Here is a 142709-nt window from a genome sequence, read left to right as displayed (position 1 = left end):
GAACTGCCCCCACACCGAGAAACCGACTGCGCCATTGAGATTGTGGGGGAAGGCAAGCTGTCCAAGGGAAAGGTTTATCCCATGAGCCCTAATGAGAAAGCGGTCTTACGGGACTACCTGGACACTAACTTAGCCCGGGGTTTTATCCGTCCGTCTAAAGCCCCGTATTCTGCCCCTGCGTTCTTCGTCAAGAAGAAGACAGGGGATTTGAGACTGTGCATTGACTTTCGCAGGCTGAACGCTGTCACCCAGTCTAACGCTTACCCCCTCCCTCTCATTCCAGACCTGCTAGCACAATTGAAGGAGGGCCGAATTTTCACCAAATTGGATTTGGTGGAAGCCTACCACCGCATCCGTATCAAGGAGGGGGATGAACCCAAGACAGCCTTCTCCAGCTGTTTTGGCATGTTTGAATACTTAGTCATGCCGTTCGGACTTTCCGGGGCTCCCAGCGTATTCATGCAATTGATTAATGATGTATTACATGATTTGCTATTTCGTGGGGTGGTAGTGTTTTTAGATGACATTCTCATTTATTCGGAAACTATGGAAGAACATGTCCGTCTGGTGCGTGAGGTTCTCCAGATGCTTAGGGACCATAAATTGTATGCTAAAGTGTCCAAGTGTGAATTTCACCAACCTTCCATAACGTTCTTGGGATATGTCATCTCTCACCACGGTCTGGAGATGGATCCCGACATGGTTCGGGCGGTTAAGGATTGGGAACCCCCCTCCACACGCCGACAGTTACAGCAATTTCTGGGGTTTGCCAATTTCTACCGCAACTTTATCCCCAACTTCGCCCAGGTGGCCCTTCCCCTCACTTCCCTCTTGCGCACCAAGGGGAAAGGGGCAAACGCCGCTCTGCCTTCCGCCCGTTTGCAGTGGTCTCCTCCTTGTCAGCAGGCCTTTGATAATTTAAAACTGCTCTTTTCGTCCGAACCGGTCCTGGCCCACCCGGACTGCAACAAACCTTTTGTAGTCCAGGTGGACGCCTGGGATGTAGCTATGGGAGGGGCGCTGCTGCAACGGGAAGGCTTCTCTAAGAAGTTTTCCCAGTCCGAGATTAACTGGGAGAAGTTAGGCGGCAGCAGTCAAACATGCTCTCACCATTTGGAGGCACTTCCTGGAGGGGGCAGAGAGTCCATTTGAGGTGTGGACCGATCACAAGAATTTGGAGGCTCTCAAAGGAGCCCGAAAGCTCAACGCGAAACAAATTCGTTGGGCTCAGTTTTTCGCCAAATTCCGGTTCACACTCAAACATGTTCCCGGTAAAGAGAATGCCCTGGCCGATGCTCTGTCCCGACTGCCCCAGTACCGCAATGATTTTGACCGTCCTGTGGACTCCCTGTTTACCCCCGAACAACGAGGGGAAGTCCAGGGACTGGCCGTCACCACCAGATCGCAAGCTCGCTCGCCCGGCGATCCCTTGCTCAAGGGAATCCCGGAGGCGTTTCAGCAGCACCTCCGGGACGCATCCTTACAGGAGGCGGAGCAGCAGGCTCTCCCTTCCGGCATGGAGCAGCAGGGTTCCTGGTGGACACTAGGGGGAAAACTTTATGTCCCAGCGCCTCTCCGCAAGGAGGTGTTGGAATTAGTCCACGGCGCCAAACTTGCGGGTCACTTTGGCTTCGTAAAAACCCTACACCTTGTAAGACGGCAATTTTGGTGGCCTAGCATGAGAGCCGACGTGGAACTGTACGTGCGCAGCTGCCCCACCTGCGCCACGGCCAAGAAAAGAATGGGAAAGCCTCCCGGGCTTTTGAAACCCTTGGAAGTCCCCTCCCGACCCTGGGAGGTGATAGCCATGGACTTTATCACCGATCTGCCTCCCAGCCGGGGCAAGACGGTACTCTGGGTAATCACGGACCTGTTCTCCAAACAGGTCCACTTTGTGCCCTGTGCCGGGCTCCCCTCGGCCCAGGGACTGGCCAGGTTGTTTATCACCCATGTCCTCAGACTTCACTCGGTCCCCAGGAAGGTTCTCTCCGACAGGGGGGTCCAGTTTGTTGCCAAATTCTGGCGGGCCTTCCTAAGATTGATGGGGGTGGAAGAGCAAGGACTCTCTTCGGCCTACCACCCGCAGACCGATGGGCAGACCGAACGAGTGAATGCAGTGGTTGAATGTTACCTCAGGTGTTATGTCAATTATCACCAAGACAATTGGGTTGACCTGCTGCCTTTTGCTGAGTATGCGTATAACAATGCTCCCCATTCCTCAACGGGGTTTAGCCCTTTCCAGGTGGTGTACGGGACAGACTTTGGCCCCTTCGGCTCCACTCCCGTCACCCCTGAACTCGAGGCGGTACCCGAAGTTCAGGAGTGGGTGCAAGTAGTCCGATCCTCTTGGCCCTGGTTACAAAAGAACCTTGAACGAGCCAAGCGTAAATACAAGGAGCAAGCTGACAAGCATCGCTCCCCGGGGTGGGAACTCAAGGTGGGAGAACAGGTTTATCTCTCCACCAAAAACCTGCGCTCTCTCCGACCTTGCAAAAAACTCAATGATCGTTACGTGGGTCCCTTCCCCATATCCCGAGTGATCAACGAGGTCACGGTGGAATTGGACCTTCCAAAGACTTTGCGGGGCGTCCACCCCGTCTTCCATATTAGTCTACTCAAACCCTACGTAGCCGCTCCTCAATTCCATCCCCCACCCAAACCTGAGCTGCCGACAGTTGTGGGAGGGGATACACACTTGGAAGTGTCCAAGGTCTTAGACAGCAAGTGGAAAAAGGGAAAACTGTTCTACTTTGTCCGATGGAAACATCTGGGTCCCGCGCACGATGAATGGGTTGCAGCCCCCCACATGGCGGCCCCTCGCCTCGTTCAGGAGTTTCATTGCGCTTATCCTGATAAGCCTCGGCCTCCCGACCTCGCGGGAGGGGGGCCTTAAGGGGGGCAGAATGTGAGGGCCATGTGTTTCTGACTGCTCCAGGTTCCTCATTCCCACCCCTTTGAACTCGTAAAGAACATTTCACACCTCCCCGTGCCTTCCTGGGTCTCACGTCCCATCTATCTTGCCCAGGTGCCAGCTCTCCCTCCCCTGCTGCGCTTCCTGCCTCCACTCCCTCAGGCCGAGCCCGGCCTTGAAGTGCTGATAGCCCTCACTGTCTCCTTGGGACTGTTTGATGTTTTGTATTGCACCAATCTGTCTTGCAGTTTCTCACAACAGGAGTGTGAACCTTTTGCCCTGTAGTAGATATATACTGTAACCCCGATAAGCTAGTTCACTTGTAACTTTGAATCCGTGTCTGCTCATATCTTCTGAAGCCTTCAATAAATCCTTTGTTTCTGCATCAAGTCTGAGCAAGTGATTTGGCGAAGTAGCACAGGGGATTGGGACTCTCACATAACCCCAATCAAACCAACACCTTCCCTCACAGAAGTTGGACTGCCATCATTCTGACAGCTGTGTTCCCTGAGCGCTTTAGAATGGGGAGCTCTTACAGCATCTTTTCATTGCTACCCTGATTCTGCTGAAATATACCCTCCAGGAGGGTGAAAGTGCTTCCTCCTTCTTTTTCTTTTTTTTAATATATTTTTTATTGCATTGGAGGTCATTTTACATCTCCATACCTTTATAATTACAATTTACACTTTCCTTCTTCCAATACAAATTTCCCCCTTTCCCCCCTTTTCCCTCCCCCCACGGACCAATTCATAATATCATATTTTCATGGTCAGGGACTGCAGTCCCCACCACTAGGGTTGCCAACCTCCAGGTGAGGCCTGGAGATCTCCCAGAATTACAACTGATCTCCAGATTGCAGAGATCAGTTCCCCTGGAGAGAGAAAAAAAGACAACTTTGGGGCTTGTCTCTATGGCATTACACAACAATGATGTCTTTCCACTCCTGAAGCTTGAGACTGTGATGGAAGCCGCATAAAGAGCCAGTATTGTGTAGTGATTAAGAGCGATGGACTCTAATCTGGAGAACCAGGTTTGATTCCCCACTCCTCTACATGAGCAGCAGACTCTAATCTGGAGAACTGGGTTTGATTCCCCACTCCTCTAGACCAGCGGCAGACTCTAATCTGGAGAACCAGGTTTGATTCCCCAGTTCTCCATAGGAGCGGTGGGCTCTAATCTGGAGAACCAGGTTGGTTTCCCCACTCCTATGCATGAAGCCAGCTGAGTGACTGTGAGGTTCTCCAGCCAACCTCGGCAATCCCAAAAAGTCACTCGCTCAGACAGGCAGGTCTAAAGCAGGTAAACATTTATTCAGGAGCCACAGGTACAGCATAAGCAATCCACAAGTTCAAAGCTGCTAATGACAAACCACACTACAAAGCATAACTTTAAGCACAAAGCAATCCTAGGTGCAAAACCAAGCAGGCCTTGGAATTAGGAGATAACGGTGCCTGGTAGGAAGTAGGGAGTGAGCAAGCCATAATACTGAAGTTGTCTGCTTGAGACTCAAGGTCAGAGCAGGCGGGGGGGCGGGGAGGAAAGGAGCAGGGACAGCTTGAACAGCTCAGAGAAACAAAACCAAAAGATGCACTTGAACAGAAATGGGCCTGCCTGGACAGCATGACTCCTGACAGTGACCTTGGGCTAGTCACAGTTTTCTCCAAATTCTCTCAGTCCCACCTACCTCACGAGGTGTCTGTTGTGGGGAGGGGAAGAGAAGGCGATTGTAAGCTGATTTGATTCTCCTTAAAAGGCAGAGAAAATCAGCCTATAAAAACCAAATGCTTCTTATTCTAAAATTGCCACTGGGAACAGTTAGTAAATGAGAAAAGAAGCCAGCAAGAGTTTCAAAGCACACAAAGAGAAAATCAATCAGTGGTCGAGCAACGATGAAAAAGCAGCATAGTTTGATGCCGCTGCAACCAAAATTCCTTGGGCCGGGACTTCCAAACCCTGGGGAGGGGGTACTCCCGAAAAGGCCCAGTCCCTTATTTAAAATTAGGGATGCCAGCCTCCAGGTGGGGCCTGGGGATCCCCCAGAATTACAGCTCATCTCTAGACCACAGAGATCAGTTCACCTGGAGAAAAATGGATGCTTTGTAGGGTTGACTTTATGGCATTGTACTCCACTGAGGTCCCTGTCCACAGGCTCCACCCCCAAATCTCCAGGAGTTCCCCAACCTGGATCTGGCAACTAGGGTTGCCAACCTCCAGGTATTTTGTACAATATATACAACAATTATCATGAGTAGTCACCACCAGAAGAACATATACAGCCAAATAGCTTATAGGAAAGGATGTCCGTAAGCTCAAAGAAGTACACCCGGCTTCGTCTGTGTCTTGAAATTTCCTTAAAAGGGTAATGCCAATTGTCCGGTGGGGACCATCAAAAGTGTTCAGAACTGGATCGAAGGAACGTACATCCATGGTATTCAATGCTTTTGATGGTCCCCACCGGACAATTGGCATTATCCTTTTAAGGGAATTTCAAGACATAGACGAAGCCGGGTGTACTTCTTTGAGCTTACGGACATCCTTTCCTATAAGCTATTTGGCTTTATATGTTCTTCTGGTGGTGACTACTCATGATAATTGTTGTATATATTGTACATAGTATGCAATTTTTGTTCAGTTCTGTTGTCTTTTTGCACAGTCTTGGTATGTAGTGTGTTGTCACTTGAATATATTTGATGTTGTTTGAATTATATTGAGCCTTTCGTTGTATGTTCTTTTGAACTATTCAACACAACTGAGAGTAACTTTGTTTTGTTGGAACCTCCTGGTCCTTGCTGGAGATCTCCTGCTATTACAACTGACCTCCAGCCGACAGAGATCCGTTCACCTGGAGAAAATGGCCCCTTTGGCAATTGGACTCTATGGGATTGAAGTCCCTCCCCAAACTCCGCCCCAAAACCTCCCGCCAGTGGCGAAGAGGGACCTGGCAACCCTATTTAGAATAAATACAGTGCAGAACTCAGCTAAACCGGGGGGGGGGGGGGAACGTTCCAAAGACCGTGGACACAAATGGAAAGGACACCAAACTCTCTCCCTTTCATCCTAGAGTTTATTTTGCTCTCCGCTGTTAAAAAGTGGCAGACAAAGGCGCAGTGTTGCCGTCGCTCAAAGCTCCTTTTCCGTTTAATGTTTACTCCTGCCGCTTCAGAGGGCCAAAAAATGAAGCCGGACTCATTGCCCGGATGGTTGTTCCCGGTTATGGCACCCAGAAGAGAAGACGTAGGCCCAAGATCCTGATTGGGGGCCCGTCAATTGACCAGGGGAGTGGGGGGGGGGGCTTCAATGTACAGAGACCCAACAAGCAGATTGTCGCCTTCTTCAAAATGGAAATGCAATTCTGCTTTTTCGTTGAAACCTTTCAATACATCCCCACTTTTATCTGGCAGGCTTTGATAGGAGCGGAGCTAGAAATATTTCTTCCTACTCTTTGAGAATATTGTTCTCCAAGCATCAAAAGATAAGAGGGGGGAAAACAGTTTTTTGTGTGTGGGAGTCTTTGAGGGTGAAGAGAGCAGAAACTTGGGAAGAACTTTATTGTAAGGCTAGAAATAAGTGCCGAGAACCTTTTGAAAGCCACAGTCCCATCTGAAAATAGGGCAACTGTCTTTTCCCAACTTTTTATTTTTATTTCATTTAAACAAAAACATATAAACAAACAAATGTATCAAAATAAACACAAATGTACATACCTAATACAGATACAAACACTACATATGCATAGGGTTGCCAACCTCCAGGTAGCTGGCGATCTCCAGCTACTACAACTGATCTCCAGGCGACAGAGATCAGTTCCCCTGGAGAAAATGGCTGCTTTGGCCATTGGACTCTATGGCACTGAAGTCCCTCCCCTCCCCAAACCCCGCCCTCCTCAGGCTCCGCCCCAAAAATCTCCAGGTATTTCCCAACCCGGAGCTGGCAACCCTACATATACAAGATCTAAAATATACTAAACTATACGAAAATATACTTTAACTCTGTGGACATACAGAATTTTTGTTTCCCTGTAGCTATATTCCCTGTAAATACTGTCAGAACTTTATAACATTAAATCTTTTACATTATAACATTGAGGCTACTGCTTTTGATTAATCTTTCTCATAGTATAAATGCTTTAAAATAGCATAATAAGGCTAACCGTTATTAAATCATTCTAATTGCTTACATCAATTTGAATACATTCACTAGTTTTTATTATATATTATTCCATTCTAGGCTTATAACTAACCATTATCCTTTCCAGTTTTACATAATGACAAAACATACGCATAGTATAACTTCCAATTTTTTAAAAAATTCTTTGTTGGATCTTTTGTTCACGTAATTTATCAGCTTGGCCATCACCACATACTCTGCTAGTTTGTCTTTCCAATCTTCTAGATCCGGGCACTCTTCTTACTTCCATTTTGTAGCAATCATCACTCTTGCGTAGGGTTGCTAGCTCCAGGTTAGGAAATACCTTGAGATTTTTGGGGCGGAGCCTGAGGAGGGCGGTGTTTGGAGAGGGGAGGGCTTCAATGCCATAGAGTCCAATTTCCAAAGCGGCCGTTTTCTCCAGGGGAACCGATCTCTATCAGCTGGGGATCAGTTGTAATAGCGGGAGATCTCCAGCTAGTACCTGGACGTTTGTAGGAAAAAGACACCACTGTACTAGTACCACAAGGTTTGGAAATCAGCATAGATGCGAAAGTTATTAGTAACGTGCAAACATTTATATAAATAAATAGCTACACAAATACAACACTAAGAATAAACTAGCCTATTATATACAACCCATGAACTATCCTAATAAACAGACATAAGCATACAATCAAAAGTTTTTGTACAGTCATCCAGTTTTCATGTAAAGAGTCCAAAATAGTCCAAGTTTAATGTAAAGAGTGGTTCTGCAAAGGATCCCACGAAGTGGAGCCTCAGAAAAGCGGGGATACAGCCGTTTCGATTTCTTTTCTCAATCTCTTCCTCAGTCCCCCAATATTCAGTCACTTTTATAAGCTCACTACTTCCATATTTCGACTGCTATTTTTAATGCTGTTATCTGAGTCTGGATAGTCAGCAAGTTCCACGTAGGGATCCCTGCGCCTGGAAGAGGAATTCTGCACCAGTTCAACTCCTGCCTGATGGGCTGTTTATGGTATACAGATACTGCCAAGGGGAAAGAGATGTCAGATCTGACAGGGTATAAAGATATTTTTTTCCTCTCAAGGAGTTTAGCCTCTTTTCTTCAGTGAGATCAATAAACGGTTCACAAACTATTAAGCCTGGGCTCTGCATGAAGGAGAGGAAAGGGGGCGAAAAAACCCCAGAAAGATTATTTTGGCAGAAAAAAATACATTCCAAAACAACATTTCTGACTCTTGATTTGGCTTAGTGGGAAGGTAGAATGAATGCAGTTCTGGGCAATGGGAGGCAATGCAAACAGTTCCTCTGAGCATACTCACAGAGAAGAAAGTTTAACTTCCCCTACATAGGATTATGCCAGGGTTGCCAACCTCCAGGGGGAGCCTGGAGATCTCCTGGAATTACAAATGGTCTCTTGGTGACAGAGATCTGTTTCCCTGGAGAAAATGGCTGATTTGGGCAGAGAAATGCCCTGATTTAGATGGATTAATAAACTAATAGAATATGCAATTGTGGCAAAACTGACCTCTTTTATACTTAATAGGCCAATCTCAGAATTTCGGGGAAAACTGAATGCTTTTTTCAATTATATAGCTAGAAATCTGGAACAGAACTGAATCAAATGTAGATAAAATAAGAGAGTTTTAGGCATTAACCAATAAACGTGCTAACAGATATGTAAGAATATGCGATAAACAAACAGCAATGTAATTTGGTGAGGCTGACAATAGAATTGTAATTTCAAACGGCAAGCGCCATATATACTGTTATTCTGAGTTTATGTTTTAATGTTTTACTGGTTGTTGGTTTGTGTTTGTTAAAATAAAATTGTGTTTTTAAAAAAAGAGAAAATGGCTGCTTTGGAAGGCGGATTCTATGGCATTCTACCCCACTGAGGTCCCTCCCCTCCCCAAACCCCACCCTCCCCAGACTCCACCCCCCCAAATCTCCAAGTATTTCCCAGACCCAAATTAGCAACCCTAGATTATGGACTCCCAAAGTCTGGGGGCACAAAGGTTCCCAGCAAAGCCCCGGTATTGTGGAACTCCCTGCCCCTGGATGTGGTGATGGGTGACAACTTGGAAGGCTTTAAGAGGGGAGTGGACATGTTCATGGAGGAGAGGGCTGTCCATGGCTGCTAGTCAAAATGGTTACCAGTCATAATGCATACCTCTTCTCCACAGTATCAGAGGAGCATGCCTATTCTATTAGGTGCTGTGGAACACAGGCAAGATGCTGCTGCTGCACCTGGATGACCACCGTGTGTGAACAGACTGCTGGACTTGACGGACCTCGGTCTGATCCAGCAGGGCTTTTCTTATGTTCTTATGCCCATTATATTAGGTGCTGTGGGACACAGGCAGGACAATGCTGCTGCTGCAGTCTTGTTTGTGGGCTTCCTAGAAGCACCTGGTTGGCCACTCTGTGAACAGACTGCTGGACTTGATGGGCCTAGTCCAACCCTATGATCAACGCAGGGAATTCACAACTACTTCCCATTCCACTCGCCCAGTGACCCCTGCTCTATGCCCGGAGGAAGGCAGAAAGCCTCCAGGATCCCTGGGCAATCTGGCCTGAGATCAATATGATTTCCTGGATCAGAGGAGCATGCCCACTATATTAGGTGCCTTGGAACACAGGCAGGATAATACTGCTGCAGTCCTCTTGTTTGTGGGCTTCCTAGAGGCACCTGGTTGGCCACTGTGTGAACAGACTGCTGGACTTGATGGGCCTGGGTCTGATCCAGCAGGGCTTTTCTTATGTTCTTATGGAGGAGAGGGCTATCCATGGCTACTAGTCAAAATGGACACTAGTCATGATGCATACCTATTCTCTCCAGTGTCAGAGGAGCATGTCTGTTATATTAGGTGCCTTGGAACACTGGCAGGACAATGCTGCTGCAGTCCTCTTGTTTGTGAGCTTCCTAGAGGTACCTGGTTGGCCACTATGTGAACAGACTGCTGGACTTGATGGACCTTGGTCTGATCCAGCATGGCCTGTCCTATGTTCTTATGGTCTTAGTACCTACTTACTATGAAGCATTTTCATCTCTCTCTCTGTCCCTAACCTTTTAGCCTCCAAACGATAATCAAGGGAACTTTCAGCCCAGAACCAAACATCAAAACACACACTCACCTCCCTTCAAAAAAAATAATCAGATTTTTCTGCCTTTAAAAAAGGGGGGGTATTAAAGGCTCCAACACTCAGCAACAGCTGTGCCAAGGTAATCAGCATCTATCTCCTGCTTTTAAATTTATAGAGCATTTAAAGCACCACAGGAAACTCAAAGGTGAAACAAACTTGGCCAGCTGTTCAGAGTAAGACAAAAATCCTCTCCCCATCCCCAGCCCTGCCAATATCAGAAATTATTTTTGCAATTACCAAGCCATCCTTGCAGGGTACACCCACTCCCTGAACAAATTAACTCCGACACTCCAGGGTCGAAAGATAGATTTTTGCATGCACTGTTGTAACTGGGTATTTTGGGGGCATGAAAAAAGCCATTTGCTGGGAAATTGGACCTCAGAGCTGTCTGGCCGTCCTCGGATATTACATGTTTAAGGCACAGGCTTTTTGCTTATCAAATGTGAGGCAGAGATAAAGAGGAGTTTGACTAGACTCCAGGTTACATTTCTGTGTGAAGAAGGACTCTGGTTTGTCTGCCTGAATCTATTACACACATTTTTTTAAAAGCCCTGTTCACAAGATACAGTGCACCCATGTACAATCTATGTACTGGGCACCCTTCATTTTTCTTGATATGTGCATTGAGTAATTCTCATGCACTATTCAATGCCTTTGCAGCTTAATGTGCAATTTAAACCCTAGATATTTCTGGCTAGATATTTGGGGGGTGGGGGTGGATTTCACAATAAGAATAGTTCAACAGTGGAATCAGCTACCTAGGGAGGTGGTGAGGTCCCCCTCACTGGCAATCTTTAAGCAGCAGCTAGACAAACATGTGTCAGGGATGCTCTAGGCCAGTGGTTCCCAAAGTGGGCAGTACCACCTCCTGGGGGGTGGGATTACCTAGGGAGGCACTAAGATGTAAAAGGGCAGCAGGGGGCGCTAGAGGTGGGCCCCTTCAACTGTGTTGTTCGCTAATTTACAATAGATCAAGCTATGGCACCATGCTGGCAAATTTGGTGGAAACTATCAGAACTGTGTTTTTTTTTCTTTTCCAGAATTTGAAGAGCTGGTACTACTGGATCAAGTTCATCAGTTTTGTTGAATAAATTTCAACTAAAAAGTTTTAAATTGATTTTGAGTAGACGTGCAATTAATTGTTACTGTTTTGAAATTTTATTGTTGTTATCATTTTTAGTGAGTCACGCAAATTTGAATAATGCTTTTTAAAGGATGGGGGGGCACTGGGGTTGAGTTTGTGGAACCAAGGGGGGGGGGTGGCCCTAAATGTTTGGGAACCACTGCTCTAGGCTGATCCAGCATTGAGCAGGGGGTTGGACTAGATGGCCTGTATGGCCCCTCCCAACTCTATGATTCTGTGATTCTAAGAAGTACTTCTGTTTGTCCTAAGTACTCACATGACGTGCAATACAAATCCATCTTGGAAAGATGGTACAGTCACCCCAATTGAACCTGGGTGGGAGGTCTCTCCCCAGGTAAAAGTGAGGCTCTGGGCAAATCGCAAAACTGGGGGGAGGGAGTGGAGTGTCAAATCCCCCTCAGTGCAGCGTGATGCGGATGACCAGCTTGCCGACGGTTTGATGTTATAGGTGACCATTGGGTAAATGCTCCCTCGCCTTCCCTCTCCCGCTGGAGATCAGAACGTTCATGAGTATTCCATGTCAGTACAACGGCTCAGCGTGGGCTTAGAGGCACATAACACATTTGGCCTGCAGGACAAATGCCTAATTGCTGAACAGCTGCTCAGATGAAGCCCAGGGCTTTCCGCATCACGAAAGCCAAGGTGGGCAAGGGTTGAATTTCAGGCAGACCTGCAGTCCAAAGGTTCAGCGTGATGTAGCTGTGGACTCTGATCTGGAGAAACAGGCTTGATTCCCCGCTCCTCCACATGAGCAGCGGAGGCTAATCTGGTGGATTTGTTTCCCCCACTCCTCCACACGAAGCCTGCTGGGTGACCTTGGGCTAGTCACACTCTCTCAGCCCCACCTACCTAGGGTTTCCAGGTCCCTCTTCGCCACCAGCGGGAGGTTTATGGGGCGGAGCCTGAGGAGGGTGGTATTTGGGGAGGGACTTCAATGCCAGAGAGTCCAATTGCCAAAGTTGCCCTTTTCTCCAGGTGAACTGATCTCTGTCGGCTGGAGATCAGTTGTCATAGCAGGAGATTTCCAGCTAGTACCTGGAGGTTGGCAAACCTACCAGAGAGACTGGTGCCTCTAGTCTAGAGATCAGTTGTAATTCAGGGAGATCTTCAGGACCCAACTGGAGACCAACAACCCCAAGACAGGACAGAAGAAAGTTTGTATGATATTTATGAGGCCCCGTGCAGAAGGGGAAGTGACTCAGCTGCCCGTCTGCCAGGTGGAAGCCCTTCGGCTTGCCCGGTCAGCTGCTGGAGCGCCCGGTCTTGCAGTCCTTGCGATCCATTGCCTCATTTGATAGAGCCCTTGGCTTTTTTAAAAACTGCAAGGAAAGAGGGTGTCTGTTGTGGGGAGGGGAAGGGAAGGTGATTTTAAGCCAGTTTGGTTCTTCCTTAAGTGGTAGAGAAAGTCGGCACATAAAAACCAACTCTTCTTCCCGCACACGCACATAGGACTCTTCCTATATTCCTCTCTTGCCTCCACAGCAGGCTAAAAGCAGGTTGTGATGCGCCTGTCTCTCCTCCCCTCCCAAACCGATGTGAATTTTGCGGTATAAATACACCGTAACACATTGATCTGTTCGTGGGGGGAATGAATACTGTGCTTCCTCACCCAGAGAACCCTTCCGAAGGAGGATTCGTTTATACATTCTAGGGCGGCAGAGCCGTGACATTTTCTATCTCGGCCTAATCCAGCCACCGCAGCAAGTAGCTGCAGAAAGACTCCCTCCTCCTCTGCATTCTGTCCGATCCCCTTCTAAAGTAGCAGCTGTGACTACCTCATGTGGCAGTGAGTTGCACAAACTAATTACACCTTGTGTATAGAGCAATCTCCTTTTTTTCTGCCTGGAATCGACAGTCCACCAAATCCACTGGGTACCCCTGAGTGAGAGAAGGAGGAAAAAAATATTTCTCTCTACTTTTTCCACATGCTCGGATTGCCAACTCCAGGTTGGGAAATTCCTGGAAACTTGGGGAGGGGATCCCTTACCATAGACAATTGTAATGGGAACTTACGAGTAATGGGAACTTACGAGTTCCTTACGAGTTCCTTCAATTGTAATGGGAACTTACGAGTAATGGGAACTTACGAGTTCCTTCTAAAGGGAAGGAACTAGCAAGATTGCGGACTGTTTGTAAGTAAATGTCCTCGGTTTATAATAGTTATAAAAATTCATAATATGTATTTATTTTGACATTGTCAAGAATGTAAAAGTTACAAATGTTATATGTATGTATAACAGCCTTATACAGTCCATCAATATTTTCTGAAGAAGAAATATTGTCGAAACAGGTGAATAACTGGATCCCGGGGGAAAAGAAGAGAAGAAGGATGGACTTGGAAATCTGTATTTACACAGATTAATAAGCTATGGACTTTACACGAACAGTATAAGGACTTTAATATTTATAAGGTCTTGCTTATTATTGGTTTGTGAGTCATGATTGATTCTTTAATGTGAATACAATTTCTTGGCACTGTTGTATGTAGTAGCCTGATTTGCTGTTTGTTTCATATAAGTACCTGGAAGTTGGCAACACTAATTGCCTTGGTATTCCTTGGTGGTCTCCCATCCAAATACTAACCGGGGTGGACCCTACTTCGCTTCCAAGGTCTGATGAGATGCTTATTAACCTTCTCGAAGGTCTTTTATGCATGGCTGTTCCCCTCGTGGTCACTCCTCTGATGACTTGGGGTCTTTGTTTGGCTTATGCATGCCGGTTCTGACTGTCAGAAGTCACCTCCCCCTCCCCCTGTGTTTCCCCTCGTTTTGCCCCCTGTTTTGAAGAGCCTGCCTACAGCCTGTACTGGGGTTTTCCAGGCCTGCCCTCCTTAGCAACCCTCCCCTTAAAAGAAAAGAAAAGACACTGCTTGCAGAAAAGAGAAAATCAATTACAATAACGGCTTTTAAGGGCAAAAAAAAAATTAATAGAAATTGCCAAGTACCAGCTGCCCCAAAATATTGATCACCCAGCAGACAAATGTAATGAGTTAAAATGAGCTAATGAATTCTCCCCCTCCTCCGTTTGATACATAGGGAAATTGGCCTGTGTAATTTTAGGGGGTGGGGGGAGAGAGAGAAGCAGCCCAAAGATGAATACTTTTTGAAACTAGCTTAGATAGCTTTTTAACAGAATGAAGCATCCCTAGTCGGACATTTGATGGTGGGAGAAATGTGGCAGGGGAGGGAGAGACAGCTTGGCTGGACACTGATGGAAACAGGACACAGGGCCCCTGTTCTTATCAGCGCCTCGGAGCCGTGAGAGCCAGATGGAGCCTCCATGAGCAGGAGCAGTATAGCACTGAATAATGGACAGCAGGAACAAACAATGAGTGAAGCGTCTTCACAATGCTGTGTGGAAACTGTTGGAAACAGGACACAGGGCCCCTGTTCTTATCAGCGCCTCTGTGAGAGCCAGATGGAGCCTCCATGAGCAGAAGCAGTATGGTACTGAATGATGGACAGCAGGGACAAACAATGAGTGAAGTGTCTTCACAACGCTGTGCGGAAACTGTTGGAAACAGGACACAGGGCCCCTGTTCTTATCAGCGCCTCTGAGCAGTGAGAGCCAGATGGAGCCTCCATGAGCAGGAGCAGTATAGCACTGAATGATGGACCGCAGGGACAAACAATGAGTGAAGTGTCTTCACAACGCTGTGTGGCTTCCAGAGTAACAGACAGATCTTTGCTCTGATGTGGCAACAAAATAAGTACGTCAAAATGGATCAGTTGACAAAGTTCTCCTAACATAAGATCTCATTTCCAGCCGTGGCCAGCCAGAACGAACAAGAAATGTTCCAGCGGGGCATGAAGGGGACAGCCTTTCCCCATCAGTCCCGGCGTTTGGTACTTCAGGAGGCACTGCCTCTGAACACGGAGGCTCCATTTTTGCTAGCATGGCTAATATTCTAGAAAATTCCTCTCCTTCCTGTCTTTTAAAGCCATTTAAGAGAACGGCTTACACGTCTCGTGGCAGCAAATTGGACGAGCTAATTGTGCATTAGGCAAAGCAGCACTTTAAAAAAATGAATCTGCCGTGATTCTGCTGTTAACTGGTTTCTTCAAATGCCCTGAGGGCAAGGTATTTACCTCGCAGTAGACAATTCGGTTCCTGAAACTCCCCAAATATTGGAAACGGGGCTCGGTGCGGAGACGTTCCTGTCTCTTAGATTTCATGCCATGCTGCATTCCCTATGCATCTTCAAATATTGTCAGATCTTAATGACAAGTGACACGCCTTTGTTTAAATGAATGCTCAGGATGGTGGCTGGAGATCTCCTGCTATTGAAACTGATCTCCAGCTGATAGAGATCAGATCGCCTGGAGAAAATGGCTGCCTTGGCAATTGGACTCTATGGCATTGAAGCCCCTCCCCTCCCCAAACCCCGCCCCTCCTCAGGCTCCGCCCCAAAAACCTCCCGCCGGTGGCGAAGAGGGACATGGCAACCGTAGAAAGAAGGGACGAGGGCTGTGGTTAGTTCTTAGGGTAGGGTGGCTGGCTCCGGGGTTGGAAAGACCTGGAGATTTTGGGGTGGATCCTGAGGAGGGTCGGTTTTGGGAGGGGAGGGACTTCAATGGGGTATAAAACCATAGAGTCCGCCTTCCAAAGTTTCCTTTTTGTCCAGGCGAACTGATCTCTGTCGCCTGGAGATCGGTTGTAATAACAGGAGATCTCCAGCCACCACCTGGAGGTTGGCAACCTTATCGCAGAGTCCCATCTGCACTCCAATGAAATATAGATACTGACAGGGCATCGAAGATTCCTTTAATCCCCAAGGGTCAAGGCACTGTGGAGAGGCAGCATGGTGTAGTGGTTAAGAGCGGTGGTTTGGAGCGGTGGGCTCTAATCTGGAGAACCGGGTTTGTTTCCCCACTCCTCCACATGAGTGGCGGAGGCTAATCTGGTAAACCGCATTGGTTTCCCCACTCCTACACATGAAGCCTGCTGGGTGACCTTGGGCTACTCACTGCTCTCTTAGGCCGCTGTCAGCCCCACCTACTTCACCGGGTGTCTGTTGTAAGGAGGGGAAGGGGAGGTGATTGTAAGCAGTTTTGATTCTGCCTTAAGTGGTAGAGAAAGTCGGCATATAAAAACCAACTCTTCCTCCTCTCCAAGTTTTGTAGAAGCCAAAGACTTCTGCATCAGGGCAGGAAGATGGAGGAAATCTTGTAATAAAACCTACATATAAAATACCAAGCACGGGGACCGGTTTGCATTTGTGATGTGTACGCTGGAAGTCCGGCAGTATTAAGAGTACTTTAACACAGAATGAGACAAAAGACATGGGGGAGAAAGCCGGTTAAGGGCAAAACAAGCTCCAATGGCTAAAATGGAACCTCCATATTAAGAGGCAGTAAACTTTCGAATACTAGTTATGGGGGTCCAGAAGGGAGGCTTGGATCTCTGTGCCCCTCCATGTGGGCCTTCCAGGCTCACCTGTTGGCTGCCATGAGAAAGATGATGCTGGAGGCGATGAGCCCGTTGTTCTGGCCCCACTGTGCTCTCTGCTGCTAGGGTTGCCAACTCCGGGTTGGGAAATTCCTGGAGCTTTCGAGGTGGAGCCCATGGAGGGTGGGGTTAGAGGAGGGGAGGGGCCTCAGTGCCACGTAATGCCATAGAGCTCAGCCTCCAAAGCTCCCATTTTCTCCAGGGGAACTGATCTGGAGCTCAGCTGCTCTTGGAGGTCTCCAGGCCCCACCTGGAGTCAACCCTACCCGTCCCAGTTTTCTCCCTTCCTGGTACCCTTGGGACTTCCTGGAGGCTTTTCTTCCCACCCGTCTTTCCGCTTAGCCCCTTCCTTCCTCCATCCCTCTCCCAGTCGTAGGGTTGCCAGGTCCCTCTTTGCCACCGGCAGGAGGTTTTTGGGGGGCGGAGCCTGAGGAGGGCGGGGTGAGGGGAGGGACTTCAATGCCATAGAGTCCAATTGCCAAAGCGGCTACTTTCTCCAGGGGAACTAATCTCTATCGGCTGGAGATCAGTAGTAATAGCAGGAGATCTCCAGGTAGTACCTGGAGGTTGGCAACCCTACCCAATCGGCTTGATGCTACTGCTGCCTCTGCCTCATGGAATCATAGAGTTGAAGGGGCCATAGAGGCCATCTATTCCAACCCCCTGCTCAACGCAGGATCAGCCTAGAGCATCCCTGACAAGTGTATGTCCAGCCGCTGCTTGAAGAGAGCCAGCGAGGGGGAGCTCACCACCTCCCAAGGCAGCTGATTCCACTGTCGAACAACTCTTACTGTAAAAATGTTTTCTTAATATCCAGCCGGTACCTTTCCTCCCGCAATTTAAACCCCTTATTGCGAGTCCTGTCCTCTGCTGCCAACAGGAACAGCTCCCTGCCCTCCTCTAAGTGACGGCCCTTCAAATACTTCAAGAGAGCAAATCCTGTCCCCCCTCAACCTCCTCTTCTCCAGACTGAACATGCCCAAGGCCCTCAGCCTCCTCGTCTCCGGAGTTCTCGAAGGCCTCCGTTCCATTCCCCAGCTGTCCTTCGGCTCTTGAGAATCTTTCCCAAACCAATGAGATGGAAACGTATTCAGATGAACGGAGCGGCTGTCTCCTTCCTCTAATGGGGCAGCCAACAGAAGTAGCTGGCTGCGTTGCAAATTAATCTTCACTTCTGGCTCAGTGAGTGAGCAAGGGGAAAGACAAAACAACTCGGGCTGCGCTTGTCCATCAGTTAATTCCTCTTGATGGACAGCGGGAGAGGTCTGTTCTGCATCCAGTGACACAAATGAGCACACACACACCCTTTGAGCACTGGTGTGGTGGTTAGATTAAAACTTCGACCTAGGAGAGCCAGGTTCGAATCCTTACAAAGTTCACTGGACAACCTTGGGTCAGTTACACACTTTTATGCCGACTTACTCCAGAGGGCTGCTGTGAGAATTTTAATGGGGGGGGGGGACAAACCCCTCCCTGGTGCCATCTCTTTTGGATTCTCTTGTGGGATCCTTCCTCCACTACTGCCCCCCCCCCCCGATCTAAATTTACATTGCACGCTCTTGGAAGCAATGATCCTTTCTTCAAAGCATCGCCTCTACTTCTTAACTTTTGCATTTAATCTATTAAAAGGAAAGCTTGGGTTGCATGCGAGACAGAACATATCTTGGAGAGAAAAATTCAATTTTTTTCCAGGAAGTAGTCTTCTATAAAAAGAAAAAAGAAAAAAAGGAAGTAGTCTTCTGAACCTCACATCCAACTCTCTTCTTCTTCCAACTCTCCTCTTCTTCTTCTCTGTCTTATTTTGTCGTCGTTGTCTTCCTCTTCCTCTTCTTCCTCCTGCTGCTGCTGCTGCCAGGCTCAGGGAACGTACCAACACGATCAAATATACTTAACACTTACATGTTATAAAGATAAACTAACACATCTAAAACATAATAAAACCTTAGCACGCTGTAAGTATATGATTCTAGCTTCGGCTTCTAGTTTCCTATATAGGGAGCGATGTTGGCATGGTTTGGGGCTAGTTGTTACAGCATCGTGCCCATGTTAAAAATCCCAGGGAGGGGGGCAATGGACCGCACAATCAAATATACTTAACACTTACATGTTATATAGATAAACTATCTAACACATCTAAAACATTCTAAAACCTTAGCCCGCTGTAAGTATATGATTCTAGCTTCGGTTTGGGGCTAGTTGTTACAGCATCGTGGCCATGTTACAAATCCCAGGGAGGGGGGCAATGGACCGCAGGCATATGGGGGAAGAGTTTAGGAGAGGATCATATCAGACCCAGAAGAGGGAAGGGGAAAAAGGAAACAGGGGAGAAAAAGGGAGGGAAGAAAATGTTAGATCAATATCAGCCCCGGCTGCTTATTTATACTTTTTGGAATCGAATAAGGCCAGAAGGGCGTTTACACTAGCCAGAAGTAATTCCTTACCCTCTGCGGTACTGGAGGGAAGATTCAAGAAAATCCCTTATGAACAGAGACTATGTGTCTGCCCACAAAAAGAAATAGAATCGATCGAGCACCTGTTATTTGATTGTACCTTATGCAATAAAAGGGGGACTAGGTTCCTCGGCTCCGCGGGCCGGATAAAAGCCCTCCAGGGGCCGGATCCAGCCCATGGGCCGCATGTTTGACACCCCTCACCTAGACATTAGGAAGAATTTTCTAACAGTTCAAGTGGTTCCTCAGTGGAACAGGCTTCCTTGGGAGTTGGTGAGCTCTCCTTTCCTGGAGGTTTTTAAGCAGAGGCTAGATGGCCATCTGTCAGCAATGCTGATTCTATGACCTTAAGTAGATGATGAGAGGGAGGGCATCTTAGCCATCTTCTGGGCATGCAGTAGGGGTCACTGGGGGTGTGTGGGGGAGGTAGTTGTGAATTTCCTGCATTGTGCAGGGGGTTGGACTAGATGACCCTGGTGGTCCCTTCCAACTCTGTGATTCTATACCTACTGGTCGTGGACTGTGATGATAAAGAACTGAGAACTGGGAGAGGAGAAGGAAAAGGGAGGGAAGAGGGAGGTAAAATGGGGGGATAGGGGGTGCATGTTAAAAAGGTGGAGGCTCCCAAGTGAGAGGAGGCGGAGGGGAGCGGTGGCCCGTCGGAGCAGAAGCGCCTGCAGCGTTTGCCTTAACAAAAATTAGTAAGGAAGCCAAGGAGGCTATTAAGCAAACCCCAGAGCAGGTCATTTATCTGCTTAGCAGCCAATTAAGGAAATTGACTGCAGCCGCAGAGCGGGGAGCCCAGCCTCCATCTCTTCTGCTCAGAGAGCCTCAAAGGTTGAGCTGGAAAACTATAACTTCTTATAAAGTAATGATATTTATGAAGTGGACACAACAGATGTGATAAAAAACGCAAGGCATGGAACAGAGCCTACGTATGAGACCACTGGTATAAACTGTCACAGAAATATTCAACACCGTTGACGATGACACGTAATATGAATTATTTTTATTATAAGTTTTATTTCTAAAAAGAATAAAGGGGGTGAACATAAAAGAAAAAGGGATAAGGGGGAACAGGGGATTACAGTGATGTCTCCAACATCTTTAGGGTTACCAGGTCCCTCTTTGCCATCAGCAGGAGGTTTTTGGGGTGGAGCCTGAGGAGGGCGGGGTTTGGGGAGGGGAGGGGCTTCAATGCCATAGAGTCCAGTTGCCAAAGTGGCCATTTTCTCCAGGGAACTGATCTCTGTCGGCTCAGTTGTAATAGCAGGAGATCTCCAGCTAGTACCTGGAGGTTGGCAACCCTAAACATCCTATATCTACTGTTCAATTATATTATATACACACACACACACATGGTGTGAATATACCTTGTTGTCAGGCTGTCTTTGAACTCTGGCTGCCTTGGCTGCCTTTGAACTTTGTTTTGGCTCGGATTCCAAGGTTGCTTATCTAAACCGCTAGCTTCGCTATGCTTCCCAGGGTCGAGGAGACTCGGGGGAGACTTGGTGCTTCTGTTTGGTATTATCTCATGAGACTGTACTGCGCCTGCTTTTGTAGTGTTCTCATATAATCAAGTGCAATGCCATTTCCCCCTCATTGCTGCCTTTCGATTTCTAAGCTCTGCTTACCTGTGTTACCAATAAACCAACTCTTTTGGACTACTAGTCTCCTGGTGTGGCTATTGGGAATCCTATGGAACAAGTGCTTACACTTATGTCCCTATTTAATCTCTAACATTCTAAAATATATTTATTCTCTATTTCTATATTTCTGTTTAGCTAAACAAAAATACCTTTAAAACATATTTATCCATTCTAAATTCCTCATTACTTATGCTACTTTCACGTAAGCATAATAAAACCTCCAGGTTTTTTTAAAAATTCTTCTCTGGGTCTTTTATTTACTAGATTAGTTAGTTCTGCCATCACAGCGCATTCTGCCAATTTGTTCTTCTATATTGGGATCTTCACCCGATTTCCATTTTGCAGCTAGTACCACTCCGGCTGCTGTGACCGTAATTTAAATTATTAAAAACACACCTGGAAATGTGAAAACCTTACGCCTTGTGTGGCCAGATGTAAAGTATAACACCAATCGTGGGTCTTTTAGTATGGCAACTTGCTCACACAAGCATCTGTTGGGAAATTATCAATATTTCCAGATGTGCAGAACACCAACCAGTGACAAAATCTGTTAGCCACCCAAGGGGAAAAGGATCTATTGAGCTCGACCACCAGGGAAACCCAGGGTTAGAGTTGGAAACAGAAGGCTGTGGTAAGAATGGAGGGGCTGAGGCTCAGTGGTAGAGCATCTGCTTGGCATGCAGAAGGTCCCAGGTTCAATCCCCAGCATCTCTAGTTAAAGGGGCCAGGCAAGGAGGTGATGTGAAAGACCTCAGCCTGAGACCCTGGAGAGCCACTGCCGGTCTGAGTAGACAATACTGACTTTGATGGACCAAGGGTCTGATTCAGTATACCGCAGCTTCATGTGCTCAAGAGCTAGGTTTGTTCATGTGTTCATTGCACCCTGCAATGTCCTTTTAGCTCCTGTGTGGCACACTCCAACCGCCAGTGTTTGCGGGTGGCTTTTTGTTCATATTTGATGTTTTGACAAGATAAAGAGAATGATTGATGGGGACAAAGGGATGAAATCGGAGATTGCCAGAGCTGGGGACGGCACCTTTGATTTTTCAGTCCTCGGGAAAACTCATAACCCTCGTCTTAGGAAGGGTCCCTGTGTGTTGCAGAGAAATTGAAGGTCCGGCCAGTGCTGCGAGGAGAAGGAGGGAGGAGGAGGAGGAGGAGGAGGAATTGGAAGAAGAAGAAGGAGGAGGAGGAAGAAGGAGGAAGAGGGAGGAGGAGGAGGAGAAAGAAAAAGGAGGAGGAGGAGGCAGAGGAGTAGTAGTTGGTTTTTATATGCCGACTTTCTCTACCACTTCAGGGAGACTCAAACCGGCTTACAATCACCTTCCCTTCCCCTCCCCACAACAGACACCCTGTGAAATAGGTGGGTCTGAGAGCTGTGACTAGCCCAAGGTCACCCAGCTGGCTTCATGTGTAGGAATGGCGAAACCAACCCAGTTCACCAGATTAGCCTCCGCCACTCATGTAGAGGAGTGGGGAACCAAACCCGGTTCTCCAAATCAGAGTCCATAGCACATTTCAGACACCAGCCGAACCTGTTGGCCTTTGTGCAAACTGAGGGGGTGCCCTAGAGCAGCCCCCCCCCCGTGGCTCTACACTGCAGGCCAAAACAAAGCCATGTGCACAGACTTTCAAGGAAAACATAGCCATCATTTATGGGGGAAAGGCCAACGCTGCGCAGAAGCAGAGCATAGGAAAGCCACTGATGGGGGTGGGGAGGAGAGGGGAATAGGTTGCACACACTTTGCCTGGGATGATCCCTCCAAAACTCCCCTTGCACAAGACCACGCAGTGATGCAGAGGCAAGTGGCCCCTGTAGATGGCGCTCTAAACTGGAGAGCCGGGTTCCATTCCCCACTCCTCCACATGAAGCCTGCTGGGTGACCTTGGACTAGTCACAGCTCTCTCTGAACTCTCTCAGCCCCACCTAAATCACAAGGTGTCTGTTGCGGGGAGAGGGACGGTGATTGTAAGCCGGTTTGATTCTCCTCGAAAGGAGAATTCCTAGGAGAGAGGCTGTGGCTGTTTGTAGAGCATTTGCTTGGCATGCAGAAGGTCCCAGGTTCAATCCCCAGCATCTCCAGTTAAAAAGACTAGGCAAGTAGGTGATGGGAAAGACCTCAGCCTGAGACCCTGGAGAGCAGCTGCCGGTCTGAGTAGACAATACTGACTTTGATGGACCAGGGGTCCGATTCAGGATAAGGCAGCTTCATGTGTTCATGTGAAAGGGAAAGTTGGCATATAAAAACCAACTCTTCTTCTTCTCTTCAGAGGGGCGCCCCCCCACCCCAACTGTTGTTCCTCTGACCCTCTACTGCAGAGCTGGCAACTAAGAGTGCTCCTGCCAGAGGAAGCCCGGACTACTCTCCCTGGACTACTGCAGCGCTGTAGGGGCACCGTATACCTGACTGGAGGGTGGGGTGGAGAATGGGTCTCTAGGAGCTGGAACAGAGACCCAAGCAAACTCCTCGGCTGGTGACCTCGAAGGAGAACGTGGCCTGGCTCTGTGCTGCTAAGGGCAGCCGTCTCCTCCTGCTTCTGAGCGCTTGATGCTGGGGGAAGGGCAATTGTTGGAAGAGTTGCAATGTCTATTGTGCAAAGGAATGGAGAAGACGACCCAACAGGGGCGGGCAAGTGGTCAGCTAGTTTGGGCCGTAAGGCGAGAGACCCTTCCACCCTTTCCACACCTCTCGTCAGTCCTTAAGACAGTTATTCTTAGGTCTAATTTCCTGCTTCTTCTTGGAAGTCATTCTACCCTCACTCTTCCTCTCTAGCTAGATAGGCAGCTAGAGGCTCTTTCTCTCCGCTTTTCTATCCTAAAATGTAGTTTCCTCAATAAAAAAGCAACTTTATCTTTAATCAGTGAATCTGACGCTTCTCTGCGCACTTAGCGTACTCTGCCAACAGATATTGCTTTCCCAGTCCCATTCTTTGAGATTCTAGACTGGTGGTGATGGTGAACAGGATAGAGCCTGAGGCCCAGAATCTGAGCCCCGATTGTTCTTTTGTTCTGATCGAGCTGGATCTTAGGGGCCCGCTGCGCCGTTCAGTGTGATGTGCAGCGGATTAGCTGGACAGCGAGAAAGCCAGTCTCTGTCCCATATGTGTGTGTGTGTGAAGTGCCGTCAAGTCGCAGCCGACTTATGGCGACCCCTTTTTGGGGTTTTCATGGCAAGAGACTAACAGAGGTGGTTTGCCAGTGCCTTCCTCTGCCAGCAACCCTGGTATTCCTTGGTGGTCTCCCATCCAAATACTAACCAGGGCTGACCCTGCTTAGCTTCTGAGATCTGACGAGATCAGGCTAGCCTGGGCCATCCAGGTCAGGGCCTGCCCCATATGCCCCCCCCCCAAAAAAAGCCAGCTTCAAGTACTTAATGGGCTGTCACATAGAAGATGGTGCCAAGTTGTCTTCTGTTGCCCAGAAGGTCGGACCAGAACCAACAGGTTGAAATTAAATCAAAAGTGTTTCTGTCCAGACATTAGGAAGAACTTTCTAACAGAGTGGTTCCTCAGTGGAACAGGCTTCCTCGGGAGGTGGTGAGTTCTCCTTCACCAGAGGTTTTTAAGCAGAGGCTAGATGGCCATCTGTCAGCAATGCTGAGTCTATGACCTTAGGCAGATGATGAGAGGGAGGGCACCTTGTCCATCTTCTGGGCATGGAGTAGGGGTCACTGGGTGTGTGGGGGGAGGTAGTTGTGAATTTCCTGCATTGTGCAGGGGGTTGGACTAGATGACCCTGGTGGTCCCTTCCAACTCTATGATTCTATCTCTCCCACCCCCATGGTTCTTTGTCACCAGCAGCTCAAAGAGCTCCTGGCTCGGCCTGAGGTCTCCGACCCAGTCTGTTCAGAACTCGGAGAGCTGCGGAAGAGATTCAGCCTATTAAAAAGATGGGCCAGCTCCGCGGCGGGAGAAGGACCAAAGGCGAAATGGCACTTATTACACTAAAAGCATTATCTAACCAAGTTGGCAGGTGTCGGAGGGCCAGCTGGATACTCAGGGGTATTAAACCACGCTTTAAATCAAATGGGTTTTGGTGCAGGGTTACTGGCAAAGGATGAATGGAACCTCTCGTTGCTCCTTAAAAAAAGAGGCAAGGAAGGAGATGGAAATAAACAAGGGAGACTGCTGGATCGCCTAGAAACCTCTGCCCTGGGCACCTGTGACACACGCGACAGAAGGTGACGCTTAAGGCTCTGCAGGGTTGGTTTTTTTTTTGCTGTCGGTGACAATTCCGTTGCTTCTAGGCTTACATTTCATAGAATCATAGAATAGGAAGGGACCACCAGGGTCATCTAGTCCAACCCCCTGCACTATGCAGGAAATTTACAACTACCTCCCCACTTTGTTTATTTGATTCATTTATACCGCGCCTTTCTCCCCACTGGGGACCCAAAACAGCTGACATCATTCTCCTCTCCTCCATTTTATCCTCACAACAACCCTATGAGGTAGGTTAGAAGAAGAAGAAGAGTTGGTTTTTATAAGCTGACTTTCTCTCCAGAATCAAACTGGCTTACAATCACCTTCCCTTTCCCCACAACAGGCACCCTGTGAGGTAGGTGGGGCTGAGAGAGCTCAAAGAGAGCTGTGACTAGCCCAAGGTCACTCAGCAGGCTTCGTGTGGACGAGTGGGGAAACCAACCCGGTTCACCAGATTAGCCTCCGCCGCTCATGTGGAGGAGTGGGGAATCAAACCTGGTTGTCCAGATTAGAGTCCAGCGCTCCAAACCGCTCTTAACCACTATGCCACGCTGGCTCTCTTAGGCGGAGAGAGTGCGACTGTCCCAAGGTCACCGAGCAGGCTTCCATGACACGAGTGGGGATTCGAACCTGGGCCTCCCTGATACTAGCCCGACACCCTTACCACACGGGAGGGCCACCTCATTCACGGCGTGAGGAAGGGTCAGCAGCAGAACCCGTTTCACAAGATCTCCTGTGTGTGCGGCACAGGAGTAAAGCGGCTGTAAGCTGGACTCCCTGCTCCTCCACGTGAAGCCTGCTGGGTGACCTTGGGCCATTCACAGTTCTCTCCGAACTCGCTCAGTCCACGCAGAGGCAGGCAATGGCAACCCACCTCCAGACATCTCTGGCCTTGAAAACCCTACAGGGGGTCTCCATAAGCCAGCTGTGACTTGACCGCACATGCAGACGCAGACAAGCTCTCTGCCGGGCAAGGCCGCCCCCAACAAGCAGGGGGCAATTCTGCCCAAATCCTGAGCCCAACAGAACAGGCCTGGCAAAAGCCAGTGACCCTCCCGCCAGCTTGCAGGAAAAGCTTCCTGATCTGGCATCGCAAGCGGGGCTTCCTCCTCCCAAAACACACAGGACCAAACACACCTAACCTGCCCTGGGCACCCACCCCTAACTACCCCCAGACTGAATGGGCCCAGGAGGACACTGTACTCTCTTGCCCCTCCGCCAGCATGTGTCGGGAAAAGGTCCTTGTGCTGGAGGAAAACGTCATTCCCAGCGAATGGATCTACAGGATCCAAACCCCATGGGGGTTGCTACAAATCCAGAAGTCTTCCATTATGCTGCGGTAAGGAGGGGGGAGAACTTCTTGACCTGGAGGATCCCCCCCCCAGGCTACTTGGGGAAGCAAGGGACAGAAGAGAACTGCTCCGCCTCCCATCATGATACTGCTCCTCCATGTGGACAGCCAGCAACTCAAGAAGAAATGTCCAGCGTAGGCTAGATTACTACAAAAAGGGGATTTATTAATTTTTTTTACAGGAGAGGGAAGGAAGCATTTGGAAATACGACCCTCCCCACCCAACACCCCAATCGCCTTGCAGCCTGATTTGGTACAAAAAGAGTCGCAGTCTTGGGAACGGTTTGCCACACTCCCACAGGCAGCTAGAAAGGTACACCTTCTCTCCGCTTGAGTTGCAGCAAACTCCCTCTTGATTGTGAAAAGAGGTACCCTTCTTCTCCCCCCCACAAAAAAACAAACTCCCCGCAAAACCAGCTCTCAGGTATTAAAAGAGGTTCTGAAACAGCACCGTCCTTTCCAGCTGGACAGCACAGTATCTAAGGAGGCCTGCGGATCTGTTATGTGGAGCGTCGCTATTACACGCCGCAGAGGACAGGATCCAGGAAAGGCTTCAACGACGCGTACAGATCACTGCTTTTCTTGCGCCCCCAAATGGACTCCTTTTTGTCCTATGGAGCTGCCCTTCTTGTTTTTTTCTCCTGGCTTGCCCAGACACGCCGCAGGCTCTGTGCGGCGGCAGAACGGAGTCTGGTGGGCCACATGGCCCTCGCAGCTCCATGGGAGTGAAATGGAGGAGGGAGGAGCCCGCAGAGACATGGGGGCCCCCGCCATCTGTCCAGGAAAAAGAAAACTCAAAAGCGCGCGGGGAGTGTCCCCCGCCTCCGAGGCCGGGTGTCTGCCTGCTTCTCCCATCCCTCGAGAGGCGAGCTCGGGACGGGGCTATTGTTTGCCCGGCTTGGTGATGATGCGGCTGGAGAAGTCGAAGAGGCTCTTGTTGATCTTCCGCAGCGTGCCCACCTCCTCCTCCAGCTCTGTCACCTGGATTTTCAGCTGCTCCTGGTCACCCATCAGGTTCTGCAAGGAAAGGGCGGAAGTTAGGAGGGGCTAAAATATCTTCCCGTCCAGGCCCAGTGCCGGAGAAGCTCCGCGGGACCCCACGCATTCGAGGGTGGAACAGGTTGAGCATCCCTTATCCGGACTGCTTGGGACCAGAAGTGGTCCGTATCTCGGATTTTCCCATATTTTGGAATATTTGCATATCCATAATGAGGTAACTTGAAGAAGAAGAGTTAGTTTTTATATGCTGACTTTATCTTGAGGAAGATTCAAACCAGCTTACAATCACCTTCCCTCCCTCTACCCACAACAGACACCCTGAGATGGGTGGGGGTTGAGAGAGCTGTGACTAGCTCAAGGTCACCCAGCTGGCTTCATGTGGAGGAGCGGGGAAACAAACACAGTTCACCAGATTAGCCTCCGCCGCTCATGTGGAGGGGTGGGGAATCAAACCCGGTTCTCCAGATCAGACTCCACAGCTCCAAACCACTGCTCATAACCACTACAACCACACTGGTGTCTGAAAACTGCTGGCCCGTTTTAAAAAGGGGCGCAGGACCCTGAAATATAGCTCTCTGTCAACTGCCCCGAATTTGTGTACTGGGGGGGGGAGTTGGAGTTGTCTCACCTTCTCTCGTGTCAAACACATCTGGGAGTACAAACGCTCTGCTTTTTCCAAGTAGCTTTCCCCAGATCCCTGCGAGAGGAAAATAAGAGAACGGTTGGGCTAGCGGTGGAGATTCAGCAGCTGCTCTGCAGTGTTTCAAGCAAGCACCTCCAAGGGAAAACGGTAATTAGCACGCGTCTGGCTAGCACCAAAGCTCTCCTCGGGCATGGCACTGGGGATAAGAACATAACGTAAGAACAGCCCTGCTGGATCAGACTGAGGCCCATCAAGTCCAGCAGTCTGTTCACACAGAGGCCAACCAGATGCCTCTAGCAAGCCCACAAGCAAGACGACTGCAGCAGCATTATCCCGCCAGCGTTCAAAAGCACCTGATATAACAGGCCTGCTCCTCTGATCCTGGAGAGAATAGGTATGCATCATGACTAGTATCCCTTTTGACTAGTAGCCATGGATCGCCCTATCCTTAATGAACATGTTCACTCCCCTCTTAAAGACCTCCAAGCTGGCAACCATCCCCACATCCAGGGAGTTCCAAAATTTAACCAGGTGCCTCTACGAAGCCCACAAACAAGACAAATTGCAGCAGCAGCATTGTCCTGCCTGTGTTCCACAGCACCTAATATAACTGGCATGCTCCTCTGAACCTGGAGAGAATAGGTATGTATCATGACTAGTATTCATTTTGACTAGCAGCCATGAACTGCTCCATGAACATGTCTACTCCCCTCTTAAAGCCTTCCACATTGGCAGCTATCACATCCTGGGGCAGGGAGTCCCACAATTTAACTATGCACTGTGTGAAGAAATACTTTATCGGTTTTGAGTCTCTCACCCTCCAGCTTCAGCAGATGACCCCGCGTTCTAGTAATTCGAGAGGAGAACAGCTTCTCCTTGTCCACTCTCTCCAAACCATGCATAATTTTTTAGACCTCTGTCAAATCTTCCCTAAACCACCTTCTTTCCAAGCTAAACAGCCCTCTGTACTTACTGACAGAGCATTGCGCCGTGAAGGAGACGCGAACAGATAATCTCCGCAGAGAGGCCGGCAAATCTGACAGCGGCTGACGGGACGCGAAGGACGCGGCGCACATCGGTAACAACAGGCCGGGGTGGAACACAAATAGGCTTTGAGTGTTCTTCCGAGAGTAATGACAGAATCGGAGGGGCGGACATGAGTGGCAGAACGGGTGCTCCGCACCAAAGGCAGCTTACCATCCAGACCCATGGCCGTTGACGCTTGCAAAGGCACGTTTGAAACGCGACGAGCTCTCGGTCGCCCGCTGAGCAAGTCGGCCTGGCTGAGAGACGAAAGCTGCAAGCCTCGGAAGCCTCGGTTCAATCTTGCCTGTGCTGTGAACTCACTATTTGGCCCCAGGCAACCCACTCTCGGCCTCTCCCAACCAAAGAGCAACCAAAACGATCAGGGGGCTAGAGCAACTGCCCTATGAGGAGTGGTTAAAACGCTTAGGGCTGTTTAGCTTGGAAAGAAGGTGGTTAAGGGGAGACATGATAGAGGTCTATAAAATGATGCACGGTATGGAGAGAATGGACAGAGAGAAGCTTTTCTCCCTCTCTCATAAGACCAGAACGCGGGGTCATCTGCTGAAGCTGGAGGATTCAAAACAGATAAAAGGAAGTATTTCTTCACACAATGCAAAGTTAAATTGTGGCGCTCCCTGCCCCAGGATGCGGTGATGGCTGCCAACTAGGAAGGCTTCAATAGGGGAGATGCAATTTCATTTCCATAAAAAAAAAAACCACACTGACCAATTAACCCTTTTAAAAAAAATCAGTCACCTTTATTGGCATGATAGCAAAAATTTATTTACGCTGGGGGTGTCAAACATAAGGCCCGTGGGCCGATCTGGCCCCTCGAGAGCTCTTATCCGGCCCGCGAGCCAGCCACCCCCCCAACTCTCGATCTGGGCTGGCAAGGCCCGGCCCGGCCAAGTGACTTTTATGTCACATTCGGCCCTCGTAACAAATGAGTTCAACATCCCTGATTTATGTTATTTACAGTTGGCCTTTCTCACCGGGCCTCGAGATGGATTACCCAGAGAAGGCCAATACAATCGACAAGAAGGCACGGCCAATAAACGGCGCAATACGGAATTACGCTGCAGAAACCTGGAAACTGACCCCAGGTCTGAACCAGCGCTGAAGCAAAGCCTTAAGTATTAACGCGACGCGGTAGCTGAGGCAAAAATTCTAGAGTAGTCCAAGTGACAGTTTAGGAGAACCAGGACGAGGCTGAATTAGGATAAAGAGCTCTCTGTCTCTTCCCAAAGATCTTTGGAACATGAGCGCAGAGAGAGGTAAGCTCCCTCCGCAAACCAGGCAGGAGGAGGAGCAGTCCTTCCAATTCTCAGGCGTGTCTAATCTCGGCTGCGGAAGCAAGGAATCAGCTACCGAGGGAGGTGGTGAGCTCCCCGTCACTGGCTGTCTTTAAGCAGAGGCTGGACAAGCACTTGTCAGGGATGCTCGAGGCTGATCCTGCGTTAAGCAGGGGGTTTGACTAGATGGCCTGCCTGGCCCCTTCCTGCTCTATGATTCTAAGGCTTGCAACAGGGAGCCAGGAGGAGAAGTCAGACCCCATGGCTTGAAAGTCAGGGGCGGGGCAAGGGACCACCCAATCCTAGAGGAGGGGTGTGTTGGGGGTGGACCTGGGGAGAGAGGGGCCTTTTGCTCCTGCCCCACCCCCCACTTTCAGATGAAGCTGGAGGGCAAGAGATTCAAAACAGATAAAAGTAAGTATTTCTTCACCCAACACATAGTTAAATTGTGGAACTCCCTGCCCCAGGATGTGGTGATGGCTGCCAACTTGGAAGGCTTCAAGAGGGGAGTGGACATGTTCACGGAGGAGAGGGCTATCCATGGCTACTAGTCAAAATGGATGCTAGTCATGACGCATACCTATTTTCTCCAGGGTCAGAGGAGCAGGCCTATTGTATTAGGTGCTGTAGAACACAGGCAGGACGGTGCTGCTGCAGTCGTCTTGTTTGTGGGCTTCCTGAAGGCACCTGGTTGGCAGCTGTGTGAACAGACTGCAGGACTTGATGGACCTTGGTCTGATCCAGCACGGCCTTTCTTATGCCAGTACTGCAAGACTGGAGGTGGCTTAGGGGCAGAGAGGCCAGGAGTTGCTCCAAAGGCCCACCCTTGAGTCTGTGGCGGTCAGCCTTGGACTGGCTCCCCTCAGGACCAAGGGGACAGACCTGGGAAGTTGCTCCCCCCCGCCCCGCCCCTGACAGGCCCTGCAAAGCCTCCGTTGATACGGAGGGGGACCCCCCTAGCCCTGCGAAGGCAGCTCATCAGGAACTCCAGACACGCAGGGTTGGAGCAGCTGTTCTCATTTGGGAGCAGACAATCTGCTGATAACGGAGAAACAGGTGATCTTTATCTCCTGCTCCTGCACGCCAGCCGTCAGGCTCCGCAGAGCCGTCCCGATGCCATCCCAGCCGCTCACTCCAATTGTTACAGCGGTGTCTCCGAAATGAGAAAGACAGAATGTCAACCGGGGCCTCTGGAGAGGAGGGGAAGCGGTAAAGACCGTAACACCAGCCTTCCATTTTAGGCCTGTGCCCACCTCTTTATGAAGGTTAAAGACATTTTCAACATCCTTCCCCCTTATATGCCCAGCATAGTGTAGTGGTTGAGAGTGGCGGACTCTAATCTGGAGAGCCGGGTTCGATTCCCCACTCCTCCACATGAGCGGCAGACTCTAATCTGGTGAACCAAGTTGGTTTCTCCGCTCTTCCACATGAAGCCTGCTGGGTGATTTTGGGCTGCTCACAGCTCTCCCCGAACTCACTCAGTCACACCAACCTCACAGGGTGTCTGTTGTGGGGAGAGGAAGGGAAGGAGATTGTAAGCAAGTTTAATTCTCCATAAAAGGGAGAGAAAATCAGCATATAAAAACTAACTTTTCTTCTTCTTACTAACTGGGCAGGTTAATCAGGGATTCTCCTGGAAGCTCAATCGAGAAGCCGCTTTGGATCTCCACTGGGGTGAATTGGGGGTTTAAATGGTGTAAATGAATAAATGAAAGAATAAAGAATGGGCTCGCAAGAGCTTAGCCCCACAACCTGCTCTTAGTGTCATTTCCAAGCCCCAGATTTGGAGGAGCATTCACCGAAACATATATTTAATATCCGCCCAACACGAATTCTCCCAGGAGCTCAGGCTGGTGTGTATAGTTCTGTTCTCCTTTGTTCTGTCCTCAACAACCCTGCAAGGTAGGTTAGGCTGAGATAAAAGTGGCCACCTGCCCAAAGTCACCTTCAAGACAGAATGAAGATATGCAACTGGGTCCAAGAACTTAACCACACCCCTGCACTGGCTCTAACAAGACCTACTGAGTATGAAACACTTCCCCTTCCACCAGGGTCTTGTGGAAAATTCTAGGAGCCACTGTCAAATTTTAGACAGGGTTGAGGAAATGATTCACAGAGTAGTTCTAAGCAGATAGACACCTTGCTAAACTCACTGGCTTCGATAGATTTAAAAGGTGTTGCACTCTGCTTAGGGGACCCAGAAGAGTTGGTTTTTATATGCTGACTTTCTGCACCACTTAAGGAAGAATCAAATGGGCTTACAATCCCCTTCCCTTCCCCACAACACACACCCTGTGAGGTAGGTGGGGCTGAGAGAGTGTGACTAGACCAAGGTCACCCAGCTGGCTTCAAGTGTAGGAGTGGGGAAACAAATCCAGTTCACCAGATCAGCCTCCGCTGCTCATGTGGAAGAGTGGGGAATCGAACCCGGTTCTCCAGATCAGAGTTTACTGCTCCAAACCCCCGCTCCTAATCGCTACACCATGCTGGCTCTCCCAGGGCTATCATGAACTCCAATGGGGAGAGGGCATCCTCCGACAAGAAGCCCCAAGCTTGGTGTGAAGAACCCTGCAGAGGGCTTTGCGAACTGAAAAGGTGCACAACCAAGGCAGTGATATTGACATGCTCCTTCTTCTCCCTCTCTGTTGTCCTGAGGACAAGATATTGCTCTGTCCCCATCCCCCCTGAAATAGAAGCCCGTTAGCCGACAGTTCTGGAAAGCCAGCCAGATTTCCCTGCAAACGCATGCGGTCCACGGCTCCTCAGCTCCACCGTCAACATCCTTCCTTGCATCTAAGGCACAGGTGGGGAACCTTTTTTCCGCCAAGGACCATTTGGATATTTATAACATCATTCGAGGGCCATACAAAATTATCAACTTAAAAATTAGCCAACCAAGCCCCAAGCAGGCAGCTGCCCCAGATGACCCCGCCCCCGTGCGGGCAAGCAGGCAGGCATCCAACTGGAGAATGGAATGTTGCACCAGATGGGCGTAGCCATCCAGCTGCACGCCAGAGTTGCACAACACCCCCCGTGCATTCTGGCCCTGCCCCCTTTAACCCCTCTATTGCTGCCACTTCCACCCCCAGCCCTCTTGTAGTACAGAGGGAATACGTTTCTCCATGGCCGGGGTGGGAAAAGGTTATCAGAGTTTCTTGGGCGGTCCTAGCAACTCCATAGCTTACGACTCTTCTGCAAGGGGGAAAAAAGGTTCATTTTCTCGGCAAAACAAACTCACATCAGCCTTGAATAGAGGCTATTCCTGTCCGCGGGAGGGGGCGGATCGCCAGTCTTAGATCCTTCTGAGCTAGAGATCTGCCAGGGCCCATGAAGGGCCAGAGCAAATGATTTTGCGGGCCTTATACAGCCCCCGAGCCTGACATTCCCCATCCCTGATCTAAGGAGACTCCATTGTGTAGCGTGAAGGGGCCCAGGTGTGCTCCCCAGGGTCAGAGGAGAGCAGCAAAACCAACCAGGGTCTTTCTGGGAACCTGTTTTCGAAAGCGAAGTGGTACCCGGGACGTCCCCAGGTGGGTGTCGCGCTTCGCCCCTCCCCGCCGTCCGAACGAACCAGGAGGACAAACGCCCTGTGCTGGGAACAGGCAAGCCTCCCTTCGGCAAGGAGCTAATCCATCAAAGACGACAGCCCATCAGTCTCCTGGGGGGAGGATGATGGACAGGAGAGATAACGCATCCAAACATCCTTGAGCCCAGAAGTGGAGGAGGCCAGACCAACGCAGCGAGGGGCGGGGAATGGCTCTTCTCAAGAGCGGTTTGCCTTTCGACCCCTTGCAGCCTCTCCGAGCCAATTATGAGGGCATTTGATCACCCGCTGCTGGAAAACGGGCGCAGTTCTCGTAAGTGGCAGACATGTCAATTCTAACAAGTTCCCAGCACAGAGAGAGACAGATACAAGCAGGGAGGGGAAAAAAGACTATTGTGTTGGTGAGCTGCTGCCAGGAAGGAACAGGCTGTTAAAAATTGCCAGCTGTCCGGACATCAGCTTCACAGGAGCCGAAACCACGGAAAGGAGCACGGTCTGAGCTGATGCAACCATGGAAGAAGAGTTGGTTTTTATATGCTGACTTTCTCTACCACTTAAGGGAGAAACAAACTGGCTTGCAACCACCTTCCCCTCCCCACAACAGGCACCCTGTGAGGTAGGTGGGGCTGAGAGAGATGCAATAGAGCTGTGACTAGCCCAAGGTCGCCCAGCTGGCTTAACGTGGAGGAGCAGGGAAACCAACCCGGTTCATCAGATTACTGTCCACCGCTCCAAGCCATCGCTCTTAACCAGTACACCACGCTGTACTGGGTCAGCAAGCAAGCTGGAACCAGAAACCAGGGTTTGGAGGGGGGCTGGAAACAGTTAACGGTACTCTGGCCCAATCCGCGTAACTTGGCAAATCGAGGTTACGGGTATAGCCCTGAGCCTGGAGATGGAAGGGATGCATAGTCACATGGATATATAAAGCCACTTTATACTGAATCAGACCCTTGGTCCATGAAAGTCAGTATTGTCTGCTCAGACCGGCAGCAGTCCCAAGGTGGGATGGTGTGGTCCCAGGCAATTCCTGCCTCCCTTTCTATCAACAGGACCCAAAGACAGACGCGCATGCACCCCAACCCAAATCCTCTCCTTTCCTAGCAGAAGAGTGCTACAATGTCCAGCCCAGCCCATTCATGACCTATACATACAACCACAGAGTTGGAAGGGACCACCAGGGTCATCTTGTCCAACCCCCAGCACAATGCAGGAATTTCACAACTACTTCCCCCACACAGCCCCAGTGACCCCTACTCCATGCCCAGAAGATGGCCAGGATGCCCTCCCTCTCATGAACTGCCTACGGTCATAGAATCAGCATTGCTGTCAGATGGCCAACTAGCCTCTGCTTAAAAACCTCCAGGGAAGGACAGCTCACCACCTCCCCAGGAAGCCCGTTCCACTGAGGAACCGCACTAACGGTTAGAAAATTCTTCCTAATGTCTAGACGGAAACGCTTTTCATTTAATTTCAACCCGTTGGTTCTCCTCCGGCCTTCTGAGGCAACAGAAAACAACTCGGCACCCTCCTCTATATGACAGCCCTTCAGATGGTTATCGTATCCCCTCTCAGTCTTCTCCTCTTCAGGCTAAACATACCCAGCTCCTTCAACTTTTCCTCGTAGACCTGTTTTGCATCAACAAGAATCCGCCATCCGCTGCTCCTTCTCTGGCCGGAAGGAACCAAGGCCTCCCACACTCTCGACACAAATTCAAGCGCAGCCACCCCCCCGACACAGACGCTTAGGCCCCCGTACCTTTTGATGCAGGCCGAGGCAGAGTGTCAGCCCCTCGCTGGTGGAGTGCTCCGTGCTCTCCACGTTGTGGAGGTGCCGGCTGAATTTCGGCAGGGGCACGCTGGGCTTGCTGTCTGGGTTGATCATGTTGGCCGGGGCCAGGGTGATGAAGGCGTTGGTGACTGGGCCTGAGGAAGGGAAAAGGAAGAGTTATGATTCTATTAAAGTTGGAAGGGGCCATACGGGCCATCTAGTCCAACCCCATGCTTCATGCAGGATCAGCCTCGAGCATCCCTGACATGTGCTTGTCCAGCCTCTGCTTAAAGACTGCCAGTGGGGGGGGGGGAATCACCACCTCCCTAGGTAGCCGATTCCACTGCTGAACAACTCTTACTGTAAATTTCCCCCCTAATATCCAACTCTTACTGTAAATTCCCCCCCATATCCATCTGGTACCTTTCTGTCCACAATTTACACACATTATTCTGAGATTATCCTTTGCTGCCAACAGGAACAGCTCCCTGCCCTTTCCAATCTCTTCATGGAGCGCTAGATGTTTTGCGGAGCACCAAGTGCTCCTCGGAGCAGTTTGGGAACCTCTGGCCTAGAGCATCCCTGACAAGGGCTTGTCCAGCCCCTGCTTAAAGACTGCCAGTGAGGGGGAGCTCACCACCTCCCTAGGGAGCCGATTCCGCTGCTGAACAATTCTTAATGTAAACATTTTTTCCTAATATCCAGCCAGTATCTTTCTGCCCTTAAACCCATTATTGTGGGCCCTATCCTCTGCTGCCAACAGGAACAGCTCCCTGCCCTCCTCTAAGTGACAGCCCTGCAAATACTTAAAGAGAGAGATCATGTCCCCCCTCAACCTCCTCTTCTCCAGACTGAACCTTCCCAAGTCCCTCAGCCTTTCCTCGTAGGGCTTGGCCTCCAGGCCCCTGATCATCCTCGTTGCTCTCCTCTGCACCTGCTCCATACTGACCACATCCTTTTTGAAGTGAGGCCTCAGGTACGAGACCAGGGCACGCAATGTCTGATAAGCAGGAGGGCCGGGCGCTCTTGATCGAGCTCACCGAAATTCTTGCTCGGTGAACAAAATTCCAGAGAGATTGGCTACGAACAGCTTGGACTCTGCACCCATGACGGACACTGTTAAACCCCCGACGACTCATTCACTGGCCACCCTCTCCGGGGTCCTCTGGCATTCAACACCTGGCAGCTACGCTTGAAAGCCTTCATCTGGTTTAACGCCAGATTGAACAGCAACAACCGTATCAAAATCGCTAAAAGTAAAGCGGATGGAGTAATTAATGACATTGTGAAGTTTTATTTGAGACGAGGAGGGAGGTTCATACCAGCAGCTATAAGAATATAAGGAGGGTGCTGAGTTGTTTTCTGTTACCCCAGAAGGTCAGACCAGAAACAACAGGTTGAAATTAAATCAAAAGAGTTTCTGTCTAGGCAGTAGGAAGAATTTTCTAACAGTTAGAGTGGTTCCTCAGTGGAACAGGCTTCCTTGGGAGGTGGTGGCCTCTCCTTCCCTGGAGGTTTTGAGGTAGAGGCTAGATGGCCATCTGTCAGCAATGCTGATTCTATGACCGTAGGAAGATCATGAGAGGGAGGGCATCTTGGCCATCTTCTGGGCATGGAGTAGGGGTCGCTGGGGGTGTGGGGGGGAGATAGTTGTGAATTTCCAGCATTGTGCAGGGGGTTGGACTAAATGACCCTGGTGGTACCTTCCAGCTTTAGGATTCTATGAATATTTGAGGCCAAGGTAATCCCGTCAACTATTACGCAGGGTCTTGGCTTGATGGAATAAATGATTCTACTGAAACTTCTCTGTATAAGTTCTTAAGACAGGTCACGGGTGTACCCAAAACGTGTTTCCAATATAGCAATACAAGCTGAGTTGGCAATGAATTCCCTCAAAATGAGAGCCTGGAACTCAACTTTTAAGTGTTGGGTAAGGTTGGTGCTAAATACACCAGCTTCTATGTGCAGTGTCTTGGGAATGATAATTATAAGTCACGTGGAAACAAATGGTAGATAAAAAAGGGCTTGAAAGCCTTCCAGGCAGATGGGAAATGCAACTGGCGCTAGATACCAACTTCTGTGGCCTGACACACCGTTTCTTGGGCAAGAGGCAAAGAATTCGGCCCCCTTGCTCGGTACAGGCTACCCTGGCTCGGAAGCACCTTTCCAAGGTTCAGGCGTGACGACGTTCCCCCTGGCCTAGAAGCTAGAAGGCAGCTGCAGTCAGGGGGAGAAAGGGGGCACGGAGGCCACCCTAACTCGGCGGGAGAATGCTGGGATCCATGAGAGGGTCCCGCTTACTTAAGAACTACCGGAGAGGAGCGGCTCCGCTTCCCAAACTTCTTCCGAGGCAAACTCTGAGCCGGTACAATGGGCTTTCATCTTTGGCATGGAGTCGCTTTCTCAGCATCGCAAGTATTTATGGCTCTCCAGTCAGTTTTGATGCCGTAACCTACGCCGCTGGACGGTAGCAGCTTCATACTCACAAGATGCCACAGGGCAGGTGGTTGTAGCTATTTGGGCTCAAACTCACTAGATGCCTCAGGGCAGGTGGTTGTAGCTATTCGGGCTCAGACAGCATTGCGCAGTGGTAGCCAAGAATATGGGCGACCTGGGTCCAAGTCCTGGGAAGGGCTGTGGATCGGTGGTAGAGCATCTGCTTGGTATGCAGAAGGTCCCAGGTTCAATTCCCAGCATCTCCAGTTAAATGGACTAGGCAAGTAGGTGATGTGAAAGACCTCTGCCTGAGACCCTGGAGAGCCGCTGCCAGTCTGAGTGGACAATACTGACTTTGATGGACCCAGGGTCTGATTCAGTATGAGGTAGCTTCACGTGTGTTCAAGTCCTCTCTCTGCAATGAAGCTCAATGGGAGGATTAGATCAGTCACTCGCTCTGTCTGCCTTGCCTACCTTACAGGGTTGTCAGGGAAGGGAAACCATGCATGCTGCCCCCTAGCTCTCAGGAGGCCAAGGGGGGGGTGACAATGACCAGATGGGCTTGGCTGCCTTTGCTCCCTGGGGCCCTCTCTCCACTCCCAATTTGTAGGGAAGGCACCAGAGCTGCTGGCGATCTCTGCAGTGCATCCAAGTACAGAACGCCTCTGTGGCCTTTCCGTCCTCCGACGAGCCAGCTCATCCATCACCCCGACCAGCGCCTCTCCGGTAATGATCTATCACGCACGCTCATTCAGCAGAGTTAATGAGCGCTTTAATTGCCACGTTTACCCACACGGGCTGCTGGTTCTGTCAAGCTTCCCCCACCCCAGCCTCGCAACACCTCTGGCTCCTGTTCCCTCCTCCCACGCACAGGGGCACTCGGTTGTGTTTGTTGCTCAGGCAACCTGGTCACAGAAGCAGGACCCTCGGCGGGGCACCGAGACAGCAGGTGGGGTGGAAGAGGCGGGTGCCACCCCCCCCACGCGGCCGCTGACCGTAGCAGCTCTTTAAAGCAATTGGGTGGTCTGACTCAGCAACAGCCTCCCCACTCCGCCCAGGATTCCCCTCTTGTTCCTCTCCTGCAGCCGCCAAAGGCTCTGATCTCTCCCCGGCAGCTTCTGCATGAGGAGGCGCACAGGGCCCCTCCTCAGTGACAAACGGCCACTGTGGCTCTCCGGAAGCTCTGGCCGTCTGCAAAAACCTGGTGCTTGTTTGAGCTGGCTTGGAACCGCAGCCCAGGAAAAGACGACAAGAGCTCCCTCCCCGCCCCTCCAGTTCAAGCCAGTTAAGGGGAGACATGATAGAGGTCTATAAAATTATGCATGATGTGGAGAGAGTGGACAGGGAGAAGCTTTTCTCGCTCTCTCGTAAGACTGGAACAAGGGGTCGTCTGCTGAAGCTGGAGGGGGAGAGATTCAAAACTGATAAAAGGAAGTATTTCTTCACACAACACATCGTTGAATTGTGGAACTCCCTGCCCCAGGATGTGGGGGTGGCTGCCAACTCGGAAGACTTTAATAGGGGAATGAACATGTTCATGAAGGAAAGGGGTATTCATGGCTACTAGTAAAAGAGGATACTAGTCATGATGCATACTTATTCTCTCCAGGATCAGAGGAGAAGGCCTATTATATTAGGTGCTTTGGAACACAGGCAGGATGTCTTGTTTGTGGGCTTCCTAGAGGCACCTGGTTGGTCACTTTGTGAACAGACTGCTGGACTTGACAGGCCTTGGCCTGATCCCGCAGGGCTTTTCTTACGTTTGGAAGCAATAAAAGTTTATCAATTCGAGGGACGCTGGGAAGAGAAGGAATGCGAAGGCGGGAGGCTGCCCACGGCCAAGTAAGGCCATCGGCCTACACAGCCTGCTCTAAATGGCGGTGGTTGATCCAGAGGCCCAGACAGAGAGGCCTTTCCCAGCCCTGTCTACTGGAGAGCCTCGTGCTTTCAGATCGGGGCCTCCACTCGCACGGCTCTCCCCCAACAACAGAGGCAGACGGTCGCTCCCCATAGCCTGGGGTTCAGAGCTGCCCGGGGCCTCAAGCAGAGAAAGAAGGAGTTGGTTTTTATATGCTGACTTTCTCTCCCACTTAAGGGAGACTCAAACTGGCTAACAATCACCGTCCCTTCCCCACAACAAACATCCTGTGAGGTAGGTGGGGCTGAGAGAGCTGTGACTAGCCCAAGGTCACCTAGCTGGCTTTGTGTGTAGGAGTGGGGAAACCAATCCAGTTCACCAGATTAGCCTCTGCCGCTCATGTGGAGGAGTGGGGAATCAAACCAGGCTCTCCAGATAAGAGTCCACCCCTCCAAACCACCACTCTTAACCACTACACCACCCTGGCTCTCTCAGAGGGGCTTGCGCCAGCTCTGCAAGTAAGGGTTTGAACCGAGATCTTTCGGCATGCAAAACATGCGCTGCTGTGCTGCCCAGACAGAGGAATGCTTGGCTCCGGGTGCCCAGGAGTTTGAAGGATTGTTTCAGGGAGTTGCGGAGACTGAAAACATTTGTTCCTCTTGCCGATAAATTCCACCTTGCCTCAGGCGTTTCCATGAGCAGCAAGTGAGCTGCTGTTTCTTAAAACCTCTGCGCCGTACTTTGGTCGAAATTATAATTCCAAACACTGGTACCGCCTGCTCGGCTTGGCTTTCAGAGCGATAAAAAGCCACGGCTCTGCTAACTTCCGGCTGCCCCCCTGCACGAGTTGCTGTTCTGGGCGCCTCTGCTGATTGGAAAGAAGACGATTCCTTTCCAATTATGCATCTGAAGAAGGGAGCCCTGGTTCAAAAAAATGTTTATGTTGGAATAAACGTCGTTGGTCTTTAAGGGGCCACTGGATGTGTGGCTCAGGGGGTAGAGCCTCTGCCTGGCATGCAGAAGGTCCCACGTTCAATCTCCGGCATCTCCAGTTCAAGGGACCGGGAAAGTGGGTGATGTGAAAGACCCCTGCCTGAGACCCTGGAGAGCCGCTGCCCGTCTGAGTAAACCAGTGGTGGGGAACTTCAGGCCCAGGGGCCATTTAAGGCCCACAAAATCAATTTGGTCTGGCCCTTCGTGGGTCCTGGCAGATCTCTAGCTCAGAAGGATCTACGACTGGCGATCTGCCCCCTCCCACGGACAGGAATAGCCTCTATTCAAGGTGGATGTGTTTGTTTTGCCGAGAAAAAGAACCTCCCCCCCCCTTGCAGAAGAGTCGTTAGCTATGGAGCTGCTAGGACCACCCAAGAAACTGTGTTAGCCCTTTCCCACCAGGACCGTGGAGAAACGTATTCCCTCTGTACTACAAGAAGGCTGGGGGCAGAAGTGGCAACAATGGAGGGGTTAAAGGGGGCAGGGCCACAATGCATGCGGGTGGGGGGGAGTCTTAGCCAGTGTGTCCTCATTTCACCCCTGCAGGCAGAGGTAGCAGGAGCCGGCTGTAGAATCCGGCCCCGACCATGTGGAGCAGGAGCAACTCCGGCGTGTGGCTGGACGGCAACGCCTGGCTGGTGCAACAGACCATCCTGTGCCACCAGCTGGGCGAGTGCGCCACTGTTGGATGCCTGCCTGTTTGTCCGCACCGGAGGGGGGGTGTCATCTGGGGCAGCTGCCTGCTTGGGCTTGGTCGGCTAATTTTAAAGTTGATAATTTTGTATGGCCCGCAAATGATGTTATAAATATCCAAATGGCCTTGGCGGAAAAAAGGTTCCCCACCCCTGGAGTAGACGAGACTGACTTTGATGGACCAAGGGTCTGGTGCAGGATAAGGCAGCTTCATGCATGTGTTTATCCTGGAAGGAAAAAGCCCTATCACGCAGAGATGCAACGGGCCAACTCCGTGCATTGCGAGCAGTGGCAAGGTCAGCCAATTGCGCAGACTCACAGCGGTTCTTGTGGTTTAATTAACAAACCGGAGTGACTGGCCCAGCCGCTAAGTGCTAGAAACTTGCTGCTATTTACAAGGCGTCTCCGGGATTCTCTGCAATCTGGCAAGGACACTGCTGGACATCAATCTGATTAATTTACAAGTTATGTTTCCAGCCTGGTTATTAGGGCTGTCTGGCCTTTCCGGATGCGGAGGATTTACTGGCTCCTGCCCTGCCGAGATCAGCCTTCGGCCGAGGCCGTTAACGGCCTGTCAGCCTGCCGGGCCCAGTGCTACAGAAGGGTGAGGGTGTTTACTAGCACAGAAGGGGGGGGGGGAGACAAGGAAGGGAAACTCCAGGCAGAGGAAAGAGAGACATTTGAGCGGCTCCTTATCGGAGCTCTGTGTGGCCGAGATAAAGGATGCTAAATGCCTCCCTCGGGGCAGGGAGGACAGGAGGGGCTCCAAAGGACCTGACAGGACTAGCCAGGGAGGGAGGGAAATAATTAGGCACTCCAAGGATGGACCACAACAACAGAAGCGCAGGAAGAAAATGAATCTCCCCTGCCAAGACACAGGCGGTTAACCCGCTCACAACCAGCCCAGAGGAGCACAACTGCACCGCCTGGAGGGAAATTCTGCCGCCGCTTTGGGTGATTTCCCGCCTCAAGAGAAATGCTGCTGAGGAATTTCAGAGGGAGCAAAGTCACCATGGGTTGCCCCCGGACCAAATGTGCTCAGCAAAATTGTTGCAGGACCCACCGATGCTACAAAAATGATTAATCAGCCTCTTTGAAGATTAGAGTCCACCGTTCTTAACCACAACACCACGCTGGTGATGCTTCACAGTCGGCCCTCTGGGCAAACCGGTGCAGAAGTCCAATGGTGAGGCAACCGTGCAAAGGGGCTCTGGGCCATTCTAAGCTCATCATCCAACCCCGCCTCTCTCATCGAGTGAATTCCGTAGCCCTACCTTTGTCTCCGCCACTCGAATTCAGGGCCCTTTTGTCAGAGGTAGGTGGGGCTGAGAGAGCCCGCTGCTCACGTGGAGGAGTGGGGAATCAAATCCGGTTCTCCAGATCAGAATCCACTGCTCCAAACTACCACTCTTAACCCACTACACCACGTTGGCCCTGTCTGCCCATGGGCCAGAAACAAAGTCTCCTTTACAGTATTCGGAGTCTGCCTTTCTCAAGAAAACTTGAGGCAGGTGCAAAGCAAACGATACCTGAACTTGGGACAGGGCAAAGGCTTCCTAAAGCATCCCGCCATGTGAGGGGGAGGGGGCCTGTTAAGTTAACTCTCGACAGAGAGTTGTGTTAGTCTGTCTGTTGCAGCAGAAAAGAGCAAGAGTCCAGCAGCACCTTGAAGACGAACAAAATTTCTGGCAGGCTATGAGTTTTCGTGAGTTGCAGCTCACGAAAGCTCATACCCTGCCAGAAATGTTGTCCATCTTTAAGATGCTGCTGGACACTTGCTCTTTTCTACTGTCAAAGGGCTTGAGGGACATTCAGGGCTGAGATCCGAATGCACAGCGCCAACGTAACGCAAGCGTGTTCAAGCTCACACTCTCTTTTTCAAGTTTCACTTTTTATAGAATTGGGATTCTTTTCTTTAAACAAAGGCTGGTACAGGGCTGGAATGTCGCCTGAAGTTCTTGGAGCCTACCTCAAAGAGCACCAAAGCAGTATTTCCATTTTTTCATTGTGCTATCAGCAAGAATTTTTTTTCAGAGGGGATACACTGTGGGGAGAAGGTAATGAGCACTGCTACAGATTGCGCATTAACGTAAGAACATAAGAAAAGCCCTGTTAGATCAGGCCAAGGCCCATCAAGTCCAGCAGTCTGTTCACACAGTGGCCAACCAGGTGCCTCTAGGAGGCCCACAAGCAAGACGACTCCAGCAGCATCGTCCTGCCTGCATTCCAGAGCGCCTAATATAATAGGTCTGCTCCTCTGATCCTGGAGAGAATAGTACGCATCATGACTAGTATCCATTTTGACTAGTAGCCATGAATACCCCTCTCCTCCATGAACATGTCCACTCCCCTCTTCAAGCCTTCCAAGTTGGCAGCCATCACCACATCCTGGGGCAGGGAGTTCCACAATTTAACGATGCGTTGAGTAAGAAATACTTCCTTTTATCTGTTTTGAATCTCACCATCCAGCTTCAGCAGACGACACCGCGTTCTAGTATTATGAGAAAGGGAGAAAAGCTTCTCCCCATCCACTCTCTCCACACCATGCATAATTTAAAGACCTCTATCATGTCTCCCCTTGGCCAGGTATCCTGGTTTTTTTTTTTTTTTGCCTTTCTATGGGCATAGAGCAGGGGTCACTGGGGGAGTAGTTGTGAATTTCCTGCGTTGTCAGGGGACTGGACCAGATTGCCCTTGAGGTCCCTTCCAGCTCTATGTTTCTATGACACACCAAGTCCTAAGCATCAGGCACATGTGTTTTCCCTCTCCCTCCTCACATCAAAGTGTGCCTGGCTCAGTGTGTGTATGTGTCCCCACCAGGGTGTAGCGCTCCCCCACAGCCACCTTTGTAATTCATCGTGCGCAGGCACTGTTTGCTCTGGATGTCCCACAGCCGAACGGTTTCATCGTGCGAACCAGAGAGCAGCAGGCTGCCGTCAGTGGAGACCGAGAGGCACGTCACCTGGTTCCTGCCGGGAAAGAAGCAGAGACATCCAAGTCAAGGGACCAAAGGGAAAGAGGCTGTGGCTCAGTGGCAGAGCATCTGCTTGGCATGCAGAAGGTCCCAGGTTCAATCCCCGGCATCTCCACTTAAAGGGACCAGGCAGGTAGGTGATGGGAAAGCTCCCTGCCTGAGATCCTGGAGAGCTGCTGCTGGTTTTAGAGAATACTGACTTTGATGGACCATGGGTCTGATTCAGTATAAGGCAGCTTCACGTGTTCATATCTCATGTGCCAATTATCTTTCTTAATCTTTGCAGTGGAGGAGACCGTGAATGCCTGAAATGGGCCTGGAGGTGTTCTCGGCTGCCCCTTTGCTTCCCGCTCCACCCAAGTTAGAAGCAGGGGTGTCTACCGCAGGGAAGGTGCCTGAGAGAAACACAAGAAGCCGCCTCTGGAGCCTTGCCTCTCCCGCCCCGAGAGTCTAGCCTTTGAGTGATCCATCATTTCTGCTGCACCTCTTGTTCTCAGTTCATATGTGCTCGGGAATGAGGGGGAAGAATGGATTAAACCCTGCAGAAGAAGAGTTGGTTTTTATATGCTGATTTTCTCTACCTTTTAAGGAGACTCAAACTGGCTTACAATCACCTTCCCTTCCTCTCCCCACAACAGACACCTTGTGAGGTAGGTGGGGCTGAGAGTTCGAAGAGGACCGTGACTGGCCCAAGGTCATCCAGCAGGCTTCATGTGGAGGAGAGGGGAAACCAAGCCGGTTCACCAGATTAGAGTCCGCCGCTCATGTGGAGCAGTGGGGAATGAAACCCGGTTCTCCAGATTATAGTCTGCCGCTCATGAGGAGTGGGGAATCAAACCTGGTTCTCCAGATTAGAGTCTGCTGCTCACGTGGAAGAGTAGGGAATCAAACATGGATCTCCAGATTAGAGTCCACCATTCTTAACCACTACACTGCGCTGGCTCTCACTCCATGCTGGAAGGAGGCCAAGAGTAAGAGAACCCATAAAGGTTTCCGCAACGCATTCGATGCGCATGGGTAGGGCAGCAAAGGTGGCCGAACACAAGCGCTTCTTCCAGGTGCAAGAACGGCATCTCACCTGTGCCCTTGGAAGACTTTGCCGTTCTCCCGCTCGGTCCGGAAGCCCCTCTCTCGCTGCACAGGCTGTCAGGGAGGGAGGGAGAAGAAGAAAAAAAAGAGCCCAGTTTTAATTGCCACCTCTTGTACAAAAAGGGGAAAAATGATTTTAAATGGTACATCCCATACACAAAGGAGCGGGGAAGCTGTCCAGTCTTTGGAGGTTTTTAAGCAGAGGCTCGATGGCCATCTGACAGCATTGCTGGTTCTGTGAACTTGGGCGTATCATGAGAGGGAGGGTAGAAAGGGTTGCGCCAGTGCTTGGCTCTCGTGGCTCTTTCTTACATGCCCAAAGTAATGCCGATCACCACTTTGGGGTCAGGTAGCACTTTTCCTCCAAGCCAGATTGGTCAGGGATCTTGGATGCTGCTGTTGTTTTTAAATATTTTTTATTGAAAATTTAAACATTGCAAACACATACACATACATTCAGTCTAGACCTTCTTCCAAGGAAATCGGTAAATACTTATAATTGAACCAGTAAATAATCAGAGAACACTTGTTTAAATCATACAGCGGATTTAACTTAATGATGAACTACTCTAAGACACATATATCATGTAAGCATCTTGCTCTTTAACTATGCCAATCTTCTAGTTAACCAGAATTCTAAATTCTAAAACTGGGATCTTGGATGGTTTTTGATGTCATGTTGTGGGCATGGAGTGGGGACACTGGGTGTGTATGGGGGTGGGAGGTAGTCATGAATTTTGTGCATTGTGCAGGGGGTTGGACTAGATGACCCTGGCGGTCGCTTCCAACTCCATGAATCTATGACGTAGGCAAGTCATTGGAAAGGGGCCAAATTCCGGGAATGAGGTCCACCCCGCTCCCCAGAAGAAAACAAACAAACAGCGGCTGGATACTGCCATCCTCTGGGAAGCCTCTGCTTTCTTTGGCTGCCGGGGGTGTGTGTGATAAAAAGACTGAGTTCAGCCACGAGGGGGCACAGAGCACCAAGGGCCAACGCTGAATTTTGGGACTTGGAGCCATTCAACAGGAGTGCCACCTTTGAAACAGCTTTGAAACGCTACAGCCAAAGCCCACTTAAAAGGAGAAGCTGCGGCAAATAGCTTGGCAGGAACGATTTGTGACAGCGAGCCGCTCAAATCCTCTGCAGCAACGACACTCAGCCATGGCTGGCCGCTTGAACTCTGGACAGGATCCCAAAGGGAAAGCGAAATCCCAGTTTAGCTTGCCAACTTAGAAGCCAGGGAGGAGTGTAGCGCAGGACACCGGGGAGATCCGCTGGGGACTCGTCCCTTTGCAAGCAGAGAGTCTGGCGAGGCAGATAAGCTGCCTTCAGCATGGTTTGCCTGGGGAAATGTTAACATAAGAACGTACGAAAGGCCCTGCTGGATCAGACCGAGGTCCATCAAGTCCAGCGTCTGTTCAGACAGTAGCCAACCAGGCGCCTCTAGGAAGCACACAAACAAGACGACTGCAGCAGCATTGTCCTGCCTGTGTTCCACAGCACCTCATATATAGGGCATGCTCCTCTGATCCTGGAGAGAATGGGCATGCATCATGAGTACTATTCATTTTTACTATTAGCCACGAAGAGCCCTCTCCTCCACGAACATGTCCACTCCCCTCTTCAAGCCTTCCAAGTTGGCAGCCATCACCACATCCTGGAGCTGGGAGTTCCACAATTTAACTATGTGTTGTGTGAAGAAATACTTTCTTTTATCTGTTTTGAATCTCTCACCCTCCAGCTTCAGCAGATGACCCCGCGTTCTGGTATTATGAGAGAGGGAGAAAAGCTTCTCCCTGTCCACTCTCTCCACACCATGTGTAATTTTATAGACCTCTACCATGTCTCCCCTTAACCGCCTTCTTTCCAAGCTAAACAGCCCTAAGCATTTTAACCGCTTCTCATAGGGCAGTTGCTCTAGTCCAGGGGTTGCAAAAGCGAGGCTCCCGAGCAACAAGTGGCTCTTTGGGCCCGAGTGCGGCTCTTCCCACGTGCGGAAGCAGCGCCCTAGGCCGGCCAAAGCAGCGGGAGGGTCTCCGAGAGAGGAAGGAGTGGCCCTTCCTCCTTCTCGCCCCAGTGCCGTCCCCGCCTCCCACTATTGCGGCGGTGGCCGGAGAACGACAAGAGCCCCTCAGCTGCCACCACCCCCCCGTCTTTTCTTGTCGCCCGGCTGCGCGCCTTGGTTTGGCAGAGAGGGGGCTCCTCCCTCCCTCCCCCCTTCTTTCTCTCCACCATGAGGAGTGAGGCGTGGCTGTCCGGTCCTCGTTTTGGCGGCAGCCGCCGCCTTCCCTCCTCTGTCTCTATGGATGACCAGAGCTGGCCGACCTCTCACCCCCCTCCTCCTCCTGTTGGCTCTGCCTGGTCCCGGGCAGGGAAGGCGACGATGCTTCCTGGGCCAGGACCGAGCTCGCTTCGCCCTCCCCGCGCCTCAGACTGAGAGTTTGGAGCCGGTCCGGCGCATTGCCTTCCCGCCCCCCGTGCAGGCCGCATCTTGCCCGGCCGGGATCTTGCAGGGGAACTTCCAGGGCGGGGGGCGGATTTCGCGCCTTAATCACTGGCCCACTTGGAAGGGGTAAACTCTCCTCCTCGCCGCCTTCCTCCTCCTCGTCCCCCTCAGGCGGCTCCCAAAAGTCCAGCTCCAGGCTGCCTTTCTTCCCCAGTTCCTTCTTTCTCTTTCCTTTCCCAGTTCCTTCCTTTCTTTCTGTCCCTCCCCCACTCTTCCTTCCTTCCAGCCTTCCTCCCTTTCATCCTTTCTTCCCCAGTTCCTTCCTTCTCTTTCCTTTCCCCCTTCCTTCTTTTCTTTCTCTCTGTCCCTCCCCCAACTCTTCCTTCCTTCCATCCTTCCGCCCTTTCATCCCCAGTTCCTTCCTTCTCTTTCCTTTCCCAGTTCCTTCCTTTCTTTCTGTCCCTCCCCCACTCTTCCTTCCTTCCTTCCTTCCTTCCTCCCTTTCATCCTTTCTTCCCCAGTTCCTTCCTTCTCTTTCCTTTCCCAGTTCCTTCCTTCCTTCCTCTTTCTTTCTCCATCCCTCCCCCCTTTCTTCCTTCCTTTTTTCCTTTCCCAGTTCCTTCCTTCCTTTCTCCATTCCTCCCCCCTCCCTTCCTCTACTAGCATTTGCTGTTCTTTCCCTTTTCGGTTCTACATATTCATGCAAACAATCTTTTTCAAGCATGAACCTTATCAAGAGTAAATTGAGAAGTCCTTATTGATGATAACCTGGAATCATGCCTAAAATTAAAAACAACAACATACAAACCTGATTTACCCAAACTTTCCAAGGAGATGCAAGGCCATTGTTCACATTGTTTGTCAGTCATTGTCATGATTTAATTTTATGGATACCTTACTTACAATTTAATTTTTATCAATAAATAAGATCATTATTAAGTATGTTATCAAGTTTTATTCAGTGTACCTATAGTTTAATTAAGACTTAAAACTTTTATTAAAGTTTATTAAGTTAATAAACAGTGTACCTACCTATATAGTTTAAGTTTAAGAAATTTGGCTCTCAAAAGAAATCTCAATGGTTGTACTGTTGATATTTGGCTCTCTTGACTAATGAGTTTGCCGACCACTGCTCTAGTCCCCTAATCATTTTGGCTGCTCTTTTCTGCACCTTCTCAAGTTCTGCAATATCCTTTCTTAGGTGTGGTTGACCACCTCAAGGCGGCGGACACCTCCCTTCCCATTCCCCTTGCTGCTTATTTCATCAGATTATCTGATAGGAGACTCTGATTGCTTCCCAGGGCCGGGTGTGGCCCTGCCTGCTAGGAAATGAGTGCCATCTGACTTTAAATTACAGCTTGCTGGGTTTTAGCTGGGGGTAATTTTGTATACTTTTACTATGTTTTATGGTGTCTTTATCCAACGTTAGCCACCCTGAGCCCGACTTCAGCCGGGAGAAACGGCGAGACACCAGAGTAAAAATAACGTCTGCAGTATTAGAAGGAAAATTCAAAAAGGCTCCCTTCTCACAAGGGCTCTGTCCCTGCAACAGTGGTGAACCAGAAACACTGGAACAAGTCCTTCTTAGGTGCTGTTACTATAGGGAGGACAGGGAGAAGATTCTTGGCCCTCTTTTACGAAAGAGCACTGGTTACCCCAAATCCGTTAAGAGTTAACATCCTTCTTAAGGATGAATTCTCTCAAACACCAAAGTTAGCGGCCAAGTTTTGTAGAATAGTATTTAATTATAGGAAATCTAAATAGAAATAGAAAACAGTAGAGTGGATTGATTGTTTAATTTTATATTGCTGACCAGTTTTTAAAGAGAGTAATATTTTGTAGAGTGCTTTAACCAAAAGGTATTGTTTTATACTGTCGGTTTGGGTAAGGCAAATATTTTGTTTGGTCTAAGGACTGTAAAATTGAATAAACAGCCTAAAAACAAATAAATAAATTCCCACTCAGCCATGGAAGCTCACTGGGTGACATCAGGCCAGCCATTCACTTTCAGTCTAACCTACTTCACAGGGTTGTTGTGAGGATAAAAGGGAGGAGAAGGGAATGACGAAAGCTTCTCTAGTCCTCTGTTGGAGGGAGAGGTGGGATACAAACGAAGTAAATGAAAAAAGGACCTACCCAGGAGCAGAGGTCAACCTGGAAAATGGAGCCGTCCATGCCCCCACAAAACATGAAATATTCGGTGAGGTCTAGGGTCACTGACACGATGCCCACGTCGAAGACGACGGACAGGAGAAGGTCCCCGGAGGAGATCTCCCAAAGCTAAGGAAGCAAAACAGGAGAACCAGGATTAACCAAGAATGTTCAGCTAGTGAAGCTGCACCATCAAATAGGGCGGCCTGGGGCACAGCGCATCATGCAGGCGTTTTTTACACAACCAGCTTAATATCCTGCTGGCAATCCTACCTATTGTGACTTTATGGGGTGGTTTCTGTCCAAATAATATACTTTTGTTTACGACCGAATTCGCTTTCCGCCTTCAGTTTTTGCCTTTTCTTACCCTTCTCAGGGGGCAAAAATTAAAGATTTGGCCCGGGGTAAAAGTGTAATAAAATAAATAAATAGCGGGCAGCCGTTTGCAAGAACTGGGCATGCTTGCAATTTCTTCTTAAAAGAAAAGGAAGACAAGTTAATCTTTTAAGTCCCATCAGTATGCCAAAAAGTACAACTGGCTATGCTGACTAAATTACAAACTATGCATTTCATGCCGTTAAATCAGCAAAATAAATTTTGGTTTGCTAGCTAGGCAAACCAGTATTGCATAATATTTCAATCACTCCCCCCATTCCCCCCCATCACCTACCTGCCCTTTCACTGGAGATGCTGGGGATCGAACCCGGGACCTTCTGCATGCCAGGCAGATGCTCTACTACTGAGCCACAGCCCCTCTCTAAGGCTCTCCATGGTCTCAGGCAGAGGTCTTTCACATTTGCCTAGTCCCTTTAATTGGAGATGCCGGGGATTGAACCTGGGGCCTTCTGCATGCCAAGCAGAGGCTCTACCACTGAGCCACAGTCCCTCCCCAATGTTGCTTTGGCAGCAGCTGCCACCACAGCACAAGGATCTACACTGTGTTTCTGAAGTTAAGCTGAGGACATTGTTTTGTGGCCAGCTCCGCCTAATGCGGCAGAAATTTTGTTGCCGCGCCCACCATGCCGTGTCAGAATTCCAAATGTGCCCGCAGGCCCAAAGGGGTTGGGGAGACCTGGCTTGGCGAATCCTGGATGGAGATTTGGGAGGATGGAGTGAGATTTCCGATAATTCATCCTCCCAGTGAATCCTCATAGGATCCCCATCTTGCATACAAAAGATCTTAAGTTGGATTTTACAGAGAGAAGCTCAAGCAATTGCCTAAAATATCACTACGACCACATGAACACATGAAGCTGCCTTACACTGAACCAGACCTTTGGTCTATCAAAGCCAGTATTGTCTACTCAGACCGGCAGCAGCTCTCCAGGGTCTCAGGCAGGGGTCTCTCACATCACCTACTTGCCTAGTCCCTTTAACTGGAGATTCCGGGGATTGAACCTGGGACCTTCTGCATGCAAAGCAGATGCTCTACCACTGAGCCATGGCCCCTCCCACTGAGCTACAGCTCCTCCCCAAAAAGAACACATGAACACAAGAAGCTGCCTTATACTGAATCAGACCCTTGGTCCATCAAAGTCAGTACTGTCTACTCAGACTGGCAGCAGCTTTCCAGGGTCTCAGGCAGAGGTCTTTCACATCACCTACTTGCCTGGTCTCTTAAACTGGAGATGCTGGGGATTGAACTTGGGACCTTCTGCATGCCAAGCAGAGGCTCTGCCCCTGAGCCACAGGCCCTCCGTAATGGAATGCGGCTGTGCCAAGTGAGTCACAGAAGAACAGGAGGCCACTGACTCCCGCTCCGTTCTGGTCAGACCTCACTTGGAGTTTGGTGCTCAGTTTCGGGCACCGCAGTTTAAGAAGGATGTTGATAAGCTGGAACGTCTCCTTCTTTGGAGGGTTTTCAGCAGAGCCTAGATGGCCCTCTGACAGCAATGCTGATTCTGTGAACTTAGGCAGACTGTGGGGGGGGGCAGGAAGGGATGAGCCAGGGCTCGGCTCTTGCAGCCCACTTTCTTACATGCCCAGGGTAATGCTGATCGCCACTACGGGGTCAGGAAGGCCTCTTCCTCCAGGCCAGAGTGGCTCTGGGATCCTAGAGGTTTTTCACCTTCCTCTGGGCGTAGAACAGGGGTCACCGAGCGAGTGGGGTGGTAGTTCCTGCTTTGTGCTGGGGGTTGGACAAGATGACCTTTGAGGTTCTTTCCAGTTCGATGTTGCTACCCATGGGGTGATGTCACATCCCGACGCTCACTAGGCAAACTATGTTTATGGGGTGGTTTGCCATTGCCTTCCCCAGTCGTCTACGCCAGGGCTTCTTAACCTTTTTACACTCGCGACCCCTTTTCACCCGAGAAATTTTTACACAGCCCCGGGTATGTGTGTGTGTGTGTGTGTGTGTGTGTGTGTGTGTGTGTGTGTGTGTGTGTGTGTGTATATATATATATATATATATATATATATAAAATAGGTATACAAACCAAACATTTACTGATAATAAATCATAAAGAAATTTATTTTAAAACAATTCTTTGGTATACATATAATTTTACCATTTACTGTTACCAATTTTTTCGCGATCTCCACATGCAGTTACCCCATATGGGATCGCGACCCACAGTTTAAGAAGCTTTGGTCTACGCTTTACCCCCAGCAAGCTGGGTACTCATTTTACCGACCTCGAAAGGATGGAAGGCTGAGTCAACCTCAGGCCGGCTACCTGAAACCAACTTCCGTAGGGATCGAACTCAGTTCGTGAGCAGAGCTTTTGACTGCAGCTCTGCACCAAGGGGCTCCTCATGTAAAGAGACCCCCCCTTAAATGACACAAGAATTGCCTTCCACCAGCTCACCCGCGCCATGCCGCGCTGGCCCCCTTACCTTGGCCGTTTGGTCTAGAGAGGCGGTGGCAGCTCGCGCCATGGGGCCGCCGACCCCGCAGCAGAGGTCTGTGATGGGAAGGCTGTGTCGCGACCACACGTGGCGGGGCTCGGGGCTCTGGCCGTGCTCCACCTGCAGTACGCTGCGGATGGGAAGAGAGAAGGAAAGGTTGGGGTTTATGTAAACAAAGCCTGCGTGGCGGAGCTCAGAGGACGGATTGCTCAGAAGTCGTTGACGATAACTGCCAACAATGAGCTTGTGGAGAACGGCAGAAAGGGGTGATTAAAAACCCCTCTAGTTGCAACATCTCAGAAACGCAATTCTAGAGCTGCACAGAGCATAGGGCTGTGCTGTGGGAAAGAAAACCCGGCACAGGAAGATTCCACAACCTCCCCAAGTAACCTCCCACAAAGGAGTCTGCCTGCTGCATCTCTGCATGCTTTAGTTTCCTGGCCTTCCTCCTTCTGACCGACCTCCACTGCATGCACTTCAGACGTGAGGCAAGTGCAAAGCGGTGACTCCTGTGGAGATGTAGTATGTACTGGGCCCTGTTGAATGATCCTATCGTTCCCAATGCACAGAGATGGCAGAATTAGCCATTCTGATGCCTGCAGCAGCAGCAGGAGGAAGAGGAGGAAGGAGGAGGAGGAGGAAGAGAAAGAAGAAGAGTTGGTTTTTATATGCTGACTTTCTCTGGCACTTAAGGAACAATCACACTGGCTTACAATCATCTTCCCTTCCCCTCCCCTCAACAGACACCCTGTGAGGTAGGTGGGGCTGAGAGAGCTCTGAGAGAGCTGTGACCAGCCCAAGGTCACCCAGCTGGCTTCGTATGTAGGAGTGGGGAAACCAACCCAGTTCACCAGATTAGAGTCCGCTGCTCATGTGGAGGAGTGGGGAATCAAACCCGGTTCTCCAGATCAGAGTCCCCCACTCCAAACCACCGCTCTTAACCACTATACCACGCTGGCTGTCTCTTAGAAAGTAGGTGATGGGTGGGGAATTTTCCAGGAGGGCTTCTGAACGGCTGTGCAGATTAAAAGGTCTACTTGTTCAACTGTACTTCTGCTTGAAATGTCGAAGAGGTTATACGTCAAGAGTTATACATAACTTCGCTCCATGACATTAAGTGGCTGGCTCCACCTCCTGTGGCCGCCATTTTGTGATTGTGCCCAACCCCACGGTGCCGGAGTTTCAAAAGTGCTTGCAGGCTCAAAAATGTTGGGGATCCCTGGGTTTACATACTACATCTCCACAGGAGTAACTGTTCTCCGCTTGCCTCCTTCCCGACACCACAGCGAATCTCACAGGGATTAGCCTTCCCTGACAACAAGTCTTACTCTTGCACCGTCTAAAAGAAAAGCTTCTTTTTTTCAAAATTAGAAGAAGAAAGTATGCTTCAGAAGTCTGGGAGGCAATGTTCTACTATGAGTGAATTGAAGAGTGGGGGTAGCATCTATGCTAGCGTGGTGTAGTGGTTAAGAGCGGTGGTTTGGAGCGGTGGAGTCTGATCTGGAGAACTGGGTTTGATTCCCCACTCCTCCATGAGTGGCGGAGGCTAATCTGGGGAACTGGATTTGATTCCCCACTCCACACCAAGCCTGCTGGGTGACCTTGGGCTAGTCACAGTTCTCTCAGCCCCACCTACCTCACAGGGTGTCTGTTGTGGGGAGGGGAAGGTGATTGTAAGCCGATTCATTTCTTCCTTAAGTATGTTTAGCCTGAAGAGGAGAAGGCTGAGAGGGGATGTGATAACCATCTTCAAGTACTTGAAGGGCTGTCGTATAGAGGAGGGTGCTGAGTTGTTTTCTGTTGTCCCAGAAGGTTGGACGGGTTGAAATTAAATCAAAAGAGTTTCCATCTAGACATCAGGAAGAATTTTCTAACAGTCAGAGCGGTTCCTCAGTGGAGCAGGCTTCCTCGGGAGATGGTGAGCTCTCCTTCCCTGGATGTTTTGAAGCAGAGGTTTAGATGGCCATCTGTCAGCAATGCTGATTCTATGACCACAGGCAGATGATGAGAGGGAGGGCATCTTGGCCATCTTCTGGGCATGTAGTGGGGGTGGTCACTGGGGGTGTGGACGGAGGATAGATGTGAATTTCCTGCATTGTGCAGGGGGTTGGACTAGATGACCCTGGTGGTCCCTTCCAACACTCTGATTCTATGATTCTAAGTGGTAGAGAAAGTCGGCATATAAAAACCAGCTCCTCCTTCTCTTCTACATATAAATATGGATCAAGAAGAGGAGAATCAACAGAGGGACAAAGAAACCACATCGTGAGAGCTGCAGCGCCAGACACGATCAAACAGTCGCTGAAGCGCCGAAATCTGAATGACTGCTGCAGTACAACATGAACAGAATATCTACTCGGGGTGGGGAGAGTTCTGGCAGCCAGCGCCTACCCAGTGTTCCTTGTTCAAACCTCAAGGCACGAGGTAAGATTGGAGTATGCAAGAAAGTGGAAACAAAAGCTTTCCCAGGTGTCATCGAAGGGACGAACAAAAGTAGCAGAATATGCAACCATGGCTAAATTAACGTTTTTAGTGCGTAACAGATCAACCTTGGAGTTCTATTAAAAAAAAGGAAAGTATTCCTAGGTTATATAGCTGTTAACCAATAAAAAATAATAGAAGAATTTATTTCAAAAAGGGATGTGGACAGAATGGAGCGGGTGTAGAGAAGAGTGACCAGGACGATCAGGGGCCTGGAGACCAAGCCCTACAAGGAAAGGCCGAGGGACTTGGGAATGTTCAGTCTGGAGAAGAGGAGGTTGAGGAGGGACATGATCGCTCTCTTTAAGTATTTGAAGGGCTGTCACTTAGAGGAGGGCAGGGAGCTGTTCCTGTTGGCAGCAGAGGACAGGGCTCACAATAATGGATTTAAATCGCGGGAGGAAAGGTACCGGCTGGATATTAGGAAAATGTCTTTTACAGTAAGAGTAGTTCAACAGCGGAATCAGCTACCTAGGGAGGTGGTGACCCCACCCCTCACTGGCAGTCTTTAAGCAGAGGCTGGACAAGCACTTGTCAGGGATGCTCTAGGCCCGTGTTGGCGAACCTATGGCACGCGTGCCACTTCCGGCACGCGTAGCTCTCTCTGCCGGCATGCGTGGTTCCTCCAAGCCGCTGGCCTTTCCGGCTCTGCCCCGCCCCGAATGGGGGAGGCTGTAGCCCAGGGGTGGGGAACCTCCGACATCATTGGCGGTGGCCCCCGGACTCTCCCACAGAAGCAGCCGCCATTGCCGCCGCGGGAGCGTGTGCGGCCGGCCAGGCGGGTGGGAGAGCGGGGAACAGAAGCCGGGCGCCCACACTCGGCATGGCCGGCGGCTTCTCCGGCGCCCTCTGGGCCTGTGCGGGCGGAGGGGCGTGGCTGGCCGGTGGGTGCGAAGGAGGCGCCCTCTGCCCCACCCTGCTCGCCTCTCACAAGCCTGCCGCCGCCGTGCCCCACCGCCGCATCCCCCCCTCGGGGCAGGCAGGCAAGCTGGGTGGGAGATCCCCTCCGGGCGGTGGCGACAAGGCCCAGCCGGGTGGCGGGGGATCCTCCTCCTCCTGCTGCTCGCCCCAGGCACGTGGGAGGCGTCCATAGGCAAAGGGCGCAGCAGCAGGGCTGGTGGCTGGTGAGCCGCAGGGCAGGAAGTCAGGCGGAGGCTCTGGGGCGCCTCCCTCCCCTCCCTCCCTCCCTGGCGGCGGGCCCGGCTAGGTGGGGGCAGCTGTCAACGGGGCAGGATTTTTTTTCTTTTTTCTTTTGCCTTCTTGTCCCCCTTCCCTTCTTCCCCCTTCGCAGCTGGTGCCTGATTGGGGAAGGCTTCTGGGCCCTTATCCATTCCCCCCTTTCCCCCCTTCTCCCCTTGCATGCCTTCCTGCGAGCCGCCCAGCTGGGTGGGCCTGAGCCACACCGCCGCACTGTTGGCCTTCCTTGGGCTGCTCTGCCTCTCCTGCCCCTTCACCCTTCCTCTCCCAGTTCCTTCTCCCTCACCCAGGACCTGCCCCAGCCCTCCATGGGTGTGTAGGAGCGGGGCAGGACACTGAGCCTCCGCGGGTAGGGAAGGGTCTCCTGGCGCCCCGTGCGCTGCGGGCTGTTCTGCGTGTTCCCCCCCACTTCTAGGCTGCGGGCTGAGGGAGGAGGCGGGGGCCGTGTGTGTTAGAGAGAGAGAGAAAGAGAGAGAGAGAGAGAGAGAAAGCAGGAAGGCTTTTCTGTCTCTGGCCATTCAAGCATGGGAGGTTTTGCCACTCTGTAGATGCACATTTTCCCTATCCAAATTCTCAAAACTCATCAGTAAATCCCCATGCAGAGTTTTGAGAATCCAGATGGGGAAAATGTGCATCTGGAGAGTGGCAAATCCAAGGCAAAACCTCCCATGCATAACTGGCCTCTTTCTTTCTCTGTCTCCCTCTGTCCTTTTCTTTCCCTACTTTTCTTTCTATCCCTCGCTCCATTTCTTTCTCCCTTTCTCTTTTTTCTTTCTTTCTTTCTTTCTTTCTTTCTTTCTTTCTTTCTTTCTTTCTTTCTTTCTTTCTTTCTTTCTTTCTTTCTCTCCCTCCCTTCCTTCCCTTTCCCCCTCCCTTCCCTTCTTTCCTTCCTGCCTTCTTTCTCTCCAGCGGCTTCTCCAGCACCCTCTGGGTCTGTGCGGGCGGAGGGGCATGCAGTCCTATTCCACCTTTGAAGTGCCCACAAGTCATCCTCTAAACATCTTTCCATTTGTTTTGATACGTAGAGAAAACACTAAGGAACTAGTTGCCAATCTCCAGGTACTAGCTGGAGATCTCCTGCTATTACAAGTGATCTCCAACCAATAGAGATCAGTTGCCCTGGAAAAAATTGCCACTTTGGCAATTGGACTCTATGGCACTGAAGTCCTTCCCCAAAGCCCACCCTCCTCAGGCCAAAAACCTCCCACTCATGGCAAAGAGGAACTTGGCAATCCTAGACTCTCCCTCTGGGCCCCCTCTGGGGGTGGTAATCAGGTTAAATTGCCGCATTGGCACTCGGCGATAAATAAGTGGGTTTTCGGTTGCAGTTTGGGCACTCGGTCTCTAAAAGGTTCGCCATCACTGCTCTAGGCTGATCCTGCACTAAGCAGGGGGGTAATCTTCCTTCCTATCTGGATTCTCCGGCTAGTCCAAAGTTATGTAGCATCTTTATGCATTCAAGATTTAATTGCCCTTTTTCAATGGTTTTGCTGGGTTTGTATGCTAAGGATCCTTTTTTCAGAGCGGCTGCATCCCTGCCCTCTTCCCTCAGTGGACTCCTTGGTACGTATCCTTTTGCAACATCCTTACGTGCACCAGCTTAGGCTAAAGTGGATTATACCACATTTTAACAAATGGTCCACGTTTTCTTGAGCAACTTTGGAGCAAAAGGTTCAGTTCCTCTTAGAGGCCTCTGACCCTCAGTATACCTATTTTATTGCTCGTTGTTTGGAGGCTGCAGAGAAGAGTCGAAGGGAGGTGTTTTTAGAGATGGGCCTTATTTAAGTTTTATGGTTTTATTGTTCAAGACCTCGGTCTAAGAACAGGGAGAAAGAGACAGCATCTCTAGGAGAGTTTCCAGTGCTTGCTCTTAAGGAAACCACAAGAGAGCCCTGTCCTTGCACACAACTAGGAAATATGGAGGACGCTGAGGTCGTAGTTGCAACGGGAGAAAGGGCATTGGAGCAAAGACGAGAGCGGCTGGCGCTCCATGCCCAAAGCTGCAAAACGCACGCTGCCCTCGTTCCGTTTTCCCCGGGTGAAGGTTTCTCAGAACCGAGCTCTGCTCCCTCTCCCCGGATATAGTCTTTGGCCCAGGGGAACCATCAGCTTTCGCTCCTCCCGGGCAGCAAAATAACCAAAAGGGAGAGGGAGCGGCAGCGATTCGGCCCCCGCTCCCTGCACGGGATGGAAACTTACAGCCTTTGGAAGCTCCTGAACTGCTCCCCAGACGGAGATTTCAGATGAGAAGCCCTAGCCTTTCTAGCTGGCGCCGCAAGCCGGAGCGTTATTTAAACACACACCTCCTTTCTAAGGCATAAACCTAGACCACCCCCCCAGGCAATTTACAAATTAGGCGAGCATCAGAGGTGTTTTTCAGACAGGTATAAACCCAAGGGTTTCGCTGCGTGTGTTTGTTTGAAGGAAAAGTCTCCCAGGCCCCGCGCAGCCATCAAAAGCCTTTAAAAAGCCATTTCATTAATATCGAAGTATGCTTAAACGCTTCCGGCTTCTCTCGGTGAGCAGTAATCGCCTCTGCGGGTAGGCAGAAACAGACAGACACGCGGCAACCCACAAAAGCAGCCTTGCACATAGTTTCTCTGCCTCAGGGAAGGGGGTGAGGAGGTGGATTCCCCCCGCCCAGCCCGTACCTGCAAAGGTTCCACACAATCACCAGGCAGTCCTTGGCCCCGGAGAGGAAGTGGCTACTGTCGTCTGTGAAGGCCAGGCAAGAGAGGTCCTGGTAGTGCCGGTTCAGGATGGCGAGCAGGTTCCCGCTGGAGACCTGGCGGACAGCCCAGAAAAGAAGGAGAGAGTCGTGAGATTTCCTGTCCTTGAGACTTGTCCACCATTTCTATGGGATCATCTGGTTGGGTGTAGCACAAAGCCGTCTGCAGGGCCAGCAGCTGTAAGTGGAGCGTGCAAAACACATTAACCTCTCAAGGAAAGGTGACTGGGCCTTGGAGGCAATTTTGTTCCCTTGCCTAACTATTGCTGATGCGTTCATCGACCTCCAGGGTAAGCTGCTGGTTAAGATTCAGACATAATACAGAAGCATGGGTTTGTTTGGACTGTGGATAGTTTTGTGGAACCAGGATTCATCTTGCAGGTGGTCACTGAAACCCTGGTTTGTTTTGACAAATGCTGTTTTAAATGCTGGTTTAAACAGCATAACGTCCGGTATCAGAGGAGCATGCCTATTACATTGGGTGCTGTGGAACACAGGAAGGATGCTGCTGCTGCAGTCGTCTTGTTTGGGGGCTTCCTAGAGGCACCTGGTTGGCCACTGTGTGAACAGACTGCCAGACTTGATGGACCTTGGTCTGATCCAGCAGGGCTTTTCTTATCTTCTTATGCCTTTACTCTGGCCAAGCAAATGTAAGCCAGGGATAATTTCACAGGGTAGATGTTGGTCTGCAGTAGAGGCAGACCCAAGCAACATTGGAGCCCTGAGGGACCTTAAGGAGTTCCACAGGGCTTGTAAAATGGAATTGTTCCACCAGGCCTTTAATTGAGGACAGCCGCGATGTTGTCTATGCTGGCCTCCTTATCCTCTCCTCCATAGTACCTGGGCTAATATATGATCTTGGGGGTATCTGGCTGCTACAAGCAGCAGCGCCCTCTTTGGCAGTCATCTGTTGTTTGGAACTGATTAGCGGAGACTGTTTTAACTATCGTTTTAGAGTTTTTAATGGATGTATTGTGCCTGTTGGCTGTTTTAATGTTGTGGCCCGCCCTGAGCTTGGCTCCGGCTGGGGAAGGCAGGATATAAATTGAAAATAATAATAATAATAACTTGAACACAGAGCCCCTATGAGACACCAAGCAACAGCCGGATTCAGTGGCGTTTGCATAGATGAAGAATCCGGCAGACGGCAACCGCTCCAGCCCAGGGGCGCTCACTACACAGCCCAGGGAAGCCGCTGCAAAGCAGATAGGCCAAGATGGCTTGGGCATGATAAGAAAAAAAGCAATACTGCAAGAAAGAGAATATTTATTTAAAAGAGAATAGGTAAAATTGTTTTTTTTAATGTTCCAATCCCTAGTTGGACTAGGAAGGTATAATGAGACGATAATATAATTAGATCCCCTGATGAAGCTCACATAAAATATGTAGGGATAGGAATATATTATTTCCCGCTTTTTCCCTATTATCATCTAATAAATATTCTGCTTCTTGCACTGTTGGCGTTTTGCCACTTATTGCATGTTAAGAGCCACATCGACTTGCTTGCGGTAAAGAAAATACTAGTCTCTTGGGAGCAAAATGGGCTCTGATCTATGTATGTGGGCACGATGAAACAATTCTCTTATTCGGGAAGTTCTCTCCCTCCTGCCTTCCAACTTAGGCAGCCTCAAAACACAACAAAGGCCAGTAATGCTGAGGTAGAGAGGAGGAGGAAGAGGAGGAGGAGGAAGAGGAGGAGGAGGAGGAAGAAGGAGAAGAAGAGGAGGAGGAGAAAGAAGAAGAGGGGGAAGAAGAAGAGGAAGAAGAAGAAGAGGAGGAAGAAGAGAAGGAGGAAGAGGAGTTGGTTTTTATATGCCATTTTCTCTACCTTAACGGAGAATCAAGCTGGCTTACAATCACCTTCCTCTCCCCACAACAAGCACCCTGTGAGGTAGGTGAGTCTGAGAGAGTTTGGAGACAGCTGTGACTAGCCCAAGGTCACCCAGGTGGCTTCATGTGTAGAAGTGGAGAAACCAACCTGGTCCACCACGTCAGAGTCTGCCACTCCCATGGAGGAGTGGGGAATCAAACCCAGTTCTCCAGATTAGAGTCCGCTGCTCTTACACTATACCATGCTGGCTGAGCTGTGACTCAAAAAAGCTCTAACCCTGCCAGAAATTTTGTTAGTCTTGAAGGTGCTACTGGGCTCTTGCTCTTTTCTACTGCTACAGACAGACTAACCCGGCTACCCATCATGATCTATCTCCAGTAATATGGAGACACTCTCCCTCTGCTGTAGCCCCCTGCGTGCAGAACAAGGGTGATTGGCACACAAGTTGCCTCTCTTTGGGTTTTGTGTCTGCACTGGAAACCCCTGGCAGTTGCAGGGAATTCTGGTGCCTGTCCCAGGGCATAGAGCACCTACAGGGTGACAGGGTGATCTGTCACCGTGTGTGACAGGTATGAAGAAGAAGAGTTGGTTTTTACATGCTAACTTTCTCCACCACTTAAGGAAGACTCAAACCGGCTCACAATCACCTTCCCTTCCCCTCCCCACAACAGACACCCTGTGAGGTAGGTGGGGTTGAGAGAGTTCAGAGAGAACAGTGACTAGCCCAAGGTCACCCAGCTGGCTTCGTGTAGAGGAGTGGGGACACCAACCCGGTTCTCCAGATCAGGTTCCACCGTTGGAGAAAATAAGCATGCATCATGACTAGTATTCATTTTGACTAGTAGCCATGAATCCCCCTCTCCTCCATGAACATGTCCACTCCCCTCTTCAAGCCTTCCAAGTGGGCATCCTGTGGCAGGGAGAAAAGCCCTGCTGCATCAGACTGAGGCCCATCAAGTCCAGCAGTCTGTTCACACAGTGGCCAATCGGGTGCCTCTAGGAAGCCCACAAACAAGACGACTGCAGCAGCATTGTCCTGCCTGTGTTCCAATGCAAATTATATAATAGGCCTGCTCCTCTGATCCTGGAGAGAACAGGTATGCATCATGACTAGTATCCCTTTTGACTAGTAGCCATGGATACCCCTCTCCTCCATGAACATGTCCACTCCCCTCTTAAAGCCTTCCAAGTTGGCAGCCATCACCGCATCCTGGGGCAGGGAGTTCCACAATTTAACTATGCATTGTGGGGGCAAAGCCCTGCATCCTCTCCTGCACAATACTTATAGCCAAACCCTCGAAAGTCACGGGATGCTCAGAGGGAGGAGGAAATCTATCCAGTTCAACGTTCCCTAAGAAATGGAATTAGAACTTAACGTGAATAAATGAGAAGCAGAGCGCTCCTGCCCTCTTGTGGCACACTCAGAATCTGCAACCCAGCAGAGAAGGGGGAAAAATCCTATAATGCAGGGGTCCCCTACGTGGTTCCTGTGGGTGCCATCGCACCCAGCGACACCTTTCCTGGCGCCCAAGTGCTTTTAGAAAGTGGGAGGGGCTAGGTGGGGCGTTTGCCCGGCCGGGCTTCTGATTGATGGTACAGATTAAAAGGCATCCTGTTAAACAAATCTTCTGCTTGGAATGTCAAAACGCTTACTATAAAACCTCGCTCCACGACATTCTGTGGTTTGTAGAATCACAGAGTTGGAAGGGGCCATACAGGCCATCTGGTCCAACCCCCTGCTTAATGCAGGATCAGCCCAGAGCAGTGGTTCTCAAGGTCCAATTCGGCGGTGACCTCATTGATAACCCGGGAGATTGGGAACGGGCCCACATACTTTTGACAGAGTTTCTTGCACGGATGTAAGGACCTGAGATTCTTTGTGGAGAGATACACCTTTTCTCCAACCCTAAGATCCCATAGTCCACTCACAATCTGAGGTCCGAGGTTCCCTTCTTCTTCACAAAGAAGCAGGGTGACGAAAACGCAGCCTTGGACGACCGTATGAACCCCCGGGCCAAGTTCTTATCGAGGAACTCTCGTAGTACAGTCTTCTCTTGGGGGCTCATGGGGTAGACCCGGGCTTTGGATGGCTTAATGTCCTTAGTTAATTCGATAGCACAGTCCTAAGTGAGGTGAGGGGGTAATAAATCACAGTCCGTCCCCTCGAAAACATCTGCAAAATCACTATATTCAGGCAGCAGCATTGTAAGCTCGGCTGCAGCGGCATCCCCCCATCTCCCCCGGGCATGTCCTCCCTGCCATGCCGTTTGCACTGGGGGGATCCAAACACCACCCAGCGCTGTACCCAGTCGATGCTAGGGTTGTGCCCCGCTAGCCAGTTACTACCAAGAACCACCGGGTAAGAGATCCGAGGAGCCACTGTGAAGCGGATGTGTTCCCAGTGGTTTCCCACCCCCAACAACACCGGGAGGGAACGCAAATGGACGGGGGCCACCTGTAGGTCACTGCCATCCATCTGGTGGAGATGCAGAGGGTGGTCAAGTTCCTGAGTCTCAACCTGCAGGCGGTTTATCACCTCCTGGTCTATCAAAGTCCGGGAGCACCCAGAGTCCAACATCGCAACGACCACAACAGGATCCCCTCCCCGGGGGTTCCGTAACACAACGGGCAGCAGGAGGGTGTCTCCCTGGTCACTCACCCAGTTCGGAACCGGATTGGTGTCACTTAAGGTAGCCTTCCGTGCCGGTTCTTTCACAGAAAGCCCTCCTTGTTTTTTGCCGGTGACAAGTCCCTGGAACCGCAGCGATGGTCGTGGTCGCAAGGAGTAGGCGCCGGGTCTGTGCGCAGAGCAGCCGTCCCGCGCTGGGTGATCGTCCCCTCCGCTCTCCTCTGTTCCGGGATCTGGGTAGGGGGGTTCCCAGGACCTCGGGTAGCTGTGTTAGCAGGCGGGTCCGGCGATCCACTGGGACAGTTTGCCGCGAAGTGGCCCATCTTGCCACAGTTTAAACAGGCCCCCTCCTTAAAGAGGCGCGCTCTTTCCTCAGAGAACCCACCACGGTTCCTTCCGTCCCGCCGAGGTGCAGTCGCGGTGATCCCCTTGGAGGGGTCTCAGGAGAACTCTTTGGCCGGGTGATCCTTTGCGAACTGGAGCGTCTGTTTACGGGTCTCCACCTGGGCCGCCGGTCTGATTCATTCGGTGATCGTCTCTGGGTCCCCTAGGGTTAAACAGCCATCCAGAACTTCCCAACGCAGTCCTTCGCGGAAGTGTTGGTCACTCACCCAGTGAGTGTTGGACCTTGGTGGCTTCACTCCACTCCCTGATTTTGCAAGACAGGGACTGGAACTCCTGGGTATACTCCATGACAGAGCGGGCCCCGTTTCAGTCTACGTATAGCAATCTTGGCCCTCTACCCCCTATGGGGGTCCTCAAAATGGCGTCGTAAGGCAGACATAAGCGCACCCAAAGAGTTCAGAATTCCAGATTCGGTCTCTGTTGCCGTCACCGCCCACTCTATCGCCTCCTTTTCCAATAGGCTGATGACGTACCGGACCCAGGCTTCCTCTGAAGGGAAAGTGTCTCCTTGGTCCTTCATGAAGCCAGACAGCTGGAGTACAAAGTGGGGCACCTGGCCGCTGGATCCGTCAAAAGACACCTTCAGATCCCGGGTTGCAGCTTACCTGGGCAGGATGGGTGGTGGCGTCTCTGCGTCGACGGGTGATTTGAGGTCTCTCACTGCCATGTCCCTCTGCAGAGCTCTCAGCTGCGCCTGGAGGTCCCAGTTCTGTAGAGTCAGTGCCTGGTTCTGTTCTTGTAGCAGGGCTTCCTTCTCCTTGGTACCAAGGGCTGGGGTACCCGGAGGGTGGATGGTCGAGGGGTTGTCCCACCGGTCGGTTGTCACCCATTCTCGGCTCCGCTCCTTTCCCTCTCCATACATGGCGGTCAGCGGTCCTCGGTAAAAACGGATACGGTCAGGTTCCGTCGCCGGCCGTCGGTTGAACTCCCCAGGAGCGCCGTCAGTCCTGGTCCTGCATCATAGCTCAGCGTGCGTCGGCAGAGAGGTTCACGCCGGCCTCTCGGGGAACCCGGCGAACTCAGACGGGCGTCGTCTCTGAGTTGCTTCTCCCTCCATCGAGGGGAGTTGCTCCCGGCCAGAGGCTCTGGCGGAGGTTTTCATCCACAAAGAACAGGTTAGTGGATTGTGCGGACATCCTATTCTAAAATTAAACTACTACAAAAATAAAAAAGGATGGATTCTAGCCTACTGTCAGATCTCAGTACCTCGTTGCGTTCCTTGCATAAGAGACTTCACTCTACACGTAGTTGCGAGTTTAAAGTTTTATTAAGAAAGCCAGCGAGTTCAGCAAGTCATAGAAACTTAAGGCTAGAATACAGGCATGCGGAAATACTGGTACATATATAGGGTACATACAATGAGGTTGATTAAGTTTAGATACAAAGAAACAATACAGAAGTTAACTGCCGGTAACGACTTAAGAAAACGCATACAAGAAATTAACGCGCGTAATAGTTAGGTTATCTTCCAGAGCTCCCCGGCATCGTTCCGCGGGACCCGGTATCATACTAGCGATTACTCGGGCAGGTCTCCATTGTGGTGCAGATACCGGGCGGGAGACAGAGTGCAAACGGGGGGGGGGGGACGGAGCGAACTAAAACTCCGTTTAGTTTCTGTGAGGAACCATTTTGTTTTATCCGGGGATGACAGGAAGCCTTAGCTGACACTATTCCACTGTCGAACAACTCTTACTGTAATTCCACCACCCCCTAATATCCAGCCGGTACCTTTCTGCCCTTAATTTAAACCCATTATTGCGAGTCCTATCCTCTGCTGCCAACAGGAACAGCTCCCTGCTCTCCAAGTGACAGCCCTTCAAATACTTAAAGAGAGCAATCATGTCCCCCCTCAACCTCCTGCGTGGTGTAGTGGTTAAGAACGGTGGTTTGGAGTGGTGGACTCTGATCTGGAGAACTGGGTTTGATTCCCCACTCCTCCACATGAGCGGCGGAGGCTAATCTGGTGAACTGGGTTGGTTTCCCCACTCCTACACATGAAGCCAGCTGGGTGACCTTGGGCTAGTCACACTCTCTCAGCCCCACCTACCTCACAGGGTGTCTGTTGTGGGGAGGGGAAGGGAAGGTGATTGTAAGCCGGTTTGATTCTCCCTTAAGTGCTTGAGAAAGTCGGCATATAAAAACCAACTCTTCTTCTTCCTCTACTCCAGACTAAACATTCCCCATAGCCTTTCTTCACAGGGCTTGGTCTCCAGGCCCCTGATCATCCTCGCCGCTCGCCGCTGCACTCGCTCCATTCCGACAACACCCTTTTTGAACTGAGGCCTCCAGAACTGCACACAATACTCCAGGTGCAGCCTGACTAATGCTGCTCCCCCACCCTCGCCCTGACGATAAAACCCCAAATCCCACATTTCCCCACAGCCTTTTTTTAAAAAGCAGCACCCAGCAAATAAGGAATTCAACCTAATATGAAGGAGTTCGCAGAGGGCCCTGGGTCTGAGATCTGTGGATTGTATGCTTATCTCCCAAACATATGTTATAAAGCTGCTTTTGCCTGGAGGGCTCCTTTTATGTCTAGGTTACTATTACTGGTTGCGTTGGGGCATCCTATGACACTACTGCACACTTAAGAGGGCAGTGGTGAACTAAAGGTCTGGCTGTTATCACAGACCTTTGCAAGAGAGAGATGCATAGCCCAAATCGTGGTCTGTCAGATTTAACTGAATACTTGCGGGGTGTGGGGGGGAGAAGAGTTGGTTTTTATATGCCAACTTTCTCTACCACTTAAGGGAGAATCAAACTGGCTTACAATCACCTTCCCTTCCCCACAACAGACACCCTGCGAGGTAGGTGAGGCTGAGAGAGCTCTATCAGAACTGTGACTAGCCCAAGGTCACCCAGCTGGCTTCATGTGGAGGAGTGGGGAAACAAATCCGTTTCACCAGATTAGCCTCCGCCGCTCATGTGGAGGAGTGAGGAATCAAACCCGGTTCTCCAGATCATAGTCCACAGCTCCAAACCACTGCTCTTAACCACTACACTACACCACGCTGGCTCTCAGCCCCACCTACAAAGTCTGTTGCTTTAAATTCACAGGAGAATCTTAGCTGTTTATGAAGTCTGACTAATTCTTATCCCTGTTCTCTATACAAAACTGAGTTTGTAACATCAGTTTACTAATCCCATTATTAACTTATTTATCATACAAACAAAATAATGTAAACAAGTTAGTATAGGATAAGTAAACTTATGTTATAAACTTTGCTTTATATAGAGAACAGGTATAAGAATCAGTAAGACTTCGTAAGCAGCTAAGATTCTCCCGTGAATTTAAAGCAACAGACTTCAGAGAAAGCAGCAGTGAAACAAGGAAAATAATCGCGAAACCTTGTCAAAAGCTTATGCATTTCTGTTATAACATTTGTATAAAAGCTCAAAGCTTATATATATGTAATGGACTTTATCGTTAATGAATGTACATAAAATAGACTCATGTTTGTGTAGTGGTATTGGTTTCTATTGGTTTGTGTTCAAGGCAGAGAAAGAGCAGAAACATTGGGAGAAAGGGAAGAAGGAGTTGGTTTTTATATGCCAACTTTCTCCACCACTTAAGGAAGAATCAAACCGGCTTACAATCACCTTCCCTTCCCCTCCCCACAACACCCTGTGAGGTAGGTGGGGCAGAGAGAGCTCTAAGAGAGCTGTGACTAGCCCAAGATCACCCAGCTGACTTGATGTGTAGGAGTGGGGAACAAATCCCGTTCACCAGATTAGCCTCCGCCGCCCATGTGTAGGAGTGGGGAATCAAACCCGGTTCTGCAGATCAGAGTCCACTGATCCAAAGCACTGCTCTTAAACACTACACCATGCTGGCTCTCTTGAGACAGAAGCTGGGAGGCAGGGAGACCACAGTGCAGTCGCCCCCCTTATAGGGTTGAAACACAACTACAATCTTCAAAGTTCAGGAGTCCGAGCAGCTCGCTCTCCTCTCCCCACCCCCATCCATGGTCAAGCTCCTTACCTCCCAGAGATAGATGCTTTCAGCAATGCCCGCCAAGACGTAGAGGCCGTTGGGAGCAGCTGCCAGGCAGGACACCAGCCCTGGGCAGATGATCTTCTGCTGGAGCTGATCCTGGGGAGAAAAAGCAGGGATGCACTCAAGCTGGCAGTGAGTCCGTGTGGCATTTGTGGGTGAGGAGAGAGCCACCCCATGAGCTGTCAGACAGGAAGAGAAGGCTAAACCTTCTCCGCCAACTGGGCCGGGCAGAAAAACTCAGGGCTTTTCCTTTCCAGACAACATTAGTGGCTACTCCACCTGGCATTTTTTAACAGGATGTACTAGAATCTTGCTGGGGGTAAAGGGAAGATGACTGGGGAAGGCACTGGCAAACCACCCCGTAAAAAACAAAGTCTGCCTAGAAAATGTCAGGATGTGACGTCACCCTATGGGTCAAGAATGACCCGGTGCTTGCACAGGGGACCTTTACCTTTTTTTTACTAGAATCTCTAGATCTAGAAAAGATTCTTAAGCGTAAGGACATGTCACTGGCCACCAAGATTAAGTTAATTCATACCATCGTATTCCCTATTACTCTGTATGGGTGTGAAAGCTGGACATTGAAGAAAGCTGATAGAAGAAAGTAGATTCCTTTGAAATGTGGTGTTGGAGGGGAGTGTTACGGATACCGTGGACTGCCAAAAAAAACAAATCAGTGGGTTATAGATCAAATCAAGCCTGAACTGACTCTAGAAGCTAAAATGACTAAACTGAGGCTATCGTATTTTGGTCACATTACGACACGAATCACTAGAAAAGACAGTCATGCTAGAAAAAGTTGAGACCAGCAGGAAAAGTGGAAGACCCAACAAAAGATGGATTGACTCCATAAAGGATGCCACAGCCCTCAATTTGCAAGATAGGACATTTTGGAAGACATTGATTCATAGGGTCGCCATGAGTCGGAAACAACTTGACAACACTTAACACACACACACTACAATCTCTGGATTCCAGTTGTTCTTCTTCACTCTCCAAGGTGTCAAGAGTAGGACCTGGGAAACCCAGGTTCAAATCCCCACTGGCACTATGGACGCTTGCTGGGTGACCTCGGGCCAGTCACACACTCTCTGCTCTGACCCTGACTAGTATTTGAATTGGAGACCTCCAAGGAATATCAGGGTTGTGATGTGGAAGGAGGTAATGGCAAACCACCTGTGAATGTCTCCTGCCTTGAAAAGAGGAGTTGGTTTTTATATCCTGCTTTTCTCTACCTTCAGGAGTCTCACAGTGGCTTACAATCACAATCCCTTCCTCTCCCTCCAACAGGCAGTTTTTGAGGTTGGTGGGGCTGGGAGAATTCAGAGAGAACTGTGACTATGGCTGTTACCGCACTTGTATTCCCAGCAATGTATTAAGAGTTTGAAAATGTTATAAAAAATACTGTTCACACTTTCTATGTATTCCCACTGATGTATTAAGAGTCTGAAAACATTATAAAAAATACTGTTCACACTTTGTTTGGCCCCTTTAGCTGTGAAGACGTCTTCCAACCATTTATAAGCCGTGGTATCCAAAAACCCTTTTAAAGCGATGTTTTTTATAACATTTTCAAACTCTTAATACATCGCTGGGAATACAAAGTGAGGTAACCCCCTATGACACCCAAGGTCACCCAGAAGACTTCATGTGTAGGAATGGGGTTGCCATAAGTCAGCTGTGACTTGGTGGCAAAAAAAAAGTTATAAAAAAGTTATACACTAACAGTCAGCAAAGCTCCACGCCATCTTCTGGGCATGGAGTAAGGGTCACTGGGGGTGGGAGGTAGTTGTGAATTTCCTGCATTGTGCAGGGGGTTGGATTAGATGACCCTGGTGGTCCCTTCCAACTCTATGATTCTATGAAAGCCAGCCACTCTCCCCATCCATAGTTTCTACCTCAGCTCCACCATTTCACTAGAAAGGAGTTGAAGAGTGCTTAGAAAGTGGCATTTGTGCCCAAAGACCAGCCCTGCGAGGGGATGGCTTTTGAGGGGCTGATACAGGCTGTGAGCTATTATGGCAAAAAACTGCCAGAATCTTGAACCAAAAGGTGTGCGTGCACACGCACCAAACGCCTGGGGGTGGGGAAACACACACACTGAGAATCATAAAGATAGGGTTGCCAGCTCCAGGTTAGAGATTTTTGGGGGTGGAGCCTGAGGAGGGCCGGGTTTGGGGAGTGGAGGGACTTCAATACCATAGAGTCCAATGGCCAAACCGGCAATTTTCTCCAGGTGAACTAATTTCTATCACCTGGAGATCAACTGTGATAGCGGGATTTCTCCAGCCATCACCTGGGGGTTGGCAACCCTCGTTGTAACAGCAATTTCCAGCTAGTACCTGGAGGTTGGCAACCCTACATAAAGAATGCATAGTGATAACATTTCTATATGACATGCCTTAAGAAGGGCAGCATCTTTTTTGAGGAGGGTAGGGTTGCCAGGTCCCTCTTTGCTGATGCTGGGAGGTTTTTTGGGGGGAGCCTGAGGAGGGCGGGGTTTGGGGAGAGACTTCAACGCCATAGAGTCCAATGGCCAAAGTGGCCATTTTCTCCAGGGGAATTGATCTCTGTCACTTGTAATAGCAGGAGATCTCCGGCTACTACCTGGAGGTTTATCTAACAAATTGAAACTTATGCTGAACAAAACACTGGTTAAAGAAAACAACAGCACCCGGCTCAATATCGAACATTCATTTACTGATTTGGTAATTGCATCCAAAAAATATCATGGAAAATAATACAGTGGAAGAAAATACAAAATGGTACAATATAGTACAAATCATAAACTGTCTTCACGAATTCAGACAACCAAGGTAAGTAGAAAGTTGTAAATATTCTCTCCTTGTTCTTTTTCAGGAGACTACGCCAGGTTGCTTCACCAACAAGGCACAGTTCCACGAAGAATTCCAAGTGTAAACGCAATAGTCTAATTTCAACAAAAACAAAACGACACTTCCGGATCAGTGCACGTTTCGCAATAAACTTGCTTCATCAGTTGTTCTTCTGTATTATTTCATGCGAATTGCATAGAACATTTGTAATAAGGGGTCTATTTTGCTGATTTGCATTTACACTGGGAATTCTTCGTGGAACTGTGCCTTGTGGGTGAAGCAACCTGGCGTTAGTCTCCTGAAAAAGAAAAAGGAGAGAATATTTACAATTTTCTACTTACCTTGGTTGTCTGAATTCGTGAAGACAGTTTATGATTTGTACTATATTGTACCATTTTGTATTTTCTTCCACTGCATTATTTTCCATGATATTTTTTGGATGCAATTACCCAATCAGTAAATGAATGTTCGATATTGAGCCGGGTGCTGTTGTTATCTTTAACTACCTGGAGGTTGGCAACCCTAGAGGAGGGGGCTAGGATTTTTGACTCCCAGGCATCCCCCAAAATACTTGGAAGGGGGGGTGGGAACAGCCTGTCTCCGGCTCACCTTCCTCTGGAGCTCCCAGGCGCCCAGCCAGGCCTTGCCCAGCTGCGCCCCCAGCAGATGCTCCCCGCCCAGCAGCGCCAGCCCTCGGGCCGCGAAGCTCCCGCCGCGATAGCTGGCCAGCGTCGCCCCGGAGCCCACCTCCCACACCCAGCAGCAGGCGCCGCCGCCGCCGGACGAGGAGGCCGCGCCTGCCGCCGTCGCCTCGGCAACCGCCACCACCGCCACCTCCACGGGGCCTCCGGCCGCCGCCATCTTCCGCCGCCGCCACACGCCCCCCCCTCCGCGCACGCGCGGTCTGGTCAAGCCCACTGGGGAAAGAGCGCGCGGGGACGACAGAGTTGAGCTGAGAGGTTCCAGAGCGGACTTCCGTGAAGGGAAGCACTACTTCCGCCGCCTTTCTCGCACCTCCGTTCGCTTCTTCAGTATGTGGGAGGGGGGGGAGAAGGAAAGCGGGGAGGGACAAATATGTGTGTTTTGCGCTCCAGCCATTTTCGTACCACCATTCACTTCTTCAATGCCGGGAGGGGGGAAGGAATGCGGGGAGGGACAAATGTGTGTGTTTTGCGCTCCAGCCATTCTCGCACCTCCCTTCACTTCAATGTGCGGGGGGGGGGAAGGAAAGCGGGGAGGGACAAACGTGTTTGTTTTGCGCTCCAGCCATTCTCGCACCTCCATTCACTTCAGTGCGGGGGGGGGGGGGAAGGAAAGCGGGGAGGGACAAATGTGTTTGTTTTGCGCTCCGGGCAGTCCATCCATCTCTATGTTGGAAGCTCTTCCTCCCTTCCTCCATAGGGTTGCCATCTCCAGGTTGGGAAATGCCTGGAGATTTTTGGGGGTGGAGCCCGAGGAGGGCGGGGTTTGGGGAGGGGAGGAGCTTCATTGGGGTATGATGCCATAGGGCCCACCTTCCAAAGCGGCCCTTTTCTCCAGGGGAACTGATATCTGTCGGCTGGAGATCAGTAGTAATGCCAGGAGATCTCCAGCCACCACCTGGAGGTTGGCAATCCTGCTCCTCCAGGAGACTGGTATAAGGAGAGAGAGGCACAGACAGGAATTTTGGGTTTTTACAGAAGGGGAAAGGGAGGAGCGAGTAGCCATTGCTCCACCGTGGAAGGGTTGCCAACCTCCAGCTGGCACCTGGAGATCTGCCACCATTACCAGTGATCTCCAGACGACTGAGATCAGTTCCCTTGGAGAAAATGGCTACTTTGGAGGGTGGACTTTATGGCATTATACTTGGCAGAGGTCCCTGGCCTCCCCGAACTCTGCCCTCCCCAGGCTTTACCCCCAAAATCTCCAGGTATTTCCCAACCCAGAACTGGCAATCATAGCCTGACTTTCAGATCTGGCATGTCCAGGGAAATTAAAATGTTTTCCCTCTGATTTCTGGCTACTACAGCAGACCTGAAAGACCCTCCCTCTTTGTGCCCCCTCCCAAATACTTCAAAAGGGAATGAAAACCGCAAAAAGCTGAATGAGAATTCATCAAGAAAACTGAACCCCGCATGTCATACTGGGTTAAACAGAGACTTGAATGTCCTTGGTCACTACAATTTCTAATAGCTATACAGGACTCCCTTAAAAAAAATTTGATCAGCTGTTTGTAACCTGTATTATCAGACTATAACTTTATGCCAGTATCTGTACGTTATCACTTAAAAGTATCACCTTGCTTTTCTGTTGAAACTTATCATCCATTATTTGTTACTGCAGTTCTGTTTTAGGTTGTCTGTTGTGGGGAGAGGAAGGAAAGGTGATTATAAGCTGGTTTGATTCTCCCTTAAGTGGTAGAGAAAGTTGGTATATAAAAACCAACTCTTCTTCAGACATACAGAGAGCTCACACCAAAGTTCTATAACTGGATTCACGCCTAACCTTTGTTTAGGGTTGCCAGCCTCAAGGTACTAGCTGGAGATCTCCTGCTATTACAACTGATCTCCAGCCGATAGATCAGTTCCCCTGGAGAAAATGGCCGCTTTGGCAATTGGACTCTATGGCATTGACGTCCCTCCCCTCTCAAAACCCCGCCTTCCTCAGGCTCCGCCCCAAAAGCCTCCCACCAGTGGCAAAGAGGGACCTGCCAACCCTACCTTTGTTATCTCCCCCCCCTCAATACAGACTACACGTGAATGGTTCATGATGGAATTCAGTCTCTACCTTAACTCCTTCTTCTCCCTTAAGTAGGATTCTGAGTTTGATCTCCACATATCTGAAGAAGTGACTCACAAAATCTCATATTGAAATAAACGTTGTTAGCTTTTAAGGTGCCGTTGGACTTCTGATTTATTTCACCTGTGGCGAGCCTAAACTTTCCAGTATTATGGCAAAGCTGCCTTGCCCCTGGGTGATGAATTTGAGAAAGAAGAAGAGTTGGTTTTTATATGCCGACTTTCTCTACCATTTAAGGGAGACTCAAACCGACTTACAAACACCTTCCCTTCCTTTCCCCACAACAGACACCCTATGAGGTAGGTGGGGCTGAGAGAGCTCTAACAGAGCTGTAATTTGCCCAAGGTCACCCAGCTGCCTTCATGTGTTGGAGCGGGGAAACAAATCCAGTTCACCAGATTAGTGTCCACCGCTCATGTGGAGGTGTGGAGAATCCAACCCGGTTCTCCAAATCAGACTCCACCGCTCTTAACAACTACACCACGCTGTGTGTATGTATACTGACTTGTTGGATATGTTTAAAATCCATATAAATCATATCTACTCATTTTTCAGCCCTGACCCGAAAGCTCCAAACGCACATGACATTTCCTCCTGGTTGGCCACTGTGTGAACAGACTGCTGGACTTGATGATGGGCCTTGGTCTGATCCAGCAGGGCTTTTCTTATGGTCTTATGTTCTCCTGTAGGTACTCTTCAATCTGTTAAGCAGCGTGAAAACAGCAGAGGGCACCCGGGCCCTGCCTGCTCTCCCCCTCCCCCATCTTTAAACATAATTCTTGTTTTTGCTGACTATCCTGCCTTCCTGGAGATTTGGGGATGTAATCTGAGGAGGATAGGGATCTCAACATGGTATAATGCCATAGAGTCCATCCTCCAAAGCAGCTGTTTTCTCTAGGGGAACAGAGCTCCGTCGTCTAGATATCAGTTGTAATTCAGGGAGATCTCCATAGGGTTTTCAAGGCAAGAGACGTCCAGAGGTGGTTTGCCACTGCCTGCCTCTGTGTGGGCTGAGAGAGTTCGGAGAGAACTGGCCCAAGGTCACCCAGCTAGCTTCGTGCAGAGGAGTGGGGGATCGAACCCGGTTCTGCCCAGTGAACAACCCGGCTGCTGTATTCCAAAGCAGGTGAAGGGCAGGACCAAGTACAGCACATTGTGGCAGTCAAGCCTGGACGACTAGAGGCAGAACGTCTCTTCCCAGAATAGGATGAGGGTGGACATTTCAACCCCTAAAGCTGCAAACCCAGTCTTTTATGCCGTAAATAAGTGGCTGACTGAAGTCTGTGTAGGCAGATGGATGGAAGTTGTGGAGTAGCAACTTGCATGAAGAAGAGTTGATTTTTATATCCTGATTTTCTCTACCTTTTAAGGGAGAATCAAACCGGTTTATAATCTCCTTCCCTTCCTTTCCCCACAACAGACACCCTATGAGGTAGGTAGGGCTAAGTTTGGAGAGAACTGTGACTGGCCCAAGGTCACCCAGCAGGTTTCATGTGGAGTGGGGAAACCAACCCAGTTCACCAGATGAGAGTCCGCCGCTCATGTGGAGGAGTGGGGAATCAAACTCGGTTCTCCAGAACTCCTCCTCACTTGGAGGAGTGGGGAATCGAACCCGGCTCTCCAGATTAGAGTCTGCCGCTCTTGACCACTACACCTCGCTAGCTAGAGTTCGGGAATTACAGGCAGGAAGGTGGGGACGGGGAGATGAGGCCCAGCATAAGCAAAAGGTTCCAGGTTCACTTCCAGGCACCTCCATTTAAAAGTCCCCTGGCGGATGACTGTGGATGACCGAGGAGAGCCAGACAGCTATCTTGAGTTGCAGGGGCCAAGGGTCTCTCCGAGGGAGCTCCCTGTGTTTACAGAAGGGCCTGTAGCTTAGTGCTGGAACAGTTGCATGGTACACAGAAGCCCCCCAGGTTCAGTTTTTAGCTGAAGACCTTGTGGGGGGGGCAGCTTCAGAGTTTGAGGAAGGGTCCACAAGGTCTCTGGCATAGGGGGAGCTAGACACCACACTTCCAGTCCAAATGCTGGCTGGCAGTATTGAAGACCTGATGTCTTGACAAGCGATACAGGAGATTCTCGGATGGGCAAGGCCTTTCTATTTCCTTGTAGGCAGCCAAGCCAACAGATGTTCTTTGCTGGGGCGAGGGGAAGAGAAGAGAGGCACCTCTGGCTTTTCTTAACATTTTCCCCACCCCCAGTCACATACCAGACTAAATTTGCCGGTTACCCCCGGCCACCGGCAGGGGATGAAGGATAGGGTTAAGGACATAAGAAAGGCCATGCTGGATCAGACCAAGGTCCATTGAGTCCCGCAATCTGTTCCCACTATGGCCAGCCAGGTGCCTCTCGGAAGCCCACCAACAAGGGTTGCTAGATCCAAGTTGGGAAACTCCTGGAGATTTGGGGATGGAGGCTGCGGAGGGCAATGCCGTAGAGCAGGGGTGTCAAACTCATTTATTACAAGGGCTGGATATGACATAAATGTCACTTGGTTGGGCCAGGACATGCCTTGCCCGCTCAGATCGAGATGAGGTGGTGGTGGCTACCTCGGCTGCCTCATGGGCCGGGTAAGAGCTCTCAAGGGGGCAGATCCGGCCCGCGGGCCTATTTTTGACATCCCTGCCATAGAGCCCACCCTCCAGAGCATCCATTTTCTCCAGGGGAACAGATCTCTGTCGTCTGGAGATGAGCTGTAATTCTGGGGGATCCCCAGGTCCCCCCTGGAGGCTGGCATAACTACCAGCTGATATCCTCACTCTGAGCAGAAAGGAATTAGAAGTGCTGGACCCTACAATATAGCACAGCTGCCCGATACAGGAATTTTAATGCGCGCAAAGACCAGGTCTGCTAGAAACTGAAGATGCAGGGCTGGGGGTGCAAGAAAAAATATTCAGCAGGTAGGCTCGTAGTAAATCACCGTTTCATTACAATAATGTGTCATACATTCCAAGTCATTCAGACAATTCAAACAAATGTCAAGAGGTGAATCTTCATTTAAAAGATAAATCTTCAAAGGTTCACAGTCTAACCCCTTGCAGAATAGCTTAAACTGCAACAACACAGTCCAATTGCTGTCCAGTATTCAAAACAATTACGGCTGGAAGTTTGTAGATAGAAGCCTGTAGCCCGCTCCGGCACTGCGAGAATTGCAACCTTGACTGGGTGCCAACTTTGGGACGGGACGCCAGATGATCTTTCTCACCGTTTCGACTACTTGTCAGCCAGTATTTCAAACAGCAAGGTGTCTTTATCACATAATTTGTGACTACTCTTGACATGCAGCGTCCGTTTGATTCAGTGCTTGTATGGTAACAGCTTAAACTAAGAGAGGACAAGAAGGACCTTATACTAACACCTTCTCGGAAACTTTAATCTAGGCTTGAAGATAGTCAGTGGGTAATCCCTGGCCTTTCTGATATCAGCTGATGGGATGCCCATGTCTAGTGCCAAAGCCACTGATGCCAATGTGTGCATGCCAGTGCTTACAAGGTTTTTTAAAAATCAGTTGCTCCTCACCGCTACGTATACCACCTGCATGGTAGTGGTTAAGAGCGGTGGTTTGGAGCGGTGGACTCTGATCTGGAGAACTGGGTTCGATTCCCCCACCCCTCCACCCGAGCGGCGGAGGCTCATCTGGTGGATTTGTTTCCCCACTCCTACACGTGAAGCCAGCTGGGTGACCTTGGGCTAGTCACACTCTCTCTGTCCCACCTACCTCCCAGGGTCTTTGTTGTGGGGAGGGGAAGGTGATTGTAAGCCTATTTGATTCTTCCTTCAGTGGCAGAGAAAGGCGGCATATAAAAACCAACTCTTTTTCTTCTTTTCCGAAATCCACACTGAGGCAGGCAATAGCAGACCACCTCCGAAGCGCTCTTGCCTTGAAAACCCTATGGGGTGGCCATAAGTCAGCTGTGACTGGACGGCATTTTCCACCACTGAGATACAGGCTGCAGAGAAGAAGTTTGGGAGACAGTGGAAGGCGATACACCGGAGGCCAAGATGTAAGAGACACTGTAAGTTGATCTTCTCCTATTCCCCAGTTTCCATCTTGACTCCCAAAGGCCTTCCTCTGCCCTCTTCCAAGAGACGCTGCGCACATACAAACACACACACGGAGGCGCACATACAACACGGCTTTTTAAAAAGGTGTCCTTTTCCCCCTCCTCTTTAATATTCAACTTTACAAGGTTACAGTGGTCTTAAATATTTCTGAAGTTTAAATACAATCTGTATAATAATGTTATAAAATGTAAACTTTTCAGTGTTTTCGATTTTTTTTCCGTTTCAGTTAAGTCACAAAGGTTTAATACCTGAATATTTTTTTCTTTTTTGTGAAAAAAAGTGAAATTATTTTTGTTTCAAAAACACAAAGGAAAAAACAACAACCAACAACAACAACAACAAAACCACAGCGGCCCGAGACACAAAGGCAGCCTGGGTGGGCCCTGCTGTTTTCAGAGGTAGAATGTGGTTTATTTTATGATTTTAATTACCTGAGTTAAAAAACCAACACGTGCTGTACAGATTGCATATACTCGCTGCATTAGTTTCTTTCCTTTCGGGAAACCCGAAGAAACTGAAATCACGTTTTAAAATCTATATGCAAATGAGAAATTTACGTTCTCCCTCCCCCCAAAAAAAGATCAGACCCCCCCCTAAAAACAGTGTTTCTACAGAAGCAAGACAAACTCATTTACAACTAACTATAATGTCGTTCCCTTCCCTCGTCGTGAGAATAAAATGAGAAACCCAACTACAAACAACAACCCCCCTCCCGAAGACGGAAATCAAAAACTAAAAGATTGTAGTTTGATCTTGTCGGGAAGTTTTGTGCAGCTCTCCCCCCCCCCCAGGTAAAAATGTTGGCATAGGCAAAACGCTTTTAAGAGCAGTGGAGCAAAATATGATTTTTGGAGTAGCATTGGCTGAACGCCAGCGGCTCTGAAATTGGGGACGGGGGGGGGGATGGCAGCCTCCCCACTCCCTAAAGAAGCTCTGATAATCACAGCAATAAGGATGTCCCTTTTGAGCATGCCTGAGGTCATGGCGTGGCAAGCACCCCCCCCCCGACAAGAGATAAAATAAATGGGGGGGTCTTTGTAAGCCAGCCACCCACAAGATAACAAATACGCCCCTTCGAAAAACAGAATATCCTCTGGAGGATTTGCTGCCCTTAACTGGCACAGCTGCCCCCCCAGAAGTCAAACAACTAAGACGTTAAAGGCTAGCTGCTTCAACTGTGCCCCCCCCTCCACCCCCTGGCTTTATGAGAAACCGAGATTTTTTTAAAGCAAAGAAACAAGCCGCAGAGCCCGATAGTTCAGCTCCCCGCTAAGCCACCGCCACAGCAAGGAACGCCCCCACCCCAATTTTAGTTTTCGCCATGCCCTTGTTCCCCAACCCCCCCTCCAGTCCCCTCCCTTCCAAAATACAATCAAGATCCAAAACAGCAGGTTCAATTCCCCTGAGTGAAAATCCAATTCTTATTCAAGCTTGGACTATGAAGGAAAAAAATCAGTTTTTTTATACCACATCTCTTATAGACACACACTTTACACGCTCAAAAAAAAAAAAAGACATACACGCTCTTTTTTATATATAATATATATATATATATAATTTTGATATAGAATCTCTCTTCTCCACCCACACACGAAAAAAAATTATGGGGGAAGGGAAAGGAAGGTCGCCGCACGAGAAAGAGGCCAAGGCCGGCCGGCTCCAAAATGGCTGCAGAATCAGGACCGCCGTGCCCGCCCCTGGCATTTTTTTACTTCTGGAGAAAAGACATGCCAGGGAGTACGCAAGAGGGCTCGAAAACGGGCCTGCCAATCGCCAAGGGCTGGCGTTCGACATCTTAGGGATGGGCAGAAGATAAAGCGCTACCAACTCGGGCCCAGCAGCATCCTTCAGAGCAGGTAATTTTTTGGGTTAACACTGAGGCTCGATCCAGAAAAGCTAATCTGAGAGGCTACAGCACGCAAGTGGTCCATGCCGTGCTAGAAAGACGGGGTGTCCCACCCAGAGGGGTGCATTAAAAACACTTGTCCCAATTACTGTTGTTTTGTGTGGGGGGAGAACAAGCAGCAAAGAGGGTGGCTATGCCATTATTAGCATCCCTCCCCAAGATTGCAGATGCCACGCTGCCGTGCCAGGCAGAAAGGAGAGAGAAACCAGGGCTCCGTAGCTGGTGAGAAGGGCCAGAAAAGGACCAGGGATTCGGCTGGAGGCAGAAGCTAGGTTGGATCTTAGCCAGCCTGCGCTGGAGAGACTGCTCTGTTCTCAAAACGCACATCTCCCAAACAGAACAGGTCAAGAGCGCAGTTGTAGAGGATTGTGGGCAGAGAGGGGCACATTTCGGGATACAGGGAAAGGGGCCTTCCAAGAAAGCCAGGCAGGGCAAGACACAGAGTGTTGGGTCTTAGTTCTTAGAGGCCAGGAGAGAAAAAACCAGGACCGATTAAAGCAGTTGACAAAGATTTCCTTTGTGGCAAGGGTTTGGTTTTTTTTACAAGGAGGCCAAAAAGATATGTGCCCCCTTTCCAAAGCTGGTGTGGAGTTTTAACAGAGAGGTTCTGTCTAGGAGGAGACCAGACAAATAGGAAAGAGGTAGGATTGGGGGGTGGGGAGGAACTGTCAAGAGATCACACCCACGGCTGAACCAGCATGGGGGTTCTTTAACCCTTCTTTATAGCTAACACACTTGAATAAAGCCACACAGTCAAACACACCTATACTGTTCACAGGTGATCCAACATACCCGTATAGTTAGATAAGGGATAATCTATTTGGGGTTTGGGAGAATAAACAAGAGATTTAAAAACACGCGCACAAACAGGCTTCCTGGACTGGCTTGTGGGGGAAGTAGTCTCAGTTCTGAGGACAGATGCTGGAAAACGTTTTTTAAAAATTGATTGTAAAACCCGCTTTTTAAAACCTGGAACCCAGCCTCTGACAAAACACGGATCTCTCCAGACCCTTCCTGGAGAAGGAGGAGAACATTTTTGGCCGATATGGTGGTGAAAACTGATACCATTTGGACTTTGTGGCAGATCGGAATCTCATTTGTTTTGCTATAAGAGAATCCATATTTACCACCACTACAATATGGAAGGCACCTCAGAGATCGGCGGCATGAAACAGCCTCCATTTTGGCCCAGTTGAATCCTGGGAAGGAGGAATCACAATGTACAGTTTTAAAATGTAGGGTTCTGGATATCTGTCAATGATCAACCATCATTCCAGATACTACCATATTGCTTGCTTAGAGGTCGCCTGTATTCCGCAAATGCACCAGTCACAAAGCCAACCACAAACCCCCAAACTATCACATAACAGCCAAGCTGAATTATAGATAAATATGGAAAAATGGAATTTGGGGATGAATTCCCTACAGTACTACAAAAAACATAGTACCCTTGGAGCAAAACAGAATGAGAAGGGTACACTTCCAAGAAACATGTCTTGGATGGAAAGGTGTGAATATCTTGAGAAAACTTCTCTTGTTTCAGTCAGAGGGAAAGGGAGAGAAAACATGCAGAGATTTAGATGAAAGTTGGGGGGGGGGCAGGGGGATTGCAGTGACGAATCTTCACAAAACCCTCACAAGGGATCCGAAGATAGCTGAACCAGGCCAAAGTTTTTTAAAACCCTCAAACTCAACGGTCACCACAAACCAGCAGGGACCGTGCGAGTGATGGAAAGCCCAACAGGCGAGATCTCTGGAGGATCTCTCAGAGCTTCCCGTGATATGATGCTTGAAGAGGGACACCTTGTAGATGGCGGGGTCCCTTCAGCCGGGGGATTTTCTTGTTGGCACCAAAGAACATCAGAGGAAATTACGAGGGGGTGCCTTTGCCTGTGACCCCCTCGCGGGCAAACCCCATGTTAACCACAGCCTGGCAAAGACCGCTTCATCCCTCGTGCAAGCAACGGGCTGACATCTAAATACAGAGCACGAGACATCTTTCAGCCCTCACCTCAAAGAGGGTCTTCCTCAATCCTAGACCCACTTCCCCGATCCTAGACCCTCTCTTGGTTTAACATGGAGAGGTAGCTGAGTTCTTGGAAGCAAGAGGCAGACAGGTTTTCACATCTAAAGAGGATTAGACACACCAGGTTCAGCCTCCCCCCCCCGGCCCAAAGCACTTTTTCCTATCTCCCTCAGGGCTAAGCTGCTTTACATTGTTGTCCCCCCCCCACCCCGTGTCTCGAGCTGATCTTCCCTCAGCGGCTCTGCCTCTTTCTCTGGAGTGGTCGCTCAAGATGGAAAAATAACCACCAATTGGGCCTACCACCTACAGTTAGACTCAGCCGAAGTAATCGTCTAAGCCTCCTGGCGATAGCTGAACCACCTTTGCTGCCTGCCAGTTCTCAGGAAAGGATGCGTTTGCCTCGCTCAGAGCGACAGAAATGGGCCAGGATTCACCGCCAAAGGCTAGGTCTTTGGGGATTCCCGCAACTGAGAAGACCCAAAGTTGAACCGGCACCGTCCTTAAGTCCGGCTTAATGGATGTGGCCTCAAGATGGGGCGAATTGGACCTTGCTTGCAACTGCCAAACCATCAGCTTCCGATTTCTTCCCCTTACTCGATTTTTTTGGGGGGGAATCCTGTTTTGTTGCCGTACAAAACTTGTGCAAGTGCGAAAAGGGCCCATGTTGGCCTGGTCCACATCCGAAAAGCCCCGGCAGCCGAGACAAGGCCTCAAAAACTTGCTCGCTCGCTTAAAACTCACTGAAACCGACGAGGGGAAAGGGCGAACAGTACATGGATCCCCGTACAGCATTGCTAAGCGACGGCAACAAAACCCCGGCAATTCCCAAAGTCCACTTGAGCGAGAAGTCCAAAAGGGAAGTCTTTGATCCCCAAGGCAAATGATTAAAACACCAGGTCGTCGTCTCAGGAGTCTTTTCCAAACCAAAGACACTGTCAGCCAAGGCGAGCAATTTTAGAAGATTTGGAATGAATCCCAAAATGATGAGAATCTCTCTCAAAAATAAATAAATAAACCCCAGCCCTCTTGTTAAACCAGCATCAGCCGCCATTTAATTATACTAACTGAGGTAAACTATGTTGCGGAAGGGTATGCGCACAAGCAAGCATGCGCCTCAGAGTAGCTGTCCCCTTGGGGCAGGCACAGGAGAGTTAAGGCAATGCTCACGAGACTCCCTCCCCCCGAGAAATTAAAATAACCAAGGAAGAGGAAAACAGCATAAGCAAAAATGATAACACATATACAACTGTGTTATGCGTCATTAGGTTGGGTTTTCATTTGCTCCTAACATGGCTGCTTTAGCTGCCAATTCCCCCCACGGTTGGTTTTCCTAGTGGGAGGGGGAAATCCTAGCTAGAAGCTCCCCCTCCTTTAGACCCTACTTATACTCCATCTGTACATCGGTTTAAAATATCTCAGTTTTGATCTTCCCATATATTGCCAAAAGGGGGTGGATGGGGGGGGGGATCAATGGCTCTCTTTTCCCACCAGGAGATGGAAAAGCAAGGAGAAGGAAGCTGAGGTAGAGACTGCAGGCACGGCCACTCCAAGGAAAATACGAGGCTGTTCCTGAGGAAGTCGAGAGGCCTGAAGCGGCTGACAGAGTTAAGCCCCCTCGGTGCGACCAACCCGCACCCAGAGCAGAAGATCCAGGAAAGGCCAAGCAGTTCTCTCGCCCCTTTATAAGCTGGGCTTTGGAAGGCTGCAGGGAGGAAGCAGAGGCAACCACAGAAAACCGATTTTAGAGAGCAGGTGCCCTTTGGCTCCATCTGGGCAGCCTCGGGGCATTCCTCTCGAACGGGGATAGCCCAAGATGTCCCCCACCATTTTCCTGCTCGCCTTGTTCAAAGAGCGCGTCGAAAGGGGAGCAGAGATTTAAAGCCTAGCAAGCTGCCCCTTACGATCCTCCTCCCCTTCTAAAACTGGGAGGGGCTCCATGCAAAAATACCACACTTATCAAATGTGGAGTCAGCTGCAAAAGCCCCTCCCCGGCAGTTGATTAGGCCCCACCCCCTGCATGTAGGACCACTTGAGTTCATTTGCTAATGGGGCACATCGTCCTACCAGGTCTTCAGAAGATGGTGGGGTGGGGGGGGAAACAGGCCCCCAACAGGCAAACAAAAAATCTTTTAGAAGTGTCTTCCCTGAATGAATACTAAAAATAGATTTGTTTGCTTTAGGGTCTCTTTTTTCCTTTTCTTTTTGCGTTAACTTTCAAAATTAAAATTTATTTATAAGAAGAGAAAGGGAAAACTCTTTAAAGCTCTATAGATACCTTGAAGGGAGTTTGTTTGTTTTTTAAAGGGGGAAGAGGGAATTTAATATGAATATTGCTCTCCTCCCTCTTGCCATTTGTAAAATTCTTTTCTGTGGGTTTTCATAATATATATATACACACACACATATATATTATACGATCTATTAGTAAAAGGAGGCTGGAGATTTCATATTCTTTAAAAACGATGATGATGCAAGTCTGCAGAGTGATTGTGTCTGTCCGAAGATATTCAAAAATATATAATAATATATTTTAAAATAAGAGAGAGTGTGCAAAGCTTGGGTTTGCATGAGGTAAAAGAGTTGTGGATTGACAACGCAACACACCCAAACCACACAGTGACCACGTGGCTCAGAATTTCAATGACACGCTCACCCCCTTCCTCCCGTAAAAACTCTTTCCACCCCTACCTTTCAATATATTCATTTACCACAAAAATATTCAGCACTGGAAGGAAAGGGTGGGGGAGAGAGAACATGAGCCCCAGTTTAAAAAAAACAACAACCCTCCACCAGCAAAAAAGCAAATGTCGAGTTTGGTTTGTATTTGGTGTCAGCTGCAGAGGAAGCAACTTTGATCTTCCTTCGGCCCGGTGCAGATGATACCGCCACTTCCTCACCAGTGACACACCACCGGGGTTGCGGGATTGTACCCTCCGGAGCCGCCTGACCATCTCCGCCTGTCCACTTTGTGAAGGCACATTTGATCGGGGAGCAACATTTAGACCGCCAAAGCCCAAACCGCGTGACCTCAACTGCGCGGCCCGCAGTTTGGGCCTGCGAGCGCCGAACCTCGCGCGGCTGCGCCCTGTTCAAACATGCTTCCATTTTGTGGACACACCAAGTGGGGGCGGCGGAGGTAATTAGGCTCCACCCTCCCCCACCCCACTCCCAAAGTACAGCAAGCAGGTAAGGGGCGGTGTATCATCTGACCCGGGCCTATGCTTTGGCGGGATGGAGAGAAGAAGGTTGTAGGGCTCTTAAGGCGAAGAGGAGTTGGTTGAGGTAGATGTCGGGGGTGCGGCTGAGCCGGATTGAGGAGGCGCCGCCCCTCCGCTGCTGGCGGTGCTCCCGCCACCTGTGCTCCCACCACCGGCACTCTGCCCGCTGTTGGTGTTCCCTTTGCTGGCAGAAGAGGATGCCGCACCAGGTGTCTGCGCAAACAACACACCTGGAAAGGGAGAGGGAAGAACAGGGGAAACGCATTTGCCCAATATCCGGATAATCGCCAGAGCCACCCAGGATCCCCAACCAACCTAACCCTCCCTCCCCCTAATTCGGTAGTACTCTCTCCTCCTCAAGCTTTTTGACTTTGCCAATGGGACTCCAAACACACTCGTTATTCTAAGACGGGGTCCCCAACCTTTTTGAGCCTGTGGGCACCTTGGGAATTGGGCTCCCAGTGTCTGGCTCTCGTGGCCCTTTCTTACATGCCCAGGGTAATGCTGATCGCCACTTTGGGGGCAGGAATCAGTTTTCCTCCAGGCCAGATTGGCCAGGGATCCTGGAGGGTTTTTGTTGCCATCTTCTGGGCATGGAGTAGGGATCACTGGGGGTGTGAAGGTAGTAGTGAATTTCCTGCATTGTGCAGGGGGTTGAACTAAATGACCCTGGTGGTCTCTCCAACAAGAATTCTATGAATTCTGACACATGGTGGTGGGCACAGTCACAATATGGCTGCTACAGGAGGTGGAGCCAGTCACCAAATGGCTGCCGCAGGAGGCAGAACCCACTGCAAAATGTCCAGGAGCAAGTTTATCTACAACTCCAGTAGTACCACTTCAACATTTCAGGCAGAGCCTCTGTTTAACAGGCTGCCAAGGCAGCCACACCCCTCAGTCTTGATCTGGGCTGGCGAGGCATGGCCCAGCCCGACTGAGTGACATCTATGTCATATTTGCCCCTCGTAACAAATGAGTTTGACACCCCTGATCTAATCTCTTCCCAGAACCCAGCGTGGTGTAATGGATAAGAGTGGTGGACTCTGATCTGGAGAACAGCATTTGATTCTCCATTCCTCCACATGAGCAGTAGAGGCTAATCTGGTGAACTGGATTTGTTTCCCCACTCTTATGCACGAAGCCTGCTGTGTGACCTTGGGCTAGTCACAGCTCTCTTAGAGCTCTCTCAGTCCCACCTACCCCACAGGGTGTCTGTTGTGGGGAGGGGAAGGGAAAGTGATTGTAAGCTGGTTTGAGTCTCCTTTAAGTGGTAGAGAAAATCGGCATATAAAAACCAACTCTTCTTCATCAACCCAATTGGTACCCCCCCCCCCCGAATTTGGCAGGGGACAAGAGTTCTGGTGGAGATGGAGCCCGCCCCCCCGCACACCTTTTACCTGTATAAACGATGCCGTTGATCTCAACTGACATGCTGATGCTGTTGGTGCCATTGGGGGCCAGGTTCGCAGCAGAATCTTGGCGGTTTTCTGCCAGGCAACGAGGTGAAGAAAGACTTTGAACAGGCTGACAAAATGAAAACCCACCACCCCAGTATTCACATTAACTCATCTGCCCGATGCCATCCCAGAAAGATGGCTACAGTTGGAAGAAGCTTCGGTGGGGAAAACAGCAGCTGCGGGACACAGTAGCAAGTGCAGAAACTCATCTTTCATTTTTAAAAAACCCAATTAAGTTTCTAGCTCTCATGATGATGTTTTATTTGGATGTCAGTTAGGATATCTTACTATCTTGTATTTTTAAGATTTTGTATGTTTTATCGTTGTTGAATGAGTGTTCATTGATCTGTTGTGAGCCGCCTAGAGCCCTGAGACCCAAGGGAGGGTATAAGTCTAAAATAAAGTAATAAAGTGCTCAGAAGCTGTAGAACATGGGTGTCAGACATATGGCCCCGTGGACCGGATATGGCCCCTTGAGAGCTCTTATCCCATCTGCGAGGCAGCCGAGGTAGCCAACCCCCCACTCTCCGGGGCTGGCGAGGCATGGCCCAGCCCGACCAAGTGACATTTATGTCATATTTGGCCCTGGTAACAAATGGGTTTGACACCCCTGGTCTACTCTCTTCCCAGCTCCCAACTGGTAGCCCCCCCCCCAAATTTGGCAGCGGACAAGAGTTCTGGGGGAGATGCAGGCCCGAAGTGTTGATTATCAAAGACTGTTAAATAAAAGAACATACTGTCAGAGTGTTCTTGTTTTAAGCATGTTTGTATTTTAAGTAAAAAATAAAGTCAAAAATATTATCATTAATTGGTTTTGTCCTGTGTCTTCTATAAAATTTGTATCTCTGGTACCCAACATTAAATGTTATGGTACGCACAGCCCGGCCAAGTGAGGTTATGTCATATCCGGCCCTTGTAACAAATGAGTTCGACACCCCTGCCGTAGAGAGTGGTGCAGTAAAATCTCCAGCAATTCCAGGCACTGGCTTTAGAGCCCTTTATGGCCCCTGCCCCACTCCATGGGGTCTAAAACAAAGACTTATTCAGATTGCACAGTTCAACTTTTCTTGCTTTGCAATTTGGATTTCTGGGGGAGAGGTGAGATTTTTAATTGTTCTGCAACCCCCAAATGTATGCAGCCCGCATATACAATCAATACAGGCATGTTCACAATGCAAATATTGCTGGACGCCAGGCAAAACGAACCCTGAACTGCCTTCTAGAATCAGATGCCTGGCCCTGTTAGCTCAACATCTTTACAAAGATCTTCACAGTTATCTACTGGTGGTCCCTGGCCCTAAGAGTGTGCGGCTGTCTTCGACAACAGCCAGGGCCTTCTCGGCCCTTGCACCGGCCTGGTGGAATGTTCTGCCTGGTACCATCAGGGCTCTGCGGGACCTTAAACCGTTGCACAGGGCCTGCAAGACAGAGCTTTCCTGCCAGGCCTATAGCTGAGGGTAGCCGCGAGTATCATCTTTGCTGGCCTCCCTACCCACGCCTTTCCATCTTACTCTATGTTAAGCTGAGGGGGTAACCTGCCGCTTACCTCAGGCAACATGAGTGAATTTAGGCGCCATCTGGAGTTTCTGAGGTTTTAATTGGGATTTCCCTGTTTTAAATTTAGAATTTATGGTTAATTTTATTATTGATTATTTTTGATGTATTTTAAATGATGTTACCCTGCTCTGAGCCTGGCTTCGGCTGGGGAGGGAGGGCTGCAATCGAAAAAGTAAATAAATAAGCATCGCCTGCTCTGGCTGACATAGGGTTGCCAGGGTGCCCCTCTGCCCGCCAACAAGCTGAGGTCGGGTGGGCAATTGTGGCCCTTTAAGACTCCTTGCGTCGGCGCACGCACACAAGATATGCATAGAAACCTCCCGCCGAAGGTGAGTGGGGACCTGGCAACCCTAGGCTGACAGCTGCTCCCAAAATGCCCAGGGCAGAGCAACGGGCCTTATTTATTTAATTTATTGTTTCGATTTGTATCCCACCCTCACTCCCTGGCCAAGACCGGGCCTTTCCAAACGCCAGCTGCTGGCGACTGAATCCAGGGCTCGCTCCATGTAAAGCTCCTTCATTTGGCCAAACACACCCCTGCCTCCCTGGGGGTCCGTGCATCGGCCCCACCCAAGTTCACGGCCCAGTGGAACGGGAAGAGGGGGAGAAGCGGGATCGCCACGCGGGCCGACCTGGCGAGCGAGTCCCTCGGCTGTTGATCCGGATGCTCATGGGCAGCTGGGCGGTCATCGCCAGGAGGTTCTGCTGGATCGCCCGCTGCATCAGCCGCTGCTGCTCATCCGAGGCGAGCGCCATCTTCTTCTCCGGGGGCTCCCCCACCTCCAGCTTCTCCCGCAGCTGCTCCAGCGCCGCAGCCTGGGCAGCCACCGCGGCCTGGGCAGCCGCCGCTTGGACCGCTGCGGCTTGAGCCGCCACGACAGGGTGGCCCGCGAGGGAGACGGGGAGACGGCTGGGCACGGTGATTGGGATGGAAGAATCTTCCTCTGTGGGGGGAGGGGAGGGGGAGGGCAGAAGGGAACAGAAGGTACAAAACCCCCTGAAATGATTCAAAATTCATTGGGGAAAGGTGTGTGTGTGTCCCCGAAAACCTACACCTTCAAAAATAAACATCCTTGTGATCAGCAGTCCACGTTTGGAGCCCCTCCACCCCACCCCTTCTGGGGTCTCCGTTAGTAGCATCTTTTTTCCTTTTGCCATCAAGCTGCAGTCGACTTATAGCGACCCCCATAGGGCAGAGGTGGGGGACCTTTTTTCTGCCAAGGGCCAATTGGATATTTATAACATCATTCGTAGGCCATACAAAATTATCAATTTAAAAATTAGCCGACCAATAGGTTTTCCCATGGCCCGGGTGGGAAAGGGTTAACTTTCTTGGGCAGTTCTAGCAGCTCCATAGCTAACAACTCTTCTGCAAGGGGGGAAAAGGTTCCTTTTCTCAGCAAAACAAACACACATCTGCCTTGAATAGAGGCTATTCCTGTCCGCGATAGGGTGCAGATCACCAATCTTAGATCCTTATGAGCTAGAGATGTGCCAGGACCCACGAAGGGCCAGACCAAATGATTTTGCAGGCCTTAAATGGCCCCCGGGCCTGACAATCCCCACTCTTGCCATAGGGTTTTCAAGGCAAGACATGTTCAGAGGTGTTTTGCGTTGCAACCCTGGACTTTCTCGGTGGTCTCCCATCCAAATACTGACCAGGGCCAACCCTGCTTAGTTTCCAAGATCTGATGAGATCTGGCTATCCAGGTCATGGCCAGCAGAGTCTAAGGAAGGTGTCAAACATAAGGCCCGAGGGCCAGATCCGGCCCCTTGAGAGCTCTTATCCGGCACGTGAGCCAGCTGAGGCAGCCCCCCCCCCTCCACTCTCAGTCTGGGTTGGCAAGGCATGGCCCGGCACGACCAAGTGACAGTTATGTCATATCCAGCCCTTGTGACAACTGAGTTCGACACCCCTGCTCTAGGGCACCACAAAGCATGACATTTGGCAATCTAGATTTACACGGGTGTTGTCTCAGCAGCATCCTAAAATACTGCCCCCTCCCCCCCCTCCCGTGGCAAGCCCTGGCTTCATCCTAGCCAAGATCCATTAAAAAAAACCAAACAGGGCAAAAATGCTACAGGCCTGTCCTGTTTTTTAACCAGCCCTCCAGATGCCTCCCTGCTATTATCTGAGAGACAAAGCAACACAATGCACCTCAGCCTTTCTCCGCCAGCATGAATTAAATCTCGGACCGAGACCCATGGAAGCCCATCAGCGTTCTGGCAAAACAGGGCCGGAGGCCGGTAACAAGATCTTTACAGTCACTGCCTCGTGTAAAGCGGTGCATGTGAGGCCCCCCAAAATCCTAATTCCGGATACGCTGCTGAGACCCAAACCGGTAGAGATGTTGGGGTGGTGGCGGATTTGGTTCAATGCGTGGCGGCAGCAAAAGAGGAAAAATTTGCCCCAGGGATTATTAGGAACGAGGCTTGAAAACAACAGCCTTGCGTCGATCCAAGGGGTGGACTGCATTTTAAATCCCTCTCCATGGGGATTCGAACCGGGGTTTCCCAGGTCCTATTCAGTGACCTTAACCGCTACACCATGCTGGCTTGAAAAAAGGGACTGGGCCACTTTATGAAGACCTTTGGCTTAATTCAGCAGGGCGATTCCGCCCCCTCCCCCTCACACTCTTGGCATACTTTACGGCTCCAGCAAAGCACCTGACAGCTAAAGAGCAAACGAGCAATGGTACGCAATGCATGAACACATGAAGCTGCCTTATACTGAATCAGACCCTTGGTCCATCAAAGTCAATACTGTCTACTCAGACCGACAGCAGCTCTCCAGGGTCTCAGGCGGAGGTCTTTCACATCACCTACTTGCCTAGTCCCTGCCAGAAATTTTGTTAAGTCTTTAAGGTGCTACTAGACTCCTACTCTTTTCTATTGCCTAGTCCCTTTAACTGGAGGTGTCAGGGATTGAACCGGGGACCTTCTGCATGCCAAGCAGATGCTCTACCACTGAGCCACGGCCCCTCCCCTTTTGGTTTTACAGCATGCTGGAACAAACCCGTAAAGCAGGGTCCTGCCCCCCCAAACCCCCGGCAAAGGGTCCCCGAAACCATCCCCGCCGAGCCAGGGCCAGAGAGTTACCTTTCTTGATTTTCGTCATGGGGGCAACGGGGCTGCCGTTGGTGGCCGAGGCCATTCCCAGGGCGGGGACTTGGAGCTTGGGGGAGGAGAGCATGCCGGGGGTGCCGCTGGGCGAGTAGGTGAAGATGGAGCCGCAGAAGCCCTGGCGGCGTCCCTCGCGCCGGTTGCTATCGATGGCGGCCTGGAGCTCGTTGGGGTTGCTCAGCCCCCGCTTCTCACACTCGTAGGGGTATAAGTACTTCATATACCTTGCAGAGAGAGAGAGAGAGAGAGAGAGAGAGAGAGAGAGAGAGAGAGAGAGAGAGAGAGAGAGAGAGAGAGAGAGAGAGAGAGAGGATAGTACGACACATAGGTCATTTGTGCATGGGCGTTTTACCTGAAGTTCGTTGCGGCCTAGACCCACACTTTCCAGTTGGGAATTTCTGCACCAGCAGCCTCCAAGCTCAAATCATGTCCCTGCCCCTTTAAATGCTTCTTTGTAATTGGCTAACTTTTTCAGTGCTCACTGTGAGAGAAAATCCACCCCCCAAAACCCAACTGCCTCATTAAAAAGCATTTTAAGGGGGGAACCCCCCCCCCGGAGCAATCTGAAAGGAAGGTGGGGGGAGAGAAATCCAAGCCTCAGTTTTAAAAAGCCTTTCTTCTGCTCAGAAAGAGCTCCCAGGAAGCAGGAAGCATTTGAACCCCCACCTCTTTACACGCTGCTTTGTGATTGGCTGTGAGAGAAAGCAAGCTTCTGTGTCCAGTGCTTTGCCTTCTGCATGGAGATTTCAGGCGGGCTATGCTCAGGGGAGACAGAAGAGTCAGGTTAACAGAGGAATGGGAAGACTCAGACATTGCGAGGGCTGGCAGCGAGGTCATTTCTAATGGATGGAAAACTCATGCAGAACTCCAAGGAACAACCAGTCAGACTGGGGGCGAACATGAGTCCAGGTACATAAACGACCGTAGTTTAGGGAACTCCTCGTCACAAGATAACGGCCACAGTCCTTTTGAAAAGGGGATTTGACCCATCAATGGAGCAAAGGATCTATCATCGCCGACTAGCTCTAGTCACAGGTCACAGGACGCTGCCCTATATTGAATCAGACCATTGGTACATCAAGTTCGGTATTGTCTACTCAGACTGCCAGCAGCTCTCCAGGGTCTCAGTCCAAGATTAACTCTGGTTCTTCATTGGAAGCAGTAACTACTTGTGAACTGTGCAAAGAGAAGCTGCGTCTCAATCTTGACGATTTTGATATCCATGAACTTCATAGAGCACACGCAAATGAACAAGCAGACTGTGAGTTTATCAGCTCCGGGCTTTATCTTGTAGTGTAACAGCACTTGTGCGAACAGCACTTTCCCGACATGCTGGGAACGACAAGCGAGGCCAACACTCGCGTCCGGTTTATTAAATCTTGCAAGAACTCTTCAGGCACACGTGGATGACATTGAAACGGCTTCAGATGATGATTCTGAAGACGACGATCTTGGTAGAACACTCGATACTGCGTAGATGCAACCGGAAGCTGGATGGGCAACTGACACCCCCCCCCTGCACCCATCAGTATGCATTTCTTTAGTAAGGCACCCTGACTACTGTTAGAGATTTCTTAAAGCATTGCTGAATTCAGAAACCCGCTGTTGCACACTGAAAGCATGGAGACCGCCACATTCGGTCTGCAGGAGGGAGCTGTTTCTCCATTGAGATTATGACATTTATGCCTTCTTCCAAAAGACTAGATTTTTATGCGGTAAGAAACATGATTTTCCTTTTGTATAAACTTCTTACAGTAATCAGTTAAACTTCTGGAAAATGTTTCTCACGTTTGCTCTTCTTCTACTATCCGCATTACCATATCCATCATGGTCTGATAGGATCATAAAAAAATTATTTACAATTGGTCTTGATCCACAAAACCTGATAGAGTTGGGACTGAGGAAAGCCAAATCTGCGGTCCATCAACGTCTCACTGACATAGAGCTTCAAAATGACAACGCTCTTCTCCCTAACTACTTTAAAAACCTCAGGTCATGGACAGGCAATTACTCAGCCCCTTATCTAACCTCAATTACTTCCCCAACATTAAGATGGGCCTTTTCTAGGGCCCGATTTAATGCCCTTCCATTTGCTGTACTCTCAGGAAGGTTTCTTCACTGCCCAACACTCAAATGTTTTTGCTCCATGGATATGGTAGAGACGCTAGCACACATTTTGCTTCATTGCGAACATTATAATGATGCCAGAAATAGTTTAATCACCCCCCTCCTATTTCGATTTGTACACTCTCACACCTCTGAGACCTCCTTGGTAGAATATCTATTGGAAGATAGGGTGAGCTATATCTCATATTCTGTAGCAAAATTTTGCTCCTATGTTTGCTGGAAACGGAAGACACTTATGAAGAACAAAGACCATATGGGTAAACCTTCAGACTAACTGGTACAGATGAGATGCTGTAAGTGGAAGTTGTATAATTTTAATATAGGATGTATATTTTATGTATATTTTACATTTTATGCTGGCCTTTGGCTGTTATAAATGATTTGATTTGATTTGATTTGCTCTTCTTCTATTGGCACTAAGTGGTAATGTTAAGTACATTTGCAAGCCATGGGGGGGAAGGGATACTTCCGCTCTCGTTCTCCATTTTGAAAACACCTTTGACGGAAGTCTTATTGTTTTGCTTCCAGTGTTTACGCCATAGGATGAATGAGGGGAATGCATGGGTTCTTTAGTATTAAGTTTCTATATTTTCCATGAGGAACATTTAACTCAAAGCAATAAACTTGCAAGGGGCTACTAATAAGTGTTACTGATGGGGCTTTTTATAAGTACTAATTTAAGAAGAGGTCAGATGGCCATCTGTCAGCAATGCTGATTCTGGGACCTTAGGCAGATGATGAGAGGGAAGGCATCTTGCCCATCTTCTGGTCACTGGGGGTGTGGGGGGGGAGGCAGTTGTGAATGTCCTGCATTGTGCAGGGGGTTGGACTAGATGACCCTGGTGGTCCCTTCCAACTCTATGATTCTATGATATGATTTCACATCACTTACCACCTGATTATTTCACCAGGAGGTGCTGGGAATTGAACCTGGGACCTTCTTCATAGCCAAGCAGAAGCCCTAGCATTGAGTCACGGCCCCAGTTGCTGAATGAAACGTCCTTCTTCAGAGGCAGTCTACCTTTGAATGTGGTATTCCTTGTTTGGGTCAAGGAACAGGGGGAAACAATCACCTTTTCCATGGCTTTAGATCCTGATGATTTTTTTTTTTAATCTGATAGCTGAATTTATTTATGCCTAGCAGGGCTCTGAGTTTTCCAGGAGATCGTAACTTGCAGATGTGTTCTAGGTGGCTGCTGGCTGCCCCTTAGGGATTGCGGCTCCTCGGTTTCTTTTTAAAGACTGCGGTTTGTATTTGCATGCCTGTTCCCAAATGCCCTTTGCCCTTGTTACTAGGGTTGCCAGGTCTCCCCGGCCACCGGCGGAGGATGAGGGGGGCAGGGTTGCCCGATCCAGGATGGGAAACTCCTGGAGATTTGGGGATGGAGCCTAGGGAGGACAGGGACCTCAGTGGGGTACAATGCCATAGAGTCCACCCTCCAAATCATCCATTTTTCTCCAGGGGAACTGATCTCTGTCGCTTGGAGATCAGTTGTAATCCCGGGGGATTCTCCAGGTCCTACCTGGAGCCTGGCATCCCTACTTGCTACTGGTATTTTTTTGTCGTTGTTGATATAATGTTATTTATAACAGAAAGGTGGGGTGTCGTACCAACCTGCTTAAATAATGCTGCCTTATGAAGGGGGGGGGCATAGCGACTTTCATTCTTCCCCCTCATTATCTTCATTGTAGGTGAATATTCCTAAGCGGCAAAGAACCCTTGAGTCTTCCTTGGACGCAGCTAGGTTTTCAGAGGCCTACAGCTGTGAAGGAGTTAAAAGCGGGGCACTGCCTCCCCCCCCCCCAAATCCCCTTCCACCACCTGGTCCTCTGAATTCCAGACTAATTAACTTTAGCCTTGATTAAGGTGGATGTAAAGGTGGGGGGGAGGGATTGGAGAAAGAGAGGAGGGACTGGTCCACCCCCATCCATGTCAAAAATAGAGGTTACAAGGCTGAGATGCTAGTGTGGGCCCACTTTCTGCAATCCCCTAATCTTGCATAATTCAAGCTAAACACACACACACACACTTCAAGCAAAAAATACACACACACATAATGCAAGCTAGAAACATATGCGCACACAATTCAAGCTAAAAACACACACAATTCAAGCTAAAACATACACACAAACAATTCAAGCTCAAAACATACACGCACACACATAATTCAAGCTAAATATACACACAAACACACAATTCAAGCTAGAAACATACACACACACGCACAATTCAAGCTAAAAACACACACGCACACAATTCAAGCTAAACACACACACACACACAATTCAAGCTAAAAACATACACACAATTCAAGCTAAAAAGATACACACACACAATTCAAGCTAAAACATACACACAATTCAAGCTAAAAACACACACACACACAATTCAAGCTAAAAACACACACACAATTCAAGCTAAACACATACAAACAATTCAAGCTAAAACATACACACACAATTCAAGCTAAAACATACACACATACATAATTCAAGCTAGAAACACACACACAGATAATTCAAGCTAAAACACACACACATGTATACACACACACACACACACAAACTACCAGATCCCAAATGAGATTTGCCCACACGCTGTATTAAACTGGGCCAAATCAATTCACATGCAAAGATTTTCTAGCTGTTATTTTCTCCCCAGTAGACTAGACAGGGTTACATGCAAAATTATAACGTTTTAAATTTTGCTTTCAAAGCATCCAAGCAGACACAAGCTCGGCTGTGTAATCTCCCAGTTCCAAGAACTTTTCGAGGAGCTTATGGATTTGCTAGGATAGCTACACAGAACCTCCATTCTCAGAGGCAGTCTACCTCTGGGCCCTGGAGATAAAACAGGGAAGGCTGCTTCTTTCGTGGGCCCCGCCTGCAGGCTTCCTAAAGAGCTACCCTCGGTTGGAAACAGGATGCTGGACCAGACGGTCCTTTGGTCTTCCCTCTGGCAAACACAATTCCTTTTTCCCCCCTCATTCCAACGGGATTTAAGTGTGCGCTATTAAAAGACACGGAGCTTATGTCAATTCGTATTCCTTCAGCAAAGGCTTGCTAAATACCGTTGACGAGGAAGTGGGTAAGAACACCCCGTTGCAAGCCTCTAGCTGCTAACACAGAATTCCTTGCAAGAGCTGAGCAGTTCTGCCATGTTTCTCTAATATTTTACTGTAAAAATCAAATTCATGGAAGCAGAGGGACGTTTGGGATGTATATTAAAGTCAAACTGGACTTCCCTCATCGCCCCTGTGCTTAAGCACCGACATAAGGGTGGGAAATTCTCCTTCTGAAGACTCGCAAGAGTCACCATTCCAGTGGGGCCGGGGGTTCTCCCAGAGAGGAAGAGGAAGAAGAAGAAGGGTTGGTTGCTATATGCCAACTTTCTCTACCACCTAAGAAACAATCAAACCAGTTTACAATCTTCCCTTCCTTTCCACACAACACACACCCTGTGAAGTAGGTGTGGCTGAGAGAGCTCTAAGAGAGCTGTGATTAGCCCAAGGTCACCCAGCTGGCTTCATGTGTCAGAGTGGGGAAACCAACCCGGTTCACCGGATTAGAGTCTGCCGCTCATGTGGAGGAGAGGGGAATCAAACCCGGTTCTCCAGATTAGAGCCCACCACTCCAAACCACCGCTCTTAACCACTACACCACGCTGGCTCCCAAATACATGCAGAAAATGGCTGCTATGGAATCATACCCCTGTACCATGTGGTAGAAGGGATAAACCAAACCCCAGGCTGATATGGAATTAACAAGGAATGCAGCAGAGGGCAACAGTGAAGCCAAGGAGCCCAAACTAACTGGCCATTGTGGCATACCAATGTACACTTCCTTAATGCATAAATTGTGGAACTCCCTGCCCCAGGATGAGGTGATGGCTGCCAACTTGAAAAGCTTTAAGAGGGGAGTGGAGGAGAGGGCTATCCATGGCTACAAGTCAAAATGGATAATAGTCTTAGAATCATAGAGTTGGAAGGGAACACCAGGTTCATCTAGTCCAACCCCCTTCACAATGAAGGAAATTCACAACTACCTGCCCCCCAAACACCCCCAGTGACTCCTACTCCATACCCAGAAGATGGCCAAGGTGCCCTCCCTCTCATGATCCACCTAAGGTCATAGAATCAGCATTGCTGAGAGATGGCCCTCCAGCCTCTTCTTAAAAAACCTCCAGGGAAGGAGAACGTACCACCCCCCGAGGAAGTCTGTTCCACTGAGGAACCGCTCTAACTGTTGGGAAATTCTTCCTAATGTCTAGACGGAAACTCTTTTGATTTAATTTCAACACGTTGGTTCTGGCCCAACCGTCTGGAGCAACAGAAAACTACTCGGCACCATCCTCTATATGACAGCCCTTCAAGTACTTGAAGATGGTTATCATACCATGATGCAGACCTATTCTCTCCAGGATCAGAGGAGCAGGCCTATTCTATGAGGTACTGTGGAACGTAGGCAGGATAAATGCTGCTGCAGTCATCTTGTTTGTGGGCTTCCTAGAGGCACCTGGTTGGCCGCTGTGTGAACAGACTGCTGGACTTGATGGGCCTTGGTCAGATCCAGCATGGCCTTTTCTTAGGTTCTTATGTGCTAAAATTCATGCGTCAACATTTTCAGGGTCTTTGGGTTTTCTTCTTAAATATAAAGGCACCTATGCGCTGCATTGTCGCCTCATTTTTATAAGTACGGGGCCACTAAAAAATAACCCACAGATAAAGCACTGACATTATCCGAACGTAACTGTTGACCCACACTCGATAAGTTTGTTTCCCCCCCTTATCAAATATCCTCCTTCCAGAATATGTCCTTTGGGGGACATAAAACTAACACCAGGGACTCTTAAAAAATTGTTTGCTAAATATAACGTAAATCTATCAATGAAAAGCAAACCTACTAAACTGGATCATGATCTATTCTGGGCATCGGAAAAAGTTTCAAAACACTTCCCAGAAAGCTTGCTTCGCTGAACCTCATGCGCAAATCAGGTGACCGATACCAGGGAAGCTGGAGGGTTGTTTTTTTGTTTGCCATCTTCTGGGCATGGAGTAGGGGTCACTGGGGGTGCGGGGGCAGGGAGGGAGTTGGGTATTTCCTGCATTGCGCAGTGGGTTGGACTAGATGACCCTGGTGGTCCCTTCCAACTCTGTGATACCAATGCTGATAACAGACTTTGCCATCTTCAGGGGAGAAAGGTGCTCACGGCATGACCCTGCTGTATTGAGGATCAGACCCTGGGTCTATTGAGCTCAGCAGAGCCTACTCCGATAGGCAGCGGCTCTCTCAAGGGGCAGGTATTGAACCCGGGACTGCCACTAACCCACCGCCTCTCCTGCTCCAAAGGGATGTTCTCATCACACGGAAAGGGAAAGGAGCAGAGCACAATGCCACAACACCCCTGGGCCAAACAGAAAATCCAGCCGTTTGGTGGGAAAATGCAGTGCCTTCCATTTTAAGGTGACGCATCCACACACATAGTTAAATTGTGGAACTCCCTGCCCCAGGACATGGTGATGGCTGCCAACTTGGAAGGCTAAAGAGGGCAGAGGACATGTTCATGGAGGAGAGGCTACTTGTCAAAATAGATACTGGTCATGATGCATCCCTATTCCCTCTAGTATCAGAGGAGCATGCCTATTTTATGAGGTGCTGTGGAACGCAGGCAGGATAATGCTGGTGCAGTCGTCTTGCTTGGGGGCTTTCTAGAAGCACCTGGTTGGCCACTTTGTGAACAGACTGCTAGACTTGATGGGCTTTGGTCTGATCCAGCAGGGCTTTCCATATGTTCTTATGGAGGACGGGGCTATCAATGGCTACTAGTCAAAATGGATACTAGTCATGATGCATACCCATTCTCTCTAGTATCAGAGGAGCATGCCTATTATGTTCGGTGCTGTGGAACACAGGCAGGATAATGCTGCTGTAGTTTGTGGGCTTCCTAGAGGCACCTGGTTGGCCACTGTGTGAACAAACTGCTGGACTTGATCTGATCCAGCAATGCTGTTCTTATGTTCTCACGAGCATCCTCCAAGACACTACAGTTCCTGGCCCCCTTCTCTCTCTCGCTCAAAGGAATTCTTCTCCCAAGGTAATGCCCACTCCCCTCAGAAGAGGCGTCCCCTCCCTTCTCTCTCTCCTCTGCAGGAGGGAACGCCTCTCACTGCCTGCGGTTCCAAGGGGGTCACATCAAAAAATATAATTTTAAAAAATGTAAAAGCCTTCTCCCCAACCAAGTGGAAACGCCGTCCCTGTCGACTGATCTCCCCGGCTTCAATCGGCTCAACACCGCAAGCCAGTCAGAGGAAAGAGGCCTCAGCAATGCCCTCGGCGTGTCAACCGGCAACCCCTCGCCCAGGTCCGAAATGCTGACGACAGCCCTTTCAGACTCCCAATGGGCAAGGTGTGGTTCATTTAATAATAAGGTCAAGAGCTTTTCTTTGCCAAAGCCCTATCCCTCTGGCCTTTGATTCGTCCCCGGGAAAGCTGCACTCACAACACGCACAGTACTTGAAGATGGTTACCCCTGAAGGGCTGTCATAGAGAGGAGGGTGCCGAGTTGTTTTCTGTTGCCCTGGAAGGTCGGAACAGAACCAACGGGTTGAAATTAAATCAAAAGAGTTTCCGTCTAGACATTAGGAAGAATTTTCTAACAGTTAGAGCGGTTCCTCAGTGGAACAGACTTCTTCGGGAGGTGGTACGTTCTCCTTCCCTGGAGGTTTTTTAAGAAGAGGCTGGAGGGCCATCTCTCAGCTATGCTGATTCTATGACCTTAGGTGGATCATGAGAGGGAGGGCATCTTGGTCATCTTCTGGGCATGGAGTAGGGGTCACTGGGGTGTGGGGGGGAGGTAGTTGTGAATTTCCTTCATTGTGCAGGAGGTTGGACTAGATGACCCTGGTGGTCCCTCCCAACTCTATGATCCTATGAGCTCCTCTCCCTAGCTTTATAAAGCAAAGTTTATTTTAAAGAAAACGCTCTCGGTACAGAACAAGCAAATGAAACCATCCTGATCGCTAGTGAAGGCCGTCAGATGAGGAGGAGAAAAAAGGCTGACTCCAGGTTGAGGCTAATGCCTTAAAAAAAAAAAACTCCCCCAACAATCAAGGTCGAACACTCAATCGCTCTCCGGCGAGCAACATTCAGCCTTAAAGCCGGACAGCTGTCACTTCCAAACCCTCGTACTTACTGGGTGCGGAGGGTGAAGGCGGCGCTAGTGATGGAGGTGGGCAGGTTGAGGCCCTTGGTGATCTCCCGCCAGAGTTTCTTGTTGATCACCTCCACCAGGCCGCCCTTCTCGGTCACCAGGACGTAGAGCATGTAGAGGTCGAGCACCTGCTTGGCCATGATCGGGATGCGGTTCACAGGGGTCCCTGCGAGCCGGGAAAAGAGACAAGAGGCGAAAAAGACCCAGAGAAGAATTTATTTTGAACTAAAGGCTCCGTTATGCTTCCGTGAGAACAGCATAAGTTATGAGGATATGTTTGATATGGAGAACATCAAATAAAAAAACAGAATAGAAGAAGAGTTGGTTTTTATATGCTGACTTTCTCTGCCTCTTAAGGGAGACTCAAACCGGCTTACAATCACCTTCCCCTCCCCACAACAGACACCCTGTGAGGTAGGTGGGGCTGAGAGATTGTGACTAGCCCAAGGTCACCCAGCTGGCTTTATGTATAGGAGTGAGTAAACAAATCCAGTTCACCAGATTTAGCCTCCACCGCTCATGTGGAGGAGTGGGGAATCCAACCCGGTTCTCCAGATCAGAGTCCACCGTCCTCCGGAGGACAGAATCTGAGATACAGGGACATTGCGGCTGACGCATGGGGGGGGGGCGCATCTCTGATAGTGCCTCTCTTCAGTAAAAGGACGGCTGGCTTCTACCCACAGGGAAGAGGGGTTTCACGGTGAGAGAGCAGAGAAAGGAAGTCTCCCCCCCCCTTTCAGTTGCTGCCAAAGAAGCAGGCATGGCAAAGGGGTGGGAAGCGCATGCATGCGCTCACACACACACACACACAGGCATTTCTTTGCCTCTCCCTCCTGCCCCCTTTCCCCCGTTTATTGATTTATTACTTCCTAAAAAGCACGAAAACAAAACCCAGCAAAAAAACCACCCCATTGTGGCTGGCGGGTTTTAATCCGGTGGTGTCTTCCTGCAATAAAAAAAAGTGTCTGGGCGCGGGGGGGGGGGGCAACATTGCCGCTTAAAGACCAGATTTGTTAGGCACAAAAACCTTCACGTGTTTCCGGCCTGAGCAGCTTTCCTTCCAGCCTCGGTTGCCCCATCTGCAAAACAGGAACAGCCGTGCTCCACTCGCTGAGTATCTCAGGGTAGGGAACGAAGGATACCGCCGAGCCAAGGGGCCCAAGGAGGATGCATCTGCCACACCAGAACCCCAAAACTGATCTGTTTCCTTCAAGGTTCCCCCAGCTGCCGCTTCTTATGCTCATCTGCTTTGCGCACACCTAATTTGGAAGGACCTTGTGGCAGGTTGCACGCTGTCCTCTTGAGCCTGGGAGATTCAGGTTGGAAACCTCGCCAGCTTGTGGGTTCCCAACCAGGGGTCCATGGACCCCCAGGGGTCTGCAAGAACTAAATTAAGGTCCGCGAAACAAAGTTATAAACCCATAATAAATTAATATTTTCAATTAAAAGTTTTCTATTATAAAATATATATATTCAAATATTATTCTAAGTTTAATGTTTAACTAACAGTTATGATTAAAGTTTATTTTCAAATTCTCAGAATTTTTATTTTGAACCTTGGGGTCCCTGCACTGAACAAAAAAGTCCTAGTGGTCCCTGATCAAAAAAAGGTTGGGAACCACTGTTGTGGGGTGACCTTCAGCCAATCGGGTTTCCTCGCTTGGCGAAATCCGCCACTAAAAGGGTGTCGTATAGAGGAAGGGGAAATAACCCCATAAACACAAAGAATTCTTTCCTCCCTGGTATTGTCCCTGACGGTGTATACTGCAATTTGCTGGCTCGTTACCCACACCAGACAATTACAAGCCGGAAGACTTGAACGTCAATCAGCAAATAAAACACGTTTGTGCCATTTCCCCCAAAGCGGAAACAGGGGTGCATGTTCTGTGGAGGAGAAAGAGAAGGAGAAGAAGTTGGTTTTTATAGGGCGACTTTCTCTGCCACTTAAGGGAGAATCAAACTGGCTTACAATCACCTTCCCCTCCCCACAACAGACACCCTGTGAGGTAGCTGGGGCTGAGAGAGCTGTGACTAGCCCAAGGTCACCCAGCTGGCTTCATGTGGAGGAGTGGGGAAACAAATCCAGTTCACCAGATTAGCCTTCGCCGCTCATGTGGAGGAGTGGGGAATCAAACCCAGTTCTCCAGATCAGATCCCGCTGGAATGCACCCCTCCTTCCCCCTTCTCCTCCAAAGAGCTAGCGACTGAAGAGAGCTGTGACTAGCCCAAGGTCACCCAGCTGGCTTCATGCAAAGTAGTGGGGAAACACATCCAGTTCACCAGATTAGCCTCTGCCACTCATGAGGAGGAGTGGGGAATCAAACCTGGTTCTCCAGATCAGAGTCCACCACTTCAAACCACTTCTCTTAACCACTACACCACGCTGGCTCTTGTTCCCTTAGCGGCGCATGATGTTCCTGACTCAGTGCTACAACCCAGCTCAGAAGCTTAAAGAAAAGGCAGCTGTGACATTTTGCAAGCGGCAGAAGCGGCCCGATAGTACCAGCACCGTGAATTTTTCTGACCTGTGGCACGCTCTGGGGGAAAAACGCACGCACGCACGGCACAGTGAATTTCCAGTGTGGGTTGGCTCGAACCAGGGAAAAGCTGGTGGCGCTACATGCTCAACCGGGCAGCGCCTGCACATTCCCCAGAGGACTTTTGCAAGGGGCGAATTTGAGAGGTTTTTAAAACGTGGAGAAGGTCAAAATGAAGGGCAGAGAGATGCAGGGGCAGAGGCACGAGCCAAGGCGGGCTGGGGAGCAGCATGACGCTGCCGGCCCAGCGCGGCTGCAGGACCGGGTATCACACTACAAGTCGCACACCTTCATGCTCTATGGCATAGCCAAGGGAAGGGGGGGGGGAGAGAGGAGAAGCTTGAAACCAGTCTGTTTCGGGGAGCCCCAGCAATTTCAGCTTGTGTGGTTTTCGCGCTGGGAGGCCACCAGAAAGCAAAAATCACAGATTATCTGTGCCACGCTCACCGGAGCCCTGCCGCCCGAGTAACCGTGCAAAGCACCTGGCCCCCCCTTTTGTGCTGTTGTCCCCTCCCCTCATTAAGCAGAGTTACAGCCCATATTTTCCTGGAATTCCAGCTGATGATGCATGAGGCGCTTGGGGACACCCATCAGACATTTTGTCCCCTGTTTTGATTTTATAGGGCCAATGGTAGTTTGGAGCGGTGGAGAACCGGGTTTGATTCCCCACTCCTCCACATGAGCGGCGGAGGCTAATCTGATTGACTGTGTTTGTTTCCCCACTCCTCCACATGAAGCCAGCTGGGTGACCTTGGGCTAGTCACAGCTCTCTCCGAGCTCTCTCAACCCCACCAATTTCACAGGGTGTCTGTTGTGGGAGGGGGAGGCAAGGTGATTACAAGCCGGTTTGATTCTTCCTTAAGCGGTAGAGAAAGTCGGCATATAAAAACCAACTCTTCTTCTTCTTAGATTGATGTTTTTAAGGGGTTTTATTCTATTTATTTTATCGAGATTTGTTGTGTAAGCCGCCCTGAACCCGGCTTTGGCTGGGGAGGGCGAGGTAGAATAAAATAAATAAATAGTATAAATAAAATAATAAAATAATAAATAGTAACTAGTAATGAGGCTATCGTACTTTCGGTCACATAGTGAGAAGAGAAGGGTCACTGGAAAAGACAAATCACGCTAGGAAAAGTGAAAGGCAGCAGAAAAAGAGGAAGACCCGACGTGAGATGGATTGCCTCAGACAAGGAGGCCATGGCCCTCCGTTTGCCAAGACCTCAGCAAAGCTATTAATGACAGGATGTTCCGGAGGTCATTAATTCAAAGATAGATGGGTAGCTGGTGTTAGCCTGTCTGTAGCAGTAGAAAAGAGCAAGAGTCCAGTAGCACCTTAAAGACAACGATATTTCTGGCAGGGTAAGAGCTTATCTGAAGAAGTGAGCTGTGGCTCACAAAAGCTCATACCCTGCCAGAAATTTTGTGAGTCTTTAAAGGTGCTACTGGACTCTTGCTCTTTTCTACTAATTCACAGGGTCGCTGTTAAGTCGGGGACTTGCCAGCACTTAACACATAACCAAGGACTGTGGCTCCTTCCTCCTTCAAAAACATGTACGGGTGGGCTGTTAAGTTAAATATGAGCAGCCAGTGTGATGCAACGACAAAACAAGCTAATGTGATCTTGGGGTGAATCAGCAGAGGCATAACATCCAAAACGCAAGATGTCATGGTTCCGCTGTTCACTGCATTGGTCAGGCTGCACCTGGAGTATTGTGTGCAGTTCTGGAGACCTCGCTTCAAAAAGGACGTGGACAGAATTGAGCGGGTGCAGAGGAGAGCGATGAGGATGATCAGGGGCCTGGAGACCAAGCCCTACGAGGAAAGGCTGAGGGACTTGGGAAGGTTCAGTCTGGAGGAGGTTGAGGGAGGACATGATTGCTCTCTTTAAGTACCTGAAGGGCTGTCACTTAGAGGAGGGCGGGGAGCTGTTCCTGTTGGCAGCAGAGGATAGTATTCACAATAATGGGTTTATATTGCAGGAGGAAAGGTACCCGCTGGACATTAGGAAAAAAATGTTTTACAGTAAGAGTAGTTCGACAGTGGAATCAGCTGCCTAGGGAGGTGGTGAGCTCCCCCTCACTGGCAGTCTTTAAGCAGAGGCTGGACAAGCACTAGTCAGGAATGCTCTAGGCTGATTCTGCATTGAGCAGGGGGTTGGACTAGATGGCCTGTATTGCCCCTTCCAACTCTATGATTCTACGGTGGTGGTTCTTTGCAGCCACTCCCTCCTCGGACTGCTGGATGCACCCCTCCTTTCCCCTTCTCCTCCAAAGAGGTAGCGACTGAAGGGTCCTCGTTCCTGTGGGGGGCTCCAGGTGGAGGGTGCCCCTCCACAGAGGATTGTAAACCTGCTTAAAGTGCCCGGCGAGTTCCTTTCCCTCCCTTGCTGTTTCCGAGACAATCAGCCATTCCCCCCTCCCAATCCAAGCACAGCCAGCCATTCTGGGCTGCCAAGGCCATCTGCTTCGGATTCCTTGGTCTAATGCAAACCCCTTCCCTCTTTGCCTTTGTAAACACAGACAAGAATGTCAGTAAAACCTTGTCAGATAAGCTGGAATTCGGCTGCTCTGTCCTCCCCAGGTCCTGCAGTTTTGGAAAAACTTTTTAGGATTTCTAGCTCTGCCTTCAGACGCATCCAGCTAGATTTTACAGCCGGCTGTAAGCAAGGTTTTAAGGCCCCCGAAAATAGTTTCTATCCTCCCATAAAAACAGATTTAAAAGTAGGTATTCTTTGGACCTAGAATATAATGGAAGATGTGCTGGCAGATGAACCAAGCTGGATGATAATAATGGGGGGGGGGAGGTGCGGAGTCATGTGCAAGACAAACAATTTATCGACTGGTACCCGACTTAGGGTATGAAATTATACTCAAGATTCACATTCATGTATTTGTATGTATGAAAATCAATTCAACAGTAACAAAGGTACACATTACATTTGTAATGCAAGTCTTCCAAATTAACACCTTTTAAGAAAGAAACAGCAATAAGGCCTCCATTTATTTTGTATTTAGTTTGGATTAAAAGGTGTTAATTTGTCAGGCTTGTATTACAAATGCAATACTTACCTTTGTTACTATTGAATTGATTTTCATATATACAAACACAAGAATGCATTGTGAATCTTGAATATAATTTCATACCATAAGTCGGGTACCAGTCGATAAATTGTTTGCCTGGAAGATGAACCAAGCCTCAAAGCAGTGGAATTTTGTTTTAAAGAACAGAAGAAGAAGAGTTGGTTTTTATACGCCAACTTTCTCTACCACTTAAGGGAGACTCAAACCGGCTTACAATCGCCTTCCCTTCCCCTCCCCACAACAGACACCCTGTGGGGTAGGTGGGGCTGAGAGAGCTGTGACTAGTCCAAGGTCACCCAGCTGGCTTCATGTGGAGGAGTGGGGAAACCAACCCAGTTCACCAGATTTGCCTCCGCTGCTCATGTGGAGGAGTGGGGAATCGAACCCGGTTCTCCAGATCAGACTCCACCACTCCAAACCACCACTCTTAACCACTACACCACGCTGGTGGAAGAGTTACGGCTCTGGCGTCATGTGTCCTTGTGCCTTTTCTGCACCAGTTCCCCTTTGCGCCCATATGCACATCTTCCCTGTTTGTACAGTTCGCACACAATGCACAACTGTTGCACGTGTGTCATTCAGTCAGTCTTGTACAAACACATGACCCCCAAACACTGTAACAACGCTCTCTGACCATCGCCCCGGCCAAATCCCTTCCCGGAAAACGGCCCATAATAGCCCCAAACCTCTCCCTGGGCCAAGCACACTGACAGGTTCCCAAATTTCCAAGAAGTCGGAATGTTCGTGAACATCCCGTGACACCGTGTCAGCCGAGCAAACAGCTAGGACAGTGGTCGGCAAACCGCGGCTCCCGAGCCGCATGCGGCTCTTTGGCACCTTGAGTGTGGCTCTCAGTCAGGTGACGGGAGAGGCGGCATAGGCTGTCGTCGCCTCCGCCGTGCGAATAAACTGAGCCTCTCCTCCTGCCACTGCTGCTCGCCCGCTCTGGCCCAGAGAGACGCTCGCCGCCGCCCTCCCTTTTTCCCCCCTCAGTGCCGCTCAATCCCCTCAGGCGGGCCTGGGCAGAGCGGGCGGGCGTCCACGCATGCATGAGGAGAGAGGCGCGGGGACCCGTCACCCGACCGACACCCCCGCGCATGCCTGAGCCACGCGAGGTCCCCGAACCCGCTGGGAATCCCGGATCAGGCTGTCTTGCTGAGGACGCGCTCGCCGCCCCCCCCCCCCGCCTCTCCTGGCCAGGGCGGAGGAGCACAGCAAGACGAGGGGCCGCACCAGAGCCTCCAGCCTACTGCCTCCCCCCAGCCCCGCGGGGCAGCTGCCAAGAGCGGCTGGGTGGGCTGCTGCGCCCTTGCAACACGCAGCGACCCACCCACCCACCCGCCGCAGGTGCGCACCCGGGCTTGCCAAAGCGGCCACGCCCCACCGCCTTCTCTTGGAAGCGGCGGCCGCATTTCCCGATTCCCACCCGCTGCACCGTCGAGGCTTGTCCGGGCCCGGATGCCGAGCCGGGGCTGGGCTGGGCGGAGCGGTCTGATCCCGCATGGCCTTTTCTTATGTTCTTATGCGCAGGGAAAGGAGGGCGGGGCGGGGCCCGCATGTCCATGTTGTCAACGCCCCGGGGCCAACTCCAGGTCGAGCTCCTTTGCGCCTCTCTCCGCCCGGGTTCCTACTTTCCCCCCGTCCCTCCCTCGACGCTCCTCCCCTCCGCTCGCCACGCTGCAGGGCCGGGAGCGCTCCGGGGCCGCCCATCGCTCCGCTTCCTCTCCGGAGTGAAGGAAAAGTCCGCCGCGCTTTCTCGGCGCTCTCTGGCTGGCTTCTTCCCCCACCCCGCGCTCCGGCTCGGGGTTTGCGTCTCCCCCAGTCTCGCTTTGGAAAGTGCGCGTCTGTACTCAATCACATGGCGCATTAAGCAATGCTTTAAAGATGGCAGTAGCGGCAGCCGGAGGGGGAGGCGTCGGTGGCCGGGTGCTGCAGAGCGGCGGGCTGGAAGTTTTGGTGTGCAACCGGTGGCACCGGGTGCTGGTGAGCCTGAGCCACGAGGCGCTGGTGCTGAGCGGCGAGGAGGGAGCCGCCGCTTGGCATGCAGAAGGTTCCAGTTTCAATCCCCGGCATCTCCAATTAGGTGGCTCTCAAAAGAAATCTCAATCATTGTATTGTTGATATTTGGCTCTGTTGACTAAGGAGTTTGCCGACCACTGAGCTAGGAAAACCTCATTTCAATCCACTGAAGCGAAAACGTACTTACAGCCCAACGGCTAAGGTTTCGAAAACAGCAACCCGCACTCATCTTGGGAAGTGGGCCGTATTTATTTATTCATTTGATTCATTTATATACCACCTTTCTCCCCAATGGAGCCCCAATTCAGCTTACACCATTCTCTTCTCCTACATTTCATCACCACAATAACCCTGTGAGGGAAGCGGGGCTCAGTAAGGGTGCCAGGTCTCCCCTGGACTCCGGCGGGGGGATGGGGGTGCAGAGTTTCCAGATCCAGGTTGGGAAACTCCTAGAGATTTGGAGATGGAGCCTGGGGAAGACAGATACCTCAGCAGGGTACAATGCCATAGAGCCCGCCCTCCAAAGCATCCATTTTTTTCCAGGGGACCTGATCTCTGTAGTTGGGAGATGAGTGGTAATTCTGGGGGATCCCCCAGTCCCACCTAGAGGCTGGCATCCCTATGGGGCTGAAAGTGTGCGACTGGCCCAAATTCACCCAGCGAGCTTCCATGGCACAAGTGAGCGCTGAAAGCTGGAGCCAGCGTGGTGTAGTGGTTAAGAGCGGTGGTTAGGTGTGGAGGACTCTAATCTGGAGAACTGGGTTAGTTTCCCCACTCCTACACACGAAGCCAGCTGGTTGACCTTGGGCTAGTCACACTCTCTCAGCCCCACCTACCTCACAAGATGTCTGTTGTGGGAAGGGGAAGGGAATGTGACCATAAGCCGGTTTGATTCTTCCTTAAGTGGTAGAGAAAGTCAGCATATAAAAACCAACTTGTCTTCCTCTGCTTCTAGTCCCGCATGCTAACCACTATAACACAATGTCTCTCATACAGATTGAGATTGTCCAATTTGGGGATGGGGGTAAACTTGAAAACCTTGCTTTATTCCCACAGATCATCCTGTCCCTGTGCCTTGACACATCTCTCCGGGACCTCTGACAAGGGCCAGAAAAAGACCCCCGTGCAAAGCAGAAGAGACAAAGACCAGCGAAGGAACGGACAAACAGGGGGACAGATCTTGGGGGAGTCTGGTGGGGGCACTTGCCCTGGGCGCAAGGAGAGGGAAGGCATCAGCGTGGCCGTGGGGAGCGCGGACATGGGCAGAAGGAATGCCATGTTGCATTATGGGAGCAGTTGCTCGGCTACAGCCCAGCTACTGCGCGCACTGCCTGCCCTCAGCTCGTACCGCCCGCTGCTCTCCCTCTGTCCTTTTCTGGGGGGGTGGCCGCTGCACACTCCACCCGGCGTGTTTCTCTCCGCCCCTGGGGCCACCAGCGCCTGGTGCCAGCACATGCACGTGGCACACCCCCTACCACTCTCCCCCACCCCGCCCTGGGCGCTCCTTCCCCCCGTTCTGTGCCTGCGGGTGCTCACCTCGCTTCTGCATGAAACTGAAGAGGTCGTCCAGGAACTCTTTCCTCTTGGGGTCCCCATCGAGTTCATATAACTGTCGGGGGAGAAAGAAAGAGGCAGGGCAGGTTATATACCAAGCAGGGAGGACGGGGCAAATTCCAGCGGGGCAGGAGACAGGCGCCCTTGAAGAACCAGAACCTTTTACCTACACATTGGAATGAGTTTTAATGGCGGAAAAGCTGTGTGCTGATAGCAATCGGGCAGGAGACTGGTCCCCCGAAGAACCAGAACCGTTTACCTACACATTGGAACGAATTTTAATGGCGGAAAAGCTGTGTGCTGATAGCAATCGGGCAGAAAAAGCTGTGTGCTGATAGCAATCGGGCAGGAGACTGGTCCCCCGAAGAACCAGAACCGTTTACCTACACATTGGAACGAATTTTAATGGCGGAAAAGCTGTGTGCTGATAGCAACGGGGCAGGAGACCAGTCCCCCAGAAGAACCAGAACCTTTTACCTACACATTACGATGAGTTTTAACAGCGGGAAAGCTGTGTGCTGCTGCCAACAGGGCAGGAAATGGGTTCCCCTGAGGAACCAGAACCGTTTACCTCCACAATGAAATGGGTTTTAATGGAGGGAAAGCTGTCTCTCTGCTGCCAGTCTGCAGGAACCCATAAAATCCTATTAATTTAGTTAACTGACGTCCCCCCGCCCCCGTTTTTTTCGACACGCACGCGAAGCAGCTAGCCAGCGTTAGGCCGTGTAACATGCAATAATCTGACAGTGGTAAAATTGCTAAGATTGGTTGGAGAAAGGCTAAATAATATATAGAAATGTGTTTATTTTAAGGTGCTGATATCGATATTAAAAACATTAAAAGTCATATTAAAAGAAGGCACAATGGCAACTAATGCAGGCAGATAAACTTAAACCACAAACCAAACGCATTTCGACCCCCTGGCCTTCATCAGTGGTATAATAAAATCCCTTGTAATGCACACATGCGCATTATACAACATGCATAACAGTATTATGACAGAATTACAACCACCCAGGTATGTATGTTGGCGTTAGGGTTGCCAGGTCCCTCTTCGCCACCGGCAGGAGATTTTGGGGGCGGAGCCTGAGGAGGGCGGGGTTTGGGGAGGGGAGGGGCTTCAATGCCATAGAGTTCAATTGCCAAAGCAGCCATTTTTCTCCAGGTGATCTGATCTCTATCGGCTGGAGATCAGTTGAATTAGCAGGAGATCTCCTGCTACTACCTGGCAGTTGGCAACCCTAGTTGGGGTTGTGTTCCAATTTGACTCTGTGCCCAATATAGCTGATCAAATTAAAGAGCCCACTTTTGTGGAATACGTACTAGTTGTTCTTTTCTGGGCTATGTTAGCCTGCCACACAAAGTGCGCAAACTAGTAACAACTAGTAAACAGTTTTGCCTGTCTGCAGAAACGCATAAAATCCTATTCATTTAGTTAACTGATGTGCCCCCCGCCCGTTTCGTTCAACACGCACGTGAGGCAGCTGGTAAGTGTTAGGCCGTGCAACGCACAATAACCCAACAACGGCAAAACCACAGGGAACCAACAAGAGGAGCTCGTTCTGAGGCAACCCGAAAGAAACCGGCTTCCCGGGTGACGCCAGAAGCCCCGCCCCATCCCACTTAACTGGGGACCCTCCCCCAAATTTATTTACTGCATTTATGCCCCACCTTTCTGCCCAAAACAGCTTTCAGCGTTCTCCTTGCCTCCATTTTATCCTCACAACAACCCTGTGAAGTAGGACGGGACAAGAGGGTGTGACTGGCCCAAGGTCACCCAGCGAGCTTCCACGGCCGAGAGGGGATTCGAACCTGGGTCTCCCAGATCCTAGTGCAACACTCAATACACACACAAATACCAAGTTCCTAGCCCTCATGGGTGCATTTGGCCACGAGGGAAGAACTCTCAGGCAAAGGCCCATGAGCGAAGCAGTCTCCGGCAGACCAGCCCCGCCCTGGTACAGCCGGTCCATTTCCGGGCTGGCTCAAGCCCTTATTTACGGATTAACACGCCAAACCCATCCCTGGTCTAATTAGACGTTGCACGGTGCTGGCAAACCGCACAGTCAGCAACGTGGACGAGGTGGCTGCGGGGCCCCGGGGGGGAGGGGTGACACCGCCAAAAACGCCGGGACCCAAGCCAGATTCCTACCGCGCCCTCCTCGACGGCTTCCAGGCTTTCCCGCCTCCTCCTTCCTCCCCCGGCTGGCTTTCAAAGAGGGCAGACGTGTCTCTTTCGAGGGACCGGCTGAATCACCGGTGACGAAGCGTTCGCCTTGCTGCCACGATCTGGAGTCTAGCCTGCCGAACCTTTTAAGGTCCAGGCCGATAAAACCGGGAGCCGCCTCGAACGGCCGAAAAACGTGTCCTGAATTAATTTGGCAAGGGGCGAAATTTTCCAAGTGGCTCATAACCGACGAAAATTACTACCCAACCCCCCCCCCCCTAAAAACAGGTCTGAGAAGAGGCATTTCCTCAGAAGGGAATACTCCTTCAAGGATACCGCCCAACCCGTTCTTTTTAAGGTGGCCATTTCCCTCGGAACCATTATTTCCCGCCCGCATCGAAAAGTTTTCTTTTTAAAAGGAATTCATCAGGTCCTCTCTGCCTTCGAATCAGCGTGCAAGTAAACCATTTTGTTGCATTTTGTTTTTAAAGCAGCAGAGTTTTAACAGTTAAAACTGTTGAATGGCTTCAGAAGGTCAGTCCGTCATGGCTGCTCTCTTTAAAAAACAACAACACCCCTTTAACGTCAAACCACGCTTAAGCAACCAGAGAGCAGGGTACAATCAAACCAGGAGACACAGGAGAATAGGAAGGCCGAAGTGATGACGACCAACCATATAGGAGTCTCCCCACTCCTCCACATGAAGCCTGCTGGGTAACCTTGGGCTAGTCACAGTTCTCTTGGAGCTCTCAGCCCCACCTACCTCACTGGGTATCTGTTGTGGGGAGAGGAAGGGAAGGGGATTGTAAGCTGGTTTGATTCTCCCTTAAGAGGTAGAGAAAGTTGGCATATAAAAACCAACTCTTCTTCTTTTTCCTAGGAGAAAGTAGTCAATATAATGGGGGTCACTGTGACCTCCCTAATTTCTGCATGTGGCAGGAGGTCTTTGGGGCACAGCCCTGATTTTTTTTTGGGGGGGGAGTGTTGCATTTGTCCTCCACGTACCTTGCCCCCAAGCTATTTAGGGTGTTAAGGGGTTGAACATAGCATTTTTTAAAAATCCATGACATCCGTGCTCCTCAAGGTTTACCGTATCTTAACCCTCCCTTCCTCTAAGGAGCTTGAGGGTCCCGTTTATCCCCACAGCAACCCTGAAAGGTAGGTCAGGCCAAGAGAGAGAAAGTGTTTAGGTCCAGGTCACCCAGTCAGCTCCAAGGCCCGGTGGGGATTTGATCCCAGACTAACCAGATCTCGACAGCAAATCATCGTCCAGCACTGGTTGACTCCCTGCCACTCCGTGCCAACTCATCATTTTAAGTTTTTAATTGTGTGACAGTCCCACTTATAATAAACGCACGCACACTCCCATGCCTTATGCACAACATGCCTCAATTTGTGTGGCATCAGATACTTGCGACGATGGTGTAATAATAATAATAAAAACTTGACATTCATTCTAATCCAGTAGATGTTTCCTGTGACATCTGAGATTATGATTATCTTAAAACCTTTCCTCCCTCTCCTCCCTCTTTTTTTTGGGTAGCCTTTAACCAGTCAACTCAGAAAACAACGTTTGATAGAAGAAGAAGAGTTGGTTTTTATGTGCCGACTTTCTCCACCACTTAAGGAAGAATCAAACCGCCTTACAATCACCTTCCCTTCCCCTCCCCACAACAGACACCCTGTGAGGTAGGTGGGGCTGAGAGAGCTGTGACTAGCCCAAGATCCCCCAGCTGGCTTCATGTGGAGGAGTGGGGAAACCAACCCGGTTCACCAGATTAGCCTCCGTCACTCACGAGGAGGAGTGGGGGGAATCAAACCCGGTTCTCCAGATCAGAGTCCACCACTCCAAACCACTGCACCATTAGGAAGGTCACAGTGACCTCCATTATACTGAATACTCTTCCCTAGGAGACTCCTATATGGTCGGTCATCATCACTTCAGCCTTCCTATTCTCTCTTAAGAGAGCAGGTTGAACTATTTTTGCTCTGCGGCACTCCAAACTCAGGGGGGATCTTTCCCAGGGCCATACAGCGGGTCCCACAAACGTGGTCACCTGTGGCGACTAGAAACTTCATTCCAGTGATCAAGAGGAGACCTGCAGCCTACTCCGACAGAAAAGCAACCTCTCTAAAAAACAGCGAAACAGGAAGGCAGGAAGTGACTCTTCCACAATGGCGGCAGGGTGCTTATTATGCTGGGATGCAACACCTGCGTCAAAAGGAAACAATATTTTTTGGGGGGAAAGGACCAAATACTGCTGAGGGATAAGGGGAAGACAGCTGCTTTGCTTACGTATCTTGTGTGTGTTCTGCTGAATATCGGGCTGGGGCAGAAGGGATCTTTGTGTGGGGGGGGGGCAAAGGCCTTGGATGGGAGGGGTTCCCCCCATACACACCAGCTGCTTCTCGCCCCCCCCTTGTGAAACCCACTCATTGGAACCCAAAAACAAAGGATCAGTGGCTATTAAAAACCAAGCATGGTGTAGCGGTTAAGAGTGGCGGTTTGGAGCGGTGGACTCTAATCTGGAGAACTGGGTTGATTTCCCCACTCCTCCACATGGGTGACGGTGGGCTAGACACAGCTCTCTTCGAGCTCTCTCAGCCCCACCTCCCTCACAGGGTGTCTGTCGTGGGAGGGGAAGGGAAGGTGATTGTAAGCCGGTTTGATTCTTCCTTAAGTGGTAGAGAAAGTTGGCATGTAAAAACCAACTATTCTTCTTCTTCAAGTCTGGCTACTACGTCCAGCCAACACTTTGCGGATCCATCCCAGGAGTAACAGTTTCCAAATCAGGGCCAGAACAGAACGGGGGGAGAGAAAAGAGCCGATATGATCACAGTCAACAAGATTTTGCATATCGACCTGTACCTATGGGCGAGTGGGGCTTAGAGAATCCATGGGTTTCTTCACCGCAATGAATCCTCTCTCCTGCATTTGTACACACAAGTTGTAACCAAGCCCCCTGCCTGTCCCCAGCACAAAACCGGTGCCTCTCTTGTTGCTCGATTGCCTTTTTCGCGGGCATGGAGACTTCTTCACAGCGAGGAGGAGGGTTCGCCCAAGCTCTGACGCATGGGCCGCAAATGTCCCACTGATCTCCATTCCCTGCTATTAATAGCCCCTCCGCTTAGTTGGCAGGAATGCTGGTGGCCCCGAACCAGCCGCTAATCTCAGACAGCACCGGCTTTCACCCGCTCTTTGCACCAGGCCAGACATTTTTAGAGACTCGAGATGGCACAGAATTACCACGTTGCTCAGATCATGGGCACTGTGATCCCCAGACGCATGGCCGCTCTGTGCGGGTACGTGCGTGAGCACCGAAAGCAGGGCACCGACTGGGCAGCTCGGGAGGCTTGAGAAGATTGGCACAGCTGGCTTTTGGGGCCTGGCTGCCCATCACTAGGAGAAGAGCACAAATCAAGGTAAAATCAGCCAAGGCAATTTGGGAGGGGTGGGGGTTGAAGGAGAACCATCTCTCTGTCTAACGGTAGAAGCCCGCCGGTGCAATTGTAAGCAGGGTTACCCCCTTTTAAGCCCACTGACTTTAGCGGACTTCGAAGGGTGGAAGTCTGCTTAGGACTGCACTGTCGCCCAGCGAAACCAGCAGGCCGCTCCGAAAAAAGAAATAGCTTCTTGACATAGCGGGCAGTTAATACGGCTTTTCCCTCTGCCCTGAGAAATTCTGGCAGCAATTTCAACTGGCGCAGAAGAAAGGGTCTGACCCCCCAAAAAAGCTACAGGATGCGGCGGCAGAAGGAAACCCTCCCTCCTAAACACAGGAGTAAACGTGCCTGTTCTAAAGGCATGCTTTTCATGGAGTAATGCAACCGATTAATCAACCAGATGCCCCTGCGGCAGGAGTTCTATGGAACTGCCTGCCAAAGACATGGCAAGGGCTGCAGACATCAATGGTTTTAGACGAGTTATTTGAGAAGAACTTAATGAATGGCCATTCACCAGGAAGGCTACACAGACTACCTTCTGGACGGCTGACAGTGGGGAACATACTAGGAGGAGGGCACTTGCTCATGGGCCCCGCTTGGGAGCGGACCCAGATTCACCTGACAGCTGGCTGAAAACAGCCCCTGGCTCTCACCTGACCCTCAAGTGTGGATCTTGTTCTCCTTTTTCCGGGGAAGAAGCGGAGATGGAGCATCCTTTCTCTGTAGAAATGTGGCTCAGCTTGTTTACATGAGTTGTTGGACAAAATTTTATTCAGCAAGCCCCATCCAATGCATACACTTTGCTTTCAGTCCCCCTAGACCTCACCAAACCCGAATGCCCGAATGGAGCTCTGAGTCCCCAATCATCTTGGTTGCCTTCTTGTGTACTTTGTCTGGCTCTGCAAATACCCTTTTTGAGATATGGCAACTGGAACTGCGCACAAATTTTCCGAACGAGGCCACACCGCGATTTTATACCAGGGGTCTACAGTATCGGCTATTTTATTCTCTAAATCCCTTTCCTAATAATCCGCAAAGTGGAGCTACGGAGCCCCGGTTTGAGATTAAACTTTGCTGATAGAGCACAGCTAAAATCTGCAGCTTCCTAAGCGTTTCCCCAGAGTTGGAAACCCACCTTTGACTCATGTGAAGGACTAAACTACTAAAGAGCACGAAGGCACCAGTTTGAGGGGGGTGCTTAGAAAAAAGATGTATAGCGTCTAGATCACGCGAAGTGATGGTATCGCTTTACTCTGCTCTGGTTAGACCTCGCCTAGAGTACTGTGTTCAGTTTGGGGCACCGCAATTTAAGAAAGATGTAGACAAGCTGGAACGTGTCCAGAGGAGGGCAACAAAGATGGTGAGGGGTCTGGAGACCAAGTCCTATGAGGAAAGGTGGAAGGAGCTGGGTCTGTTCAGCCTGGAGAGGAGAAGACTGAGAGGGGACATGATAACCATCTTCAAGTACTTGAAGGGCTGTCGTATAGAAGAGGGTGCCGAGTTGTTTTCTGTTGCCCCAGAAGGTTGGACCAGAACCAACAGGTTGAAATTAAATCAAAAGAGTTTCTAAACATTCGGAAGAATTTTCTAACAGAGCGGTCCCTCAGTGGAACAGGCTTCCTCAGGAGGTGGTGAGCTCTTCTTCCCTGGAGGTTTTTTAAGAAGAGGCTAGATGGTCATCTGTCAGGAATGCTGATTCTATGACCTTAAGCAGATGATGAGAGGGAGGGCACCTTGGCCATCTTCTAGGCATGGAGTAGGGGTCACTGGGGGCGTGGGGGGGAGTTAGTTGTGAATTTCCTGCATTGTGCAGGAGGTTGGACTAGATGACCCTGGTGGTCCCTTCCAACTCTATGATTCTATGGAGCATGAAGGCACCAGTTTGAGGGAGGTGCTTAGAAAAAAGATGAACTTCGAGGAACACCAGATGTGGAAGCAGAGAGGTGGAGGGACAGGGCACTTTAACATCCACCCCTCTTTGAATTTATTTTGCTATCAATGATGCGCAACGGGATGGGTAGATGGGGAAGTGAAGTGGTGTCAACCACTTCCCCCAAATCGTTTGAACTATGAGGAAATCCTTACGGTCACTCAACACAGACTGGCCACCTCTCCATGCCTATGGTGTTAGTGTCTGAGACCCCCCTCACAGGACGTTTTCCCATGCATAATATAGAAGCAAACTCAAATCCGCCAACAGGTAATTGCAGCCTGCCCTGCTCCCCCTCAATGTCATATACATCCTCCACATTTGCACATTACGCCTTTCAAGGGATGTCTAAAAACATCCCGCGCTGAAAGCCCCCCAAGGACAAACCAAGCAGCCCCTGGTTCAACTCTCACTCGTGCCTCAGTCGTCCATCTGTCAACTGAGGACACCGTTTATCTGGTTGATACTGGCATTCACATCCTTTTATGGAAGGCTAATACAGCCCAGAAAAGCACAAGTAGAATGTATTCCTTGGCAGCAGGCTCTGTAATTTTATAAAATAAATTGGACACAAGAGTCCAGTATATGAGAGCCAGCACAGTGTAGTGGTTAAGAGCGGTGGTTTGGAGCAGTGGACTCTGATCTGGAGAACCGGGTTCGATTCCCCACTCCTCCACATGAGTGGTGGACTCTTAATTTGGAGAGCCGGGTTTGTTTCCCCACTCCTACACATGAAGCCAGCTGGGTGACCTTGGGCTAGTCACAGCTCTCTTACAGCTCTCTCAGCCCCACCTGCCTCGCAGAGTGTCTGTTGTGGGGAAGGGAAGGTGATTGTAAGCCACTTTGAGTCTTCCTTAAGTAGTAGAGAGCAGAACTCTTCTCCCCCCACCACAGCACCCAGTAGGGTTGCCAGGTCCCTCTTCGCCACCGGCAAGAGGTTTTTGGGGTGTAGCCTGAGGAGGGCGTGTTTTGGGGAGGGGATGGACTTCAATGCCCTAGAGTACAATTGCCAAAAGCGGCCATTTTCTCCAGGGGAACTGATCTCCATCGGCTGGAGATCAGCGGTAATAGCAGGAGATCTCCAGCTAGTACCTGGTGGTTGGCAACCCTACTGCCCAGCCCCAACACAGGCCAACTGCAAGGGGAGAACAGACCCATGAGGAACACAGAGACACCGCGGAAACCCCCTTTGTTTATTTCTCACTGCGCAGCCGCCATTTCGACAGGGCTCAAAATGACCGACCTCTGAGCACCTCGTCCAAAAGGGACATTGCACAAATCTGTCAAAAACATGTAAACCCTCCCGCCGCCCCCATCCAGCCGTGACTTCTTTCTTGGCCAACGGAAGCACGTACTGCTCAAGAGCTCAGGTACTGGAAGGGAGCCAGAAGGGAGGGAGAGGAGATATAGAGAATTTGAGGAACCGAAAAAGGGCTGTTTATGTTCCAAGGCGGCCTCTGAAACCAGGAAGCCAATTATAGAGCCCCCGTTTCGGGGGCTGCTTCCCGTTACACCCCATGACTGAAATCAGCAGGTGCATCACAGGGAAGCTTCAGAGTTTGCGCCTCTCGCTCCGATGGCCGTTCCTCGTTTCGACACGTCAAAACTTTATTCAAGCGCCAGGGCTTCGCTGCCAAGGGCAATCGAAGGTCACCTCTTTGGCTGCAAGTCAGTCTCGGCTGACAGGCCGGACCAGCGGTTCCCAAAACGTTTTGAGCCACGGAGCACTTTCTCGGGAGAGAAATTCGTCACGGAGCTCTAACTTTCACCTAGCACCTATATACTCACAGGGCCGACGTGGTGGGCGACAGACGGCAAACTTTGAATTTGGCACAAGGGAAGACATGACAGAGGTCTATAAAATTACGCATGGTTTGGAGAGAGTGGACAGGGAGAAGGTTTCCTCCCTCTCTCGTAATACCAGAACGCGGGGTCATCTGCTGAAGCTGGAGGGGGAGAGGATTCAAAACTGATAAAAGGAAGTATTTCTTCACACAATGCATGGTTACATTGTGGAACTCCCTGCCCCAGGATGTGGTGATGGCTGCCAACTTGGGAGGCTTTCAGAGGGGACATGTTCATGGAGGAGTATTCATGGCTACTAGTAAAAATGGATGCTAGTCATGATGCACACCTATTCTCTCCAGGATCAGAGGAGCAGGCCTATTATATTGAATGCTGTGGAACACAGGCAGGATGGTGCTGCTGCAGTTGTCTTGCTTGTGGGCTTCCTAGAGGCCCCTGGTTGGCCCCTGTGTGAACAGACTGCTGGACTTGATGGGCCTTGGTCTGATCCAGCATGACTTTCCTTATGTTCTTATGGAGGATGGGGCTATCAATGGCTACTAACCAAAATGGATGCTAGTCATGATGCATACCTATTATCTCCAGGATCAGAGGAGCATGTTTATTATATTAGGTGCTGTGGAACACAGGCAGGATGGTGCTGCTGCAGTCGTCTTGTTTGGGGGCTTCCTGGAGGCACCTGGTTGGCCACTGTGTGAGCAGACTGCTGGACTTGATGGGCCTGGGTCTGATCCAGCAGGGCTTTCCTTATGTTCTTATGAACGCTGACTAGCCCTTTATAGTTACTGCTTCACAACACACTGTAGGAGCTAAATAAATTATACTTGATACCTACCTACGCACAGTTCATGGCCGCAAAAATTCACAATTTTGAGATTTTGTCACATTTATTGTATTTAGGCTTCTTTCCGATCTCTTCACGGAGCACTAGGAGATGTTTTGCGGAGCACCAAGCGCTCCGTGGAGCAGGGTTTGGGAACTGCTGGCCTGGACCAACCAAGCAAACACTTGAAAAAAGACCCTTTTTCTTCACCAGAGTCCCCCGCAGTCCACGGGGCAGGTAGCATAGCAATTTAAGGCACTCCCCCAACTGTTTCATCCATTTAGAGAACTCTTTCAGCATCAGCAAAGCCCTCCACAGGTTCTGATAGGGTTGCCAGGACCCTCTTCGCCACCGGCGGGAGTTTTTTTGGGCAGAGCCTAAGAAGGGCGGGATTTAGAGAGGGGAGGGACTTCAATGCCATAGAGTCCAATTGCCAAAGCGGCCATTTTCTCCAGGGGAACGGATCTTTATCGGCTGGAGATCAGTTGTAATAGCAGGAGAGATCTCCAGCTACTTCCTGGAGGCTGGCAACCCTAGGTTCTGACCATCAAAGCACTGTATGTCAACAATCCAGAGAAGTACTTTATTATATGATTGCAGCTGCCAGAGTAGCATTAGCGGCAAAGTGGAAACGGGAAGAAACTCCAGAAATAGATATGTGGCACAAGAAAGTGGCCGAATATGACAGCCAAACTTGACACATTTGATGAACAAAAGACCAATGGAACATGCAAAACTTGCTCTGATTACGTAAAACTGTAATTTTTAACTTCAGCAAATAATTGTTAAGTTTAGTAGCAGTTTAACAGTATAGTACTCTACTATAACCATTATAATTAATCTATATATAGATGAAAAAAGCATTGATTGGTAATATCACAGAACAGAACATGCAAACAAATACCACAGTAATACAATAACATAAGCAAGAAATAATAATGTAGTTTACTTCCGCTTAAGTACTGTAATGCAGGTGCCAATGTGGAAGCTTTTCAGTTTTTTTAACAAATATTAACAAGCATTGAAATTGCTTGAAATTTAGAGCAATTCTTGGTTGAAATTTAGAGCAATTCTTTAATAGATGGTAGATAGAGGCACGCTTGATTTTATGCTAGATTTTCCCTTAGATTCTGTGTTAGATTTATGCTAGGTTTGTTTGTATAGCGTGTGTTAAGTGGAGGTTTTGTGTGTGTTTGTTAACGTGATGCGTAATTTTAAATAAAAATATGTTTTTAAAAAAACATTCTATTGCCGACACTGTCCTGCTCCCCAAGCTGCTGGAATATTTGCTAACATTCCGTGGCAGCGCACCAGGGGAGCAATAGGCTGTTGGTGGGTTTCCCAGTGACCTCTGATTCTCCATTGAAGCCACGACGGGGTCAATGCGAGCGCGCGCGCGCACACACACACACACACACGGTGCTCCAAATGCCCCCAAAAATCTATTTGAAAGGTCAACAACATTGTGGCTTCTCTCTTTAAAAAAAGATGAGAAGCGTCACATGCGAAACGTGCCACAAGGGAATCAGGAGGGACGAACAATGGGGGGGAGGGGGGGAGAGCGACGCAGAAGGCCAAAGGGATCCGAGCCCTCTGGGGGAGGGCGGTGGGAGAAAACCAGTCTGACGGCCGTTTACTCTTTCACCCCCTCCCCAGCTATTAAAGTGCACATTCTTAAACCATTAGCCAATGCGCGCAATTAGCTCTTTCGAGGCCTAATGCGCGGAAAACAGCCGCTGGTTTGACTGTAAATGGAATTAGGGGGATTTCCATGATTTGCCCAGACATGCCAGGAATGCTGGAGAAAGTAGCCCTTCAAACATGCAGAACTCTTGCCACGGAATGAGTCCCCCCCCCCTGCAAAAGCATACGGCCAAATCGTATCTCCCCCCGCCCCAGAATCTTGCAAGGGCTGTCCAATTCACCTTAAATTGCTACAGCGGTTTATTTTCGTGCAACAGTGAAATCTGCTTGCTGCCTTCCGCATGCCAACCAGAAGGCAGGACAGTCGTTCTGAGAGCCAGCGCGGTGTGGTTGTTAGTACAGATCGAGGAGGCCTGGGTTCGAATCCCCCCCTTCCAGAAACTCACCGGCTGACCCTGAGCTGGTCACACACACACGCACTCGGCCTAACCGACCTCACAGGATCGTTGTGAGGATAAAATGGGGAGGACAATGTGGTGAGCTGCTTTGGGTCCCCATTAAGGGAAAAGGCAGGGTGCAAATTAAGTGAAATAAACACGTAACACCAAAATTGCTTCTGTACTAAAGGCTGAGTGATGGTAAGAACATAAGAAAGGCCATGCTGGATCAGACCAAGGCCCATCAAGTCCAGCAGTCTGTCACACAGTGGCCAACCAGGTGCCTCCAGGAAGCCCACAAACAAGACGACTGCAGCAGCATTATCCTGCCTGTGTTCCAAGGCACCTAATATAACAGGCATGCTCCTCTGACACTGGAGAGAATAGGTATGCATCGTGACTAGTGTCCATTTTGACTAGTAGTCATGGATAGCCCTCTCCTCCATAAAAACATAAGAAAAGCCCTGCTGGATCAGACCAAGGCCCATCAAGTCCAGCAGTCTGTTCACCCACTGGCCAATCAGGTGCCTCTAGGAAGCCCACAAACAAGAGGACTGCAGCAGCAGCATCCTGCCTGTGTTCCACAGCACCTAATAAGCATGCTCTTCTGATCATGACAAGTATCCATTTTTACTAGTAGCCATGAATACCCCCTCTCCTCCATGGACATGTCCACTCCCCTCTTAAAGCCTTCCAAGCTGGCAGCCATCACCACATCCTGGGGCAGGGAGTTCTACAATGTAACTATGCATTTGTGTGAAGAAATACTTCCTTTTATCTGTTTTGAATATCTCTCACCCTCCAGCTTCAGCAGATGACCCCGCGTTCTGGTATTACGAGAGAGGGAGAAAAGCAAGATGATTCCCTTTTCAGTACAGAGCACAAAGGTATTTCTAAGCCTCTCCCACAAGCAACTGTGCAAACGTGTCACTTCTCTCCACCGACGGACCCCTTCTCCGTTTAAACACTTCCATTGCTTTGTCTGGTCCCTTCCCAATCTACCGGAAAGGAGAAAAGAGGGGGGAAAGAACAGGATCCACAGACCCCTTGATAACACTGACTTGGTTGGCAGGTTCAGGACTAATTTCTTTTTAAGTACTACTTACACAGTTAGCTTGTGGAACTCACAGCCACAAGATGCGGTAACGGCCACTAGCAGAGATGACTTTAAAGAGAGGACGGAATGGATTAAAATTAATGGAGGGGGGCAGACCTAATCAATACGACTATTACCAATAACAGCAAAATGGAACATGCAGAAGGTCCCAGGTTCAATCCCCAGTGGCATATCCAATTAAAGGAACTAGGCAAGTGGGTGAGATGAAAGACCCTTTTCTGCCTGAGACCCTGGAGAGCCGCTGCCGGTGTGAGTAGACAAGACTGAGTTTGATGGACCGAGGGGGGTCTGATTCAGTGTAAGGCAGCTTCATGTGTTCTGGGGGTCGTAGCTCAGTGGTAGAGCATCTGCTTGGCATGCAGAACGTGCCAGGTTCAGTCCCCGGCATCTCCAGTTAAAGGGACTAGGCAGGTAGGTGATGTGAAAGACCTCTGTCAGAGACCCGGGAGAGCCGCTGCTGGTCTGAGTAGACAGTACTGACATTGATGGACCAAGGGTCTTATTCAGTATAAGGCAACTTCATGTGTTAATGTGAACCTCTCCGAATAGATACCAGTGATCAAAAATAGTTTTTAAAAGGGGCAGAGCCTCCTTTCTGGAGACATGGGGACAGCTGGTGGACCAGACCTTGCTTAATCTTACAGACTTACAGGGCTGTACCTTCAATCCCTGAGCTCCCACGGCAGAAAATTAAAAATCTGACAAGTGGAGCGTGACCCGGCAGGGTTATCCTTGCGTTCTTATAAGCGTCAGAAGAAATGCCCGGTGCCTACAAGCAGCCGTTAAACTCGGTAACCCAATGGAGCCTCCACATGCAGGGGCAGCCTGCCCCTGAAGCGTAGCCTGTGAGGGCATTTACCTCCGCTGCCCTGATGCCGGGTTTCTCAGGAGCAATAGTTCCTGGAAACAGGATTCTGGTCCAGATGGGACCATGGGTCCAATCCGGCCGGGGCTCTTCTGCTCACCAGCTGCCAGGTAACTACATCTGCAAGCCTGAACACATGAAACTGCCTTCTTCTGAATCAGACCCCCCGGTCCATCAAAGTCAGTACTGTCTACTCAGACCAGCAGCGATTCTCCTGGGTCTCAGGCTGAGGTCTCTCAGATCACCTGCTTGCCTAGTCCCTTTAACTTGAGATGCCGGGATTCAACCTGGGACCTTCTGCATGCCAAGCAGATGCTCTACCACTGAGCCACCACCCCTCCCCAAAGCCTGACTGGTTCTACATTGCTCCCACAGGAAAAGAAGAGTTTGTTTTTATATGCCAACTTTCTCTACCACTTAAGGAAGAATCAAACCAGCTTACAATCACCTTCCCCTCCCACAACCGACACCCTGTGAGGTAGGTGGGGCTGAGAGAGTGTGACTAGCCCAAGGTCACCCAGCTGGCTTCATGTGGAGGAGTGGGGAAACCAACCCAGTTCCCCAGATTAGAATCCGCCGCGCATGTGGAGGAGTGGGGAATTGAACCCGGCTCTCCAGATCAGAGTCCACCGCTCCAAACCACCGCTCTTAACCACTATACCACGCTGCCTCTTGGCTACCAACCGTGTTGTCTACCAGCGCCGGTGTCCCCAGGGGTTCTCTTCTGCACCTCCTGGGGAAGAGAACAGCGCCCTCCCCCCCCCCACGTTACGGTCTCCCCTTTGCCATCCTTAAGCAGGTTTCCCTAGAGGCAGGCAATGCTTAACATATATACATATGCTCAAACCCCAACGGAGAGTCCAACGGGCTTGCTAACAAGGCTCTGGGGAGTGCAGGAGAGAAAGGGAGACCCGGGCTGAAGGGCCGTGCCACTCCCTCCAAGTTAAAGGGCACTCCCCGCCTTTTGTCGGTCCATTGTGCGCTGGCCTTGTAAGATAGGGTGGGGGGTGGGAAGGCAGGATTTATCAGCCCCTTTCAGACCTCCTGGCTGTGAGAGCGAAGCCACAAAGGCCATGAACAGAATGTGAAGAGAGAGAGAGAAAGAAAGAGGGAGGAAACGGGATGGAAAAGGAAGCCCTGGAGAAGCCAGGAGGACGTGACAGCAGACGCAGAACAGCGCTGTCACCAAAGTGCCTCTCGAGGAGGGGCTGTGGCTCAGTGGTAGAGCATCTGCCTCTCATGCAGAAGGTCCCAGGTTCAATCCCCGACATCTCCAGTTAAAGGGACTAGGCAAGTAGGTGATAGGAAAGACCTCTGCCTTAGACCCTGGAGAGCCGCTGCCGGTCTGAGTAGACAATACTCACTTTGATGGACCCAGGGTCTGACTCAGTATAAGGCAGCTTCATGTGAAGTCAATAGACTTTAGGGAAGGGGCCGTGGCTCAGTGGCAGGGCCTCTGCCTAGCATGCAGAAGGTCCCAGGTTCAATCCCCGGCATCTCTAGTTAAAGGGAGTATTGGGTAGGTGATGGGAAAGATGGACTGGCTTTCCAAGCTGCAAAGGAAGCTAACACCGCCTTGTCTTGCTCTTCGAAAGAGGGGGATCTCTTAGTGGGTGGTGTGGTGGTGGGTGGGGGGAGGAAGAGAGAGAGAGAGAAAGCACCTTTGGAACAGCTGTGGTCTGCTGCAGCGGCAGAGAAATTATCTGCTCCTCCCTGCCAGCTAATGCAGAAAAATACCCTAATCAATATTTTAAAAGCAAGTAAATTGACCCTCCAGCAGTCATTAAGGAGAGAGGCAGGCAATCCGTTTCTTCCAAGGACTTGTCGGACAGCTTGTGGACACCGCTGCCGACGGCGCCCCCCCCCCCAACACACACCAGGAATGCCGTACTTCTGCACTGAAAGGAGAACCGGAACCCCCTGGAATCGAGAGATGAGAGGGACTCCCCTTTTACTTTCTCCTTTTCCCTAGATTTAATGGCCATTGGCTATCCATCAACCACTTCACACTTTAAAAGGGGGAAATGGAATTTAATTTTTTCCCTTGACACTATAAAGAGAAAAGTCGCCACGTCTCATGCAATTGACCGATCTATTTGACAGCAGATAACGCAGTACCCCCTTCTCACAAAAGTGTCTTTAGCCGTTTTATCCAGGGAGTGATGTATTTATTTCGTGCAACGTTATTTTGTGGATGAGCTATAACAATGTGGGCTAGGGAATCTATGTGATCCAAACAAAATGGGAATTTTCATTTTTCTGCAATACTTCTATTGTGTCCCAGCTGAGTTTAGGGCATTCCCTCCTTTATTTAACCATCCTCACTGCACCCGGTGATAGACTGCCTCTGAAGGTGGATGTTCCACCTAGCCGGAGGGAGGCTTGCTCTGAACACCGCAGCCTGTAATGATATCCCCTGTTTTAATGCCACCTTTTTGAATGCACAAACAGCATCCACAAGTTCACAAGGCAGTGCTTTCTTCCATCTGTCCCGAATCTACAGTTCTTAGGCACCAGGCAGGAGTTTCAAAGCATGCGGCATACAGTCCTTTTTTGGTCACTATCCTTGCAACGTTGATTCATTTGAAACGTGGTGTCAGAGGATAGTTTTATGGACCCCACGGACCGCCAAAAAGACAAATCAGTGGGTCCTACATCAAATCAAGCCTGAACTCTCCCTGGGAGCTAAAATGACCAAACTGAGGCTATTTATGAAAAACTGGGCACATTATGAAAAGACAAGATGCACTGGAAAATAGCAATAAAAGAGAGGAGGAGGAGGCAGCGTGATGTAGTGATTAAGAGTGGTGGTTTGGAGCAGTGGACTCTGCTCTGGAGAACCGGGTTCAATTCCCCACTCCTCCACATGAGCGGTGAACTCTAATCTGGTGAACTGGATTTGTTTCCCTCACTCCTACACGAAGCCAGCCGGACGACCTTGGGCTAATCACACTCTCTCAGCCTCACCTACCTACCTCACAGGGTGTCTGTTGTGGGGAGGGGAAGGAAAGGCGATTGTAAACCAGTTTGATTCTTCCTTAAGTGGTAGAGAAAGTCAGCATATAAAAAACCAACTCCTCCTCCTAAAAGCTAGGAAAAGTGGAAGGCGGCAGGAAAAGAGGAAGACCCAGCAGGATGGATTGACTCACATCACGGAAGCCACGGCCCTCAGTCTGACCTGAGCAAGGCTGTTAATGATATGTTTTGGAGGTCATTTATTCATAGGGTCATAGGGTTGCCAGGTCCCTCTTCACCACCGATGGGAGGTTTTTGGGGAGGAGCCTGAGGAGGGTGGGGTTTGGGGAGGGGAGAGGCTTCAATGCCATAGAGTCCAATTGCCAAAGCAGCCATTTTCTCCAGGTGAACTGATCTCTATTGGCTGGAGATCGGTTGTAATAGCAGGAGATCTCCAGCTAGTACCTGGAGGTTGGCAACCCTATAGGGTCACCATAAGTCGGAAGCGACTTGACAGCACTTAAACGCCCACCTTTGCAAGAAGCAAGCCAGAATTTATTTTAAAATATTTCTGGCCCATCTCTCAGCCACAAGCTCCCCTGGCAGCTCCAGAATAATACAGGTTGAGTACCCCTTATCCAGACAGCCGATATATGGGCCGATCCAAAAACCGGACCTTTTGAGCCGGCATGCGGGCATTACTCACAGGCCCTCAGCAACGCCACTGATAGTTCAGTGTACACAGAATTATTAAAAATAATTGTTTAAAATTACATTCAGGCTATGTGTAAAAAGTATATAAAGGAGGAGGAGGAGAAGGAGAAGAGTTGGTTTTTATATGCCAACTTTCTCTACCACTTAAGGAAGAATCGAACTGGCTTACAATCACCTTACCTTCCCCTCCCCACAACAGACACCCTGTGAGGTAGGTGGGGTTGAGAGAGTTGTGACTAGCCCAAGGTCACCCAGGTGGCTTCATGTGGAGGAGTGGCGAAACAAATCCAGTTCATCAGATTAGCCTCCGCTGCTTATGTGGAGGAGTGGGGAATCACACCCGGTTCTACAGATCAGAGTCTACCACTCCAAACCTCTGCTCTTAACCACTACACCATGCTGGCTCTCATATAACACATAACACACATATAAAACATGAACGAATTTTGTGTTTAGACTTGGGTCCTGTCCCCAAGATATCTCATTATGTATATGCAAAAATTCCAAAATATTCCAAAATATGGAAAGATTCGAAATACGGACCAGTTCTGGTCCCAAGCAGTTTGGGGAGACTCAACCGGTAATAATAAAGGCAAAAACGCAGGCAATTCCTAAAATCGGTAGAAGACAAATTAAATGAGCCAACATTGATAACGCTCAGTAAAACCAGCAAACTATGCAAGAAAGCAGGTGCATAAGCACAAAGTCCGTAATAATAAACCCAAAGTCTGAATGAATGGGAAAAATTTGCCACCTAAAGGTCAGATCACGTTGCCAGATGAACAGTCTCTCTGTGGTCAGGCTATCCCATAATGCGGGGGTGGTGGGAGGTGGATCTAAAACAGCATAGGTGCCCCACAAGGCCGTCGAATACATTGGAGAAAACGGAATACAAGACTTCCCCATTCACGTCGGTTTTAGCCACTTGGCTACACTGGAATCCCCCATTCTCAATTTCAGAAGTCAGCCACTAAACTTCTGTTAAATCTACATTCATTCCACACCACATCCTAACCAGAAAACTGCAAAGAGGGGAAACAGAGAAATCTATCACAATTTTCTTGCTGCTCTCATCCGTTTCTTCCTTCTCTTGTTATTTTCCCCTGCCCTACTCATGAAAATACAAGCTGGCTAAAATGAAAAGCCCCCCCCCCCCGCCCAAATGCAACCCCTGCCCCGTCCTTTTCTTTCTAGAATTGGGTGGCGTGCACTAAAAAAAAGTCACATGTCAGCAGAAAAATACCTTCTGGAATCAACCCGTCTTATGAAACCAACACAATGCAAGCACTGGGGTTTAACAGGACTCTTCATCCGGCCCAGGTTAGCTTCTGAGACAATCTTGAACATATCACTTTTCTTCGGACTCAAGTGTCATATAAGGTAAGAGTTTGGAGCTTGTCAGATTTTTTGGGGGGAGAAGTTAAACAGGCGTTCACCAAATTATGCACAGGGTGGAGAAAGTGATAGAGAAGATTTTTTTTGTCCCCTCTCTGCTCCGTCTTCCTAGAACCGGGGGTGGGTGGGGGGTAGGACATCTGGCGGCAGATTCAGGACACGGAAAAGGAAGCATAATTTAATTGTGGAACTCCCTGCCCCAGTTGATGGCTGCCAACTTGGAAGGCTTCAAGAGGGGAGTGGACATGTTCATGGAGGAGAGGGCTATCAAGGGCTACTAGTCAAAATGGATACTAGTCATGATGCATCCTTATTCTCTCCAGGATCAGAGGAGCAGGCATATTGTATTAGGTGCTGTGGAACACAGGCAGGACAATGCTGCCGCAGTCGTCTTGTTTGTGGGCTTCCTAGAGGCACCGGGTTGGCCACCATGTGAACAGACTGCTGGATTTGATGGGCCTTGGTCTGATCCAGCAGGGCTTTTCTCCCTACCCCAGGATATGGCGATGGCTGCCAACTTGGAAGAGGGGAGTGGACATGTTCATGGAGGAGAGGGCTACCCATGGGCACCAGTCAAAATGGATACTGGTCATGATTAATACCTATTCTCTCCAGGGTAAGAGACTCAATACAGATAAAAGGAAGTATTTCTTCACACAACGCATAGTTACACTGTGGAACTCCCTGCCCTGGGATGTGGTGATGGCTGCCAGCTTGGAAGGCTTTAAGAGGGGAGTGGACATGTTCATGGAGGAAAGGGCTATCCATGGGTACTTGTCAAGATGAAAACTATTTGTGATGCATGCCTATTCTCTCCAGGATCAGAGGAGCATGCCCACTATGTTAGGTGCTATGAAACACAGGCAGGACAATGCTGCTGCAGTCGTCTTGTCTGTGGGCTTCCTAGAGGCACCTGGTTGGCCACTGTGTGAACAGACTGCTGGACTTGATGGGCCTGGGTCTGATCCAGCATGGCTTTTCTTACGCTCTTAGCATTTCACTCCATGAATACTGAGCTTAAAGAACTCGCCGCCACTTGAAGTAGCAACAGCCAGTAGCTCAGACTATTATACAGAGGGGGCATGAATAAAACGACAGAGAAGGTCACCTGTCAGCTGCTTTTATGGCACCTCCTGGATCAGAAGGAGCCTCTACCTGAACGATGCCTCCTTCAAAAGGGCCTTTCTGGGGCATCCGGTTGGCTGCGGTGGGAAACAGGACCCTGGATCCAGAAAAGGTCCCTTTTATATTCTCAAAGAAACTCCGGATGGACAAAAGAAAGAAAAGACATGCATCGTTTTATTTCCTAGATCGGAAGCAGCCGCCTCGAGGTTATGGCCCAATATCCCTCCAGATTGCCCCACCATTACACGGCCACACAAAAGGAACTTGTCTGCACCCCAAGACAGCACCTCTCTCACTGTTCCTGGAAGACGAGAATCACCAGCGATAAACTGAGTCTAGACGCTCCTATAAAAACTAGACAGGAGAGACGGGTGAGAAAAAGAGTTTGCGGCTTCCGACACCCCCACCTTTCCTGTTGCACAAATGTCAGGATTTGTTTACCTTTTTTTTTTTTTTAAGCCAAGTAATACAGGTTTTGGGCTTACAGCCCACATGAAGAGCTGACTAAAAACCCTAAAAACTTTCACCAGACGATCTCAAACACGTCGGAGATTCCGTGAGACTGCGACGCAGACAAGACTTTAATGAATACTCAAGGCCCAAAAAAGGAGCGATATTAGATGATAAGAAAAATGACAACGGATCAGCACTAGAACAAAAGGGAAAAACTTCAAACAACACAGAGCTAGCTTGCAGAACTATCTGCCACAGGACCCAACGGCCACTGGTTTAGATGACTCTGAAGGGTTATTCGGTACATGTTATGTTGAAGGAGAGGTTCACAGATGGCCATAGCTAAAGGAGATTCCCACATTCAACGTACATATTCATTAAAGAGCAAGAGTGGTGTAGTGGTTAGAGCAGGAGTGTCAAACATAAGGCCCACGGGCCAGATCCGGCCCCTGGAAAGCTCTTATCTGGCCCGTGATAGGATGGATGGATGGATGGATGGATGGATAGATATCAGGTACAGATCACTGGGGATGGCTGGTATCTTCAGGCTCCACTTATGGGCTTCCCAGAGGCCTCTTGATGTGGGAAAACAGATGTGGGCCTAAAGTGGATCCAATCCAGAGAGACAATCCTTTCTGTTCAGGCCCTTGACCCAGGCCCCCTGGTGAGTAGAGGAAACACCTACTCTGGAACCTGGGCCCTCCATCTCTTCCCTGCCACCTCAGCACGTCCGTCTCCCAGGACGTCCCACTCACTGAATTTGCAAGAGCCGCTTGATGGCAGCGGGGACCCCTTTCTGGGACCGCAAGCGGCTTACTAATTTTTGTCCCCGAGCGCGAGTCCCCCTTTCTTTGAGGTTATGTTTCCTGTTCAGCTTGGCAGCCTCCTGACAAGCTAGAAGAATGCCCTTCCGTGCTGGGACTTTGTCCGCCAGACTTTTGTTCCCCAGCGTACATGGCCGAGGGGGGTCACCCTCCCATCTGACCTCCGCTCATTCAGTAGCTGGCTCGAGGGAGGAGGGGGGCTGCCCCGGCCGTTTGGCTTTCTAACCTCCATAATTCTGGCTCTCGCCCTGCTTTTGGTTTGCTTGCGGCGCCCCCTCCCCTGTCCTTTCCCCCTCCCCGGTTTTAAAAGCCCCCCCTCCCTTCAACTTAAAAGGCTAAGGGAAGTGAAGGCATGGGCTTCCCTCGGAAGCAGCTGCCAGGGGAAATTTAACACTGCCCCGGAAGAGCCAGAGGTTAGGACACCCCGCCTGGGAGGCGTCTGGAACTCCAGCTCAGCTCCCAGATGTGCGCCTGACACAGCCATGCCAGCCATTTTCATATGAACATAAGAAAATCCCTGCTGGATCAGACCAAGGCCCATCAAGTCCAGCGGTCTGTTCACCAGGTGCCTCTAGGAAGCCCCACAAACAAGACGACTGCAGCAGCACCGTCCTGCCTGCGTTCCAAAGCACCCAATATAATGGGCATGCTCCTCTGATCCTGGAGAGAATGGATGTGCATCATGACTAGTATCTATTTTGACTAGTAGCCATGGATAGCCCTCTCCTCCATGAACATGCCCACTCCCCTCTTAAAGCCTTCCCAGTTGGCAGCCATCACCACATCCTGGGGCAGGGAGTTCCACAATTTAACTATGCGTTAAATTTCCTTCACACGATTCCTCTTGAGGGGGGGAGAAGAAGAAGAAGAGCTGGTTTTTATATGCCGACTTTCTCTACCACTTAAGGGAGACTCAAACCGGCTTACAATCGCCTTTCCTTCCCCTCCCCACAACAGACACCCTGTGAGGTAGGTGGGGCTGAGAGAGCTGTGACTAGCCCAAGGTCACCCAGCTGGCTTCATATGTGGGAGTGGGGAAACAAATCCAGTCCACCAGATTAGCCTCCGCCACTCATGTGGAGGAGTGGGGAATCAGACCCGGTTCTCCAGATCAGAATCCACCGCTTCAAACCACAGCTCTTAACCGCTACACCATGCTGTGGGAGCAGCTTTGGGCCGGATCAGAACATGGCCATGCTCCATCCGTGGTGGGTGGAGTTCTTGGGCCAATTCCATCCACTTCGGCAGCAGCTCTCTGGCCGAGAAAAGCTACTTCCAAAGGCCCCGTGGGAAATAAGATTCAGAGGCCTGATGCCCTGAACATGGCTAACAGCCACCAACAGACCTAGCCTCCAGGGATTGTTTTCTTCCTCCCCCTGGGCCTCTCTTCAAGCCAACTCAGCCAGAGGCTATGAACACACCTTGTGGCAGGGAGTTCCACAGCTTCCTCTCCCTGCGGGTGAAGAAATTCAGCCGTCTGGACATCCTGAATCTGCTACCGCTACCCATCGGTTTCAGGGGACAGAGATCAGTTCCCCTGGAGAAAAGGACTTGCTTTGGAAGGTGAGACTCTACGGCGTTATACCCTGCTGAGGTTCCCCCAAATTTCCAGGCATTTTCCAAATCGGAGCTGGCAACCCTTAGCCTCTCTGGGATGAAGAGAATGGAGCCGTTCAACCTCCAAAGCAAGGGGGAGAGAGAAGCTGCCTGCGTCTTTTAACCCAATGCGGTCCTAATGGGGCAAGAACATGAGGGCGGAATAGATTTCTCCACCGCAGAGCTGCCTCTGACTACCAACAACACACAGTGCTTTGGGGGAAACACACACCGCAATTTAAGAAGGACCTAGACAAGCTGGAACATGTCCAGAGGAGGGCAACAAAGATGGTGAGGGGTCTGGAGACCAAGTCCTATGAGGAACGGTGGAAGGAGCTGGGTATGTTTAGCCTGGAGAGGAGAAGACTGAGAGGGGATATGATGACCATCTTCAAGTACTTGAAGGGCTGTCATATAGAGGAGGGTGCCGAGTTGTTTTCTGTTGCCCCAGAAGGTCGGACCAGAACCAACAGGTTGAAATTCAATCAAAAGAGTTTCCATCTAGACATTAAGAAAAATTTTCTAACAGAGCGGTTGCTCAGTGGAACGGGCTTCCTTGGGTAAGCTCTCCTTCCCTGGAGGTTTTTAAACAGAGGCTAGATGTCCATCTGTCAGCAATGCTGATTCTGTGACCGTAGGCAGATCATGAGAGGGAGGGCATCTTGGCCATCTCCTGGGCATGGGGCAGGGGTCCACTGGGGGTGTGTGGGGGAGGTAGTTTGAAATTTCCTGCATTGTGCAGGAGACTAGATGACCCTGGTGGACCCTTCCAACTCTAGGATTCTATGGAAGGGGTTGGCTGGCCGCAACGGAGCCTCCAAAAAGGACTCCGGGATCCTTTTTAAAAAACAACAACATTTATTTATTTAAATTTATAAGCCGCCCTCATTCCCAGCCAGGCTGGGCTCAGGGCAGATAACAACATTTCAGACAGCATAACACTCGAATTAAAACAGCAACTATCATCATCAAACCCATATTAATATAAATGAATACCAAATAAATGCCCTACAAAATACCAAGATGGCTCTCAGTCAAGGAGTAATAGTGGTAATAATAGCAGCCACAGAAGACTAGTCAGGCAGCTAAACCCCACAAAGTTAAATAAGAAGAAGAGCTGGCTTTTATATGTCGACTTTCGGAAAAATCAAACTGGCTTACAATCGCCTTCCCTTCCCCTCCCCACAACAGACACCCTGTGAGGTAGGTGGGACTCAGAAAGCTGGGAGAGAGCTGTGACTAGCCCAAGGTCACGTGGAGGAGTGGGGAATCAAACCCGGCTCTCCAGATTAGAGTCAGCTTGTCATGTGGAGGAGTGGGGAATCGAACCCAGTTCTCTAGATTAGAATCTGCCGCTCATGTGGAGGAGTGGGGAATCGAACCCGGTTCTCCAGAGCAGAGTCCACCGCTCATGTGGAGGAGTGGGGAGTCCAACACGGTTCTCTAGATTAGCGTCCGCTGCTCATGTGGAGGAGTGGGGAAACAAACCTGGTTGTCCAGATTAAAGTCCACCGCTCCTAACCACTACAGCACGCTGGCAGAACCAGCGCTTTGCGCACAAGCGGGGGACTGGGGGCCAATCTCGAGGCACCCCAGGTCTCTCGCTGTGTTCAAACTGACCCGGAGCTGCAAGCTGGCATGAAACAGACATCCACGCCTACGGACAAGGGACAGTGCCTCGGACACTCTCCGCGGCTGCACACAGTTCACAACACAGCTTGCAACTGGGGGCGGGGAAGCCTCCACTGTGCGCCTGCTTCGGGGAACGCCAGATGTCTCAGAGAGAGAGAGAGGCAGGGAGGGAGGGAGAGGCCCGACGTAGTCACCTTTGGATCCCAGCCAGCGGTTTGCCCGGTTAAGTATCTGGCAGGCAGCGCTGTTGGCCACCCTCCAGGAGACCGGCTTTCTTTCCCTTTTTTTGAACGCTCTCCAAGGCCAGCTGATTGGCCACGGCCACGGCAAGGAGATGCCTGGGAAAAAAAAGACGAGAGCGCTGGAATGTAAACAAGACGGGGCTCCGGAAGAGGAAGACACCAGACGGGGCTTGCCAAGTTACCACCGGGGCTGTCCCGGGCGGAGGCCTTGGCAGAGACGCCGCCTGACTTCTTCATCACCCGGCCGCCCCCGCCGTGAGCCCTGGAACCACCGGCGTGTAGAGCTCGCCAGCGAGGAGGAACGGCAAAAGGAGACATTTCCAACCGAAACAGAACTTCATGATTGCTTCTCTGCCATTTTTCTAAAACGATAATAATGATAATAATTATCATAACGAACAATAATTCAGAGTAAGATAGGAGGCAAAAAAAGAAATTGATTCGCCCAGAGAAATGTAAATGGCAGATTGTGAATGTATTGTTGTGTGTTTAGTGTGTATTGCAGTGTGTATTGATTATAAAATAATATAATCATAATTTTATAATAATGAATGATAATTCAGAGTAAGACAGAGGGCATAAAAAGATACTGGTTCGCCCAGAGAAATGTAAAAGGCAGATAGTGAATGTATTGTTGTGTGTTTGGTGCAAAGCATAGTGTGTACTGATTGTAAAATAATCACAATTATAATTTTATAATAATAAATGATAATTCAGAGTAAGACAGAAGGCAAAAAAAGATATTGATTCGCCCAGATAAATGTAAATGGCAGATTGTGAATGTATTGTTGTGTGTTTGGTGTGAAGTGCAGTGTGTATTGCAGTGTGTACTGATTATTATGTATTATTTATTTATTCTATCAGTCTTATAACCCGCTCTTCCCCAGCAAGCTGGGCTCAGAGCGGTTCACACACTCTACAAACCTGTAACAAAAACGATAAAATCATATAGAACCATACATTAAAACAGCCCTAAACAGATTAAAATTATAATTCCAATTCCGGATGGCGCACAGGGTTACGATATAAAGGCCACAGTATGGCCCGCAGGCAGCTGTTGGATGTTTTTCGTGTCGTTTTGAAAATAAAAATTTACTTTTAAAAAATAATAATAATACAAAAGAGAAGCCAGATCCCCGTCCCCTCCAGTACGCAAATATTTTGGCTACCCTGTCTCAATCGAGTCATCTCCCCCCCTCCATCTGGATTCCATCTGCTGCTGCTGGGCCAAAAAAACACACACCGTGGTTCCCCCCCCCCCAAATTCCCAATGTATTTACAACCCATACATCAAAGGCGCCTCAGCCCCTGGGGAGGGGGGGTTGTAAAGACCCGTTTCCTTCTATTAGCTCTAAGGCTTTCTTGACTGAATGAATACCCAGGGCCCTGGCCTGATCAAACAGGGCAGCGGGCTGGCCGGAAAGAAGGGGGAAAGGTTTTACAGGACTATGGGGTGGGGGGTTAAATTAGCGCTGCCTCCTCCTCCCTCCAGGGTTTTGTTCCCCCATCGGTTGCCTTAAGTCAGTTTGCACTAATTGGTCGGAAGAAAAACTTGGGGGTCTTCCCCTCCTCTTACACTAAGAGAGGACCGGTTCCGAAACGGCGCATCCTGCACAGAACGGATTGGCGTTCCGGGGTGCAAAATACTGCAGGCAAAACAGGAATTCTGAAGACACAAGAAATGAAGAAGAGTTGGTTTTTATATGCCGACTTTCTCTACCTTTTTTAAAAAAGGAGGATCAAACCGGCTTACAATCTCCTTCCCTGCCTCTCCCCACAGCAGACACCCTGTGAGGTAGGTGGGGCTGAAAGAAATCTACGAGAGCTGTGACTAGCCAAAGGTCACTCCGCTGGCTTCGTGCAGAGGAGTGGGGAAACCAACCTGGTTCACCAGATTAGTCACCACCGCTCATGTGGAGGAGGGGGGAATCCAACCCGGTTCTCCAGATCAGAGTCCGCCACTCCAAACCACCACTTGTAACCACCATACCGGCTCTCCGTGCATTCGGCGGTGGAGGGTCCAAACACAAATTAAACCCTTTGCACCCAATATCATCCATGGTGGTTGGAGTGGTGGAGAAGCTCTTTAAAACCTGGGAACACACTATTCGGTCTCGGCAGCTGGAAGAATCTCTTCACTCACTACTCCCGGGCTGTTTCCGGTGGGTAGCAGTTTTAGTCTGCAGTAGCGGAACAAAATTCGAGTCCAGAGGCACCTTTAGAGACCACCAAAGTTTTCCAGGGTATCGGCTTTTGAGAGTCGAAGCTCATTTCACCAGATCTGAAAGCTTGTACCCCGGAAATTTTTTGTTGGGCCTTTAAGGCGCTACTTGACTTGAATTTTGTTTCATATAGAGGATGGTGCCGAGTTGTTTCCTGTTGCCCCAGAAGGTCAGACCAGAACCAACAGGTAGAAAGTAAATCAAAAGAGTTTCAACAGTTCGCTTCTGCCCTTCGCTCGGGCAGGGAAGAGCGCCATGACGCTCGGAAACAAATGGCCTTAGTCACTCACGAGAATCCCAAATTTTTGCAACAGTATCCAACATCCTGCACCACTATTCCATGGGCATTTCAGTCACAAGACCCCAGAGCCTCTTTTCAAATTAAAAGCCGGCTTTTTGCAGTGCTAAAAAAAGAAACAATCTTCACTGGCCCATAACACAAAGACATAAGAGTTCTGCTCATAACCCATCCCCTGTTCTCTCATCTAAAGGAGCCCCCACACCTAAGATGGCACACTCCCCAGAGTTCGCACACATCTCCCAGTGCTGGCACACAAAATTAAAAGTGGCGGAGGGAAAACTCCCACATGCAATGGGTGGACAGCAGCCCCGGAAAAAGGTAGTTCCAACAGCTGCCCTTTTACGGCCTCTTCCAGAAGGGCCCGGCGGACTCTGGCTGGTTTTGCCCAAGGCCAAACCTTTCCAACCCAGCAAGCTCCTTCATACACCCCGCCACCGCCAAATTACAGAATGGAAAAATTCGGACCCGGGTTGATTTTAGACTCTCTCACGCACCGATGAAGATACTCATCTTAGGAGAATGCCGTAAAAGAAAATAAAGGGAGGGAGAGAAGAGAGAAAGATTGCATGAAAGAAGAGAGAACGAATGAGCGAGAGAACAAATGAGAGAGAGAACGAACGAATGTACGAGACAGAACGAGAAAGAACGAGAGAGAGAGAGAGAGAGAGAGAGAGAGAGAGAGAACGAGAGAGAGAGAAAACGAGAGAGACTGACCATGTCTGCATTATTTTGAAGGGGAAACCTGTTTTGCAGGACCAGAGTACTGGTGTCCTGGAACACGTGAAGCCCGCCTCCGGCATGACCAAAGCACCATTCACCCTCCTCCTTTGCTAAAACCCATCGGCTCCACCCAAAAGGTGCACACCAGACAGGGAGGAAAGCACCGGGCCAAACGGAAACAGAAAGAATTGTTAGTTTAAGAAGTGCCCCTCTGGCAAAGACGGTGACAGAGGTGGCTTTCTCCCAGGTTCACAGTTGAAGCAAACCCTGACACTGGAATGCCTTTGTTTGGCACAAGGGAGGCCATCGCTGAAAGCGGCACCTGCCTCTGAAGTGCCATCCTGGAGATACTGAGCAACACTTGCTAAAGACGGAAGCCACTTTCTGGCACACACACAATGCAAAATCCCAGCAGGGTCCCAGGCTGGAGGACATGTGAGAATCAGTAGTGCTGAGTCTAGCCAATGCCCGGATGGGCGACCTCCTAGAACACTCCACCTGTCTAGGCCACCCCCACCCCCCCATGAACTGGCTTGCGCTCCACAACAGAAGACAAGCAGGATAAAACGCATAATCACTACACGAAACAGAATGGCTTATAAGCAAAACTTGCTGAACGCTGCGCAACAAGCCATGCACAAAGGGATACACATGATGCGGCCTTACACTGAACCAAACCCTTGGTCCATCGAGGTCAGTACTGTCGACTCAGACTGGCAGCAGCTCTCCAGGGTCTCCGGTGAAGGACTTTCCCATCACCTCCTACCTGATCCTTTTAACCGGAGATGCCTGGGATTGAACCTGGTAAGGGAAATGCTCTACCACTCAGCCATGGCCCCCCTTTCCCCTGTTGCAACACGTCAGTACAGGTTGCGGAACTCGGTTGCAGGATTTGGATGACTCCAGGAGGCAGATTTCCGTCAAGTACAAACAACCTAGTGAGAGGGCAACCTCATGGGTCACCAACAGATCCCCATGGCGGGCATCCCCCTGCCCCCACATGGCCGCCAAACATGGCAGGCAGATGCTCTGGGCGAGATCTGCAGCCTGCACCGAGGAACGCTACTGGCAACCACAGGAGCCCGGCCGCCACTTACTTGCTTAAACTGTTCCTCGTAAGTCCAGTCTCCGTGATCCGGGGCTTGGGGCTGCAGCTGGGCGTGGCCAGGGTGGGCCGCCCCGGAAGCCAGCCGCTCCTGAGCCCCTGTGAGCCGCGTAGCCTCCCCCCGGTACTGTTGCGGGGCCTGCTGTTTTCGGAGAAGCACGGCGCCTGTGCTGGAGCGGGCTGCGTCTCCGGAGCAGAGTCCTTCCTCCACCATTTCTTCATCCTCTTCGAAATCATCTTCCTCCTCCTCCTCCTCTTCCTCCTCTCCCAGGTCTTCCTCAAAATCGACGTCCACCCACTTGCCCTTCCTGGGGGTTAACAATGGGAGAGGGTGAAATTAGGCCACACCCCAAGACGCAGACGGGACAACTGCCCAACTGCAATCTCTGAACAAAACCAGCATGGTGTAGTGGTTAGAATGCCAGACTCGGATCTGGAAGACCCATGTTCGAATCCCTGTCCTGCCACAGAAGCTCACTGGCTGACCCTTGGGCCAGTAGTACCCTCTCAGCCTCACCTGCCTTTCAGGACTGTTGTGAGGATAAAACTTTGGAAGGGAAAACAACGCGAGTCACTTGGGTCCCCCCCAATGGAGAGAAAGGCAGGGTGTTAATGAAGTAAATACATAAATAAATAAACCCTTGCACAAGTAGGTTTCTTCCGCTCCCTACTGGTCGGGAACACCATCCTGGTCAATCAGCCTGCTGAGGAACCCCTGAGGACCCCTTACCCTGCCTGACATCCCAGACAGGTCTCAGCTAGATGGAGCCAGTAACACAGGGTTGTCAAGAAGGAAAGGAGGAGGAGGAGGAGGAGAACAGCAGTTGTTTTTTATATGTTGACTTTCTCTACCACTTAAGGGAGAATCAAACCAGCTTCCAATCACCTTCCCTTCCCCTCCCCACAACAGACACCCTGCGAGGCAGGTGGGGCTGAGAGAGCTGTAAGAGAGCTGTGACTAGCCTAAGGTCACCCAGCTGGCTTCATGTGGAGGAGTGGGGAATCAAACCCGGTTCTCCAGATCAGCCTCCGCCGCTCATGTGGAGGAGTGGAGAATCCAACCCGGTTCTCCAGATTCCACCGCTCCAAACCATCGTTCTTAACGCTCCACCACGCTGGCTCTCATGGCCAGCTCCTTGAGAGCTCTTATCCAGCCCGTGATCCAGCCGAGGCAGCCGCCCCCACTCTCGATCTGGGCTGTCGAGAGGCCTGGCCTGGCCGACCGAGTGACATTTATGTCACATCCGGCCCTCGTAACAATTGAGTTCGACACCCCTGCAGTAACACATCTAGATTCCATCTCCCGGGCCTTGCCTGAGAGGGCAGCCTTGTCGAGCAACCAGGTCAGCACTGTTTCTCTCTGCTTCTTGAGGGCTAGTCGCTTCCCGGCCGCACTGGTATTTTCACATTCAACATCAAATTATTAAGCTCCCTTCTTCAGAGGCGGGTGTAGTCCTCTCCGGGGGCTGAGGGAGGACGAACAACGGGGGGGGGGGGGATATTCTACCGGTGTTTGCTTTTCTGCTTGTTTTGTTTCGTCGTCAGGTTGGAAAATTTCAAAAGTGGACCAGGAACATCAGTGGTCCCTCCCGGAGGCCCCCACTCAAAAACAAGCCAAACCAGTTTCGGAGCCGCGCTCCCATTTTATTGCCTCCTGACCCCAACACCATGGGGAGGGGCTGCCTCAAAGCGAAGGAGGAACAGTGCCCGGAGAGGGCCTCTCCCCCCCTCCATTTTTTATTTTTAAGAACAACACACAAAAACCGCTCTGTTTTGATTGTACTTAAATATACTCGTATTGTTTGAAATAATCTCTCTTAATATATATTTTTCCCCTCAGTCCAAGTAACCTTCATTGCCCATTGACAAAGTCTTAAGCATTCATAGTATAGAGAAACAGAGAAATAAACTATTTTACAATTTTAGAATAAACACGATTAATAAAAAAATTATCCATTTGTGATACAGGATAAACTTGCAGTATCAGAGCTATTTGATAGCTTTAGGGCCATTACATGTGCTAGCTATTTTGCTATCTGATGTACTTTCTCAGTATCTGAATCCAAAGGATTAACAGTATCTGATAAAAGGATAATAAGATCTTATAAAAGGATAAAATAATATATGTATTTATATATATATATATATATATATATACACACACACACACACACACACACACACACACAAATATACATATATATTATATATATATTCATATGCATACACACAGACACACACATATATACATACATTCCAACCTTTTTCTTCTGCCACAGCAGCTGGCAACAGTTGCCCGGGTGCACGTATGGGGAGGGACCAACGGGCACCCTTTAGAGGAAATCGCCAGAGCTGGCATTCAATCTAAGGACAGGGTGGTCGAGATCCCACTCAGGAAGATGAGCAACACAGAGACAGAAGGGGCTCCCTCCCCAACGCCTGACCCCCCCACCCAGCCACCCCCATCTGCGATGCCCCCCGGTTAGCTTTCCGCTCATACTTACACCTCCTCTTCTTCCTCAGAGCCCATTTCCCGCGGGTACTCCCCGTCTTCGTCTTCCTCCCCGCGCTCTTCCTCCTCTTCTGAGGACCGGCTCTCCTCCGAAGCCACCGGACTGGACGACTGGCTGAGGCCGGCAGCGGCCGCCCGCATCGCTGCCAGAGCCGCCATCTGCGCCCGCTGGATCCGAACGCTCTCCAGCTCCCCCGCCTCCTCCAAAGGCGGAGGCTCCTGGCCGGGGCCTCGGGCTACGGCCCCTGAGGCTGGCTGAGCGGGGCCCTGACCCGGTACCGGAAAAGCAGTCCGCAGCTGGTCCTGCTGCTGCTGCTGGCGGGCTTCCATCTCCTGCTGCAGCCGGGCCCGCTGCTGGCGCTGCAGGTTTTCCATCACCGCCTGCAGCTTCATGGCTCTGCCAGCAGGGGGCGGCACCCTGGCAGAGGCCACGGGCGGGGCAGTGGGGGCGGAGCAATGCTCCGAAGGGGAGGGGCCTAGGCGTCCCGAGGGAGGCCCCGGGGGACAGCTCTCGGTGGGGTGCAACGCCGTGGGGGTGGATGGCGGGGGGCCCCCTCGCCCCAGCGGTCCCAGGGAGGGGGAGGACGTCGAGAGCAGCAACGTCTTACGAGTGCGGGATAATCCTTGGGCGGAACTGGTGCATCAGCTTGGGCAGGAGGCCATTCAGGCACTGGTGGGGCAGCGCCAAGAACCTGAGGGCGAATAAAGTCAAATTTCTCCAA

General features: G+C 50.1%; 2 protein-coding genes and 1 non-coding gene across 3 annotated transcripts; 1 reads left to right on the top strand and 2 right to left on the bottom strand.

Moving 5' to 3' along the window:
- Positions 1 to 27276: 27276 nt before the first annotated feature.
- WDR18 (WD repeat domain 18) lies at positions 27277 to 72162 on the bottom strand. The gene is made up of 10 exons (XM_056845143.1): positions 71911 to 72162; positions 68453 to 68563; positions 59529 to 59662; positions 53188 to 53329; positions 50336 to 50479; positions 45742 to 45806; positions 44534 to 44658; positions 35698 to 35864; positions 28062 to 28130; positions 27277 to 27451 (listed from the first exon to the last, which is right to left on the bottom strand). The coding sequence occupies exons 1-10, from the start codon at positions 72160 to 72162 to the stop codon at positions 27317 to 27319; spliced, it is 1344 nt and encodes a 447-aa protein (XP_056701121.1). The 3' UTR covers positions 27277 to 27316.
- Positions 72163 to 85333: 13171 nt separating this feature from the next.
- Positions 85334 to 142489, bottom strand: ARID3A (AT-rich interaction domain 3A). Its single transcript, XM_056845097.1, has 8 exons — positions 141980 to 142489; positions 139468 to 139783; positions 109941 to 110013; positions 100751 to 100934; positions 91408 to 91655; positions 88941 to 89252; positions 86692 to 86781; positions 85334 to 85524 (listed from the first exon to the last, which is right to left on the bottom strand). The coding sequence occupies exons 1-8, from the start codon at positions 142378 to 142380 to the stop codon at positions 85334 to 85336; spliced, it is 1815 nt and encodes a 604-aa protein (XP_056701075.1). The 5' UTR covers positions 142381 to 142489.
- Positions 125396 to 125467, top strand: TRNAE-CUC (transfer RNA glutamic acid (anticodon CUC)). Its single transcript has one exon. It is a non-coding gene; the product is annotated as a tRNA-Glu (tRNA).
- Positions 142490 to 142709: the final 220 nt, after the last annotated feature.

The sequence above is a fragment of the Euleptes europaea genome, chromosome 2 (assembly GCF_029931775.1).
Source record: "Euleptes europaea isolate rEulEur1 chromosome 2, rEulEur1.hap1, whole genome shotgun sequence".
Taxonomy (NCBI): Eukaryota; Metazoa; Chordata; class Lepidosauria; order Squamata; family Sphaerodactylidae; genus Euleptes; species Euleptes europaea.
Note: the sequence above shows the minus strand (reverse complement) of the source record. Positions and strands in the feature narration are given on the sequence as shown.

What these genes read in the sequence shown, in the direction of transcription:
- WDR18 (XM_056845143.1), bottom strand. Translation starts at nt 72,162, where the DNA reads ATGGCGGCGGCCGGAGGCCCCGTGGAGGTGGCGGTGGTGGCGGTTGCC. An exon ending in ATTGTGTGGAACCTTTGCAG is followed by an intron (nt 53,330 to 59,528) that starts GTACGGGCTGGG and finishes TCCCATCCGCAG; the next exon opens with CGTACTGCAGGTGGAGCACG. An exon ending in TGTGTTTGACACGAGAGAAG is followed by an intron (nt 27,452 to 28,061) that starts GTGAGACAACTC and finishes CTTTCCTTGCAG; the next exon opens with AACCTGATGGGTGACCAGGA.
- ARID3A (XM_056845097.1), bottom strand. Translation starts at nt 142,380, where the DNA reads ATGAAGCTGCAGGCGGTGATGGAAAACCTGCAGCGCCAGCAGCGGGCC. An exon ending in GCCTTCACCCTCCGCACCCA is followed by an intron (nt 91,656 to 100,750) that starts GTAAGTACGAGG and finishes TCTCTCTGCAAG; the next exon opens with GTATATGAAGTACTTATACC. An exon ending in CAACGGCATCGTTTATACAG is followed by an intron (nt 85,525 to 86,691) that starts GTAAAAGGTGTG and finishes CTCCCTTTCCAG; the next exon opens with GTGTGTTGTTTGCGCAGACA.